General features: G+C 42.7%; 3 protein-coding genes across 4 annotated transcripts; 2 read left to right on the forward strand and 1 right to left on the reverse strand.

Moving 5' to 3' along the window:
* The first annotated feature begins 38,096 nt into the window (after nt 1-38,096).
* On the forward strand, nt 38,097-57,404 carry DEPDC1 (DEP domain containing 1). Of its 2 annotated transcripts, XM_056844280.1 has the most exons (12): nt 38,097-38,148; nt 39,906-40,171; nt 40,702-40,852; nt 43,170-43,288; nt 44,303-44,433; nt 45,565-45,612; nt 47,226-47,366; nt 47,779-48,636; nt 49,221-49,393; nt 49,720-49,896; nt 52,087-52,272; nt 57,264-57,404. In XM_056844280.1, exons 1-12 carry the CDS (start codon nt 38,101-38,103, stop codon nt 57,402-57,404), a joined length of 2,439 nt encoding a protein of 812 aa, XP_056700258.1. In that variant the 5' UTR covers nt 38,097-38,100. The 2 variants fall into 2 exon arrangements, with proteins under 2 accessions (XP_056700258.1, XP_056700259.1); XM_056844281.1 differs by lacking the exon at nt 47,779-48,636.
* A 7,044-nt stretch (nt 57,405-64,448) lies between these two features.
* Nucleotides 64,449-80,527, forward strand: RPE65 (retinoid isomerohydrolase RPE65). The gene is made up of 14 exons (XM_056844226.1): nt 64,449-64,528; nt 65,588-65,670; nt 66,901-67,051; nt 67,427-67,534; nt 67,626-67,767; nt 71,159-71,306; nt 71,606-71,687; nt 73,727-73,859; nt 76,973-77,112; nt 77,941-78,070; nt 78,770-78,884; nt 78,975-79,069; nt 79,901-80,012; nt 80,236-80,527. The coding sequence occupies exons 1-14, from the start codon at nt 64,518-64,520 to the stop codon at nt 80,385-80,387; spliced, it is 1,602 nt and encodes a 533-aa protein (XP_056700204.1). The 5' UTR covers nt 64,449-64,517; the 3' UTR covers nt 80,388-80,527.
* A 488-nt stretch (nt 80,528-81,015) lies between these two features.
* On the reverse strand, nt 81,016-98,369 carry LOC130473560 (methylcrotonoyl-CoA carboxylase beta chain, mitochondrial-like). Its single transcript, XM_056845111.1, has 12 exons — nt 98,183-98,369; nt 96,340-96,536; nt 95,492-95,670; nt 94,132-94,212; nt 92,906-93,084; nt 91,462-91,654; nt 89,700-89,791; nt 84,256-84,412; nt 83,140-83,262; nt 82,091-82,227; nt 81,296-81,377; nt 81,016-81,105 (listed from the first exon to the last, which is right to left on the reverse strand). The coding sequence occupies exons 1-12, from the start codon at nt 98,341-98,343 to the stop codon at nt 81,016-81,018; spliced, it is 1,671 nt and encodes a 556-aa protein (XP_056701089.1). The 5' UTR covers nt 98,344-98,369.
* Nucleotides 98,370-137,141: the final 38,772 nt, after the last annotated feature.

Raw genomic sequence — 137,141 nt, forward strand, 5'->3', positions numbered from 1 at the left:
CGTATGTCTGGTACATACACAGAGTTACAAACCAGAAGGAAAATATACAGATATAATTTAATGAAGAAAAATAGAAAAACAGATAAAACTAGCAAGCCGATCTTAAGGAAAAATCTAGAAGAAGAGGAGAAGGAGGAAGAAACAGACAGCGAGGAAGAGACTACAAGCTACCATTTACAACAAAAGAGATCTAGTAAGGCACAAGTTAATATGGAGAAAGCAATGGAAAAACTGGCTAACCAACTGACGGCGTTAGCAACCCAACTAACGGGAATGGAACAAAGACTACAGGCAAAAGTGGATCAAATAAACAACAAGATGGACAAGGTAAATAAAGAACTAGAAAGGCTGACTAAAAAATGCAACTCGGTCAGAACAGATGTGCTTACGGTACAGATGGAAATGAAGACAGTTAAACAAGAACTGGTCACAGGATTTCAAGATATCAAACAAAAAATAGAGGAGAACACTAAGTAAATACTGGACAACAGAGAATTAAAGAAAGACAAACAAAGACAGAAAGAATACAACTAGAGCACAATACTTGGAAAGATGAAATGGAAAACAGATTAGCCACAATGGAAATGCAAGTAAGAGAGAACAGCCTCTGCTTTCAAAAAATCCCAGAAGACATGCCCCAAGAAAGCCTGGAAGAAGATATGACTCAGCTGCTTGCTACGTATCTTGAGACTGAAGAAGAAGCCATAGACATTAGAGAAATCTACCGGGTCAACTCGAAATATGCAACTTTAAAAAAATTACCAAGAGAAATACTGGTAAAATTCGCGGACAAATGAATAAAAGAGGACATATTGAATAAGCAAAGGGAAGAACCATTAAGGTACAAAGGAAAAGAAATACAGATCTTCCCGGATTTGCCTTTCTCAGTCAGGAAAAAAAGACGTGAGTTTGACTCTTTAGGCAGGCTATTGCGTGAACGGGATATCAGGTATAGATGGGTTGGACCGTACTTTCTAAGTGTCCAATTCCTTTCTGGTCGAATACTGATACAAACTATAGAAGAAGCTTATGACCTAGAAGAAGAACTTAAAATGAGGAATAAGGGAAAAGGTGATAGAGCTGGTAGATCTAGCTCACCACGGAACACGAATAAGAACTCTGCAGTAGACCAAGAAGGCCTGATGGGTGAGCCAGCAGCATATAAATAAAAAACAATATGATGGAAGGCCTAGAAATAATATCCATAAATATAAATGGCTTGAACACGGCACAAAAAAGAAAGAAGACCTTTCATATGCTTTCCAAACATAAAGCAAATATAATATGTCTTCAAGAAACCCATATAAAAAGAAAATACAATTATCTGCTAAATAATAAACGACTTGGAACAGTGTATACATCTGCAGCATCTGAAAAAAAAGGGGGCATAGCAATATATATCAGGAATTCTACCATTAAAGTCTTGGAAGTCATGAAAGATACAAAAGGTAGACAGCTAACACTCAAACTACAACCAACAGGAGAGATAAAAATACTAACCTCCATATACGCTCCATTGACATCTAAATTCTATACAGAGCTGTTTACAACATTAGAAGAACAACTGGAGTATGAGATCATCATTATCGGGGACATGAATGGAGTTTTAGACATTAAACTGGACAGATCCAAAAACCAAAAAAGTGGCAAATTACCAAAAAGTGTAAAACGGGATATGCTACGTCTTAACTTGCAGGATATATGGAGAACTAAAAATCCAACTGGCAAAGAGTACACATTCTATTCAGATAGGCATAGGACCTTCTCAAGAATTGATATGTGTTGGATCTCGACCACCTTGGTGAAAAATTTAGAATATGTTAAAATATTACCTCGGATCCTCTCAGACCATAATCTGATAGCAATAAAATGGCAAAGACAGAAAAAGACAACATTCAGGTGGAGATTAAATGATACTCTCCTTAATAAGAAGATAGATCTTGATATGGGCTGCGAAGAACTTAAGGAATTTCTGCTGAGAAATGAAACACCAGGAATGAGCCAAGCAACGATCTGGGATTGCTCGAAGGCCTACATGAGAGGTATCTTTATTTCAATCAACTCAAAAAATAAAAAAGAAAGGGAAAAACGTCTGACAGATCTCCAAATAAACCTTGTGCAGCTAGAAAAAAAACATCAACAAACAAATAGCAAAAAAGTTTTAAAGGAACTAAAAAAGATAGGACATGAAATTGATATGCTTTTTACGGACGAGATGGCAAAAATTTTTTTATAAAACAGAGGCACTTCGCTCATGCAAATAAGCCAGGCAAATACCTGGCAGCCATGATTAAAACAGAAAAATAGAGAAGGACAATAACTGCAGCGAAATTAAAAGGACAGATAACACATAAAGAAGAGGAAATAGCTCAGTGTTTCTTAGAATATTTTAAAGATCTTTATAAAACGAAAACACAAAATGAACAAACGGAGGAGATAAAAAGTTACATTCAACAGAATCATCTAAATTATCTCTCTAAGGAAGATATAGCCTTCTTAAATCAAGAAATTACAATAGAAGTAAAGCAGGCAATTAAAAAACTAAAGAGCGGAAAGACTCCTGGGCCGGACGGTCTTACAGCTATGTATTATAAACTGTTTACAGAAGAAGTGGCCCCAACGTTAGTGAAAGTGATGAATGAAATATACAAGAATAAGAAGGTGCCAGATACTTGGAAAGAAGCATATATAACACTTATTCCTAAAGAAGGGACAGATCCAACATTACCTTCCTCATATAGACCAATCTCTCTACTCAACACGGATTATAAAATATTTACAACAATAATCGCACAGAGATTACTAGCTGAAGCAGACACGCTGATTAATCCGGATCAAACAGGCTTCATACCCAAACGACACATGGCAGACAATATCAGATTTTTGATCAACGCAAGAGTGCTAGTAAAACACAGAAAAGAAAAAACGGCGTTTATTTTTGTTGACGCAGAGAAAGCCTTCGATAACATCTCATGGAAATTTATGAAACAGGTAATTTATAGCATCAGCAAAGAAGGCAATTTATCACAGTGGATATCTAGTATATATACAGAACAACAGGCGAAGCTTATAATAAATGGCAATTTGACAAAATATATACAAATAGAAAAAGGAACTAGGCAAGGATGCCCACTGTCCCCATTGTTATTTAATCTAACACTAGAAGTATTAGCAGACAAGATCAGAACGAATCAGAAAATAACAGGGCTACGTGTACAAGGAGAAGAATTTAAAATAAGGGCTTATGCAGATGATGTATTGTTAACAATTACGCAACCAGAATCAAGTGTCAAAGAACTTATGAATGACATTCAAATATATGGAGGACTGGCAGGTTATAAACTCAACAAAACCAAAACAAAATTTTTTTTAGAACATCTACCCAGAAAAGGAATCAGAAATAGCGAATATCTCAGGTTGTACAATATCAACAAAACCAATAAAATACCTGGGAATAACTTTTCCAAAAAAAAATCAAGATTTATTTATATACAACTATCAAACGGTCTGGAGCAAAATTGAACGTGACCTTCAAATTTGGACCAAGCTGAAGGTTTCTTGGTTGGGCAGAATAGCCATAGTTAAAATGAATATACTTCCAAGATTCAACTTCTTATTTCAAACAATCCCCATTAAAATCCCAGATAAGATTCTAAAATCTTGGCAACAAAATCAACAGATTTGTATGGGACAAAAAACGTCCCCGTATAAAATTTAAAATTATGACTGATGAAAAAAAAGGAGGGGGATTGTCACTTCCAAATTTAATCATATATCACCAAGCGGCAACCTTGGTATGGGTCAAAGATTGGATTATGCAGACGAACGACAGGATCATTAAACTACAGCTGGCAAGTCTACAAGGTGGAGCGCACTACCTACTGTGGGGGGAAAGTTTAGAAGAAAAGTTTAGAAGAAATGGAAGGACATCCAACGGTAGAAAATATGGTGGCAGTTTGGCGGGAAACAAAACTAAGACTAAGCTTTGAAGGGTCACTACTGATGGCACCTCTTAATGTCTACGGCTCTATAACAGACAGAAAGAAATACGGGATAATACAATACAATATCAGGACCTGGTACAAACAGATGGAACTCTCAAAACTTTATTAGAATTACAAGCCGACTACCCGCAGATGCCCTGGCTAACATACCATCAATTAATTTCAAGATGTAAACAGGACTGTTGGACACGTGGAGTAATAAAAGGAAAAACAGAATTCGAACAGATGAGAAGTAAGCCAACAGAACATTTATTAGGTAAAATATATAAGTTATTGCTGAAATACGATACAGAAGAGGAACAAATTAAGCCTTGTCAAATCAAATGGATGGAAATTTTTAATGAGATTATAACAACTGACGACTGGGAACAGCTATTTCGTCGAAATCTTAAATTCACCCTTTGCCAAGGGATCCAGGAAAACTGGCCGAAAATGTTACACAGATGGTACATTACACTGAGCGATATGAATAGTTCGACATCTGGTCTGTGTTGGAAATGTGGCAAAGCTAGAGGCACCTTTTTTCACTGTTGGTGGACATGTACTCTAGTCCAAAAATTTTGGAAGAAAATACATAAGAACTTAGAAGCTATCATCAGTCAATCTATAACATATGATCCTAAACTATTCCTCTTGAGTAAAATACCAGATAAATACAGCAACGATCAACAGGTCATACTAAAATACCTAATCACAGCAGCGAGAACAGTTCTAGCGTCGTTGTGGAAAACAGATAAAACACCAAAAATCGAAACTTGGATAGATAAAGCATACGAATATGTAACAATGGCACATTTAACAGAAACACTACAAAAAGATATTTAAAGACCAAACAAAGATAAATGGAACGACTTCTATGAATATATTAAAATTAAAAAATAACAAAAATATTTTTTAGGAGATAGGTGTAAGTTAAGTTGATGATTAAATGTATTATGTTTTTGTTTTTTGTTTTTGAGTGTAATATTGAGCTTTACAAGGGGGGAGGACTATGCTTTTTTTTACTAATACTTTTTTTTTAATTCTGTTAATGTAAAATATTGTTTAATCGAAAGTGGTTTTTTTCCCCTTTTCTTTTTTCCTGTATCCCCACTTAATACTGAAAACCAATAAAAACATTTATAAAAAAAAAGTCTCTGACTCAAGTTCTAAGCAATCTCACCCTTTGATTGGAATGGACTTTGTGCCTGAGACTGTAAGAAGCTTCCTAACTGGCTAATAACTTCTAGCTATATGCCAGCTGAGCGGGAGTGGGAAGAGTTCTGGAAAAATGCTTAGAGCTGCTCATAGAAACAGAAATAGACCAATGTTGCACAAAACCTGTATCTCCAGTATTCAACCTAAACTGCCATTCGCTATTAGATGTCGACAGTCCTTGCATGCCAGAGTGATAAAAAAAACCAGAACAACTTTGGTTCCCTTGTCAGAGGACCTAATTTATCAGGGATTTAGAAAGGCATCTCTCTATTTCTATAGTGAAATAATTTGCACTGGAAAATTAAATGAAAACCAGTTCAATTGTACACTAGAAGTAACTATAATGAGTGCATTATTCCATTGGTGCCACTCAGCCAATTAAGAGTCCCTAGGGCTGATCTAACATGGTGCAGTGGTTAAGAACTGTAGACTCTAATCTGGAGAACTGGGTTTGATTCCCCACTCTTCTACATGATCAGGGGACTGTAATCTGGCGAATCTGGTTGGTTTCCCCACTCCTACACATGAAACCTGCTGGGTGATCTTGGGCTAGTCACAGTTCTCTCTGAACTCTCTCAGCCCCACCTACCTCACAAGATGTCTATTGTGGGGAGAGGAAGGGAAGGCAATTGTAAGCCAGTTTTAGACTCAAGGTAGAGAAAATCGGGGTATAAAAACCAACTCTTCTTCTATTGGTTCCCAGCAACCAATCAATACATTTTGTGGCTACTGCTCTGGGGTGATCTGGAAGCTAGGCACTTGCACATGACAGCAACTGTATGAACTCCTGCCCTTCAAAAGATGGTGAACTCAATTTTGTCCCTTTTGCCTGATATGGAGAGTCCCTGCCACCATTCCTTAAAAACTGAGAGAAGTGCATTTTCATGCTAGTTGGACAGATGTTAGAAAGGTTTGCCTTCTGTCCTTACAAAAGACCTGCAGACCGCTGGGGTCCCTGAAGCCTAGCTTGAAAGCATCAGACTAGCAATTAAATACTGTTTATTGCAAGTGGGACTAGAAGATTCATACCAAAGAAGGATAAGAATGTCATTTGGTCACTAAGGCTGCAATCCTAAAAACACTTTTCTGAGAGTAAGCACTATTGAATAAGATTTACTTCTGAGTAGACCTGTTAAGGATTACCACCTAAGTGCTCTAGTGCTGCACAGAAACTGTGCAACCTAATTCTTTACAAGTTTACTTAAAAGAAAGTCCAATGGACCTAACTTTCAAAGACGTATAGACAGGACTGCAGCCTTGGTTATTTAAATAAGAGCAGTTCTGTCGACAATTGCAGCTATAAATAGATCCTGAACAGCACCTAGAAGAATGAACTTTATATGCCATCAGTATTCATTCTGTCCCTTGACTGCTTAGTTATTGTCAATCTGAAAAGTACCAGAAAAAAAGAACAAGAGCTTGAGAAAGCAAGTTACTATTAAACCTTTATTATTGGTATCAGCTATAATATATTTATTGGCAACGAGATTACTCTTGAGAATGTTTTTGAAAACTTTATTACACTTGCAGGAATCTTGCACACGGAGAGCTGAAGAAGCCGCCCCTGGTGGAGGCGAAAACGCACTGCATCCGGACGGCGTTCCGACTTCCATCTCCCTTTTTGCCTCCTGTTTTGAAATAAGAGACTTTGATAAAGAGTCATTGACTCTGAGTTTTAATATACATGAATTGTTTTCTATCACAGTTGGCATATGAAAAATTGTACATAATATCCTTGTTGCTATAATATCCTTGTTGTTGAAGTAGCCTTGCTACTTTTGTGTATTGTATCCGTTTTTAGAGTTATAAGTTTCCTTTGTCACAATTAGCACTTGCACTTCTGTACTTGTCAATACATGTGTTTGCTTTTACTTGAGAGCCTGACTATATTTACCTTAGCCAGACTATCTTTAGTACTTGTGTATAGTTTTCTCAGCATTCCCTGTTTTACACTATGGCTCAGAAGATGTCTATGTTTTCATTTTCGAATTCTGAAAGAGATAGGATTCTCAGAACTATGACTTCCCTACAAGATATGGATACTACCAAATTACCTGACTTTGACAAATTGTACAATTTGAGTAAAAAGAAAATACGATATGAGCTTCATGGCTCTTCCCTAAGTGATTATGCTAAAGCCATGATCATCCCCAGAGGACTTCGCATCCAAAAAGCCCCTGCTCTTTTTTCAGATAATGTCCCTTTTAAAGAGAGATTGGGCAGCTATTTTGAACAAATGTTCTATGGATTTGATGCTTTTGATCATTGATCAAGCTTCTAATGAAATAGCTGAAGTATCACAATTAATTGGAGAAACTACTAATGAACTCAAGAAAGATTTTACAGATCAGGAATTTAAAAACCATTTAGACAAATTAGAAGCAGATTTGAAAACCTATTCTTCTAATATTAAATCTTACAAGGTAAAGAAATTCAACAGGGACAAGGACGACTACAATAGGAAAAGAGTATACCATTGGGAGTATGCTGATCCCAATACCAATTACAGACGTACGTGGAGAACCACCCAACACGAAGATTCTAGGTCTGAGCAGGACAGCTTTAGCTCCTTTGACTCCAACAAGTCAAATTTCTCAGATAGGGGTTACCAACTACGTTCAAAAGGTCAAGCAAAAAACTTTCCCAATGCAGGACATTCCCGAGGATTTCAGCGGAACAAACGATAGTCGTCAATTGGTTCTTGTAGGTTATCCGGGCTGTGTAACCGTGGTCTTGGAATTTTCTTTCCTGACGTTTCGCCAGCAACTGTGGCAGGCATCTTCAGAGTAGTAACACTGAAGGACAGTGTTGAGAAAGGATAATTCTATAGTTATCCGACAAGCAGATAAAGGGGGCGCCATTGCCGTCATGGATTTTACATCCTATAATGCTGAGAACCTGAGACAACTTTCAGATACTCGTTTTTATAAGAGACTACCTGGCAATCCAACCCAACGAATCTCAAAAATTATTAGAACAGTCGTGAGAGAAGGTCTCGCATTAGGCTTTATAGATGACAGAACAGCTGACTTTCTTATTGTTTCCTATCCCCGTACACCATTGTTTTATACTTTATCCAAACTTCACAAAAATGCTAGCAACCCGCCTGGATGTCCCATCATATCATCAAGAGGGAGTCTGACTGAACCCCTGTCTCAAATGATTGATTTTTTTCTGCAACCTTTCGTTAAAGACATTCCTTCCTTTCTTTTTGACTCCAGAGATCTTATCACACAATTGGAAGGCGTTTATATCCCCGCAGAAGCTGTCTTAGCCACTCTCGACGTGACAGCCTTATATACCAACGTCCCTTTGGACATAGCTCGCAACATCATTTCTGACCAATCAGACAGGGGTCCAGATCCAAGTCCCCCCACACATTTTCTGTTAGACATTGCTGATATTGTTTTGGAAAATAACATTTTTCGTTACGGCTCTGAATTCTTTTTGCAGATCAAAGGAGTAGCAATGGGTGCCTCATGCGCCCCTTCTATCGCAAACCTCTATATGATAGCCTTTGAAAAGTGCTTCATTTTAGACAATAATCCTTATAAAAATGACATGTTGCTATTTTATGAATCAACAAGATCAACATCTTCAATTCACAGGATCCTGTAGTCAAACTAATCTTAATTTTTTGGATCTAGAATTATTCGTGACAACTGATAGAACTCTAGCATTCAAACCCTTCAAAAAACCAATGGCCAGGAATTCTGGATTAAGGTATAATTCTTATCATCCTGCACATCTCAGAAATAACCTTCCTTTTAGCCAATTCATTTATCTCAAAAGGAATTCCACATTACCACGTGATTATGAAGCAGCAGCCAGAAACCTCCATACAGATCTCAGCATGAGGGGCTATCCTGATCAAGTCTTACGAGACGCTAAACAAAAAGCCGACCTCAGAACACGGGATTCCATGCTTGCTACTTCCCATTCCCGCACCAGAGAGGGTATTTTCTGTTCCCTAACCTACAGCTGCCATTCAAGTTCTATTCAACGCATCATTCATAATCATTGGCACATTCTATCCAGCATCCCAGGATGTGCCTCTCCCCCCACCTTTGGACTCAGAAGGAACACTTCCCTCAGAGATAGGTTGATCTATTCTGATATTTCACCACGACATTCTTCCCCGGCTGTCACAGGTCATTTTCCTTGCGGGTCTTGCTCTTTTTGCCCATTGAGCTTACCACTCAAAGAATTCAGCTCAACCAGTTCAGATTTTAGGTTCAGACTCAATCACTTCTCCAACTGCTCTACAAGCAGATGTGTATACGGGATCACGTGCAAGTGCCAAAAATTGTACGTGGGCAGCACCTGCCGCCCACTCAAATTAAGGATAGGCGAGCATAAATCCAGAATTAGATCATTGAATTTTGATGCTCCATTGACTTCCCATTTTGTAGAACAAAAACATAATGAAAATGATATCAGATTTTTTGCTATCTGGGTTTACAAGGGGAACTCCTTTGACACTGATAATGTCCAAAAGATCTTGCTAAGGCAAGAGTTACGTTTTATTTATTTGTTTAAATCTTATTTTCCTTTTGGGCTTAATAGTGAATTAGATTTTTCTTGCTTCTTGTAAACATTAGTAGATCTTACCTGTTCTCTGATTAGCTGCACCTGTCTCATAGAGAAACCTTACCTGCTAAGCTTCATAATCAGCAACACCTGCAGTTGTGCCACCAAAGACAGAGCACTGAGCAACCCTTTGGGAGCAAGTAGTGACAAGCTGAGAATCGCTTCTATTGTCTAGACTTTAAGTATTTGTTTCAACTGTTCAAGGTATGCATAAGTATCTATTGTCTTTTAGGAACCTTTATTATTGGTATCAGCTATAATATATTTATTGGCAACGAGATTACTCTTGAGGATGTTTTTGAAAACTTTATTACACTTGCAGGAATCTTGCACACAGAGAGCTGAAGAAGCCGCCCCTGGTGGCGGCGAAAACGCACTGCATCCGGACAGCGTTCTGACTTCAATCTCCCTTTTTGCCTCCTGTTTTGAAATAAGAGACTTTGATAAAGAGTCATTGACTCTGAGTTTTAATATACATGAATTGTTTTCTATCACAGTTGGCATATGAAAAATTGTACATAATATCCTTGTTGCTATAATATCCTTGTTGTTGAAGTAGCCTTGCTACTTTTGTGTATTGTATCCGTTTTTAGAGTTATAAGTTTCCTTTGTCACAATTAGCACTTGCACTTCTGTACTTGTCAATACATGTGTTTGCATTTACTTGAGAGCCTGTACTATATTTACCTTAACCTCCAGGTGACGGCTGGAGATCTTCCGCTATTACAACTGATCTCCAGCTGATAAAGATCAGTTCCCCTGGAGAAAATGGCCACTTTGGCCATTGGACTATATGGCATTGAAGTCCCTCCCTTCCCCAAACCCCATCCTCCTTAGGCTCCGCCCCAAAAATATCCCACCGGTGGTGAAGAGGGACCTGGCAACCCTATCTACAAACCCTGCCCTCCTAAAGCTCCACCCCCCAAATCTTCAGGTATTTCCCAACACAGAGCTGGAAACCCTATTCATATCAAAGGAAAACCTAAAAACCCAAAATTGGTGATTCTGTTCTGAGCCCTTTCCAGTTCACTTAGGTTATTGGGGATTGTAAGATTGTGCATACAGTACTGTATTACGTAAAGTACAGAATTACAATTTATTTTTGCTTCCAGTTGATTGCTGAAGACTAATCAATTAGCAGTGCAAAGTGACTCTTGTCATGAAACTAATACAAGACTGCTTACTCTGGACAAAATGGCACAGGTAGAAAGTTGCAGCCTCCCTAAAGACTGTTTTCAAGATCAAGGACTATTGCATAAAGCAAACACAAAGCAACGTGCATGTGACCAATCCCTCCTCTTACTGATAAAAGATTTAAACTCTAAGATTAGATTTATGTAAGTATGATTTCCCTTAGCTTCTCTGAATGTTTTATTTCAACAAACACTCTGCATTCAGATCCTAGGACAACTACAGTTCATTTCAAAGGGCCTTTGTGTACAATGTCTCTCTTTTTTAAAAAAAGTCAGCAATAAGCAAACAAAATCTCTGGCATAGTAAATATTAAATCCTCTCATTTAGCACTTTCATATCAAAGAAGTTTTATTCTGTAAAATACCAGAACCTCTGGCAAGAGAACGGTGTGTGTGTGTGTGTGTGTGGGTGGGTGTGGGTGTGTGTGTGCAGTGCCATCTAGTTGCCCCTTCTTATGGCGACTCTACCCAAGGGTCTTTCAAGGCAAGTGAGAAGCAGAGGTGGTTTGCCATTGCCTTCCTCTGCAGTCTTCCTAAGCAAGCTCTCTTCAGGCCCCAACCTGCTTAGCTTGTGAAATCTGATGAGATCGGACTATACCGTGCCACCTTCCTGATCAAGACAGACATACAGGACTCTAAACAGCCTTACTGACTAGATGGGCCTTAAACATTTCCTGGTGGGGTTTCAATGAAGGAAATGAAAAAATCAGCAGTTCCCGCCTGGCAGACTTCTATAACTCTGTAACTAAGCTCAAGTGTGTTTGTGTAATTCAGGGGTTTATGATTCATTGACATCAAATATAAATGAATGAAGAATAGTCATTTTCATAAGTGGTTGCCACCTTTTACAAAACATTTTCCTTTAATAAACTGGAATTATAAATAAATAAATAACCAGTTTTGTCAAATACATGAGGTGGAACCAAATACCGTAGCAGTAATTAGAGATAACCTGGTCTCCTTAGTTTTGCTAAGCTGATAAACACCTGTAATGGCTGAATAACTTGAGGTGCTTGTACAGACCTCAGGAGAGGCTTTCAGATTTCATAATTATTTCTAATTCAACAGTTTCATCCTCCCTTTGAAGTCTATTTGTTGGACAATGGTGACTTTTAAATCAACAACAGAGCAGCATTCTGGGAGATTTCCTTCAAGCACAATTTCCTTTAAGATGTCCTGCCAAGACCTCTATCACAGTAAATGAGAAGGTGGTTTTCTGTGTCTTTGTTTAGGACCAAGCACAGTTAAGAATAATAACAACCAGTCCTAAGCACCAAAAAGAAGACTGCAACCAGAAGAGTATATAGTAAATCAGAATCAGAAGAGTAGTATAGTATAGGGTAGCTCTCATCAAACTCATGTGTCAAAAATTGCAGAACCCTTCCCCCTAGAGCCCCTCCCCCCTCCCCCCCTCGAGTGTGTGTGTGTGTGTGTGTGTGTGTGTGTGTGTGTGTGTGTGTGTGTGTGTGTGTGTGAGAAGCACTTATCTTTATGAACCAGAGGACGAGTTCATTCTAGGGTTTTTGTCTGAGGGCGCATTACCGAGTCTGGCCAGCGAGGTCAGCGGGGTAGAGAAGGCGACAGCCTTATAGTGTGTGTGGAGGCTTTAAAAGAGCCCTTTTTTCAAAGCATGCCACCTCCAGCCAGGAGACTCTCAAACAAGTGGTTTTTTGGGACAAGGAGTGAGCCACAGTGCTTTTTAAGCAATTCTCTTTTCTCTAGTTATAGACCCTTTTTAGAATACACTGCTAAACGGCGTTTATTTTTCCTTCTTTCCAGAGCATATGGTTAGGTAAGCAGCCCTTGCAGCATGCCAAAAACCCCGCCCTGCCAGGCAGACCCATGCAAAACGATAAGCAGAGCGTGTTTACAGACTGCATGACTGATAGTGTGTGTGAGAGAGAGACAAAGCCTGTGCGGCTGTCTTTGGATGCCCTTTCTCCCCCCTCCCTTTTTTATAGCAAAGCCACCCCACCCAAGCCAGGCCTAGGCTTTAAAAGCCACGGTTGGCCCCCGTTTCTCCCTGCAGCAGGACTTTTCTGATTTGACACAGAGAGAGACTCCAGAAAGCCAGGCTTTGACTGCCACACAGCATGGCTGCCACACCTACGGGTTCTGGTTCTGGACATTCTTCTGGAGCTCCCCCACGGGTTCCTATGAAAGAATGGAAAGCTTCTCTGAAAAGAATACTACCCGCAGAAGGTGCTACACCTGTGGCCAAGCAGCTGTTTTGGTCACCAGGTGAAACAACAGATGGTGGGCATGAAACACCAACCGCGCCCTAAGGAGAATCATCTAGAGCCTTTAAAAGAAGAATGGATGCCAATTACAAGGAAACCTGAAACCTTCCCTGTAAGTAAGGTTTGCCTATTGAAATCAAGGGTTTTTGGGGGTTATGTATGTAAAATAAAATAAAAGCTGTTTAAGAACATTATTGTTTATTCTGGAGGGTGAAAACTGTACAGCAGTCATTCTTGCAACTGCCCACCTTTAAGTTAGACATCAGAAAACCTTTTTTAAATGCATAGTGCTGATTTTCCTGTGTTTTGTTCTTTTCTTTACAGAAATTCAAGATGGTGCAGCTGGCAGGCTGTCTGGGGTCTGTCCACCAACCCTGCTTGCAATATCTGGGAATTGATGAAGGAGTCATCATCCCGGTGGAGAAATCAAAGCAGCAGACAGCTATTTACCAGCTAGCTGTAGCACTGACATGTACCGTGGTTAAAAGATGTCACACTGACCTGTATTTTAATAAATGTAAAGCGTGTGTCCTAGATCTAGGCAATCAGGAAGGACACCCCTGTGTGACATGGGCTGATGAAGTCACAGATGGCTATCTGAGTTATGTGTGTGCTAATTTAAATATGGACGCTGTATGGTATTTGTACACTTTGTTAGCCGGAGGGCTCCAAACACTGGTCCTGAATCCTGCCCATATGATCACCATCGCCAACATGTTGAAGGGAATCATTAATGCACAACAAGCTGAAAATCATTTTATCATGTTATATAAAAAAGCAGACAAAACTTATATGAATTTAATCGATTCTTATCTAAAAAGAACATTCCCTGAACAAGACATCCTAGCCACATTCCTGTAAGCCTGTGAAACAGGCTTTAGCTTTGTAAAACACAGGATTTTCCTCTTCAAAACTAACCATGTCTTAAAAATAAAAAAACTGTCATTAAATAAAAAGTTGTTCTGATCAAAAGCCTGGACTGTCTGATTCAACGTGCTGGGTAGTGGGAAGGGTGGGGGTGGGAACGGTCAACAAAGATTAGTAGAAGGTCAGCTCTAACCACAAACCGTCACAGGCCAGTTACCAGGGTCCAGCAGAATGTAACAGATGTATGTAAAAAACAGATAACGTTCTAAACCACAACGATGGTTAGGGGGAGAGGGGGTGGGGGTTGATTTAAATGGCTAGGAATAGTGCGAGGAATGTATAGAAAAGTAAGCCCTCTGATACATTAAAAAACAAGGGAAGATGTTTCAAAAAGCCTGTTCTGCAATAAAAATATTCTAAGGTAAGGTTTATTTATAAAAATATCAAAAACTAGGATAATGCACCAAGTTTCAGAGACCCTCATGTATTTTATGGCCATTGTAAAGGCCTGCTGCTGATAAATGGAAGAGGTGGGTCTCTCTGTGCAGAGAGATAAGGTGGCCAAGGTTTTTAAAAGACAGGGGCAGCAAGCAGGATCACGCTGGTTTTCCCCTCTGACCCTCTGGCAATGGATCAAGAGAAGCTGCCTTCTTCACTTCTTGCTGAATTAGAAAGCATGATAGATGGTAAGTGATGAGCTGTTGGGGTGGCGTGTTTTAAATAAAATAGAGCTGTTAAAGAAAAGGGGGGTCAGCCACAGCTTATGATTTTTAAAAAATAGTGTACTATTATACATCTTTTCAGTGTCATGGGATATCGATATGTCTGAAATAGCAGTGGTCCCTGGAGCTGAAACAGGCATGTTTCAAACTTCTGAAAACCTACCAAATATACAAAACGTGGTGCACACTTACAACCCCGATGGAATAGGTAATTCGTTAGTCTTTTTATATTAAAAAAGGGTTGTGATCTTAAAAACTACCTAGAATATGCCGCTTATTTGTCTTTTTGTTTCTGTTTTTGAAAGTGGTGATTTCTGACAATGAGCCAACAACCACTAATGGTGCATCCAACTCTCACGTGCCAACTGCTCAGCCATGTGAGTTCAAAAATATTTTACTGTCCACCTGTCTTGAAACAAGGGAATAGTCAGATAGGGGGGGTTTTTTACATAAAAAATTAGGGGAGTTGGGATCTTAAAAAACTACATAGAGAATCTGTAACATGTTTTATAGGCCTTTATATGTAAAAAGAAAAATTTCAAAAAATACATAGAAAATTTAAGTTGTTTTTAATTTTGTTTTTTTGTAAGTGGTCATTACTGCTAATGAACTACAAGCAAATTCTTACACTGGCTTACCCCAGGCAACTGTCCAGCCATGTGAGTTCAAAAATGCTTTGTTTCTATACTAATATACAGAATCTTCTAGTGCCTGTTTTTTAAAAAATGTGTGGGGGGGTGGGGGTGGGGGTAGACAAATGCCTTTTCTATTTTCTATTTGTTAGGGAAGGGGTTAGAGGTGTTTCTGTTTTTTTTTAAAAGAGGTTCAGTAATATCTGGATAAAGTACCCTGTGTAGCTATGTATTGCCTTCATGTAGTAGACCTATAATAAGGGGGAGTTATATTTTTATGTCGTGTGCAAGGGTGTTTGTAAGAAACTCTACTGTTTTATAAACTAACAGCTGCCTATATAACCAGTTGCAGATATACAATTATAGACCAGACAACATGTAAATAAAAGCATGTCCAAAAAGCTCTGTTTTCTGTTATGTTTACACATGCAGAAGGGGAAAAGCAGATTTATTGACTGCTCAGAGGCTGCTCTAATAAAATGAAGGGGACCCCTGCACTACAGGTCTTTATCAGGGGTTTATAAACTGGTTCTGTATACATAAACAGATCCAGGTATTCTCCTTATAAACCTAGCACTCTTGTAGGTAAGAGAGTGCTTCAAATCTTCTGCCTCCTGTCACAGGTATGCATAAGCACCACCTATTCTTCTAAACTGTAAAACTCTACTGTTTTCTTGTCCTGTTTTTTAAAATGTGTGGGTGGGGGGACAAACTTGCTAGAATAAGAATGTTTTAAAAAATAAAGTCATGCTGTATCTTTTTGGTACATAGAACCGTATCAGCTTTTTAAAAAGGAGGTTCAGGTCTTTGCTAATGATATCTAGATAAAACACACAAGGTTGCTATGTTCTAAAGAGGTGTATTAAATTGGAGAGTTTTTTATGCAGTATGGAAGGCTGCTTGTAAGAATCTGTACTGTGCTTAATAGGTATTGTTTGTGCCACAGTTAAAGATAGGGGTTTTTTCCTTTTTTTCTTTCTTTCTTATATGTACAGCCCCTGTGAAAAATGCTGCAGTTTGTTCTTTGCAACCAAAGGATGGCAAGAAAACTCAGCCAGTAACTAAGGGTAAAAAACGCTCTGATAAAAACAACAACACTGAACCCCCTAGTAAAGTGCATAAAACTCTCGATGAAAATCGTTATAATCAAGTTGTGTCAGAACTTGAGAAAATTTATGCGATGATGGCATACGTTCATAAAAATCAAGCAGAGGTTCGGGAGGGTGAAAAAACCATTGAAAAACGTGAAATAGAGTTAAATCGGTTGAAAAAGTGGATTGCTGAAAAGAAGGAAGTTATAAAAAACGAACAAATTGTTATTTGCAAACTGTATGAAAACCCCCAGTGTGTCAATAAACCACATCCCTGTTATACAGTTTTTCCTGCTCAGTCTGGGGGGGTTCTGGTTTTTAACACTGAGCACAGGGCTGACCACTCATCTACCCCCCCCCCAGGACTCTGAGAATAACGAAGGGGGCAGAAATGATGTTGGTGAAACAGGCATCTTGTCTATGGAGCTCTCTAGTGTTCCTCCTCCTTCTCCACCTGCCTCACCTCCCCCCCACTCCAGCCCTCCCCCTTCACCTCTTCCTCAGCAGCCTCTAGATCAGCCCCCGGTCTATATTAAATATGTAAGGTCATGGGAGAGACCGTATGAGCTTTTTAGATCGCAAGCGATCAGCGAAGAATTCTGCTTTGATAATTTAGAGACAATGGGGTCTTTTGCAGAAGCTGTGACCGCAGTGACTGAGGGGATACAGCAGGTTCTAAGTCAGATTAATGAACGCCTCAGTCCTGGTGATTTTGTGCAATATCGCCTGGAGGGAGACGGCTTTGATAACCTGTTGTTCTCTTTTAAAAACAAGAAAAATCAGGTTGATGCTTCTGAATTTCTAAACCAGTTTACAGACTTAGTTCAAAGCAATAAGGAAATTTTAGCCAGCGATAGCCTAAGATTAATCGTAACGATCACTTCTCTCCCCCCCCCCCGAGGGGTGGGGAGACATAGGAGAATTAAAAGCATCCCTTACAGCCTGATAAGAAGAGGAGGTTTTTGGTGGATTTTACACACTACCATGAGACATTATGCTTTGCGGCCGGTCTCCTGGGGGTGGTAAACAGGGGGTACACCGATGCTGTGATTCTAGAAGAAGCCAAAAAGCTACATACTGAATTGGGTTGGTCTCTAGAGAAGGATGTGTCTTTGGCTGACATAGGGGAAGTTGAAGACCATCTAGGTCTTAATGTACAGGTGGTTTTATGCTCTGAGAAAGGTTGGACTCTGATTAAACCGGGTCCCAGAAAACACAGAGATACCTACAATCTTCTCTTCCATGAAAACCACTACCTAGGAATTATAAACCTCCCCGCATTTTTCGAGGCTGATAACAACTGCTCCCTGTGCCACACTTTGCACCATCACAGACACAAACACAACTGCACAGAAATTTGCAGGTTGTGCAGGACCGCTGAATGCCTGACAACAGCAGGCACACCTCAGAAATGCCCCGTGTTGTTTTTATACTCACAGCAAATTCTGTTTTAAAAAACACTCTGAAAGAGCTATCGCTGATTCTAGACATTGTATTCCCAGGGTTTGGTGCAAGACTTGTCGGTCTTTTAAAGATCTGAAGCATAGGTTTAAAAAATGCAAAGGCCGGGTTTGCAATACGTGTGGAGGGGCCCTGGAGGAGGATGAAAAAGCCCACGACCTCTGCTTTTTGCAGCCTCTCAAGCCCCTTGAGATTTCAGACAGGTACTTTTTTTTTTACTTTGAATGTACTCAGGAAACAGGTGTGCACATCCCTAATTATATTTACGCCAAGGCTTTAGGGGGCGATTCCAGATGGAAACAGGCAGGGAAGAGCTGGGAATTCAAGTCCCCCTCCTGTGTGGCTGATTTTGTCAGATTTTTTCTCAGATCGCCTAAATTCAAACATGTGTGTTTTATAGCACATAATTTGAAAAGTTGACTCGTATTTCATTTTAAAACAGCTCTTGGTGGAAAGAATGCAGCCGGAGCTCATCACTGTGGGGGGCAAAATCATTAGCATCGTCCTGAAAACCCATAACATAAGATTTATCGATTCCCTGAATCATCTCCCCATGAGCCTAGCTAAACTTACGAAGGCCCTGGGTTTTGAGGAGTCAAAGGGATACTTTCCTCATTATTTTAATACAGAGGCCAACCAGGATTACGTGGGCCCTCTGCCTGACTGTGCTCATTATGGTGTGCAGACCATGCTGCCTCAGGAAAGAGAGATCTTTATGGCCTGGTATGAGGAAAATAAGCACTCCACTTTTGATTTACAAAAGGCGCTAGCCTATTATTGCCAAAAAGACGTAGACATTCTTGAAAAAGCCTGCAGTTTGTACAGGACAGAAATCACGAAAATGACAGAGAGGGATGGCTCTTGCCTAGACCCTCTCCAGTTTCTGACTCTCCCCTCTGTCTGGCGATCTATAAGTACATGTTCCTGAAACCTCAGACTGTGGCCATCCCTCCTGCCTATCATTATCACAGGCAGACAAAAAGATTTTCCTCCGCTTCTATTCAATAGCTATCTTATATCGAGCATTCTGAAAAAATCAGCATCTGTCATGCTTTAAAAGGAGGGGGAAAAGGGTAGGTAGATTTTTTTTTGGATGGTTATTCCCTCATAGACGGCCAGAAGACAGCGTACGAATTTCTGGGGAGCTTTTGGCATGGATGCCCCACGTGCTACAAACCTGAAGGATTCCACAAATCTTAGGGGAAAACCTTCAAGGAGGTCTATATCGAGACACGTAAGTGCCTAGAGCATTTGAAAAGCTACAGTTTTAATGTGCGAATTATTTGGGAGCACGTTTGGAATAATCTGAAAACCAGTGATGCTGACGTGGCTGCCTTTCTTAAAGAAGCCGATTTCCCCCAGCCTCTGGTACCTCGTGAAGCCCTTTTTGGCGGTGGAACCAACATTGTCACTCTTTACCATAAAACAGAACAGGAAGAAAAGATCCACGATATGGGTTTTACCAGTCTTTACCCATTTGTGAACGGTAGGGAAATGTACCCTCTAGGACACCCCGAAATCATTCATGACAATTTTAGAGACCTTTCTGAATATTTTGGACTGACTAAGGTGAAAGTCATTCCCCCCAGAGGTCTCTTTTACCCTGTTCTACCTACAAGGGTGGGCGGTAAGCTGTGTTTCACGCTCTGTAGGAGTTGTGCTGAAACCCACCAGCAGGAAACATGCAGCCATACTGATGAAGACAGGGTTCTCACAGGGACTTGGTGTACACCTGAATTGCAGGCTAACTTAAAAAGGGGATATAAAGTGGAGAAAATCTACGAGGTGTGGCATTTTGAGAACAAGTCTACAGAGTTGTTTGCTGACTACATCAGACAGCATCTTAAAACAAAAACAAGAAGCCAGTGGGTACCCAGGTTGGGTTCAGACTACTGAGGATCAGCAGAGATATACTGAGGATTTTTACAAGAAGGAGGGTGTGCTTCTGGACCCCCCTCCATAAAACACAATCCTGCCAAACGGCAAATAGCCAAGTTGTTTTTAAATTCGCTGTGGGGGATTGGTGGACCATATCGTTTTCAGGGATTTGGGGATTTAAGTCATACCGGAAGACATAACTGACAATATTTGAAAACAGACAGAATTTCCTACAGATTCTGTGAATCTGTTGGCTGGTTTTCGGGAGGTACAGAGATGGGCCACTATTGAATAAGATAACCCTCACACTTGTGGTCGAACCTTTTGGGTATAAGTGAGAGTTTTATTACGCTGGGCCAAGGACTTTGGGGTGGTCTTCAACCACATTTAAAGGATTATCAGGAAGGGAGGTAGCAGACTTTTTAAGGCATTTAAAACTTTCATAATGAGGGCTAGAACCTTTAGGACATGAATCAATAATAGAACGGACATCACACAGGCGCTGTTTTTGAAAACAACAGAAAATAAAAACAAAGCAACGTTTAATTAAAAATTTTACTAGTTCATAAAACCAGTTGATTTGAAAAAGTCCTGAAATTTCCAGTCGATCCTCAGTCTTCCGGCGTGCATAAACTAGCCAGCTTCCGGGGGTGACTAGAGCAGACCTGTAGTTCCGTTGCCCGTTTTCCGGGAATTATTACAGTCCAGTAAATTAGTTTATCAAGTTTCAGCAAGTTTGGTAACCTTAAGAGAAACAAGCTTTATACGAGAATGGTGGATCCAAAGCTTTAGCTTGGCAACCCGGAATGCACAGGGAGTCATAGGGAGCCACACCCAATCGCTTGGTTTCACAGTATATAAGTCAGTGTTCAGCACTTCCGGGAGCCCCCCTTTGGGTTCACCTGTAGTAAAGAGATAAGACAATTCTCTAGAGCCATTAGTTGTTTTTATAAAACAAGGTTTTCTTTCACTTAATATAAGTTTTCCATTTTGGCACTGAGTAAATAAGAGTGATCAATTACATACAAGTTTACCTGTAGTAAAGAGATAAGACAATTCTCCAGAGCCATTAGTTGTTTTTATAAAACAAGATTTTCTTTCACTTAATATAAGTTTTCCATTTTGGCACTGAGTAAATAAGAGTGATCAATTACATACAAGTTTACAAGGAAAATATTTTACTGACCAAGCAGACAAAAAGCTGCTAAAACAGATATGAGTTCCAGAAACATACATGAGTTTGGGACTACTGAGTGTAAAGCCACTGTGGACCCGTTTAACTTTAAGGTCCTGGACCGGGAGGTGTTTTTCAGGCACCATTTTTAGAATTCTGGGAACAGCACCCTTTAGCCTGGAATAATAGTGCAGCTGGCACAGGCCCTTAGGAACATTTGAACTTTCTGCAATAAAGAAGCACAGTCAGAACAGACATTGTTTACAACAGTGAAAGATAATACAACTGATTAGGTACTGAAAACCACATTTTCCAGGACAAACATTTCTGCAAAGAGATCATTGTCTTTGGTAGAGACCCCACGATTAACTGCTATATTTACAGTAACTGAACTGTATATTTCTGGTATTGGAAATTGAATGAAATTTTAATCTTGTATTGTCCTTGCACCAAACATATGATGGCTTTTTTGATGTTGTTTTTTGTTCAAGATCCAGTTTTTCCCTAAAAAAAGAATTCTAAAACAATTCAGTTAAAATTTATAAATTAACAAACATTTTTAGATTCAGAGTTCATATATTAGGTAGACCCAGAATATATATATATGTGAGGTAGACTTAGCGTTTACATATGAGGTAGATAGATTTTGCCTTTTTTTATGCAGTACTTTATATAACAACAGACATATTATATTTTTAACTGTAAACATATTTTGCATACTGTGGGTACCTGTTTAAGAAATAAAAGACACCATGTATATTAACATTTTTATATTAGGACCAATATAAGCATTAAAACAAGACAAATGTTTATTACACTGTGGGCATAGGATTAGGAAAACATATTTGAATTCAGTATTATTGTGAGATTTGCAACCAGCCACAGGGCCCTGGCAAAAATTATCTGAGCTTGCATCATTATTGCATATTTTGACTTATAAAGGCTTTTAGACTAGACTACTTTGGGCTTCCTTTGCCTTTCATTTTTAAGAGGCCAAGGGCTGGGGCTTTCATGAGGGCTTTTTTGATTTATTTAAAACCGTTTTTCTGTTCCTGAGTCCAGTTAACGGCCCCTTTTTCTTTTTTTCCCAGGTGGCCTCATGCAGAAGTTTGGCTATGAAAGCATAGTTGGGGATTTTAGATACAACAGAAGCTTGCTGTTTCCAGGGATTGTTGGACTTTACGGTGACTGGAAAGCCGGGGGATGGCACACACGGCTTTCTTCCGTCCCACCCCAGAGAGCACTGATACTGACTGACCTGAAAACTTAGATACTTGACTTATTTTGGGCTATCTAAGCCTTTTGCTTAGAAGCCCGATAGCCAGCCCTATATAAAAACCAATGAGTTTTACTGGGACAGTGTTCTCTGGTGGCCGCTGTGGGGTGGTCATAGAAAGGGTTAAGATTTGATATCAGGGATAGCTCTGAGATCTTAAACCTCAGTTCCTGACTTTTGGACAGGTAAGCGAGGGGCACTCCAGGCAGATTGGCAAGGTTGGAGGATGCCATGTTGCAAAAGGCAGCCAAGGTGCTTTTAAATCCCTTTGCGAGCCTTAAAGGGCAAGAGGTACTGGCGGAGGTGAATGGGTCTAGCCCCTAGCTTCGGCTCAATAAGCTGTTACTAGGGGATGCTTCCTCTGAGAGGAGAGCAAATAGGCACCACTTTTCAGTAAGTGAGCAAGTTGCAGGCTTCCAGGACAGAGTCAGGGATGCCGTTTTATGGTAGTCTGCAACTTACTCAGGACATCTAGGCCCAAAAGAGGGCTATTAATATAACTTTGATATATACAGGACAAAAGAGGGGGCAGCTAGAGTTTTAACCCAAAAGAGCTTTGTACTCAGAGGTTATTCATCAGATCTTCGAACAGAATCTTTATTTCCCGAAATTATTAGAATCATGGAATTGAGTTTATACCAGGAAGGAGGGAAGGCACAATTAATAGCAGATTCTTTTGCAAACAGGTAAGCTGTAACCAAAATGGGAAACCTGCCTTTAAATACTGGGTGACTGCAATGTTTGGAAAGCTTTGTGCATTTGGAAACAGCTTAACTAGAGGAGGGGCTATTTCCCCCCTTTTTAAATAATTCTTATAAATAGAGTGCAATTTAAACATTTTTGAAATGTAAAATTGCATTTTATCTTGCTTTGTAACATCTTGACTATAAAAACTGCATTACAGGCTTCCAACATAACTCAAAAGAAATACAGGGTAGCGCCAAAATGGTTAAAATTTTCTTTTAAAAACTTCCATAAAAGTCTGAATAAGCTTTTCAGAAATAACTAAATATCAATTTCACAAAATACTGAACTTCCAATATTATTTAAAATATTTTTAAGCACCTTCATAAACACTTGAGGTTTGTTGTTTTTTTAAACACCACACAATTTGCTTTTAGCTTTACCATAAAAGATGCTGAAAACACAAGTTTTACAATACATTTTTAACAATCCTATAGGACTGAGCCTGTCTCAGCCAAAGCCAGTTTATATATTTTAACCAGAATACAGGGAACAACGTACAGTCCTTGTAGTTTTATTATTATTATTATTTCCTAAAGCAAAACATTAAACCCCAACTTCAGATATATATTTTTTTTCTTCAGTACAACCTCCTTTATTTCTACCACACGTTTCTTTATTTTTCTGTGCACAGAACATCCCCCTTTTTATTCATCAACCAACTCCTTCTTATTTTACCTGTTTCCCCACTCTTTCAGTTTCTTACTTTCTAAAATCCCTTTTTCACACGTTTATCACAACCAGAATCTAACAAGCAACTCTTCCCCTTTTATCATATGCAACATCCCTCTCAGACCAAATCTATACACCTTGAGAGTCTATCTGCACATGAACACACGAAGCTGCCCCACACTGAATCAGCTGCACCATTCACTCAAACCGGCAGCAGCCCCTCAGAATTTCAGGCAAAGGTGTTTCACGTCAGCCAGTTTAACTATGCGCAATACAGACCTTTATTATGTCTTTCCTCAGCCGCCTTCCTTTCAAGCCAAACAACCGCCCCTCTATGTGACTCACTCATGTTTCTTTAAAATTCACTTGCTTTTCACTTTTTCCATAAAACCATAATACACACATTTCCTTTTCACCTTATAAGCATTCCCAGTCTGTCATATTTTTTTATATTTTTTTTACTTTTTAAACTTCAGAGAAAGAAAAGATCTTTTGTTTCTGGCTGGCAACATCAGTTTACACACAGCTAAGAGATAGCAATTGTTTTACAGGCAATGCAAACAGGCAAGATTATTAGGAAGTTTATGAACCTTCCCTCTTAACAGAACAGTTTTGCTGGCTTGATTTACGACCAACCTGATAAAAAACAGAACTTTGAAAGAAAAAGGAAAATGGCAGGAAGGTTTAATTTTTCCTTTAAAATACTTTAAAATAATTGCTTTCAGGCAGTTAAAATGACCCCTGTTTTCTCAAAAATAAAACTGGGAAGAAAAACCCACTAGATTATTTAAAGAGACGCTTTAAGAAGGAGGGGTGTGGAGCACCTTTTCTTCTAGCCGAGAATGTCCAGTCTTTTCCTCAGAAAGACAAAATTGGAAAGAGAAAAGACAGCCAGATTACTTTCTTCCCAGCAAGGAGCAGATTTATTACAGTAAGGAGACGATGAAACCAGACTACTTAAGAACAGGTACTTTCTGGCAGCACAAATGCTTATTTCCAGGGCTGGAAACGGCCTTGATGGAGAGAAAGGACGGCCAGAAAATAGTTGCTTGTCCTTTTCCCCCTGCATCTGCCAGCCTGTGTCTCCCTCCCGCCCAGGAGATAGCATCCCAGCAGGGCACAAATCCAGCCTGGCAGCTGTAGCAGTCCCTTTTCACACCTCAACCCTCAAAAGAGAAAGAAAAGGGAGTGAGGGGGGAACTCTTTTTAGCCAATACTGCCCGTTGTTTCAGGCCGGCTTTACAGAATACAAACACTTCAGTACTTGCCAAGCAACCACGTAACCTTTTATAAAGTACTTTACAGAAAGAGGGGACATAAAACAAATCACGCTGGACAAGACAAAACAAACACAAAACCGTTTTCCCTTTTCCCTCCGCGAGAAGCAAACAATCCTCTAGCCCTCAAAGAGGGTGGAGGGAAAGAAAGACCTTGAGTTTTTTTCACTCAGAGATTTTAAGAAACAGGCAGCATTTTTATACATGACCTTATTAGAGAAACAATTTTAAACCCAGCAGCCTTTAAAGCATTTCAGTCCTCCTGGCCAGGAGCTGGCAACAGAGGGAGGAGTGAAGGGAATTTTTTCTGATTAACGGTGCCTGCTATTTAATTACCCTGACACTGTAAGCAAACACAAATTGGCAGTTTCTCTTACAGACAGCGTAATGACCAGCCACTTATAAAGCAATCAATCTTTTTGAAATCTCACATACACACAGTCATGCGACCAGCTGGCTTTTAAGATTCATTCAATGACAGTTTCTCCACAGCCATACACACACATTTTACCCTCTTTCCTCACCAGACTGACCAGATTCAGACACCAGACAACCAGAAATTCTGCCGCTTCAAGCACCCCACTTGTGCTTCTACTGAGGCTAGAATTGGGTGATGATCAGTCAAACCCCATCCCTTGCTTTGGCAAGAGGTACTGTCTGGGGAGGCCCCCGCTTCCTTATACTTCACCTGACTTTTCGGGTTCCTGCCAGAAAAGGTAAAGCTGATTCCTCTGGTTGATAGGGTTTGAGAACTGCTCCAGCCAGGGCAAAAGGCAGGAGGTCGCATATGACTCTCATTTGACTAATCAGTCAATCGGCGCCGTTGAGAGAGATTTACAGCCGCCCGACCCTCGGCCCGATCTGTGCAGCTTCGAAAACCTCAAGACTTTGTTCTTCATTCCAACCTAGGTTTGAAAACTCCTGGCTGGCTCGCCAAAATGTTACGGCAGAATTATGGGCCAAGGATTAGAATAAAGAAGACCCAAACCAGATTTCTGTTGAATCAGCTTTTACTGAAAGCAGCTGCTGTCTCAGCTTGGGTTTTAAAATCATCCAAAAAGCTGAGCACTTATTACAATGGTGCAAACAGTTTTATAGGTTCATTATATTGTTATAGCAAACATTAGGAGTTAGATTTTCAAACACAAAGACTCAAAGCCAGCTTTGGAAGAATCAGATTTATTATTTCAAATAGCTATTTGAGTCTCCAGACTCTGCCCTTCAAAGGGTTTTCAAGATGGAGATGGAGCCCTAGATACAACTGTGTTCAGACTTATATAACCTCTTAATTAGCTCATTACAATATTTTAACTACACATATTACATCATAGCTTTTCATTGGGCTCAGAGGTTTAGGGGATGATCCATACAATTTAGAATAACTTTCATTGGTTTTAATTATACAGACATCTTATTGGTGAATTATAAGACAGAAATTACCTGATTGGTCAAACAAACTTGTGCAAAGAGTCCATTGTTAATGCACCTGTTACTTTATCTGGTAACAATTAATCTTTTCCTCCCTAATAGTTCCCAGACATCTTGTCTGCTTTACTCTGTTTGTCGACCTTGGAAGAACAAGTAGTATTGTATAGTTATCTAATTCTTGTCTGTTTCTAACTTCTAAACATATTTCTCCAGAGGCCCTCTGAGTTTGGAGTTTAGTAATGCTTTCTTATTTATTTATTTCTATTGTTAGAGGCCTGTTGGTTTTCTAAAAGCCTGCTGCTTCAATATATTCAAAAATACATCACACATACATTATACTGTTGATTGGTTATGCAAATCTTTTACAGTTAATTGGTGGATTAATTTGTTTATTGGCTTGCTTACACAGACATTTTATTGGTAAGTCATAAAGCAGCAATAACGTGATTGGTTAAATAAACTTGTGTAAAGAGTCCGTTGTTAAAACACCTGGTATTCTATCTAATCTTCCTCCCTACTAATTCCCTGACGCCTTTTCTGTTTTTCAACCTTGGGCTCGGCTGAATAGTTTTTTGGTTATGTTATTGTCTCCTTCTTGCCTCTCCCTATTTCTGAACTAAATATATCTTCTTGGCCCCCTCCTTTGGAACCCAGTGATTTTCCAAAAGGCCTACTGATTTTCCAGAGACCTGCTGTCTCAGTGCCAGTGATAAAGGATTCAAGGGACGACTGCTCAGGGAGCCTGATCTAAACCTGCAAAAGGCAATAGACATCTGCAGAGCCTCACAAGCTGCCAAAATGCAAATAGAAACAATGTCCATACCAGGCACTGAGAAAACTGTTCAAGCTGTGCTAAAGGAAGGAGCTCAAAGAAACTCAGAGGAGTGCCAGCCACCTCAGCCACAAGAAATCAATGGAGCCTCTCTAGAATGGAGAGGCTCAGGTCTTGTGACTATAACTGGAGGAGGCGTTTAGAGTTACTGAGGCCTAGTTGTGGCCTGTTTAGTTAGTTGGCTGTTGAGATACATTAAACACAGTTCTAATAACCACTACTGCCTCCAACACTGATCCTTTCTCTCCCTAAAGATAGAACACCGACAAGTGTCTGGCTGTCCTCAACTTGGGACTGGGCCTTTTCAACTCTGGGCCTGGCCTGGTGGAATGCCATGCCTAGTGAGATCAGGGCCCTGCAAGACCTTAAACAGTTCAGCAGGGCGTGTAAGACCAAACTGTTCCACCAGGCATATGGCTGAGGGCAGCAACGGTTAGCTTTCTGCTGGCCTCCTTCTCCCTTCTCTTTCTTTTTGATTAAGGGTTGCTTGTTTGTTTGTTTGAGATCCCCCCTGGATTGTTCTTTACTGCTGACAGTCTGGTGGCACCTGCTTTAATTGATGTTTTAACTGCTGTAAATTGTATTTAATTATGTTATTTTATTGTCTCATTTTGTTGTGAGCCACTCAGAACCTGATCTAGTCATGAATGGGCAGCATACAAATTTATCAAATAAAGAAACAAATGGGCAATCAGAAGACCTGCTGAAGTACAATAGTACTAGGCTAAACTCCCCCCTCCTGGGCTGAACCAATTAGGAAAACAAACTTTGAGAAACAGAAACTGAAACTAAACTGATACAAAGCTCCCTCTGAGGTCTGGCTGGAATTTCTTTGGTGATATATTTAATAGTGTTTCACGATAAAGATTGGTGCTCTGAGGTTGCTCTACTTCTGTCCTACTAAAATGGCAACTCAGACACACATGGATGTGTGTTTAGAATGCAAGCCATACATTACTGATCAAAGGACTGAGCTTACTATGGATGAAGTGCTTCTGATTCTGAGAAAAGATCTTGATTAAAGTAGGATAATCACATTTCCTCCTGTGCTGCCAAAGGATGTGAGGTATATGTATATTCTCCCTGCTCCGCTAAACCCCAACATCAGCTTGATTGCCCCTTTGATCAGTACAGGTGGATATCAAAAGGGTCAAACTTCCATAGTGGACGTAAACACCCACCATGTGTACTTAAAAGGTATTATTATCTGAAAGACCCAAATGGGTTTAGGAAAAACTCATTGCCTAGTTTTAAGAAGCATGTGTATTGCTTAAGGGAGCTGAGAGATTTTGGGCCACAGTTTGTCATCCATTACCTAGGTGATGAAAGCTTGTACCAGCCTTCATGTCATGGAAATCGGAAATCTTCCAACAAGCCTTTTGTGGGTACCATGAAACAGATGTTTGAGGAAGTGGAAAGTGGGCTTGAGTTACATAAAGAGCCAATGAAAGTGTATAAACATTTGCAAAGGATGAAATCTCAGGATGCTTCCATCAAGTATATGCCTGTTGATCGTCCAGCAAATCTCAAAACAGGTACAAAATGTGTCGTACAGGCATAAACAGAGAAAACACAGCAGCAATGATGAAGTGTTTAGCACTGTAGAACTCTGTCCATCTTGATTCATTTATAACCAAGTTTATGACGCTGCCTGTTCTCACTCTCTCATTTGGACATCCGGGGCTCATAAAAGAAGTGTGTGCTCTTCTTTCTTTATCAAGTGAGGATGATAGCTTGCCCCAGCTTGTCTCATATGACACTACCTTTAAACTTGGGGATTTTTTCTTTATGAGTTCAAACGGGCATATTGCAGTCTTGGAAATTATTCACTCAAGGAACAGTTTTCCCACTTGCAAAAAATAACATGAGAGGCACAGTTTCCACCTTTCTATGCTCTGGAGGCAATTGTTGACAATATAAAATCAAGTAAGCCCCCTCCAAAGAAAGCTGTGGAAAAAGCTGATGGTTACAGAAAAAGTCCAACTTCTCTGGCCCGACTCTGTCTAGACTCTGGAGGAATTGTCCTCTGCTCGCAGAGTGCCACCTTTACTTTAAGAGATGTTAGCAGCTGCAAAGTGCAGGCTGTGAAACCTGCTGTCTGTTCCTGTGCCAGTACTGGTCCCTGTTACTATATTATTGCAGCTCAAATGTCAATAGGGCATGTGGAGAAAGCTGACAGAAAAACTTATTCTCTATCCATACTTCTGAAAAAAGGAAAGGCAGATCTCAAAAACCAGGAAGAAAAAAGGCAAGAGTGGGGAACTATGATTATAGCATTATACCAGCAGCTGATTCAGTTCTGGGTTCATCACGACATAAATAGGCTGAGTTTGGCACGGCTGAGAATAACGAAAATATACTGGATATTTCAGAAATCGACAGAACACAGACTCCAGGTCCTCCATTACAAGATGCATTGTCAATACATTCCACTCCAAAAGCAAAAGGGATTATAAAACAAGGTGAGAAACAGGATGATCCTTGGAATAAAGCAGCCACAGAAATGGACAGAAAATTGTTTAACAGCATACCTTCTAATATCAGAGAATCACTGAAGCCTAGAGCACTGAGCCTCACAGCCCACAAGAATCCATTAGGCAATGTGCCAGCCACATGCCCATTTTACAAGGAACTACACCGCATCCTGAGAGGTAAAGCCAGTGTTAGGCTGAAATTAGTTGCCTGAAGTTTGAACCTCCAGTGAGTCGTTGAGGATACAACACCAAACCAGGAGTGCATTGGTGGTTCAGAGGAACTTTTTTCCTATGATCTCATCACCATCAACCAAGAGGACATTAGATCTTCCACACCCATAGAAGCAGGTAAGGGACAATGGTTTTTCCCCAATTGCCAATCAAATTAGCAACAAATCGATTCTACATTCCCTGACCACATACTAACTCTGTTCCCCCTAATAGGTAACAGGAACACTGTCAAGTTGCAGCAAGGTTCGTTAGGGGGAGGTGGGGGATTGGCATCTTTATTTGTTGCTCCTCATCGGTGCACAGGCAGACCTGGAAGCAAGCTTGGGATGTGGGTGTCTGGGTTTCTTTGGGGGGGGGGGTGTTACCGTGGAATTTTGCTCCTTGGAAGCATGCCCGGGATGGGGATGTTTGGGTTTCTTAAGGGGGGATGGCATGACACCCCTTACCTTTTTCAGACCATGTGGGTTTTTTTAATCTCAAAAAACACAGCATGTGTTTCCACAGCTGGTTCCTTTGGGAAGCTTTCTGTTTAAAAGCATTAGATTATTTGTTCAAGGGAATATGAGAAACATGACCCATGATGCACATTTACTCTCAATTTCAGTGTTTGGGGAAAGCATACTCACTGTCACCGTCTCACTGCCTCTCACATGATGACTTATGTTTGTTCTCCATGACAGGAGGTGGTCCATCTTCTGGAGAGCAAGATTACTGTCATGGCCCCCCTGTGATGGACTCGGACCACGCCTCCAGGAAACGTGGCAGAGAAGCTGTCGGCTGATTAACAAGGGCTAGTAGAGGCTTCAACAGCTAAACAGCGTGGTGGATTCCAGCCTTCCTCGGAAGCCAGAGGGAGGGAGACAGCTGATGAGTTACAGCAAGAAACTGGCCCCACAGAGCTCTGAAGAAGAAAGCAGCGACAGCTGCTTAGTGAAAGATGGCACTCGACGAGATTACTCAGACATAAAGAAATTAAGATGGCTGAAGATGACAGTGAGTAATGGCAGGATCAAGCTCACTCCGATAACCGGCCAGATTTAAGGTGTGGCAAAACCCAGCTGAAATGTGGATGCAACGTGCTGAACTCTGGCATCAGCCACATGCCACTCTAGCTTGTGACTGACTTTATACACCGACCTGCTGACTTACTAGTGACCCTGACCTTGGACTGCCTATTTGACGCCTCTGCTGTTTAGCCTTTGATAAGTACCAGCCCCGGCCTGACTTTTGGATTGTTTATCGGACTTTGCTTTCCCCACTGTCTCCACTATTTAGTGCAGCCATCCAGCTGTAGAAGTTTTGGCTTCTGTGCTTCCCTCGCATCCTGCCACTCCCTCCCTCAGCTCCCTCTGCACCGTGCTGCAGTAGCAGCCTGGCCCGCCTGCCTGGCCAGTACAGATTGCATCCACCATCACGGTGCTACTCTAGAGGGAGGGGCTTGTGGAAACTGCCAGCATGGAACAGGCTCTGGCAGACCTGGCTGAGCAGAACCGGACCCTGCAGAACCAACTCCTCCAACTGACAGGAGTGGTCTCACAACTACAGGTGCAGGTGGCAGCAGGAGCTGCTCCACCTCCACCCGCTAGCAAGTGCCCACTCCGTGTCCCAGAAAAATTCAATGGGAAACGGGAAGATTTCTCTACTTTCCTGGCCCAATGCCGCTTGTACATGAGCACCCAGGCCCAGGATTTCACAACAGATCAGCTCAAAGTGAGTTTCGTTATCAGCCTGCTGAAAGATCGAGCTGCCCGGTGGGCCACGCCCCTCCTGTTGCAGGATTCTCGGCTACTTCAGAATTACTCTCAATTTGAGCAGCATCTGAAGACTGCTTTCACCCAAGCACATAAGGAGGCACATGCCAACCGCCTGATTCGGAAGCTACGGCAGGGGCCCCGCTCCATGGCTGACCATACAGCGGACTTCCGGCTTCTGGCTCAGGACCTGCAATGGAATGACGCTGCCCTCTGTGATCAGTACCTGGAGGGGCTTAATGATGAGATCTTGGACAAAGTGGCCCGAATAGACCGTCCTACCACCTTGGCCACCCTGATTGGCCTGTGTCTTCGCATCGACGGCCGCCTGGAGGACCGCAGGCAGACCCACAGGGGTACCAAGGTCAACTATAGAGGGGATGGAAGGACCCCGGCACAAGCACCAGTTCTTCCTGCAACAAGGCCAGTCCCAGACTTGGGAGAACCCATGCAACTTGGGGCGGTGTGGCCTCACCTGACTCAGGAAGAAAAGGCACGTCGCTGGGCAGCCAACCTATGCTTATACTGTGGCGGAACGGGTCACTACGCACGCACCTGCCCAGAGAAATGACAGGGACCGTTAAACTCCCGGCCCCAGGTGAACGTGAGCCTCTTAGCCTGGGGAGACTCTGCCACCGAGGCTCCAACCCACCCGGAATCCAGCACCTGTTAATTTCTGTCCGGCTTCTGCTACCCGGTAACTGGTGGCTCCTGGCCCATGCCCTGATTGACTCAGGGGCCTCCCGGTCCTACATGGACATCACCTTCGCCCAGCAACATCAGGTGCCTCTAAGGTCCAAGAAACAGCCCATGAAGGTTGAAGCGATCGATGGTCTATTGCTTCAGTCGGGCCCAGTGAGTCAGGAAACAGTCCCTCTCCTGATTTACATCCAGCAACATTTGGAGAAGATGTATTTAGACATCACCCAGATGCTCCGCTTTCCCCTCGTCTTGGGCATGGATTGGCTCCTTCGAAACAACCCAGCCATAAACTGGTGCACCCAACAGATCACCTTTTCGGCTTCTGCAACAACAGGGGCGCAACCAACCATCCTGGGTTGTGCGTCGCTACAGAGGGGAGCCAACTGCCTCCAGAATACCGGGCCTTCAAAGACATCTTTGATTAGAAAGGGGCAGATCAGTTACCACCCCATCGTTCCTACGACTTGGAATTAATCTCAAGCCAGATGCCCCTCTACCGGTGGGGCGGTTGTATTCCCTGTCGGAACCTGAACGCGTTGCTCTACAGGAGTTCTTAACCAAGAACCTGCAACGTGGGTTCATCCGGCCTCCCTCTTCTCCCACCTCAGCACCGGTTGTTCGTGAGCAAGAAATGTGGGGAGCTCCGGCTCTGCAATGACTACCGAGCCTTGAACAGCATCACCATCCGGGACCGGTACCCTCTCCCACTCATCTCAGATCTGCTGGAATGAGTCAAAGGAGCTACCATCTTTTCGAAACGCGACCTTAGAGGGCCCTACAACCTGGTCCGCATTCGACAGGGGGACGAGTGGAAGACTGCATTTGGGACACGGTATGGCCAGTATGAGTACTTAGTCATGCCCTTCAGCCTTTGTAAAGCCCCAGCTGTCTTCCAACGGTTCATGAACGTCATCTTCCAGGATCTACTGGACCAGTTCCTGATCATCTATCTAGATGACATTCTGATCTACTCCCAGGACCCCCAGAAACACTGGCAACATGTTCACTAAGTGCTGTGACGGCTGCGGCAGCACCGCTTGTATGCCAACCTGGAGAAATGCGTCTTTCATACCTCCACCATCGACTTCCTGGGGCACCGGATCTCTCCAGCAGGCATTCAAATAGACCCCGATAAGGTCCAGGCTATCCTACAGTGGCAAGCACCTAGAAACCGAAAGGGATTACAGCAGTTCCTCCGGTTCCTGAATTATTATCGGACTTTCATCCACCGCTTTGCTGAACGAGCTCAACCGCTGACCTCGCCCAGGACTCCCTACCGGTGGACTCCTGCTGCAGAAGAGGTGTTCCAGTCCCTGAAAGAAGCTTTTGCAGGAGACTCTGTTTTGGCCCATCCAGACCCAGCTCTCCCGTTTACCGTAGAGACAGATGCCTCCAACCGGGCGCTGGGGGCGATCCTATCCCAGCCCATGCTGGGGACCACGGCCTTGAGACCATGTGCGTTCTACTCCCGCCAGCTCTCCCCTGCAGAGCAGAACTATACAATCTGGGAGAAGGAGCTGTTGGCCATCAAGGTGGCATTCGAGGTCTGGCGCCACCACCTGGAGGGGGCCAGGCACCCGGTAATTGTGCTGACCGACCATAAGAATCTGGAACACCTACAGACCGCCCATCGCCTGAACCAGAGACTGATTTGCTGGTCCCTGTTCTTCATCAGGTTCGATTTCAAAATCAAATATATCCCGAAATCCCAGAACAGGCGGGTGGATGCGCTCTCACGGCTTCCAGATCCCAGTCACCAAAACCCCCAGGACTCCCAGATGGGGTCCATCCGTGGAAGCCCACACACTGGCTGACTGGATCCGAGGACAGCAGCTGAAGGACTAGGAAACCCGAGCCAAGATACAGGAACACCAGGAGGATGGGGGTCGAGGACTATAAGACTATATGCTGCAGGGAGAAAAGCTGTGGTTCCGTGGCCAGCTGTATGTTTTCCCCAGCCCGTTGCGAATTGAGATCATTCAACTCCATCACGACACACACACACCCGGCAGGGCACTTTGGTCGCTCCAAGACCACCTATCTGATCACTCGGGCATTCAATTGGCCGCGACTGAGGGACGAGGTTTTCCGATACCTCCAGCAATGCTCCACCTGTCGCTGTGCCAAGTACCTGCCAGCAAAACCAACAAGACTATTGCAACCACTTCCCACTCCACCTCGGCCATGGCACACTGTCTCTCTGGATTTTGTGACAGACCTCCCAGAATCTCAGCACTTCACCACCATCCTGGTGGTGGTGAACTCATTCACTAAGATGGGGCACTTCATCCCATGCACTGGCCTCCCAACTGCTCAGGAGACTATACCTGCAGCATGTGTTTCGGCTGCACGGAATCCCTGAGCACCTGGTCTCAGACAGGGGAGTGCAGTAAACTTCCCATTTTTGGAAGGCAGTACATCAACACCTGGGCACCCAACTGCACTTCTCATCCGCACATCATCCCCAAACCGATGGGCAGACTGAACGTGTGAATGCCATCCTAGAGCAATACCTCCGGTGCTTCACCAGCTATCATCAGGACAACTGGGTGCAGTTCCTTCCCCTCGCGGAGTTCGCATATAACAACGCGGACCATGCCTCCACAGGGCAATCCCCATTTTTTGCCAACTATGGATATCATCCCCGCTTCTGGCAGGCGGCCCCCATGGCCTCCACTGTACCCGCCACTGATGACTTTGTCAAGGAGCTCCAGGCTCAACACACTTTGCTGCGGGAGAATCTTGACCATGCCAAAGCCACCTATAAGTGCCAGGCTGATCGTCACCGGCGACCGGGTGAACCTCTGTCCCCCAGGGATCAAATGTGGATGTCAACTCGACACATTCCCAACCTCCGACCGTCCCGCAGACTTGACGATAGATACACAGGGCCCTATCGTATCATTCGCCAGATCAACCCCGTGGCGTATCAACTAGAGCTGCCTCGATCGCTGAAGGTACACCCCGTGTTCCACCGGTCGCTCCTGGTACCCCCTCATGACTCCCAACGGGCACCACCACCGCCGGTACTGGTAGACAAGCAAGAGGAGTTCGAGGTGGAGCACATCCTGGACTCACGTCACCGGCAAGGCACCCTGCAAGACTGGAAGGGGTATGGACCAAAAGAACGATCCTGGGAATCGGCCGACCAAGTCCACGCCCCTGAACTTGTGCAACAATTCCACCACCGATACCCCTGGAAGCCAGGTCTGTCCATCCCGATGGGGGAGGAGGCCATTGAGGGGGGGGGATAGTGTCATGCCCCCCCCTGTGACGGACTCGGAGGAATCAGCAGAAGAACTGGAACAGCCGACCACGCCTCCAGGAAACGTGGCAGAGAAGCTGTCGGCTGATTTACAAGGGCCAGTAGAGGCTTCAACAGCTAAACAGCGTGATGGATTCCAGTCTTCCTCGGAAGCCAGAGGGAGGGAGACAGCTGATGAGTTACAGCAAGAAACTGGCCCCATAGAGCTCCGAAGAAGAAAGCAGCGACAGCTGCTTAGTGAAAGACGGCACTCGGCGAGATTACTCAGACGTAAAGAAATTACAATGGCTGAAGATGACAGTGAGTAATGGCAGGATCAAGCTCACTCCGATAACCGGCCAGATTTAAGGTGTGGCAAAACCCAGCTGAAACGTGGATGCAACGTGCTGAACTCTGGCATCAGCCACATGCCACTCTAGCTTGTGACCTTGGACTGGCTTTATACACCGACCTGCTGGCTTACTAGTGACCCTGACCTTGGACTGCCTATTTGACGCCTCTGCTGTTTAGCCTTTGATAAGTACCAGCCCCGGCCTGACTTTTGGATTGTTTATCGGACTTTGCTTTCCCCACTATCTCCACTGTTTAGTGCAGCCGTCCGGCTGTAGAGGTTTTGGCTTCTGTGCTTCCCTTGCATCCTGCCATTCCCTCCCTCAGCTTCCTCTGCACCTTGCTGCAGTAGCAGCCTGGCCCGCCTGCTCGGCCAGTACAATTACATTGGAGATTCAGATGGAGGCCACAAATCATCAGAAAATGAGGATCAGGGTGGTAAGTACTTTTTCCATGGTAGCATCTTCTTTGTGACAACCAATGTACAGCCAGTAATAAGCATCTTCAACAATATGTGCTGGGGCGTGCTGCTTGTGACATTTCGGCTTGATCTACCTATTGTTTCCCAGGTACATGGTTCTCTGTGGATACCTCAGAAAACTCCATAGGGCGCCACCATCAATTTTGTGCATGTATTAGCACTCTCCTATGTACACTAAGTTTGGGAGGTGGGCGGAGTGCTTTCCAGCTGCTCAGCGGGTATCTGTGGGTGGGTGTTCAGGACAATCATCTCAGTCTTTCACTGAGTATTTGGTTCCAGGGATGTGTCTTACTCTCCTTTCCCATACATGTATTGTGTTATGGCTAAAATGTTCTCAGTTTGTGAAAGATGTCACCAAAAAATACAGCAATACTCTTTCCTTTCTTGTTCGCACAGAGCAAGAGGACAAACATGAGGTTGCTGAGTTGTCTCCAGCACGATGTCTGGACAGTGCCAGAAAAGGCGACTTTCAGTGCTAACCGATGTGGCACAGCAGATGATATGCCAGTGTGCCAGCAATGCAGTCAGTGTAAACCAATGACATCACGAGATACTCGATGGCGTCAAGATGAAAAGGGCAGGTATGAGATCATGTTGGAGAAAAACAAACTGAAAAGGAAGACCTTTCAGGATGCCTAGGGACCATCATTCCTCTCTGGGGGCTGTCATTCCAGTTCCAGAACCCTTCTGCTAGTCCAAGGGTCTGTCATTCTACCCCTGTGTTCCAGTCCCAGAACACTTCTGCTAGTCCCAGAGGCCATCTTTCCTCTCTGGGGGCTGTCATTCCAGTCCCAGAACGCTTTTGCTAGTCTCAGTAGCTGTCATTCCTCTCTGGGGGCTGTCATTCCAGTCCCAAAACACTTCTGCAAGTCCCAGGGGCCATCACTCCACTCTGGGGGCTGTCATTCCAGTCCCAGAATAACTATCTGGGCCTAGAGACCATTCCACATTTCCTTTGCAACTCCTTTTGTGCTGTAATGCATTTCAATGGAGCCCACGCAAGTCAATTGGCAATCCTGGCTCCCATTATTTCTAATAGGCAATCCTGTCATTCGTTTTAGTACACCCGTTTACAAGACCTGACGGAGCAAGGCTGTTAACAATGGGAAGTTTTGGAGGACTTTGCTTCATAGGGTCGCCATTAGCCGGAAGCGACTTGACGGCACTTAACACACACACACAAAAGCACCGACGTCCAACCATTGCATTTAAACGCATATTCCCGGAAAAAATAGCAGGCGTGTTAGTTTCAATGGAACGAAGTGGGCATTCCTAAACTCCCCTCCCTTGCGGCTACGCAGTCATTCCAACGCAGCCGCTCCTGCCACGCTCCTTTAGGAGCGGAAACCGCGCAAGCGTACACAACCGCCGCTCTCCGTCACGAACCCTGCCTCCAATTCCCCCCGTCTTATAAAGCACCGCGAGGCGGTCCCTTGGGTGCGTGACGTGTCTCGCTCCCCTCCAATCAGAGGCCGCGCGGCGCAGTTCAAACCGTCAGACAGACAACCGTTGGCGGAAGCGTACGTCGCTGCTGGGTGAGGGAGGTCGGCCCGGCCTCTCTCCGTCCGCCCGCCCCCTGGGCCCTGCCATGGAGAGTCGGCTGGTGCCCCCCGGCCCCTTTCGTGCCACCAAGCTGGTAAGGGCGGTCAGCTAGGCAGGGCGCTCGGCCTAGGCGCTGGAGCGGTCTCGCGTGGGTGAAGCCGCTCCCCACGTAGAAGAGGGGGATCGGGGCGTGGCCGCCGTGCTGTGTGTTGGTGGGTGTCTGCGGCTGCGTGGTCGGAGATGAGAGGAGGACTGATGTTTCCGTAGCAAGAGCATGATTTATGCGGGGGACATTCTTACGGTGATAAATCCAACGAAGTTGTTTTCGTAGCTTCGCCTATGACATATTTTCGGGAAAGACTGCGTAACCAAACAGGTTCCTTGTTTGCCCCATGTGTATGACCTGGAAAACTGCGATTGTCTGCAGCTTCTCAGTTTGCATGTGCATTTAGCGAAAACTTAGGGGAGGGGCCGTGGCTCAGTGGCAGAGCGTCTGCTTGGCACGCAGAAGGTCCCAGTTCAATCCCCAGCATCTCCAGTTAAAGGGACTAGGCAGGTAGGTGATGTGAAAGACCTCTGCCTGAGACCCTGGGGAGCCGCTGCCAGTCTGAGTAGACAGTACTGATTTTGATGGACCAAGGGTCTGATTCAGTATAAGGCAGCTTCATGTGTTCAACTTTGCAAGTGTGATTGTCAAACAGCAGTCACGAGTCCTGTACACAGTTTACAGCAAACACGTGTTTAATCTTGGTACACATTTTTCTTTTGCACGCGTGTTGAGTAATTCTGAAATTACGCTTAACTCATGTAACACCTTTGCCCAGGGGCTGGCAGCTGGTTTTACTTTGAAAGTGAATGTGTCTTATCTCTTTCTTACAAATTGGCTGACATTTTCAGGACTAAGGTGTTGTTTCCTATGCGGAACTGCTCAGCTGCTCTGTGAGTTTTTTTTAAATTCCTGAGTCCATTCTTGGTGAATATGGAGGGGTTTGTTTTAGTTGCTGCTGTTTTACAATGGGGTGTACTGAAGGAGAAAAAAAGACAGTAATGCTCATTGAAAACAGTGGGAGCTTCATGAAATTGTGCATGAAGGTGACTGTTGTTTCACATCACCAGGTTGTGTAAGGGTGTTAAAGACTGATGGTTGTGGGGTCTTGACTATCCAAGTGTTGGATAGTAGTGTAATACTAAAATACTAGTTTGTATGGAAGCCTTGGGAGTTGAAAGACTAGTGATATGATCACATAGCCACTTCTTTACAGAATATAATATTTTTGTAGTGCTGTGAACTGGTGCTCAGTTACCCCTTAGCACTGCTTTAAGTGAACTGTGGTATTTACACATTTCAGTTATCTTTGTTGTTGAAGCAGATATTCTAATCTAGAAGACAGGAGAAGTTCATGTTTATGTGGGAATTTGCACATATGTAGTGCAGAATTTATAGTCTTGTAACACCAATTTTAGGAGCCCCGTGGCGCAGAGTGGTAAAGCTGCAGTACTGCGGTCGAAGCTCTGCTCACGACCTGAGTTCGATCCCAACAGAAGTTGGTTTCAGGTAGCCGGCTCAAGGTTGACTCAGCCTTCCATCCTTCCGAGGTCGGTAAAATGAGTACCCAGCTCGCTGGGGGTAAAGGGAAGATGACTGGGGAAGGCACTGGCAAACCACCCCGCAAACAAAGTCTGCCTAGAAAACGTCGGGACGTGACGTCGCCCCATAGGTCAGGAATGACCCGGAGCTTGCACAGGGGACCTTTACCTTTAACACCAATTTTAAGCTATAAATTCTACCTTAATTTCATGTTGCTGTATTTATGACTTTTTTAAAATTAAATTTCACCTTTTGTTTTGTAGTGGAATGAAGTTACTAAATATTTTCGGGCAGGAATGCCACGAAGAAAACATAGACAACACTTTAAAAAATATGGGAATTGTTTTACCGCATCTGAAGCAACTGACTGGCTTCATGAATTACTCAAAAGTAATAATAATTTTGGTCTAGAAGTCACTAGGCAGCAAACTGTTCAGCTATTAAGGAAGTTTCTGAAAAATCATGTGATTGAGGATATAAAAGGAAGATGGGGCTCCGAAAACTTTGATGACAACAATAATTTGTACAGGTAGTATACATTCATATGGCAGAATGTTAAAAATAAAATGAACAAGACATCAATTTCTTTCTTTCTTACCAAGATAACTCTCTGCCTCCTTTGTTCATAATTTCCACTCTTCAATAGCATGTGGTTTTGAACATTTCGCTGCAGTGCAAGACCCGAATTCAGTGACATGATGTAGTAAGTCTTCTGTTATGCTTGTGCTGAGTGCGATGTATTTTATACTATCCTGTCAATGCACCTTGCAGTATCTACTTGTAGCAGATTAATATAGCTTCTTTGTACAAATTGTCAACTTTGGGTCATATCTTCTTACTGCATTGTCATCCCATTTTATTCTCTTTTTTAATTGTCTGTTGCTAACCGTTACACCACCCTGCTCTCAGTATGCAGGAGTGGCAAAAAAGGTTCCAAACACTTGAAAACCCTGATAAATCTACTTACAAACCCTTGCTCTTGATCAGGGTAATTTGAGATGCTCATGATAACTGGATTAAATTGTAATTTTCTAATTTATTACATGCACTAAATTACAGATTTCCTTCAACTTCTCCAGTCAGAAGTCTACCAAGTCGGTGTCCATTGCGTGAGAACAAAAATATTATTCCTAAGGAGCCAGGCAGTGTACTTAAGTTGCCACATTTCTCCAAGATCACTCCTAAAAAACATGAAGGACTGATATGTCAGGTAATAGTTTATATTTTATTCCAGATTTTGAAAGGGGGGGCTCTTATGATGTGATGCATCTCCAGTAGACAGCTTAGTGCTTTAATGTCTTTTGAGTTCTTTGGTGAAGCATGTCATCATGAACCAAAGATTCAAGATTGTTCCCATGCTGTCCCATGTTGGCAACTTGTGGCCTCCTAATTAAATCTAGCCCACTGAAGGACATAATCTAGCCTGCTAGTTACCAAGCCAAGTCTACCATTCTCCTTTTTGCCCATTCTTGTCAGAAATGTATTTAAGGCAGCAGGGAGAGGGAAAGGTAGCTTGTGATCAAGAGAGAAGTTGGTGAGAGAGAAGTTTTAGACCAGAAGGAAGAAGGGATGGGGTTGATAGCAAAGTGGAAATTTCCTTCCTAACTGTGAACCATGATTTAGTCAGAAATAATAAAGGTTAGAACTACTAATAGGAAACTACTGAAAGAAAACACAAGAGCTACTGGTACAGAATTTTTCATGTATTTATTGTCATCTCCCTAAACCAAACATCTTAGTCTTTCCTAGACGTAAAATCTTTTTTGAAAGATATCAGTTCATGAATAAGTCTAGTTAATTTGTACATTAAATATTTATATTAAAATATACATTTATTATTCACGGTTAGAAATTGAAACACGGAATTATTAGATTTCCTATATATAAGGTTAGGATTGAAATTAATTTTGTGAATATTTCTGTTCACACATGAACACATATGAAGCAGCCTTATACTGAATCAGACCCTCGGCCCATCAAAGTCAGTATTGTCTACTCAGACTGGCAGTGGCTCTCCAGGGTCTCAGACCAAGGAGACAAAGTGTTGGGGTTTTTTTTACTAATGATTTTTAGAATGTGGAGTTTTAGATAATTGGTTTAGATTATGTACCTATGGAAGAATGTATTCTGTTTAAGAAGATGAGAATAAATATGTGTTTTTAAAAACCTGCAGCAACAGCTTTTGTGTCTGGCAAACATGAATTTGCTCCAGATACAAAAATGTTGACCTTTTAAAAAATAGGATCCAGCAATGATGTAATGCAGTTCAATCTGTAGCTAAATTTTGTTACATATCTGCTAATTAAAGTTACACTCCAAGGCCATGCATTGCTGAGTGATCAGCACACTTCTGTTCAATCTCTTGGAACTGAGTGGTATTACTCATATTCAGAGGTGCTGGGAGTCCCAAGTAAACCCCAAAGGCCTACTATGTCTCATACCTGCCCTATCAGACTGCAATATAAGAGAAAACAAGTCATGGCCTACGTTAAATAAAAGGTTAACCAAGAATCCACAGGGGTTGGAATACAGCATGTACAATCTATTCCAGGGCCCCTAACCTTTTTAGCTTGTGGGCACATTTGGAATTCTGCCATGATATGGTGGGTGCATAGGGTTGCCAGGTCCCTCTTTGCCACTGGCGGGAGGTTTTTGGGGTGGAGCCTGAGGAGGGCAGGGATTGAGAAGGGGAGGGACTTCAATGCCATAGTCCAATTGCCAAAGCGGCCATTTTCTCCAGGTGAACTGATCTCTGTTGGCTGGAGATCAGTTGTAATGGCAGGAGATCTCCAGCTAGTACCTGGAGGTTGGCAACCCTGTGGGTGCAACCACAAAATGATTGCTTCAACTTAACTTCAGTAACACAGAGTAGATCCTTGTGCTGTGATGGCAACTGCTGCCAAAGCAACAGTTTAAAAAAATCTGCACACTCCAATAGTCAATCAGAAGCCTTGATCGGCAAAAGCCCTACCTGGCCCCACCCACTTCCTAAAAACACTTGGCAGGCACCAGAAAGGGTGTCAACAGGCACCATGGGCACTATGTTGGTGACCCCTGATCTATTCCCTGTTCAATATTGTGGGAAAGGCATACACCTGAAATCCCAAAGGAATAGTCTACGTGTTCCACTGTAATTTCACTGAGGCGCTTCAGACTGAAAGTGAACGTGTGACTACAATGTGTGTACCCTATCTGGCTTGTCAAAGAGTCTTCAGCTCTGAACGCTTAATATCATTCCAGTGTGACTGATACAGCAGAGTTGCTTTCTGATTACAAACAGTTTCTTGGCCCTTTACAGATAGAACAGAGTCATGCAGGATTAGGTTGCCCTGGGCTAACTATCCTACTAAAAGGGAATGTGAGATCCAGTACTTTCAATAGACGTCTTACTACTCTGTGGGGAGAATGTGGAAATAGCCAGCAGTGCTTCCCATTGGCTTCCAAAACCTCAGGTGTAGTCACAAACGGCCCTGATTTTCCGTCTCCCAACTATTATGTATTTATCAGTTATTATTGCTGCTTTGTAGGAAAATGTAGAAAATTTAAATAGTGACACTGTGCAAGAGGATACAGACAAAATGGCACACAGCAGGAGAATAAGCCAAGCAGACATAGAAGAAGTTTGGAGAAGCATCATTTTGATACAGTGAGTGATATATGATTTTCCTTTTTCCTATCATTTTCAAACATAATTAGGAGTACTATTAACGTTTGAGGTTCAGATAGTTGTAGCATCCCAGTGTTTGGCCTGGGGTCTTCAAAGTATTCTGGTAGCACAACCCTAAGTTATACCATAGGTGACTGCACTGTACTTTTGAGGACTGGAACTTCTGTATTTAGCAAGCAATATTTGTATTTCTAAAGTTGAGTACTCCTACTAATAACAGAGTAGTTTGAAATGAGTAGTACTTTATTAAAACAAGAAGCTTTGTTGTCTTTAATACTTTACAGAATTGCTGCTATACTTTTCAAATGCTAGACCACTGGCTTCCTTGATAATATTCCTGTTTTCTCTAACACTTCTTGTTGATGTCTTTAATAAGTGTGCTGCAGTTATTAAGCCTGGAAAGTGTGCTGGAAATTTAGGTGGAGTCACTTGGCCACTCTTCTATGGTGCGGTGGTGATTTTGGATGGTGAACAGGGTTGCCAGGTCACCCTCTGTGGCAAGAGACTTCCCACTGGCAACCTGTTTTTCCAACCGCCTTTCCTTCGGGTGGCACCATGGGAGATTTTTTTTTTAATTGCCAGAACCATGTGATGTCACTTCTGAGGAAAATCCTGAAATGATGTCATGTTGTAGAAATCTCCAGAAACCATAATTTCCAGCAATTCCTACAGTGATGTGCTGGCGCTTCTGGTTTTCCCCAGAATTGTTGTTGCAGACTGTGCCAGCATGCCCAACCCTCATCTACAGTCAGGTGGCAACTATCCACTGGCAACTTTACTGGTGAAGTACAGTATGGGGGGGAGTTTCTGAGAGAGTGGAAAGTGTGTTTGACTCAAAGGCCGCTACACAAATACACTGAGAAAACATAATGCTTACCACTTCATGATTTTCTCAAATATAAAGATAGACGGATTATTTCGCAGCACTGTTAGGTTGTTCTCCAAGCAGTCTGCTCAGTTTTGAAACTGTCTCCTCCTCCTTTCCTCCAATAGTTTGCAAACTATTTTAGGTGTACCATCTTTGGAAGAAGTCTTGGACCCAACACAAATATTCCCTCAGCATGTCATATATAACATGACAAATACAAGTAAACGTGGTGTTGTTGTTCTACAAGACAAATCAGGTAAGACCTCTGAAGTTGTTCTTTAAAAATCTTTTTATTCTACGCTGTAAACAAAATGCAATATAAAACTTTACTATTTGAGCAGATAGTATCTGTAATAAATCTGATGAATACTGTCTAGGAACCAAGTGCCAGTGATCTTGATGGAACTTGTAGGTAAATACACTTGAACATTGCACTCTAATGATGGAGAAACAGAAATAAAGTTGAAATCTAGTACCTGTAGCCCTTCTTTCATTTTAAAGTAAGCCACTGTGGTACAGTGACAGGTTCAAATTTTCACTCAGGTGTGGAACTCATTGAGTTTTCACTTGGATGTACCCCAGTGTGGGGGATGAGAGGGGCCTGCTCCATTTACCTGGAAACAGTTGCCCTTAGACCCTCAGGTGGGGTTTGGAATTGGCTGGGATCAGACCTTGGCCTGCTTCCTTGGGCCTCAGGAGAGGAGGGGAGGCAGGTTCATAACACCCCGGTCTTCCCTAATCCGTCTGGGACCTGCTCTGGAGCTACCCTCCTCTCTGGGCGGCTGTGCACTCCAGCAGCAATCTCCAGCTGATCCTGGCCCAGGACTAGTTTGGCTTAAATAGCCCAGCTACTCCCCTCCAACCCTCTCATTCCCTTATGTGATCGGGTCCTCGCCTTGCAAAATTATCTTCTGTAGTTTGGGCTGGGATTGAGAGCTCTCTGGTGCCACCTGCAGGCCCAAAGCTGAATTGTTCCCCATTGGCCCTCCTGAGCCACTGTTCAGCCGCTGGAGTTGGGCCTCAGTGGCCTATTCGGCGCTCTCTCTGCTGGTGCCATCACTAGTCATGATGCATACCTGTTCTCTCCAGGATCAGATGAGCATACCTATTATATTAGGTGCTTTGGAACATAGGCAGGACAATGCTGCTGCAATTGTCTTGTTTGTAGGCTTCCTAGAGGCACCTGGTTGGCCACTGTGAGAACAGACTGCTGGACTTGATGGACCTTGGTCTGTTCCAGCATGGCCTTTCTTATGTTCTTAGGACAGGAGCCAGGCATGCTCCAGTCACTGGGTGAGTGCCAGCCTCTAGCCAACCAGTACATCTATGAACGCTTCCTTGCAAAAGGGAATATATAGGTCAATATCTTTTTTTACCTTTCCTGCAGAAGACCTTCCGCATTGGGTACTGTCCGCTATGAAGTGTTTAGCAAACTGTAAGTTAGACAAAGAAGAACTGTTTGAAATGCCAGAAAATGATATTTTTGTTCTGCAGAGCAGAAATTATGTACTGTAGTGGTGACTTTGGGGTTGTCTATTCTGGGGCTCAGATTTCAGGCTTGAGAGTAAACAATAAAAACGGAAAGATCAATACATAGGAATGAAATCATGGTCCTGCAGTTATTACATAGAATACAGTACAATGCCAGGGTGCATCATATACTGGTGATGTACCTGAAATTAAGCACTTACATACAAGAATTGACCCACCAGATCATTCAAATATGTATCTACCTGTATTTTTAAAGGGTCCAGCCAGATTTCCCAAGATTATCTTATAAAATAAGGCACGGCAGACATCTGTTGTTTGTCTCCAACACCTGAGAAGCTGAGGTGCACTGCTCTGAACTTGAATGTTACCTTGTTAGCCATTACTCCTGTCTAATGCTTTATAAAACAATCAGTACTGCATTATGTAGTGATGAATTCCGTAGGCTCACTATGCATCATAATCTGCATCGGGCAGTTTCCCTGGAGAGCAGTACAAATATTTGCTAAATAATTTTTACTAACCAACTTAAAAAAATACATGTAACTATAGGGACTTATTAGCTGTCATCGCTTTTAATGAAATATCCAATAACTTCCATCTTTCGACTTAATATGTATCAAACAATGATAACTGCACATTTAGAACTTTTCTTTGTAATACATTTCTCAAAGAAATGTCAGTCCTTGTGGTTGACACTCATGTGCTCATCTTTCACAGCTAACCCAATTATGTTGCCATGCCTTAGTTTAAAAACCATTTGCTTCTGTTTGACATGCATTATCACTTGCTGTCTCGTTATCTTCCACACCAGCTGTCACAAGATATCTTGTGGAAGATCCCATTCCTTATCAATCCTTCCATCTCTGTAAAGAGAGTCCATATTGTAAAGTGTTATAGGATTTTGTAGTGAAACAGTGGTGAAGACTTTGACTTGAGTTGCTGTGATACAGTGGAATTTCACAAACATTTTGCTGAGGCAGTGAGAAAAAAGAAAGGTGACCTCTGGGGACTCCCTGAAGCAGGTGGGAGGCCCAGCAGTCCAGAAACAGTCTGGGGAAATATGGGATAGGCCCTAGCCCTGAGGAGGAGGGGCTGGTATAGTCTTTTAAAGACTTGGAGGGGGAATGGCAGGCTGGAGAGGGAGAGGGACAACAGCCAATTGATCAGGAGGCTAGTCACTAAAGAGGCTTGGGATGCATTGGTGGGAGCCTGGGTAAGTCCCTCCCCTGGTACTCCTTTATAAGGCCTGTTAGGTCTTGTTCTCAGAGCCAGAGGCCAGGCAGAGAGGAAAGAAGGGTGCAGGAATATCTCCCTTCTCCCCATTGCTCATAGGCACTCTGGAAAAGGAGAAGCCGGAAGGCGAGTACTCTGGCCCCCAACTGTAGCTAAATCTTGTTTTTGATTGGTCAAATATTGTCATTGGTGCATGTGTTAGATGACATAAGACTTTTACTGCAGCAACGCTAGGTCATTCCTATGCTGTTTACTTTTCATGCTGTAATTCTTTAAGTAACATCAAAATCCATTTTTCTGAGTCTTTCTTTTTTCTGCATTTAGGGCCTAGAAGTAATGACATGAGCCAGCCAACTTACGTGGGCTTTGAACGAGATGTATTTAAAACAGTTGCTGACTATTTTCTTAGCCTCCCTGAACCTTTGCTTACTTTTGAGTACTATGAACTGTTTGTGAACATTTTAGGTAAGTATTTGTGTATCTGTGGCATTCAAAACATATGTTCAGTTGAGAAGATGGATTAAAATTCTGTGAATCTGAGGTCAATCTGCAAGCTGATTTTCAGGATAAACTGTAACTGTATTTTAGGATAAGTAATCCATATAATCTATTACAAATCCCAGTGACTTCTGGTTTGGGGACATCCTAGCCAAGGTTCTGATTGTTGAACACAGAATGATTTGTTTATCCTTAGCCCTGCACATTTGGGGTAATGGTTGCATGTTTGTTTTTGAATGACCTCTGATAGAGCAAGTGTTTTTTTAGCATTACTAACACTGAACTTTAACCTCTGCCTTGTTAACTTTTCTGATTAGGTTGCTTGTTTGTTGTCCTGTCACACCACTTGCATCTTAATTTGTATTTCATTTTCTGATAGTCTTGTGTGGCTACATCACAATCCCAAATAGATCCTGTGGAAACCCTAGTATCCAGAATGAGTTGGAGCTTCCAAAAACTCCACGTTTAAACTCTTTCAAATCGACTGAATGTCTCCTGCTAAGTTTGCTTCATTGTGATACTGACAAAAGAGATGAATCTGAGACTTCTGGAACTGTTTCTAAAAAGACATATACTGTTAAAAGAGATTCTGGTGCAAAGTTGCAACAATATAATATGGCTGGTAAACGTGGCAGTGTTCATGAACTAATGGGTGGCAGTTACCAGAATCTTTCAAGACTGAAAAATGAACAAGCTATGCCTCTCAAACGTAATGCAAGGTGTTGCTCTTTGGAGGGAATTGCAGATACCACATCAACTATGCATAATAAAGATGGATTTAAAATGTTTTCTCAAGCTGGAGTTCACATCACACCAGTCACAAAAAATGAAGATCAGCTGCTTCGTTCACAGTATAAAACAGACTCTTTGATGGATCTCTGTTCTCATAACACTAATCGAAAACAATCAGGTGGTATCAAGAGAGTTTTTGCATCAGCTGTTACTGACCAAGAACTACCCAGTGGCAACTACAAGCCAAAACAACTTTGCAGGTCTCAGAGTTTACGTGAAAGAAACAAATCCAGCCGGTGTGGCATCAATGCTCCAATTGCAGAGATTACAATAAAACCACATCCAGTAAACCACAAAAACCAAAGTATTGCTAAACGGGCTGCTAAAATAGGAAGTGAGCTTGAATGTTCTGATACTGTCATCAGTCAGAGACTCTGCAAAAGTTCCACAGAACTTTCAGAAAACATACTTTCTCCTGCCGCCTTTATGTTGACTGGCACATCAAGTAAGATTGCTTTCCAGAGCATGATTTTTTTAATTAACCTTTTTCTGCTTTCTGTTGCCACTGCTAGGGCTTTGAATTGCTAGGTTTGTCAAAGCCTCCAGCCTGTGAGGTTAAGGAAGGCATTAACCTAATACTTTGCAAGGCAAGCATTGGTATCTTCTGTTTTGCATGTTAATACCAAGTATTTCGTCTCCTGTCCCAACCTGTCATGTTTATCTGGTTTATCATATTTGTACTTCGTAAGGAAAGGCTTTTTACTATCTAAACATTTGTGGGGGGGGAAGAGGACCCTGATTTTAAATCGCTTTTCTAGTCTCCCAGCATCTATACACACAATTAGATGATGTGTATAACTAGAATGTGCAGAATACTTCAGTGTAAGAAATAACTTGTTGGTGTTCACCTTCATTGTTGAAGCAAAATGTGGTAAATTCACATCTAGAGGTCTAGGAAAGATGTCTATAGACAAGAGCAAAAAGTTAACTCACTGCAAGAAAGATAATTTTATTATCAAAATGCAAAAGAAAATAGAATTGTCCTCACCTTTGATAGTCTATTGCATCTCCCCAATTCTTAATCCCTAGGTCTGCTGCAACCTCATTTAGAAAGAGTAGCCATTGAAGCCCTGCAGATATGCTGTTTGCTGCTTCCGCCACCCAGTCGCAGAAAACTTCAACTATTAATGCGCATGATCTCCCGAATGAGCGAAAATGTTGATATGCCACGCCTTCATGATACGGTGGGCACAAGGTCTTTGGTAAGATTCCTTTATTTCCACAAGTAATTTTTAATTTCTTCAGCTGTATGTAGCTTTGTTAAAACAGGACACATTGTCCTTTATAAATAATACAGATACAGTTGTTGATCTTTCCTTATGCTCTTTCCATATTACTTTAGGGGGGGCGGGTCAACATGGTGAGGAAAGCAGTTTTTAGATGCCATCAGATTGCTATTAGGTGTCTTATGCTATTGGATTGCCATGTTTTACAATCTGAGTCTCAAGTGGGCTTTAAATAAATAAGAGTGTCACTGCAATACTTAATAGAAATCTCCTTGTTACATGGTTTGTTTAAATGTTTTCAGATGATACAGACATTTTCTCGATGTGTGTTGTGTTGTGAAGAAGAAGTAGACCTTGATGAGCTGCTTGCCACTAGATTAGTTTCTTTTCTAATGGATCATCATCAACATATTTTTGAAGTCCCAACTTATTTACAAGTTACAGTGCAAGACCATATAGAGTCTTTAAAAACTACTCAGGTGAGATAATGCAGGAAAAGAATTAAATCTTCTCTGTTTAAATAGAAGCTCCTGTGACCCAGACACTTATTTATTTAGTCATTGGTTCTCTAGGCTGTTGACAACTTTTCTTCCTCTCTCTCCTAAGATAATATCTACTCATGGCTCGTATTTAAAATGTTGGGTTTAGCAGTCTTTATTGCTTGATTGAGTTGTACAAGATGCTTCCATTGATGTACTAACTCCTTGGCAGTTGTACCATGTATTTCTTGAATAAATGTCCATGTAATGCTTGGGTTTTGACCAGCTGAATTTACACCTTGCCAGAGTCATATACTTATCACAGAAGCAACACAATTCCGCTTGAAAGCAAATAGGATGTACTGGCACAATCCAGACCCTTTCCCTCATGTCTGTACATACCTTTATGTCAAAAAAATTTAGCGACGCACTCTTCCACAGAGGAAGCATTTGGGTGTGACAGCAGTAGAGCAGAATCTGTTATGCTGTAGGTATGAGGTTCCTATCTCAGTGGCAGTATAAGTCATGTTTAAAGCAGCCTTAGTCTAATAATGGATCTCCCTTGTTTTCAGACCACGCATTCTGAACAGTAACTGCCTTAAAAGCATTCTGTTCCAGAGATAATTATAAGTTCTTAGTGAAAGCATCAATCAGTGTCAGAATATGTTCCAGATCATTCTTGTCTATTTAAAGTATATTAATAGAAGACAGAATTTTATAGCCCATATTTTTTCCTCCCCTGCATAGATACAGTGGCCATGTACCTGATATGATCACAGTGACTTGAATATAGATCTTCTAGCTTTAAATTCATTGTATCGCACTAGTTGTGTCTCTGATGAATGTAATAACACCTCTGGAGTCCTTTCTTGTTCTGGGAAGGGTGACCACAGGTGCTGAAAACTCACCGTTCTCCAGGGCATGGGAATTTCCTGAATGCAAGACTAGATTTTGTCTTGCAGGGTGGCCTTGCTTTTAATGGCAGAGTATCAGAAGCAAAATTAAAACAAAGTCCAGTGGCACCTTAAAGATGAACACAATCTATTCCAGCATGACTTTTCATGAGTCGGAGCTCAGTTCTTCAGATGCTAACAGGAATGAAATAATTTTGGAGATTATAACAAATAACAGAAGGGGTGGGAAGAAAGAGGAGGAGTTCGAACAGAGGCCTGATATGAATCCTGTCATAAATCTTTCAGGTGTGAATCCTTGTGTAAGGGACTAGAACAGATTTGGTTGTTATGCATGATGGATTATGAGAGAGATCAGAAATTCCAGCCTCCCATAGGGTACAGTTAAGCAAAGTGTAGTGAAGTAGGAAAAAAAACAACTAATCAAAGAAGCAATCAGAAGATGAGAAAATTAACTAACATCAGTAATGGGTTATAGTGAAATACAACATGTTAAGAACAGTAGAGTTTCTAAGAAGTTTATATTGTTTAGTTGCTAGAAATTTTAACAAGTGGGGAAATTCAGGTCTTTGTTTAGGCCAGGATGAGTGTTCAATTTCTTGATGAGTTCTAATTCAGTACATCTGTGTAGTGTTCTGCCTTTGACTTTTTTTGTAGAATAGTGACTCTCTGATCTGCAATAGTATGTCCAGGAAGATTCAAATGTTCCCCCACAAGAGGCTGGAATTTCTGACCTCTCATTGTGTATAACAACTAAATTCATTTAAGACCCTTTGTCTTGAAGGTGCTGCTGGACCTCTGTTTTATTTTGCTATAATAGACTACCATAATAAATAGCTACAATAGGCTACCATTCTGGAATTATTATCTGAAGCTGAAACAACTTATTTTTTCTTCATTCTGCCCAGATTTTTGTATGAAGTCATAGTTACGTTATTAATCCTAAGAAAACTATTCAGTTGCTTTTACTTGTCAAGCCATGCTACAAACTTTTTCCTGTAGTGATAGTATTTTATAGTGCTCTCTTGCAACTGTTCCAAGTGTGTTACATAAGTTCTGTCGATTCTTACAGTCCCCTGTAAAGTAGGCCAGTATTATGCCCTTATTGGAAAAGGAAGACCAAGGCTCTGAGAGTAATGGCTTTTCTAAGGTCACAGAGTTCCTGGCTGTGCTTACATTTGAACTGGAGTCTTCACACTGACTTCTTGCTGTTAAATTTTACTGGTTCTCTTTTTGTGGTCAGAATACTAAGTTTCTCTGCTGCCTTGTTGGTTTACAGAAGGCTTGTCTTGGGGAAGATCTGATTGCTGTATTTCCTACTTACTCCTACTGCAAAAGGATAACTACCCGGGAGTTTGATGAACAAAAAGTTTATACCTCTCAGGCTGCAGTTGCAGAGCTCTTGGAAAGCATCATTAAGGACAGAAATTTATCTCTTAAAGATAAGAAGAAAAAGCTCAAACAGGTAACAGAAGAGTATTCTACTAAAATCTTCGTAGACATAACCATGAAGCAGGAAATTTGTAAACATTTGAAGGGTTACTAATGAGACACTGCAACCAATTAGTTTCATCTGCCATATGATGTAGGAAATATGTCTCAGTGGATGCTTTAGATGTGGGAAACACAAAGGTTCTTTAAATACCCCCTGAGGTGCTGCTTCTGGGAGATGGGAGAACCCCAGGATTAGTTGAGGAGAATCGCCTACCTCACACACACCCCTTGTGTCTGCAGAAATTCCAAGCCAAATCCAGGCTCAGGTGTTGTTCCTTTGATCAAATCTGTTTTTGAAGACACTCTAAACTCCTCTCCAAATTGTTGCATACCCTTAAATGTATCACTGCAGTTAAAGCAACAGCTGAAGAGGCATCCTGGAAGACAACAGGGAAGCTGCTCATTAACTGATATGGTCAAACTGATTATGAATATACTAGTCCCTGTTCTGAAACAAATACAGGACTGCTAGTTAACTTCTGAATTCAGTTCAGGATGCCAGGTTTGACCTGTTCAAAGCCCTAGAGTGCATGTACATGAAGGAGTGCCTCTCCTGTGCCTCCTCTCAGCTCAGCTGTAGCTGACATTCCCTCATGACACTATGCCTTCCCTTCAGCTCATGCTATCCTTTGTTAGGAATTGGGCTTTTTCCAGCATTGTTCCACAGCTGTGGAACAGGTTGACAGAGGTTGTGTGCCAGGACATCTCTCTCATGTCCTTTAGGAGGGCACACAAGACTGTTCTCTTTCAGAGGGACTTCTGTTGACTGGAATCTTTTGTTATTTAATGGGGCAAACCTTTGAGCAAGCTTTTAATAATCCATAAACAATACTTTTTCACTCTTGTAATTCTAAGCCACCTTGCACTACTGGAAAGTCATGTCATACACTTCGAAAACCAATTCTGCACCACTTGATGGGCATGCAGCAAGTGGGGGCACTGCCATTTTAAACTCCTAGTCACCTTTTTGCTACAGCATTATTCTTGCACTAAGACTTATAAGAACATAGCAAAAGCCATGCTGGATCAGACAAATGCCCATCAAGTCCAGCAGTCTGTTCATACAGTGGCCAACCAGGTGCCTCCAGGAAGCCCACAAACAAGACAACTGCAGCAGCATTATCCTGCCTGTGTTCCACAGCACCTAATATAATAGGCATGCTTCTCTGATCCTGGAGAGAATAGGTATGCATCATGAGTAGTATCCATTTTTACTAGCATCCCTATCCTCTATGAACATGTCCACTCACCTCTTAAAGCCTTCCAAGTTGGCAGCCATCACCATTATCTACATTAGGGAGGTAGTTGCAGGTGTCATTGGTCTCTGTCCCCACAAGCCCCTTGTGCAGCATAGCTGGAATATGCAGGGACATCCCCAGTGTGACACTGCCATGACCAATGCAGGTGGCACTGCATTGCAACCCTAAAACAGGATGGCATGGGGTGGTCTTGTTGCAGAACTGGATCCTTTGAAAGTGGAGTGCAGAATTTAACCATTAGCCTGACAACTTGGTGCAATGTGACACATTTTATGCAGCACGTGTTCTGGGTTCTGTGTTAGGTGGTACTATTAATCAAGAGTTTTAAAATCTCATTTCTTTGGGCTCAGCTGAAGTCCTGTGCTTGTTTCCTTGGACATAAATCCCACCAGGTTCAGTGGAATTTATACAGAAGTATATGTATATAGCCTTTTTTTGCGGTTGGAATTATGAGTAATGTTAAAATATACTTATTGTAGAGTATTATCAGGAAAAATTAAAATGTATCATTTTAAACTGTTTATTCAAAGTCATCTGACACAATTTATTATAATCTGCTTTGTGATAAACTGAAACAACTTTGGCAGAGCTTAGTACAGAGGATTCTGGTTCTTTTTGCAGAAAACCTTGTTCAGAGAAACTTGCCAAAATCTGCTGTACACAATTGCACTTGTCCCAGAATTTCCTAAGCAAGTCTTATGACTGGAGCCTGGCTGTAAACAAGCAGCTCTTAAATCACTAAATTGTTGTTGCTCTCACTCCCTGTACTCTCTTGCAGAAAGACACTGTGGTGCTTTGAAATGTTTCTGAAATGTTGTCAAACATTTAAGTAGACTGATATACCAATTTGTTAGCTGGCTGGCTGCCTCTTCCAGAATTACAGTTTTCCATTCTAGATTATCAAAATTTAGGCTAAAATATTGAGTAGATTAACAGCCTAATCCCAACAGGGGTGGTGGTTAAGGAATGCCCAAGGACAGTGCAACCGCACCGCCTCCATAGCAGCTTGCTGCCAAGAGCAACAAGCCAAAAAAGCAATTTTAAAGAAAACCTCATGGAACTCTCCATTGAGTTCCACGGGGCTACGCCTGCCTTTTTGCAGGCGTTACTCAGCTCCTGTAAAAGGGAGTGTTCCTGGGCTGAAGGGACTTAGGGAGCCGACTAAAGTCAGCTCCGCCCTTGGGAATGCCCCCATTGATGCCGACATGAGCCTCTGCGCCGGAAAAATGCTGCTGCATGGGGCCCCCCAAAGCATAAGTGCCCCTGCACCAGCATTAGTACCACTTTAGCTGGCACAAGTGACACTAATGCCAGCGCAGAGGTCCTGCTGGCTCCGATCTCCTTTCGCCCACTGACTCCCAATGTTAGGATTGGGCTGTGAAACTTCAAAAGTTTGATGGTTATGTGTTGGCTGTGATTGCCCTAGCCCTTGCCCCATAATGCCAGGATCCCCTATTGTAACGAGGGCTGCACAGCAGTGTTTGCTGTTTCCCTTTCACTTCCCCATGCGACAGAATCATGAGGGACATCGTAGTGATTGGATTAGGAGTGGGGAAACTGAGGTTCGTATCTGTTCTTGCTGTTAACTTTAGGGGCTGATCTTGGACATTCACTTCCTCAGTTTAATCTACCGCACATGGTTTTTTGTGAGTGAGAAATGGAAGGGGGGGAGAATGTGTATACCACCCTGAGCTCCTTGAAGGAAAGGTGGGCCAAAAATGCACTAAATAAGTATAACTAAATACATCTAAGTCACATTAGGGGAGGAATTCTGGAGCAGGATTTCGACGAGACATTAATAATTTTGCAATAAAGTAGGCAGTAGCCTTGTGGGTTGGAGACCATGTTGATAATTCGCCATCTAGAAGAACACCTGTCTCTACACATACACACAGTTGTATTAACTTGTACTTATATATACTCTACAATACACAGTGATTTGTGCTTTTAAAAATCCAAATAGAGATGGGTATAAAGTCCCACCTCACCCAGTAGTCATGAACTACAGCAAAGGACCAGTTTCTGTTTCTTTCACCAGTGTTGGCAAAACAATTTTCTTAGCCTTTGGCTGCTCTGAGTTTGGAGGTGCTTGGAAAAGCATTCACCAGCTGCTGACAAAAAGATCTAAGACAATACAATGCCTTTTACCCATCTTCAGTAGCTTCGTCTCCGTCATTGCTAGGAAATCGCTAAAAGCTGAGTTTTGCCCATGTCTCTTGGAAACCCTACTCCTATTCTACATTGTCAGTGGAAATGAAGCTTGGAAGCCAAACCACCTTGAAATGGTACAGCCAAATTAATAGGGAGCTTGGGAAAGTTGAAAAGGAATCCAATGAAAAGGAGTAAGGAGCCTAATTTTCTTTGTAGGTCTGAAAGTGTCAGAGCCCTGTAGGCTAAGAAAAGTAACCTTTTTCCATTTGACTTTTCTGGTGTGCTTATGGGCATGCTCAGAAGCTGGAATCAGGTTTTTAAATGTGTAAGATTGATTGGAAGTCCTGAGGCTTGTTTACTATGTGGACATTAAGGTGTTTCACTTCACTATGGCTTTACTGAAAAGAATCTGAAAGATTCCCCGTCAAAGCTGCACACAAAATGCATAAGGGTTGCAATAATGATTAAAGAATTCTTTTCCCTCTGTACCATCTGTTACCTTGCCTTCATTTGCCTTGGTGCGGCCCCCTTCTTCACTTCATTTATACCCTGCCTTTCTCCCCAGTGAGGACCCAAAGCAGTTTACATCATTCTCCTCTCTTCCATTTTATCCTCACAACAGCCCTGGAAGGTGGGTTGGGCTGAGAGTGTGTGATTGGCCCAAGGGCACCCAGCAAGCTTCTGTGTTTGGTTGGGCATCTGTTCTTGTCAGTAGAATATGGTTGAGGAAGAGCTATGAGAAAACCCTCACTTTAGCCCTTTGTGAGCCATTTGCATGACTAGAATGCAATATGCTATATTGTCAGTCAGTGGCTAAAGGAGGTAAATTCTATAATCTCTTCATTACAGGCTACTTCTTAGCTATCCTGTAAGAATGTGTTTATTTTACCTCAATTGGATATCTAGTCTCTTTCCTTCGCACCCTTCCTCTTCTTTTTACAGATGCTGTTATATATGCCCTATGTGATCTTCAGAGCAAGAAACTGTACTTTTATGCAAAGGCTATCCTGAGGTTCTCAGGAATTTATAGGGCTACGCTTTCAAACAACATTTATTTCTTAAAAACAGTAATTTACTTTTAACAATGTAAAATTTCTATGAATGTGAACAATTCTATTCACTATTCACCAAACAATTGTGTGGGGAGTATCCTGGGACAGTGTGTCAGCCAATAGTTCCTAAACCATTTAAAAAATACAGGCAAAGTTAACAGCTGCCATTAACTGGAATGTTAGTCTTGTTATAGTAAGTAGGCATTTGGCCAATGTGTGGAGATGCCCGCAACCAGTAAGATAAGCTTTGCTGTGCTATTAGGCCTGCCACTGGCCACTGCAGGGATAGGGGGCAAGCGCCCCTCACTCTTGCGCTATACTGAAATTCAAAAGGAAAGCTACCATATATGATGGCTTCCTAGAATATTTCACTGTGGTCCAATAATAGGTAGCGAGTTGTCTGATCACATGACAACATTTCATTGTTAAATTGGCTGGTGTGCTAATCCTACTTTAGGAAATTCCAGTATAAATAATTGGTGTATCTTTTTTTCCCCCAGTTTCAGAAACAATACCCAGAGATCTATAAGAGGAGATTTCCAACCACAGAAAGTGAAGCCATGTTGTTTGAAGACAAGCCCACAATTAAGCAGCCAATGTTCGTTCTGCAAAAGCCAAAGTTCTGTAGTTTAAGACATTGATTTACATCTTTTGAAAACTCACTCGCCTGATGGCTGTAAGGCCATTTCTTTGGGAAACAAATATAACAGCATTTGTGAGCAAGTTTTCTGAAATATGCTAAAATAGACTAAAGTCAACACGATGACATCACTGTTTACAAATGAACTCAGTAGCTGTAAATAAATACAAAAAAGAAGTTTTAAGTGAAATACAAATAAAGGTGACATTATGTATGGCCACACCAGTAACCAAAAAGAAAGTGCTTTAGTATTGCTGGTGGTACTAAGAAAATGAAGCATACGTGTCATAACTTTTCAGTGTATTGTGTCTGGAAAGGGTGCATTTTTAAAAAAAGTTGTCCTTTGTCTTCAGTTTGGATATATATTGTATGGTTGAATCTTAAGTAAACAAATCTTGGATTTGGACCTTTTTAATCTGAGGCAATAGGTTTGAGTAACATGACTGTACATCTCTCCTATATTGCACTTATTGTAAATCAAATTATGTGTATGTCTCAGTGCCATGTGCCCAGTTTTCATGGAATTCAGTGTAACATGTTTTTGACAAAAAGCTGTGAAGACTAGGAAACATAGAGTTGTCCCAGAGATACTATATAGAAAGTGGGGAGCAAGATTCCGTTTATAGTGCTGGACCCTTTTTGTACAGGTCTAGCTTTTGAAAGAGGTGGCTTATCTTGCTTCAACAGCCATAAGGGACAGTTCATGCCTTCCTTACACTGGCATCATTATGGGGTAAATTACCTCCCTTATTACTGAATTGTATAGCGTATGAGCCCTAATTTCACTCTTTGTACTGTGCTATGACTTGCCCCTGAAGAGTCTGTTTTCTTGTATTTGTTGTTGAATTCATGTCTATATGTTCTGTTGTAAGAGTAGACTATCGGGATCTTTTTCCTTTTTTATCTTCATTGTATTTACAGTATTGGTATGTTATTTAAGCTCACGTTTATAATATCAAAATAAATTGTTTAAACCCTGATTTAATATGGGTAACTGAAGAGAGTACTTTGCTGTGAAATGTATTGCGAACAATGTGTGTTTAAGCTGTGTCAAAACTGAACTTTAGTAAAAGGATTTAATTCCTAAGCATAAAATTATGCATTTGGACTTGGGGGGTCTCAGTTTTTCCCTCCCACACTGTTCCCCTTCCATGAAAGCCACTATAGCCTCCTCTTTTTCTGCTTACTACTCTCCTTCCCACCTACCTTTATCTGCCTCTCTTTCCCCCGCCCCCCGAATCTTCAGCTTTCCTTCCTACCCTGGCAGCCTCTCCCCAGGAAAACTCTGACCATTTTTAAATTTCATTTAGTATCTTAAATAGTCCAATATAGAATTTTTGTACCCCTGGACATTGCCACCCCATATGTAAAACACTCCTGTGCTTTTATTGCAACACTAGCACTAGTTGGAAGCCCTAAGTGCCATTCTTTCTGGGATGAGGTATCACCTATTAATAATTTTAGTATATTCTCTGATCACCACATTTAGTAATACTTTTGAGATATTTTATGAAACAGACAGCCTATTCCTAAAGGTGGGTAGATTCACGGTGGCTGGGAGCAGCAGAGCCGCACCACCTTCTCAGAGGCTTCCTGGCTGCTGTGGAGGGAATTTAAAAAAAGGAAAAATGGGGGAAATTCTCCATTTGAGAAAAGCAAGGCTACGCCACCAAAAAGTAGTGCAGCCCTGCTACCACTCCAAGGGGGCATTCCTGGGCCGAAAGGGCTGTGGAAGTTGCCTAAAGGCAGCTCCACCCCCAGGAACACCTCTTCCATGTCGATGTGGCCTTTCTCTTCTGGGATTTAGATCCTGGACTGGCCACTCTGGCTGCAGGGGCCAACGGCGCTCCATTGCTGCCGGACACCAGCATGTTTGCCACTTTAACCCGTGATAAAGTAGCATCTACACCAGCATGGGGTCACACCGGCTCCTATGGGGATTCGCCCGCCCCAGGATTGCAGCTTTAGTCCACACTTCTGCTGAAATATTTATTGGTAAATCTTTTTCCCATCTATTTTTATAAGTTGTCTTTACAAATCTGCCAACAGCCTGTAAATTATAGCTACAAATCATTTCTGTTTTTTCTGTTTGAGAATACACGCAAACTTATTAAGGGGCTCAAATATCTGTGACTGTTCAGCTTGCAAGAAATGTCTGAAAATACTGAAAAAAATGGGAGAGAAGCCTCACCGCTCTCATGCTTAAGATCCAGAAAGGACTTAATTGTAGTCCTTAATGTCAATTATCCTTGTAGATCCAAATTCCATAATTACTAGATCTGTATGCTTCTATGAATGTGATATGATGTATAACCAGCGTGCAGGGGGGAAACTGCAGCCCCAACTTCTCTTTATACCAGCCCCATGGCATAGCTAGTGCAGTTTGAGTAGGATTCGTTCCAAGGTCAGCTTGATGTCTTTTCCTCCTTCCAAATTCAGCTAATTAAAGGTCAATTTATTCCATACTTTTGTGTTTGCCTAGCAGCAAGTACATATTCTGTTTTGCTTGTTTGGGGGCAGGGGGCTATCCTCATTTACACATACATGCATTTTTTTTTAAAGATCTCAGTTTTTTCTGCAAACTGGCTTTTCTCGAGTTTATAGAAAGATCTGTCCTGTTTAGCCGTGGCCCCAGTTTCCGGATTTAAGTATCCACAGATGGGGCAATGTTGAGAATTCGATCTATTGATTTCACATCCCCTACTTGGATGACTGGTTATTAGTGGTCCAATCGGAACAGGACCTTGCACACACCATAAATCTGGTCACACATACCCTGGAGGAGTTGGGCCTTGTGGTTAACTATGTAAAATCCAGGTTGTCTACAGCTAGATCTGTTGACTTCATTGGTGCAGTTGCTGGATGCTAACAGAGGTGCTGCTTTTTTGCCCATCACTAGGGTTAGAGCCATTCAAAAACTCACTAAGATGTTTACAGCTCAATGTTTTCAGAGAGCAGTCACTATACAGAAGCTGCTAGAGCTCATGTCTTCCACCACGGCTGTGGTCCCCTATGCTGGGGTTCGGATGAGGCCTTTACAAAACTGGTTCCTTAGATCTTTTCACATGAATGTAGATCCCCAATGGAAAAGACTTTCTATCCTGAGGACTGTTATTAGGTCTCTGGGATGGTGGGCTCAGGAACCCAATCTCCTGGCAGGGGTCCCCTTTGGGGTTCGCTCCCAAGATCTGCAAATCTATATTGATGCTTCGCTGGGGGGCACATTGTGGCCCTTTGGAATCTAAGGGCAGGTGGTCACAGTCTCAATCATCCCTCCATATCAATATCCTAGAGATGAAGGCAATTAGAAACGCACTTGTTTCCTTTGCAGATATCCTCGAGAACAAGTCAGTTCTGATTGCAACCGACAATATGACGGCGAAGTATTACATCAACAAGCAAGGGGGCACCAACTCCCTTGCTCTATGCGATGAGGCTGTTCACATCTGGAACTGGGCTGTCGAGCACCGAGTCTCCATTATGGCTATCCATGTGGCTGGCCTGTCAAATTGTGCAGCAGATGCCCTCAGCAGAGACACTTTGGCAGACCACAAATGGTCCCTCCACAACTCGTTTATCCACCCTATTTTCAATCTTTGGGGGTGGCCGAGCGTGGATCTATTCGCCTCGGCTCACAACACAAAGTGTGCCCAATTCTGTTCCTGGGCGGGGGTCGATGCAAAATCTCTAGGAGACGCCTTCCTACTGACATGGTCAGGTCCACTGCCGTACGCCTTTCCTCCCATCCTTCTCAACACCAGAGTGTTGGGAAAGGTGTTATTAGAGCAAACATAATAATAGTATCACCTTTTTGGCCGAAGAGACCGTGGTTCCCGGTTCTTTGGAAGATGTCTCTGGGGCATTACATCAGCCTCCCAGAGTCACAATCCCTTCTCCACAGGGGACCTGTCCTCCATCACAACCCTCAAGCGCTCCATCTAGCGGCTTGGAGGGTCACATGGTGACTAAGTGGCCTGATAGAGTAGTGCAGGTCTTGTTGGAGTCACGAAAACCATCTACCAGATGGTCATACAGTCTCAAATGGGATAGGTTCGTTAAGTGGGCATTACCCAAGGGAGTGGTACCTCAGCAATGTCCCTTACCTATGATTGTTGAATATTTGCTATCCCTAAAGGATGGCAATCTTTCCAATTCTGTCAAAGTACGCCTGGCAGCAATATCAGCATTCCATGACGGAATAAATTCTTCTTCCCTTTTTTCAAATAAACTTTGTAAGAAATTCTTGAAGGGCCTAGCCAATATGTATCCACCTGTACGAGCCCCTTTACATCAATGGAGCCTTTCACTAGTACTGGCTCATTTAATGTCTAAGCCTTTTGAGCCAATGACTTCATGTGATCTGGCTTTCTTGTCTTATAAGAAGGCGTTCCTAGTTGCCATAACATCGGCAAGGAGGGTGAGTGACCTCAGGGCCCTACGGTGTGATCCTCCTTTCACCAGATTTTTCCCGAACAGGGTGGTGATAAGACCCAGTTTGTCCTATTTACCTTAAGTTGTCTCTAAGTTTCATTTATCTCAGGATATACTGTTAGCAATATTTTTCCCTAACCCGGAGTCACCTGCTGATAGACAGCTACACACTCTGGATGTCCGCAGAGCTCTATTGTTTTATTTGGGAAGAACGAAATAGTTTAGAACTGATAATAACCTCTTTATTTGTTTCAAAGGTCCCAACAAGGGGAAAGTGGTCTCCACGCAGTCACTGTCCCCTTGTGTGGTCTCAGCGATCAGACTGGCTTATGCCTCTGCTAGAGTAGAGTGTCTGCTTCATGTCCATGCTCACTCCACTAGAGCAATAGCTGCTTCGGCGGCGTTCTCCTCTATCCTCAGTATTCAGGAGATCTGCAGAGTGGCGACATAGTCTACACCGGTCACCTTCATCCGGCACTACGCTGTCGATGTCAATTCCAGATCCGAGGGGGGCTGTGGGAAGAGCAGTATTAAACAAGTTATTTCTTTGAACAGCTCACTCCCGCCTCCTTTACTGGTAAGCTTGCTATTCTCCCATGTGGGACTGCACAGAAGCCATGAAAACGAAAAACAGTGTTGCTCTTACCTGTAACTTGTTCGTTGAATGGTCTTTTGTGCAGGCACACATCCCTCCTTCCCCGCTGTGGGCTGTCACCGTAAAAAAGTGTTCACTCCCCATGGCAGCGAACGGAGAACTGAGGGAAGAGTGCTCCCCACCCCCCGTCACGTGACCGCTGGGCGGGAAAAGCCGTTAAGGCTTGGTCGCGGACGGGGGGAGGGGAGTGCTCCTAGGGAGCTAACTCTTCTGGAAGCTTGGAAATCTTCTCCGTGGCTGGCCTGCGCAAGCACAGTCCAATGTGGGACTGCACAGAAGACCATTCAACGAACAACAGTTCCAGGTAAGAGCAACACTCTTTTTTTCTTCAGATCACCCCCTCAGGTAGCTCCTAACCCTCAATTCCCTGTAACTATTTCCCTTTCTGTCAAACTTCCCTTCCCATCTTGCCCAGGCCACTGCCTATTCTTTATGCTGTTTTGTAGGCTGCCATGTCCCTTAATGTGCCTGCTTTTGGGGATCCATCCTCTGCCATCTGCTGTGAGATTTCAATCCCAGCTAAAATGGCAACATTGCAGAACCTACACTAGCTTCTATGGGGGAAAGCAAATGGACATTGCTTTGTTTCATGGGTAACGTTCCATTATAAATTGGACTTTTCTATAAATGTCAACGAATGGAGATCACTTTGCCATTTTACTCAGAATCTGTGAAGGTGTGAGTCTACGTATCTCTATCCCTTGAAAGGCAACATTATCAGTTCCATAATTAATAAAAGAACTCATTTCTGTTCTCTGTAGTAGAGCTTGTGCCTTGGATGAAAGCAATGCACACAGCACTGGGTTATACAATGTAAATGGTCTGTTTTGCAAGAATTAATCTTAGGCAACACGTCCTGGAATGTTTTAGTCACAGCATCTTAGGTGGTTGTATACATGCCTAATCAGAGGTTTATCAGAAAGCCCTAAACACCTTTATTTCCTGTTTGTTTCACCTTCTCCCTACATTCCTGATGTGTATATAAACCAGATAGTAGCTTTACTTTGCCACTAACAAGTTAACTTACAATGAAAATTTATTTGACATATTCATTAAGCAGATAAGCTTAAAAGTACTGCTGCTGGCTAAGGTATTGAATATAACATCTGATAATATTTAGGGTTTAGTTGAATAAGGCTGTGAGGTTTAATTGCAAGCTGTTAATTCCAAAATTGTTGGTGGGGTTTAATTGCAAGTTGATACATTTAGAATGGGGAGCGGGAGTTAAGTATTTATATTTGGAGTAACCTGACTACTTGACTAAAGAGTTCTGTAGAACTCTGAAGACCGCATGCCCATTCCACTAATGTTTCAGTTAAATTATGCCATGTTCGTTTATTTTATTTATACCCCACACTCTCCCTCTCTGTATTGTGTACTCCCAAGTCACAACTCTATAAAAGCTGAGAAATAAAAATATTTGACATACCAAGACTTGTTCCAGTGGTCACAAAACAATCTGCTGTGAGCAGTAGTTATGCTTGTAAAGCACATCGCCTCAAATGAATAAGCAATTGCTATAGGTTCTTACTGAAGTCTTCTGCTTGTCATGTTCATTAGAGCCTCTCCAGAGAAGAGAAAGCAGTGCATAAGCCTTTATATATGATACATGGTGAAGCCTTATACAAATTTGGAACCAGCAGTGTGTCTGACTGGGGCCAGTTCCACTAAACTGGAAATTTGGACACTGGGGTAATGGTTAGTGCCAAGGAGCAAGCACGTTACAGGCTGTGTGACTATAGTCTGTTCTCCTTGTTTCTTTGTAATCCATTTCTGCTTGAGGATTTAGGTCTCTGGAAAACATTCAAAGACCTTTGAACAGCAGGACAAAATCTCATAAAGCTTCAGGAGGATTTGAGTGGTGAAAGATACTTCTGTTCACCGGCAGCAAGCTGATTGGCTTCTATGTTTTCTTAAAGCCATTGCTCCCTTCAGGGAGACCTAGCATTCATATAAATACCCACTCCCCATCTCTGAGTGCTGTAGTCTGCGTTTGGCTCCGGAAAGTTCCAATCTTTTATTGAGAACATGAACAGCCAGTGAGTATCCCCCAGGCTTTTCTCAACACAGAGATTAAATACCAACCAAAGAAAGGGGCTAATGGCCCTTACTTATTGCAGCTGGCTAATTTTTCAGAAGCAAAGAGGACTGCATCTTCACAGGCTGCTCAGTATGGGACTTGGACAAGATAGTGATGAGAAACTTCAGAATTTTACAGGGAGAACATAAAACCTGAAAAGGCAGTTGCTAATGGATACTCTTAGAACTGCAACTAGCTCTGTCTTCTTCTTAGATCTTAAATCCACTACCTAGAAGTAGGTCCCACTAAATTACCGCGTAATGGCCACAGAGCTCATTCAGGTGCTCTCAAACTGTGCGTATGCTCAGTGGGATGTTTTATTTTTTGAACAGCAGGACTCTGCCGTTTCACACAGCACTTTTGAAACCCTGACATTTGAAGTGGTTTGCTGTGTGGCATAGGGAGTTGTTATTCAAGAAGCCCGTATTCTAAGCCCCATTGGGCAAGCTTAGCTAGATACATAGGTCTTTGCTGTAACCAATTTGCTTGGGATCAGGGGAAGGAGAGCATTTTGTGTTTGAGCATTCAGACTGTGATTATTGCAGTCTTCCTGGAGGATGGTGATTGGCACGTATGAGGATGACTAATATGCATCTTTAGTTCTTATATAATGTGATTTGATCGTGGGTAAAGAGAGACTGTACTTGGTGGGAGGACTGAGTGTGGCTACTGGTTCTTCCTTTGGCTAATGTCTGTTCTGGTCAGTAAACATGCAGCACATCTCTGGAAACACAACTGATTGCATTGGGCTGAAAAGTATTACCTTATAAATGCTTCCAAGCAGGGGGAACAAGATGATACATTCTGGATGCAATCCTAAAAACATTTAATAGGGAGTAAGTCCCACTGAAATCAGTGGGATTTGCTTCTGAATGTACATGCTTAGGATTGTACTGTCGGTCTTCAGGTTTTGATTTTGTGTTGTTGATACAATTCCTGGCTAGCTTAAAGCCTGTTCTAGTCTTCTTTCCTCCCAATTATTCAAATGTGTGTCCCTGGTCATCTTGACACCTTTCAGAGTTGAGCACCCAGCTGGTGGATACAAGAAGCTTTTTGAGACTGTGGAGGAACTGTCCTCGCCAATTACAGCTCATGTCACAGGTGAGTGCATTTCTTTTTCACCCTGCTTCCTTACTTGCCTTCAAGAGTAGAATTCTGTTCACTGAGATAAGGAAAGTAGAGTTTGGCTCAGAGGTCTGGTGATATTTGAGGGAGGAAAGAGCAAGACCATAACCCAGACCATAAATGCAAAGGCTAATATAGAAGCTGGCTTAAAAAAAAAAAAAATTGGGATTTAGATACATCACCTCACTCACCTTCTTTTTTTTTTATTTTTTTATTGAGTTTTATAATATACAAAAAAAATATAACAAAAAAAGAAAGAAAAAAAAGCATAAAATAACACCTCACTCACCTTCTAATACAGAAGTAATTTCTGTGTTAACTCAAACTGGAATCCGGTGCTCAATTTGGCTGCTTAAAACCCCCCTAAAGTCAATTCTAAAGCTTGAACAAAGCAAATTACTAGGAATGCCATCTTTCAAATGTCACCCATAGAACCAGACCTTTAAGCCCCAGTGACATTTGGATAATATTCTGGTACTCAAATGTTTATCTGAGTAAAACACCCCCAGTATGTTAAACCAGCTACCAGATTTACTTTTCTTATGTCAGAGTCATCTTAGTAGTGAGTGAAGCAATTCCTAAGTATAATATAAACGTGCTTCGGTTTGAAAAACTGTCATTTGGACTGCTGTTTGGTGGACGTTCATTGTGTATGTGTGTAAAGTGCCGTCAAGTCGCAGCCGACTTATGGCAACCCCTTATGGGGTTTTCAAGGCAAGAGACTAACAGGTGGTTTACCAGTGCCTTCCTGTGTATAGCAACCCTGGACTTCCTTGGTGGTCATTACATTGTGAAAAAATCTCAAACTCAAATCCCCTCTGTAAATCCCTTATTATTTTCCAATGTGGAAATTCAGTTGTTATTTTTAAAGTGTCTCCCAGGTAGAAAATTGAATAAATAACCCCATTGTGTAATAACAATTACGGTGATTAAGTACAAGTCTTGTTATCATTTATTACAGTCTGTGGAGAAGCTCTTATCTCAACTTCCCTTCCTTCCCAGAGACAGCACAAGACATTTTGGTGCCTGTGGCAGAAAACTGGAAACCTCCCTTTGCCCCCCCCCACACACACACACACACTACCCCGCTGAATGTGTCTTCTAACCCTTAAAGAACATATTTATTTCACACAGCACAAATCCAATGACTGTTATTTCTGAAATGTTTTATTGGAGAAACTTTTCTTTTTGCTCTTGTTGCAATAGGCAGGATTCCCGTCTGGCTCAAAGGCAGTCTCCTCAGATGTGGACCTGGATTATTCGAAGTCGGCTCAGAACCATATTATCATTTGTTTGATGGGCAAGCGCTCCTTCACAAGTTTGACTTTAAGGAAGGCCATGTCACTTATTACAGGAGGTCAGTGGTGTACTTCATAATCTCCAGTGTTGCCAATGAATGACAAGATGGTGCCCTTCAGCTACTCAGGCACCCTTAGCTCTTTGTTATATCAAACTTTCCTTTACAATAATTCAGTATAACCCCAAGGCTGCAGTAGATCCAGTATAACCCCAAGGCTGCAGTGGCTCCTAGACCACTGAGGTAATGTTGGAAGTATGTTACCAGCTCAGCACAAAATTATCACATGATCTACCCTAGCCATATGGGCAGAAGTTGCCTACATAAGCCAATGTGAGCAGCCTTGAGGAAGTAGCCACCCTATTGCAACTGGTAATGTTTGATCAGGACCTACGGCATGTATTTATAGCTCTTACAATCTTGCTTTCTTCATAGGTTTGTCCGGACTGATGCCTATGTAAGAGCAATGACAGAGAAAAGAATCGTAATAACAGAATTTGGCACATATGCTTACCCAGATCCATGCAAGAATATATTTTCCAGGTAACAAAAAGTATATTATTGAATTCTTTTCCACTATGTGGTTCAGGGGAAGGGGGAAAAATCTTATTTTCTTGTTGAATGTCTTCGCCAGGTTTTTTTCATACTTCAAAGGTGTAGAGATCACTGACAATGCCCTGGTAAATGTGTACCCCGTGGGTGAAGATTTTTATGCTTGTACTGAGACCAACTTCATAACAAGAATTAACCCGGAGAATTTGGAAACAATTAAAAAGGTAATAGATAAAGGCCAGAGGTGAATGAGAAACAGAAATGAACAACATTCACTATGGATATATAACAAAATATCTAGGAAGGGCATAATGATGTGAAACGCTTTGCCTAAAGTATGGTTTACTTAAATATGAGGATTATTGCAGAAGCCAGGCCCCATCTTCTGATAAGAGTTTAGTTCAAATGTTGGGCTATTACAACAAATATTCTACCAAAAACATTTCCTCAGAATGCACTGGCCAATGCCATTCTGCCAGCTACTAAAACTTATGGGATGCTTGTAACTACATTTATTGTGACAAAATATTACTATTTAGATGCAGTGCTTCAGCATTGGCAGCAAAGAGACTGGTAATTCTACAGAATTTGCTAAGAGATGGTAGTAGAGGCAAGGACAATTAAGAGACTAGTTAGTAATGACAATGTAGTCATTAAGAGAAGCAGGGCTGGTTCCAGATTTTGGGGGTCCTGGTCAGAGATTTCCAAGGGCCCCCTCCCCTCCTCTACCCACCCACGGGCCCCTGCTTATACTCTCCTTTTTCACCCACACACCCTCGTGCTTCCCACATGCCTGGGTGTCCTTCCCCTGCCCATTTGCAAGAACTTCCACTGTCCATGCTCACAAATGCCTGCACTTCCCACAATGATTTCCCTGGTGGCACTGTGCAGTGTTTGCAGTTGGGGACCACAGATGGTGAAGCATTAGTAAGTGAGCAGGTGGGGGAGGGGTCAGCAGCAGTGGGCCCTTATAAGAGCCTTTGGCTCTGGCAGTTGCCTCACCTCCAGGCATACAGATGCTAACCCTGAAGAGACCCAGAGGTCTTCAGAGATCTTCTTCCATGCCATTTTTCATACAAGGAGATAAATGTTATTTATGAAAAAGTATAAACATACCCTTATTTTGAGTACATCCTAGCTATTTTACCAAGAGTACATTTTGGGAAGCCAATATATAACATATATTTGTGGCAAAGTAAACACACCGCAGTTTCTCTACATTTTTTAAAAAACAGAGACAAAAATCTATGTAATATGTCCCTGTATTGAAATACAGCTATATATCATCAAAGGTTGAAAACAAAGCGACGCTTATGTGTTTTTGCTTCTATACAAAGCACACATTTAAAAAGAGGATAGTTGGGGTGAGGTGAAAAAGAGACTTCAAGAAAGACACATACAGAACTGGAGAGAGTGCACAGAACGTGAGTCTAAATCAAATTGGTATCATCAAGACCTTCTCTATAAAGGAGAGCAAATGACCTCTTGTCAGCTAGAAGTCATATACTGGCAATTAACAAGGCCGCTGCATAGTGCTTTGAAGACTCTCTGCTGCGGCCTTCATCCCTCCTAAAGAGATCTGTAATCTGTGCATGCTCTCATGCCAGCTCAGTCCCAAATAAAGCAATCTAAGGTCATTAACGCATGTCCGATTTGGTCTGCTTCACACACCCCTAATGTAGCGGTTTTCTCATGGTCACACGCACGCTGGCCCCGTTCTGTGGATCAAATCCACTTCCAGCGCAGTTTGCTTGCGTGTTTTCCAAGACCCGTCTTATCGCGAAATAGAGATCACAATCGAGATAAATCCGGTTGTTTCGTCATGTGTGAGCTTCTGGGTCGATATTCCATCAGTCCTTGTCGCCCAAAACTCATAGCCACTCCCACCGCCCCCCCCCCATCAACATTCGCGGCTTAACATGAGTAGCCGCCATTTTCTATATATATCGTTATACCAGTAAATCAGTTAATGACTGGACTAGATGGCCCCTTGGCGGATGTTTAGTTTTTCTTGGAGCCCTGTTCTCCACACCATTAATACTCAAGTAAAAGTTGTGTTTTATTTATTTATAATTTTGTTTAAAAAATTGCACACCAAAGTGTCACGGGGGAGTAAAGGGGCGGAGACAGGCGCTGGCGTGGTAGAGTCAGTCCTCCACACACTTGCTTCATGCCATTTCCCGCTCTCTGATCTCTTTCCGCTCTGTCCTGCATGAAACTCTTCCTCAGTGCCTGACTGACCGATGGCAGTTTTCCTTACTGCGTTTACATTTCTTCCATTTGTGGCACAAGCCTTCCTCAATCTTAGGCATGTCGTCTAGGGCCCATGCTCAGGGGGCTCTTGGGGTCTCCTGGCGTGAGAGGGAGACTCTAGACCTAATCGGAATTTGGGGGGAAGCCAAGGTACAGGAGGCCCTTGGAGCATCCCGTAGAAATATCGATGTCTTTGAGAAGGTCTCAGGGGAGATGAAGCGGCGAGGGCACAACAGATCCGGTTGAATGCCGAACCAAATCTAAGCTTCTCTGGAAGGAGTACAAGAAAGCTGTTGGGCACAACAGCATATCTGGTAACTCCCCACGATTCTGTACTTATTACAAGCAGCTGGACAGAATATTTTGTGGTAGCTACTCGCCACACATGGCCACAAAAAAGGAGAAAAAAACAATGTCAGGAAGTGAGGTATGCTGGTATACCGGCATATCATTCTAGGCAACAAAAAAAAAAGGAAGACGCCAAGAACGCACAGTCGCATGACTGTGATGTAATGACGTCGGTAGCAACGAACACTCCCCAAATATCCCACGTTATCTCATGCCCCACACGCATGGGAGCATCGGGTGGTGCACATAGTGTGGGATGGGAAATGGACATGCGTTTACTTTGATTAAAATAGTGTGAGTTGAGAGAGAGATTAACCAGTGACATTTTGCCCATGCGTTAATGACCTATATTTCCAGGTTAGGAGAATTGAACTAGCTTTAAAAACTTGTCCTTATTTCATAGTCTTTGTGGATTACTTTGAATCTTCACTACCTAATTCCAAAGACTAACATTTTTCTTGGACATTGGTTTCTTTCTGTAGATTGTGTGAAAAACAGAATATTCATGCATAATGTCATCCCCCCACCCCCAATATTTTCAACTGGGCAAAAACAGCTTTAAATAAACCGGATTTTCATACTATTCCTCTAAAGAAGACATTGTTAACCATATGTATTTTCCCATATGTATTGACTATCTTTCTACCAGCTATTTCAAACCATACAGTACTGTATGAATGAAGTAATTTCTGATGAATTGCTGGATAGTGATCAGTTATCCAAGAAGTTAATCAGGCTTATCATAGTGAATCCTGCTCACCTTAATGTCTGAGAAAAGACTGCTCCATTTAACTTGGATTATTTCCTCTATAAATCTAGGAAAGTGTGCCTGCAGTGGTTCAGAACAGAACTCCAGAGGTTAATTGCTCAATTTAAGCATTATGACTTATGGAAGGAATTACATAAGAATGCACAGCGTATCACAAAATGAACCAAACATAGTACAATATGCAGTTTTCCCCGACAGAGTATGGATTTCCCCCAACCAAGTCAGCTCTTTGTTTCAATCCTTAGGTGGATGTCAGCAAATACATTTCAGTCAATGGAGTAACAGCACATCCTCACATTGAAAATGATGGGACAGTTTACAATATTGGCAACTGTTTTGGAAAGAATTTTTCACTTGCCTACAATATTGTGCGGATTCCTCCCCTGAAAGCAGGTCTGTTTATTTCCAAAGAGCATCAACATGTTTCAGAACATAAAGGCATATTTATTTTTCTATTTACCAATTAAATCTGCTAACCTTGTTTTACTTTTGACTCTTTAGGTGATAGTATTGCCATATCTTACATATTGGCTGAAGTTTTTTAGAAACAATGAAAGGAATTTTCTTAATGACAAGAATGCATGCTTGGGTTGAAGGCAGAATAGGAGTTCTTGTAAACAGTTATCATTGACTAGCCTGTGCAAGATAAATTCCTTGGATGTGTTTTGCCCTTACATTCAGTCTCCTTTCAGACAAAAAAGACCCAATTACCAAATGTGAAGTGGTCGTTCAATTTCCTTGCAGTGACAGATTCAAACCATCTTATGTTCACAGGTAAATTCTAATTCTTTATATAAATAAGTCTTATTAACAGATGGCTAGCCAGATCTACACAAAACTATGGTAAAAATAAACCATAACAAGAGTCCAGTGGCACTTTAGAGGCTGAGGTCCAAAATAGGGCTGTCAATTCGGTTCAGTCCGAACTGAAAATCAACCGAATTTCCCCTGATTCGGTGATTTTCAGTTCGGACGGATCCGAACTCAAATCTGGCGGGCAACCGGGGGGGGGCCGAATTCAGCGAGTTCGGGAGTTCGCGAATAAATTCGGCCAATTCGGCCCCCCCTTCAGGGGAGCCCGCTGAAAGGCGCGGGCTGCCCTTTAAACTGATCTGTGCCTCCCAGCTGGGAGGCTCAGATCAGTTTAAAGGGCAGCCCGCCTCCCTTCAGCGGGCTCCCCTGAAGGGAGGCGGGCTGTCATTCAAACTCATCTGAGTTTAAATGACAGCCCCCCCCTTCACGGGAGCCCGCTGAAGGGAGGCGGGCTGTCATTCAAACTCATCTGTGCCTCCCGGCCGGGAGGCACAGATGAGTTTAAATGACAGCCCCCCCCCTTCACGGGAGCCCGCTGAAGGGAGGCGGGCTGTCATTTAAACTCATCTGTGCCTCCCTGCCGGAAGGCGCAGATGGGTTTAAAGGGCAGCCCGCCCCCCTTCACGGGAGCCCGCTGGAGAGGCATGGCTGCCCTTTAAACTCATCTGCGCCTCCCAGCTGGGAGGCTCAGATCAGTTTAAAGGGCCCCCGCGCGCCTTCAGGGAATCCCTGAAGGCGCGCTTCGGCCGAATTTTCCCCCGAACTCCGGATCCCCCCGAATTACCGGGGATCCGAAGCGGGGGAGTTCGGACTTCGGCACGTACCGACCCCACAAGGGTCAAATTCGGCCGAATCCGAACTGTACCGATTTTTTTTTTTTGACAGCCCTAGTCCAAAAAGAGGCTAGTTTAACACAAGATCCAATCAATATACTCGGAGTGGGTAAGGACCACTCCCAACTGCAGATAAAAAGGCAAAAGTAGGATTAATCTAGGGATGTTGGTATACAATGCAACTTTGTCTTCATATACACTTAAGCAATACAATCACAGGACCTAATAACATCAGCTTTACCATCTAGGTCTCCAATGTAGTATCTGCCATTGCGTATCAACAATGCCCTTCTGTTCTCTACATTGGGGGGTGCAGTAAATCTATACTCAAAAGAACAAATGGTTTAAAATCTGATATGAAAAACTGCAGCATTCAAAACCAGTGGGTGAACATTTTAATCTTCAAGAGCATTTTGGTGCTGATCTGAAAGGCACAATTCACCTATAAACAAACTTCAAAGTAAGAATCCAGTGCAAAATTGCTGAGATACTGTAAAACTTATTGATGAATCATATCTCCCCTCCCCCAGTATTCACAAAAAACTGATTCCTCGCTCACTATAGGTGCTAGTATCTTGCATAACCCCTTACATATATTATCTAGTTATAACTTGCACATTGGTTCTACTTTTTATGTTTCATCCTGCCCTTCCCTAGATTATATTCTATATTAGGCATATTAGGATTATCTATCCACAGTTGGATCTTGTCTTAAACTGGCCTCTCTTTGTAATATCTATTTTTCTGTTGTTTGCAGCCTTTAATATAAATTCATCATTCTTATGGATGTATACTTCATGCATCTGATGAACTGAGCATTACCTCATGAAAGTTTATGTTGGAATAAAGTTTGTTAGCCTCTAAAGTACTCATAGACTCCTGTTTTATTTTGCTGCTGCAGACACATGACTACCCATCTAGAATAAGACAGTGCTATTTGGCCTTCATGTCATCAATCTATTTTTAATTGGCATTTTTAGAAAAATATTTGTCCCAAATGCAAAAGAATGGACATGTTGAGGAGAAAACATGAAACCAACAACTAGAATTGAACATCAAAAGAAATGAGCAATGATCCAAAAACCTACAGCTGAATTTTGTATACTGCCACTTTCGTATATGTTGTGTTATCTGATATGTCCCATCCTCAATTATATTTCTGAACAGTTTTGGGCTGACTCCTAATTACATCGTGTTTGTTGAAACACCTGTGAAAATCAACCTGCTGAAGTTTCTTTCTTCCTGGAGCCTTTGGGGAGCCAACTACATGGACTGCTTTGAGTCTAATGAAAGCATGGGTGTAAGTGAAGTTATTCATATTTATTTTCATAATTTTACACTGCTTTTTAACCAAGATCTCAAGCAATTTCCAGTTATTATAAGAACATTAAAATAAAGCTCTACAACTACTTCAGTATCCTCTAAAACACCGTAAAGCAGCTCACAAATCTCAAGCAACAGCAATATAAAAAGTCAGGTTTTACACTTCCAGTATTAAAGCTCAGCAAATTAAAAAACACCTTGCTCCAGAAGTCTTATGGCTATGAAGTGATCAATAAATACCTGTAGAAGGGAAAGTGAGGTCCACTGTGCAGAAGTTACATAGTTACATAGTTACATAGAAGTTACACCATCTTTCTGGTGGATACCAGTCAGGCATCTACCAGCAGGGTCTCATGGGTAAATAATGGAATTATTATTGTTGTTTACTGCATATATGCCCTGCCTTTGTCCCCAATGGGGACATAATTCTCCTGTCCTCCATTTTTAGCCTCACAATAACCCCACAAGCTAAGTTAGGCTGACAGTGTTTGAGTGGCCACTGTCACCCAGCAAGCAGGGATAAGGAAGGGTTAGAGCAAGCATTCCCCTCTCGCTTGAGCACATAGGATTGATCAGACTCAGGACTCTGCTTTTCATAGTCGTTCTTCTCTTTTCTTCCCTTTTTATCTTTCCGTCTCTCTCTTTTCTGGGGGGGGGCAAGATGCCCTTCAAACCTCAGAACAGAAGGAACCCTCATGGTGAGTATCCAAGGTTCCGTTCTCGCTCTGAGGAGAAGGGCATCTTGATATGGGGCTTCTAATAGCAATGTTCCAAGAGACAGGTGGGAATTAACTATCAGCACCTGCTGCAGCACTCTGAGTCCAAAGGCAGCATTGGCTGAGGAGAAGGAGTTAAGTTTGTAGTGTCTAACAAATGTCGAAATTGAAGACCATGTGGCCTCCTTGCATATTTCCTCCACTGAAGCTTGATGATAGAAGGGTGCAGTCGCGGCTGCACTTCTCACAGAGTGTGTCGTGATCCCTGCTGGAGCCAGAATGTTGCCTGCCTTGTAGGCATGGGAGATGCACTGTCGAATGGCATAACTGATGGCTGATCTGGACATCATCTTCCCCTTATTTAATGAAATAAAAAGAGAGTCCATCTTTCAGGTGGACTCTCTACGTCAGAGGTAGATTCTGAGGGCCCTCTAGAGGTCTGCCACTCTCTCTCTTTGGGGTGGCTAGGATACAGGCAGAAGGATGAGAAATTAATAACTTGACTCCTGTGAATGGTTGCATTTGTGGCGAGAATTCTTTTATATTAAACATTAAGTTTGGCTTAAGAAGAACCAATTTTATTAATCTGTAGTTTATTAATCTGTAGTTTAGAAGCCATATGAAGACCTGACTTTTAGCTGACCTCAGCTCCAATTAGGATTCTGAACTTAAAGGGCATAGGAGATTACATTACTTTGAGTTAATCACCCAAAACACATCGGATGATCTAAACTATGTTTGTGATAACAAGGTCATTTGAACAGGCAACAAATTGCCTGCTTACGTAGGGGCGGGGATTGTTTTCCATACACTGGTTGACGGACGGAACAAGATTTATCAGAGACCTGGACATGGGAAACTTATTATGGAACAGGATATTTCCAAACAACTTATAGCCATGATTTGTGAAAACTCATCTCCTGGAGAATTTGGAAGGAGGGGGCCGTTTGAGACCCTCGTTCTCACGATTAAACCTATAAAAGGCTAGTCCAGTGGTCCAGTCGTCGTCCTTCCCAGGGAGAGACCATTCTGTCTTTTCTTGGGAACGACCTCAGAGCGCTCTGATAAATTGTTGGTGTGTCAATTGTGTGTGGGTTTGTTAAGTTCTGTCTTATATATTTTCCTAAACAGTGTTGTTTTCTCCTTTGCTTTATATTCTCTTGTAAGTATAATAAACTGCATGTTTTACTGGTACATGTTTAATGTGATGTTTGAGAAAAGTGTGTGTGAAAAGTCTGTCTTTCCTATCACATTCTTGGGCCTCCGCTTTTGGTGAGTAAAGCAGGCAGAGAAATTCCAATTATAAAAAGAACCGAGAAAAGGGAGAAGCAGGAAAATTCTCCCATCAGCGTTCACCTTGGTGATAAAGGTGGGTCTGGCCAAAGCACCACCTTGTCCTTGTGGAAGACACATAGACCTTTTCTGGCTGACAAGGCTCCCAGTTCCGACACTCTCCTAACTGCTGCTGTAAGGAAGTGGGTCTTCATGTGGAACTATTTAAGAGGAACTTCTTTTAAGGGTTCAAAGGGAAGTTTTGTGAGAGCCAAAAAAATTATGTACAGCCTCCATGAGGGGAATCATTGGATCAAGGAAGGTTGACCTATGTGACCCCTTTGAGGAAGAGTATGATATGAGGCTATCTGGGTAAGGGGGTCCAGCTATCTGTGAGGATTGTGGCTATAGCTGCTACCTGGCAATGAAGGGTGGATGCTTTTAGTTTCTGACAGGTGCTCTTCTGTAAGAAAGCCAATAGGTGGCCCTGGCCAGGGTTGAGGGGCACTACCTTGCAAAGGCTTTCCAGGTAGTATTGTAGATATGCCTTGTGGAGGCCTTCCTAGAAACCATGATGATATCTGCGACCTCTGAGGAGTAGCCTAGGTTCAGGAGAACCATTCCTTTCAAGATCCACATGGTCAAATGGACCCACTCTGTATCTGGGTGCCAAACGGGGCCCTTCTGCAACATGTCCAGGCTCACTGGAATCTTCCAAGGTACCATTACTGAGAGCTCCACTATGGATGGAAACCATGACCTGCGGGGCCAATCTGGAGATATGAAGATCACCTTCACTTCCTCCTGGTATATCTTTTGTAAAGCTTTCTGGATCTCCGAGAGGGGTGGGAAAGCATACAGAAGGCCCTTGGACCACAGAGAGATTAGAGCATCTTATCATTCTGACTGAGGGTGATGGTATCTGGAGAAGAATCTCAGTACTTGATGACTAGATGCCGAGGCAAACAGATTGCTTTTCTGATGGCTCTGAATTCCAGTGCATGGACATCTTTTGCTATCTTTAAAAGAATATGGAAGGGTATATAGCAGTAGTTGCCACTTTGTTTCACAAGAGTGAACAGTGTGACTATTATATTTTTAGGTGTGGATGCATGTAGCTGACAAGAAAAAAGGGAAATACCTCAACATCAAATACAGGACATCACCATTTAACGTCTTTCATCATATTAATACCTATGAAGATAATGGATTTCTGGTTGTAGACCTATGCACGTGGAAGGGGTAAGATATTGTCACTGAGAATGCTGTATTCAAAGCTCTGAAGGACTCCAAACAGAACCTAAATAAAACAGGACTCAAGTGGCAATTTATTTGTTTACTTTAGAGACCAAAACATTTTATTCCAGCATAAGCATTTATAAATCAGAGCTCACTTCATCAGATGCATGAAGGATATGTCCATAAGCCTGTTGAAATATACACTGAAGGCAATAGAAGAGGGGGACAGTACAAAGAGAGGCCAATTTAAAGGAAGATCCAATCACAAGAGTAATCAATCCACTCAGTGCATGAGGATCACTCCTAAGGGCAGCTTTCTTTTATAATACTGAGAAATAATCTCGCTTTGTCAAAGGGGATGGCTGAATGGACACTTTGTGTTTAGGATTAAAAATCACAATGATTTCCCTGTAGGGAAAATATATAGGCAAATAGCAGCAAGGAAATGGCATAGAAGGGTTAGACCCCCTCCCCCAGGTACCACTTAAAAAAACCATTAGAGAGCCATCCATTGGTCTGCAAAAAAGCTGGCTAGTTGAGCCCTCATTTCCAGACCATTGTGTTTAGGAGTGCAACCTACGGGATCTTAATCTAATTCTGCTATGCATTTAAGCCTAACCTCATGCTACCAAATTTAGAAGACTGTCAGAGAACTGGATATTTGACTATTCTACTGTGGACATTTGCTTATTTGTCATAGGATAACCCGGATTCTCAAGAAAATTGATCTACCCTTACTTGGTTCTGGGATGCTGTATTGATCAATAACAGATCCAACCAGCTTTATTTTTAAATAAAGCTGATCTTAATGTCAATTATGTCTTTGTACAGGTATGAGTTTATTTACAATTACTTATATTTAGCCAATTTACGGGAGAACTGGGATGAAGTGAAGAAAAATGCACTAAAAGCTCCTCAACCTGAAGTTCGGCGTTATGTTCTTCCTCTAAATATTGAGAAGGTAGCTGTCAGTTTTAGGTTCATTTCTCTAAGAATATGAAGGCCTGACTAAATTTTGAAAACTCCATATGAGTGGTCTGAATTTTGAGTTCTAATTTTCTATTATCTTTGATGGGAAACAATTGAGAACTAGTGTAGCATATTGGCTGAGCCATGAATCAGGAAGTCCCCCACTTAAATCACACCTCTGCAAGGCACTCCCTAGGTGGCTTCTAGCAAGCCCTTTTCCCTTCTTTCTTGAGCATTTGAGAAGCCGCTCCTGGAGTTTGGGAGACTTTAGCTCGGGACGTGGCATAGGGCCTGTGGTGGGAAGCAGGAATCAATGTTGTATGAGCTCCTGTCAATTTGTACGAGGCTGGGGAGAGAGAGGGAGGTCCTAGTTTGTGGGCAAGAAAGCTCCACATGCTCACACTCAGAGCAAAAAAGTAGTTTGGCTGAAGACCATGAAGGTTTCAGTTGCACTGTAGAGGGTGGGGTAGAGGAGGGAGCACAGCAACAAGCCAGATTCATATCCATTTACAAAAAAGCCTCCACTTTGTTCATGTAGCCACAGTGTACTCATGGGTTCTGGTTTTCTGGCTGGTTATGCTACAGCAATGACAGAATAATGGGAGAACGGTGCAATGTGGCGAAATGGTATAAAATACTGGAAGGAAGTATAACATTGGAAGTTTTAGTATTTCCTGTTTCATTGTCCTAGGCTGACACAGGCAAAAATTTAATCACACTGACTAACACAACCGCTACTGCCATACTACACAGTGATGAAACAGTCTGGCTGGAACCAGAAGTCATTTTTTCAGGACCTCGTCAAGGTAAGATCAACCTCAGCCAGAGGCAACAAAAATAGCTTAGTAAATGCAAACAATTCATGAATCTCAGTAAATGTGTCTCTTGTTTTATAGCTTTTGAGTTTCCACAAATAAACTACACAAAGTATTCAGGGAAACCCTACACATACGCATACGGACTTGGACTGAATCATTTTGTTCCAGACAGGGTAAGCATTATGTGCTAATGACTGCACTGCACAAACTCTTGTTCCAGTGCAAAGGCAAAAGGATGAATGCAAATCAAAATCCTTTGCATGGTCAGGACTAGCACAATATAAGTGTGCAAAGGAGTAGCTTTTCATACCTGATTTCTTTTCCCCAGTGCCCAGCAGCAATTCGAATAATCAGGTTGGGTCCAATTCAAGACTAATCAAAAAGCAATCTGGTTTAACTCAAACTTGAAATATATTTTGATATTAACTCCAATCCTAGCCTATCTAAGTATATGTGTATATAAAGGTCCAAATCAGCAGATACTTTTTTTACTGTTTATAAAAATAAAGACAATCAATAACATTTCAAAGTAGCATAGATATCAATTTACGAGCATGCAGTATAATGCAGGTTACATATGTAGCACAATGCATATACATCCAGATCCAAAGCACACAGTACAGAGAATATATATCCAGATCTGTCTGCTGCTATATATTTTCTCAATTCTAGCCAACAAAAAAATTTATCATTTCTTTGCAGAATAAGGCTATCAATTATCCCAACAAGAAAGGATAATGCTACCTAAGGCTCAGTTCTCATAAATGCTTTTAATATGGTAAAGCACAAAGTGACTTTTAACCATTACTTTATCATTGAAAGGTATTCGAGATAACATTTCATACCACATTCTGATAATGAGCACATAATGTAAAAATTATGGATAAGTTATTTGAGGTGACTTTGCAATATCAGTAGAGGTAGTAGTGCAGGTTTCTGTCTGATTATCGTTTGTTAACTTCTAATTAACATTCAGTAATAATTTCCTTTAATTTTTTTTCCAGCTTTGTAAGATGAATATTAAAACTAAAGAGTCATGGGTGTGGCAAGAAACAGATGCATACCCTTCTGAACCAATCTTTGTTCCTCAACCAGATGCCCTGGAAGAAGATGATGGTAATGTCTTTATCCAAGTCCATTACACTCTCCTATCCCAGGGGTCAGGTAGGATCTCTGAATGTCGGGCATATTCCAAAGAGAAATGTGGTTTTTACCCACCAAATCTTCACTGATGGACCTGTCATGGTTTTGATCAATTAACTGTACCTGCAACTGTTTTAATATGGAGATTGTCCTAGTGCTTCTTCACCTGGGTAACTGATATTTGTTTTTGATTCAGGTATTGTCTTGAGCATTGTCATTAGCCCTGGCAGTGGACCAAAGCCAGCTTACCTTTTGATCTTGAGCGCAAAGGACATGAGTGAAGTTGCCAGGGCCGAAGTGGACATAAACATTCCAGTTACTTTTCATGGGATGTTCAAAACAGCATGACAGCAGCCTTAAGTACACCATCACTAACACCTGCCTTTTAGAATAATGGATGCAACTCTAAACTGAATTCAAAAATAGCAGTCTTCCCACTACTGGGCAATGACTTGTAAAATTAGTTTGATAAGACTAAGAATGTGCCCTTTTTTCAAAGTGTTGGAATTCGGAATGCAGTTAACGCTTCAAAAAGGGCAAATCCACAGAATTTAAACATGCTTTTGTGAACTTTGTATACTATAAAGTAAATGTTTTTGAAAACTGTCAGTATTGTGTCTCATTAACAGTTTTAAGAATACCAGTCCTTCACAGTGCCAAGTACACTTTTAAGTCATCATTCTAACACAGAAACCAGGACAATGACTAATGATAAGGATGTGACTATTTTTAAAATCTGTTTATTTGTTGTCCACCTCGTTGAGACTCAAAGTGGATTACAGAGTGATAAAGACTGCACTCTTCCTACTATTTTGCAGTTATGAAGTATAGTGTATACCGCAAATAATGCAATAAAACTGGATTACGCAAATTAAAGAACATTGAAATAGAATCAGTATAATACATCACATAAACTGGATTTCAAAGCACATGGTAACAATATCATATTAAATTATTTACAAACATTTGTTCTTATTTACATCCTTATGACAGGTAGAGGATTTTGCTGTGGAGACAGGATCTGGTATTTCTGCTGTTTCATAATTCTTAAACACTGTGCAATAATCTGCCAAAAGAAAAAGCAGAACACATAACACCACATAGCAGTTGAATAGGACTTCAATCCCAGCATTTGGTTCTTTGAACTGTTTTCTGCAATATTTTGGATTGCAGAGCATGGGACGCCATGGGGCCAGAATACATTTTGCATAGAGTAGGCTCCTAAAGCTTAGGCATGCTCTTACACAGGAACCTACCTTCCTAGAATCCTGGGGTAGAATCACACCATCATCCCACACCCTGGCAGAAGAGTAAAATGCACTGCTTTCTTCTTCTAGTCTGAAAATGCAAAATTGTGTAGAGGTAAAGCGTTTTTTTAAAGCACAAATGCTATCTTCAGATACATTCACAGAGAATCCGTACAGTAATCCTGTGGGCCCCTCGAAGTGTAACACAAATTACCTCCAGAGAAAAAAAACCCCAAAGGTAACCCAAATCTGTGCTTATTCAATTAGATACATAACAAAGACAAGGTAAGAAGAAAGGTAAGTGCTCTATCTAAGTTTCCTAAATCTGAAGCAGCAGAGAGCTGCAAAAAATCCTGCTCTTCCTATCAAAGGCAGGAAACAGAATGGAGCCAAATGAGGAGGGGTCATTTCCCCCAGGGGAAAGGAAGGATTAAAAGTTTTTGTGTTTCCTGCCTTCCTGATTACGAGAACAGAAATAACCCGTCCTGAAGATGCCCTCCTATCCAGAGCGAGAATCTGTACAGTGATCCTGTGGGCCCCTCGAAGTGTAACACAAATTACCTCCAGGGAAAAAAACCCCAAAGGTAATCCAAATCTGTGCTTATTCAGTTAGATACATTCCGTTTTCAAGTGCTGGAGATAATCACCAGCAGAGTAATTTTAGAGATTCGGAATTATTTTAGCGGTTTAGGAAATTCAGACGTATCCTGAAATCCAAACAAATGTCACTTACATTATTTCAGTCACTTACATGTCACTTAAATGTCACTTACATTTATAGGCTGTTGTTCACAATACACTTACTTTTCCTTTAGTTGTTTTAACTCCGTTCCTGTGTCATCCCAAATCTGCGAGTAGGTGGGAAAATGTCTTGAATCCACAAGAGCAATTCTTGCATTAGGCCAAAGGAACAGGAAGTTTGGATCAAATGATCTCCCACACTAAAAAATAAAAATAAAGAAGAAGCCAACTTCCCGGTATTCAAAAGCTTTTAGAATACAACAGAATTATTTACATTACAGCGCTGATCTCAGGTTTTCTATACAGCAATGGTAGCTACGTTTAAAGAGCACAAGCAACCATTTGAGTCTTAGCACTGTCATGGTGCCATACCCTGACAAGTATGGCAGAACCAACTAGCTCTGTCTTACTTCCCAAGCAAAGGTCACACTGGGAACCTACTGTTAGCTGACTCTGTGCAGAGTTAGGAGGGCCTTCCTATTAAGATCCTTAGCATTGTGGTCCTCTCTTCCATCTCTACCAATACCATAGGGAACAGGTGGTCTCTCTGATATAATAGCAATATAAATAGCTGCTCTTGTTGGTCTACTTTTTCAAGACTGAGCCCAGACAGAGCAATGATTTTAAAGGTCAGTTCATTCGTAATCTATACAAGTGTTTACATATATAAACAAGAATCACATTTAAATGAGGAATTAAACACATTAGAGGAGCAAATGTTCTAAGGCTATTTGCCAAATGCACCATTTCACATATTGCTATATTTTAACAGCTATTTAATGATTTTCTTAAGATATTATTTAGACTTAAGTTTAATGACAGAAATCTAACAGAAACTGTAATTCAGTTTTCTATCACCCACCGAACAAAATGAATAGAATAGGTACAAAGTCTGGTGAAAATGCAACCATTATATCCCCATTAAAGCCAGGATCCCTTGCAAATACAACTTAAAATAAGACCAGCGACTCTCTCTTTGCCAGGCCATTCCAAAGACTGTTAATTAACCAGGTAACTAATACAATTAGAGCTGCAAAGTGGGTGAGAACAGACAAGTTTGTTTCTAGCATCTAACCCACTGATATATTAGCCATCATGCTCAAAAATCTTACCATAGCATAACTTTCATTTCCATAGCAGCCTCCAATCACAAGGGTTATTTTGGGGACAGTGGCACAAGCAACCGTAGCCATCATGGAGGCCTGAGCCTTTAACTTATTTGTATGATCCTTGGCCTACATCAGAATGAAAAAATTACTGACTTGTTTTCTTCACACAGAGATCCCTTCTAGCCCTCCCAATAGACAGGCTCTGATGATCTGACCTATGTAAGCATTTTAAACCATTGGTCTATTTTCCTGCCAACTAAAAAAGGAAGGGGAGAGGTGGATGCTATCAATTAGTGTTAGACTCAGTGCCATTGCTAGACTCCATCCTTCTATATAACTACTAACTGAAAGAACAAAGCTGCATGTGTAGAGAAAAGAAAGCTACACAAACAAGTTTCCAAAATCTGCAAGCTCATTCTTTCCATGAACAAAAACAAGTCACACTACAGATACTTCATTGTTTATTATGAGTGCATTCAATATTTATAGCCATGAGTGCTACTAATATTCTTTCCTAACAGAAAACAAGATTACATTTATCAAGAAACTACAACTAATAATTATTTTGCATTTTTAAAAACACTAAATAAATAACCCAGTTATTTCACAAGCCTACGACTATACTTCTTACAGCGTGCCCATATGGTAGCTTAATGAAGTCCCGGTTTGGAATTCTAGCTTACACCTAGAAACCTGAAACTATCTGGTGCTCCCCACTCCCAAGATCAGTGTGATGTTTAAAAACTAAGGGCACTCTTTCCCTATTGAATTTTATGCAGAAGTAGCTCTGATTGCAGTGAAAATACTGACCTCGTCATTGTTTCCTGTGAACTGAGGGTACTCTAGAACACAACCCAATCTCCCTTGCAAGCTGTGCATTAGAGCGAGGATCAGTAGTGCTGGGTAAGCTGTCTTTCAAGGATGTCTGTGCCCTGTTATCTATCTTCTTTCTAGAGGACTTCTTGACTGTCTTCTGATGAATCACTCGAATATCTTCTGACCCTGGCAGAGGACCAGAACAGGCTAAGGGGCTCACACACAGTGCAGAGATCATGCTCGCTGAAAAAGCACACTTGCCCCTTCAGTTAGAGCACTTCCACTATGTTCAGTCTACTTTACCTGTGCAAAACTGACTGGCTCTGCTGTCTGCGGAGCTGTATTCAGGATGAACAGGATGGGAACGTTCCGTTGATTACAAAGTTGTATGAAGTGACAGCCCTTTAGAGAAGCATCATGAGTCAGCTCACCATTGTTAGCCACTACTCCAACCAGCTGTCTAACAACAAGAACATGTTATGTAGTTTAAAAGTGATGGAAACTTTGCATACAACTAAACTAAATGAAAATCTTACATGCTTTATCTTACTGGGGGTTAATCATACCATCTTGAAAAGACATTCCAATGCCTTGCACTTCTCTAATTTTAAAGCTCCCTATGGCTGAGGACAGCCGCAAATATCATCTGCTGGCCTCCCTATTACCCCTCCTTCCTGTTATACTATCAAAGTCAATGGAGGGGTAACCTGCTGCAAATATCCAGCAATATGAGTGTGGTTAGGTGCCATTTGAAATTTTGTAATTTTGTGTTTTAAGTTTTAATTGGGATTTTATTATTTTAAATTTAGATTTTTATATTGATGTAGTAATGTTTTTATATGATGTTACCCGTTCTGAGCCAGCTTCGGCCGGGGAGGGCGGGTTATAAATCACAAAATAAATAAATAAATAAATATTTATAAATATTTATATTAAGAACATAAGAAAGGCCATGCTGGATCAGACCGAGGTCCATCAAGTCCAGCAGTCTGCTCACATAGTGGCCAACCAGGTGCCTCTAGGAAGCCCACCAACAAGAGAACTGCAGCAGCATTGTCCTGCCTGTGTTCCAAAGAACCTAATATAATAGGCATGCACCTGTGATCCTGGAGAGAATAGGTATACATCATGACTAGTATCCATTTTGACTAGAAGCCATGAATAGCCCTCTCCTCCATGAACAAATTTAAAAGAAAATTAATGAAAAATTTAAAAAAACAGCAAGGCATAGGCAATTTCTTGTCGAAATCCTTACAGCAAGTCAATGGCAAACCTGGGTGATGTATTTTACGTATAACATATTGCAAAATAATGTGTCCTAATCATAGTTTTTAAAAGGTTTTTCATTTCTTTATCAAATTAAGCAAATTTGCTGCCATCAGGGATGCTTTAGGTCATCCTGCATGGAGCAGGGGGTTGGACTGGATTGTCTTTGGGCCCCTTCCAGCTTTTTAATTCTATGAGTCTAACAAGATAAAACCTCATAGGGAAAGAAAGCAAAACCAATCCATCGTTGCAAACAACTAAAATCCAGCTGCAAACAGTACATATCAATATTTGCTTCAAGAGCTCAGAGCTCCTACTGTGTTTTGAGGCAAGTTTCAGTGGCAACTCTATGACACATATGATCAGTCACTGTCTTTAACTTAGTTTGTCTCAATTGCTTCAAGTGCTAGTTCAAAGTATTGGTTAATGTACCGTATATACTCGCGTATAAGCCGAGTTTTTCAGCCCAAAAAAAGGGCTGAAAAAGCCCAACTCGGCTTATACGCGGGTCAATACGGTGGGAGGGGAGAGGGGGAAAACTTACCGCTGCCAGCCTGCCCACGCGCTTCTCTGCGGGCCAGGAGCGGCCCGCGCGGCCTCCTGAGCGCAGGGAGGGGGCCGCCGCCAGCCTGCCTGCCCACGCGCCTTAAGCCTGCGGGGGGGGAGGGGCTGCATTTCCCCCTCGGCCTATACGCGGGTGCCTAATTTTTCCCCATTTTGGGGGTGAAATTAGGCACCTCGGCTTATACTCGGGTCAGCTTATACCCGAGTATATACGGTATTTAAGGTCAGTAGAATATAAAAAGGCTGAATTCAGACATGTTTACCACACATTTGCTATTAGTTTTCCCCACAGTAATTCTAACCATGTGAACAGATGATAGAACTACAGATAAAGGGTAAAACATGCCTGTGTGGGGAGATATCCTGGATTTACTGATTGATAATGGCTGCAGGCTGCAGCTGTGTCCCTCCTTTCTTTGAGTGATCAGTTGACTGCTTGTCTCCACACAGTTTGAGGTGAAAAGTAGTCATCTGATCACCCAAAGAAAGAAGGCACACAGCTAGAGACACTTAAGTGTCTACATTTCAAACAACTATTGCAAGTTTATAAGGTCAAGAAATTGGGGCTCTCTCTCCCATTTGGTCCTCTACCAAACAGAAGTTTGTCTATACTTGAGAATAAACTCAGTTTAGATGTAGACATCAGCAATAATAATTCAGTGAGTTATCTTTGTACGAGTAATATTGCACGATTGTATCCCTTTAAAGCCACTAGATGAAGCTCATAGTAGCTATGCATATTTATCCTGTGAGTATCAAAAGCATACATTTTTATAAACCAAGGCTCACAAATAAGGAATGAATATGTAGCTTCTAATCATTGCCCAAACTGCTCCAGCTGCTTGCTGCTGCAAGCAAAATACATTCATCCATATTCTCAGTGGCACGATTTGCCTTTCCATCATAATGGACGAAAAGCATCTCCGCTATCACATTTTCATCTCAGAGGAAATCAATTAGTCCAAGTTAGAAGCATGCTTTATTAAACGTAGCAAAATCATTCACTTTGTTAGCACTGTTTAGAGAGAAGTTTAATGTTAAGGGAAAAGGTTAGGTCCCCTGGAGGCTTCTTTTTCATATACAAAATTAACTTTAAATATTCATTCTCGTTTTAAAATTTTAAAGTGATTTTATAGCTAGTGCAAGCAGTCTGCCCTGGAGCATCAAGTCTGCTGCTTGTTCACTCAGCTGAGCCCAAGAGGTGGCAGCTCAGGTTCTTTCATCATACATCATGAGAACTGGGCTATCTGGAGAAACTGCTTGCCACACAACAAAACCACATCAAAATACAACAGCGCCAAAAGGAATGACTGAAGCAGCATCCATTTAATGAAAACTAAAAAGGAAGTACTAGGTTTTCACTGGACAAACGTCAGGGAAAGGCAGGGAGCAGATGGCCAGCTGCTGGGAGAGCTTGTGTCGTGTGAGTGGGACTGGGGAGACCTGGCCTCATATCCCTGATCGGTCATGAGTCCCACTGGGTAACCTTGGAGCAGTCACTATCTCTTAGCTGAACCTATCTCACAGGATGCTTCTGAGGAGAAAACCATGCACACCACTCTGAGTTCCCTGGAGAAGGGCAGAACAAAAAAGAGAAGACAAACAGGCAGGAATATGTGTTTTATAAGGGGATGACTGAGCCAAGTGTTTTTAGAAAGTGGGCAGGGCCAAGTGAGACTTCTGTCCAGCAAAGCTTCTGATCGGCCACTGGTGATTTGATCAGCTGTGAAGATTTTTTAAAACACTGCTTGGACAGCAGCTGCCACCACAGCACAAGGGCAGTCGCTGTGTGAGTGAAGGTAAGCTGTAGCTATCATTTTGTGGCTAGCTCCCCCTCATGAGGCAGCCATTTTGTGGCTGCACCCACCACACTATGTCAGAATTCCAAAGGTATCTGCAGGCTCAACAAGGTTGGGGACACCTGTACTAAATACATTAAAATACAAAATTACACTAAATCCAAATACAACTAAAATCCCAGTCAGTATTTTGGATTCTGAAATAGAACAGCTAGGGCAGATTTACATAAGCATTCCAAACAGCCAAGAGCCACAAAAGGTATAGTTGGCTACATCTCTAGCATGGCAGTGTGACAAATCCTAAAACTTGCTAGGGTTCAAGAGTGCCACCTAGAGCATCTGGTACCCTAGATTACATTACAGTGAGGTATTCCATTCCACACTGGACCATCCTGGCAGACTTAATCCCTTTTGGACAAAGGACAATCTGGTTTAGACCAAGAGTCCAGAAGCACCTTAAAGACTAACAAAAATATTTTCTGGTAGGGTATGAGCTTTCGTGAGCCACAGCTCACTTCTTCAGATACTGAAGAATACTGAAGAAGAGAGCTGTGGCTCGCGAGAGCTCATACCCTACCAGAAAATATTTTTGTTAGTCTTTAAGGTGCTCCTGGACTCTTGCCCTTTTCTACTACTGCAGACAGACTAACACGGCTACCCACTGTGGTTTAGACCAGACCATCTATTTGTCATGGAAGTTTAGAGTCATTACCATGTGCTTGATGGAGGTGAGACTATATGCTATATGGCTCTAATTGGTAAAAGAAGCCTCTGACATCAGATATGGAGATTTGGGTAGCATTGGAGAAATCAGCTTGTCATTCTTAGAAAGCCAGCTGGCTTAGGTCCAACTCCATTTAGCATAAATATCTGGACCTTTGGGATTTCCCCTTGTCCTCAGTTTTCAGAGGAAACTGGGTCCACAGGAAGTTGGGTAGGGGTTAAGGACTCATTTGACTTCTTGTTACAACAAGAACTCTGCACAGGCTCTGAGGAACCTACTACAGCATAGCTAACATGTTTAGCTTAGTGCAACTATATTGCTTTTCATTTGAATATCTCTCTGTGTTGTTGCTGTGTGCTTTTCCCTGTATTTTGTTTTGCCTTTTTCCACCTTTTCTGAAACCAGCCATCCTTTCCTTTTTTCCCTTCTCTTTTACAATAAATATTTTTATAATAATTTTTTTTAGCTTCACTTGGTAAAATGCATTTCTTTGGGATATTTCTCCTAATCTCTTCCCCATGTGTTAGACTGCATGGGTGCCATCAGGTTGGTTATACATTATTTTGTCAATGCTCTAGTACTGCACTGGAAGACTACTGTATATACTCGCGTATAAGCCGAGTTTTTCAGCCCAAAAAAAGGACTGAAAAAAGCCAACTCGGCTTATACGCGGGTCAATACGGTAGGGTAGGGGAGGGGGAGGAGGGAGGAGGGAAGAGGGAAACTTACCACTGCAGCCGTCCTTCGCTGCCGGCCCGCTCGCCTTCCCGCGGCCTGGGAGCGGCCAGCGGGGCCTGCCTAGGAGCAGGCAGGCCTCGCCGCCGCCCCCGCCGCCGCCGGCCCGCTCGCCTGGGAGCGGCCTGGGAGCGGCCTCCAGCGGCTGCAGGAAAGCCGCCCCCACCGGGCCAGCGCCGCTTTTCGCCGCCAGGAGCCGGTCAGGTAAGCCTGCGGGGGGGGGGGGAGGAGTTATAAGCCGACCCTCGGCTTATACGCGGGTGCCTAATTTTTCCCCATTTTTGGGGAGAAATTAGGCACCTCGGCTTATACGCGGGTCGGCTTATACACGGGTATATACGGTACCTTCAGCGGGTCAGTCTACAGGTTCTCAGGAGGTCCTGAGTGGTGGTGGCGGATTACCAGGGTACTTTCCGGGGAACCCTTGGCTAAGGGAGTTTTCCAGCAAGGAAAGGCACCATTTGTCCCTTCCAACTGTACCAATTGGTGGCACCTAATGTAACAGGCAGCAAATCTAAATACTCCATGACTACATTGAGAAATTGATCTAGATCACAGAAATCCATAACTATTTGCTTGATCAAGTAGACTTAAGAACATTTATTACAAATAATTATAAAAAATAATCTGTTCTGGTTGTTTTAAAACTTTACTCTTACCCTTCAATGTAAGCAAATCCAGTAACTAAGGTTGTTCCATAATTAGCTTTGAATTCCTGGAACCTGCTGCCATCTATCATGCGACTCAGAATCTATAAAAACATTTTCAAGAGAAATGAAAATCAATATTAAGAGGCTTTCTAAAAGAAAAAAGACATCATGCTTTTCTTCAGTCAGAAATTGTGGCTTGTTTTTGAAGATCATATTAGATCACAACTTGTACACTATGAAACCTAATGTGTTATATAGAAAAATAAAGATTAAAACAACCTTAACGGTTTACATAGCAACCATACACCCCGTTCCAAGCTTTAAAGTCAGCCTGTTAAGTACACAAAAGAAAAAATATATATTCTCTTAGGTATGAAACACTTTGACTGATTAAAGATTTATAGCCTACATTTCAATTAAATGCTCCTCAAGACAGCTTACAATCAACCGATTAAATGCAATATAAATAGCAGCTCTCCAGGGCCATTTTAAAGTTGCAAAAATAGCACTGGGGGACAGGGCAGAGAGAGAGGGGCTTAAAACCCTCTCCCTGGATCTTGCAGTCTTGATCAGAAACAAGTCTCACACATCTGAAAATTAAATGTTAATAATTGCTTGGATTTCCAAAACATGGAACTTCCTGCACTTTCCTGGTTTGGCCCTCTAATAATCTGGTTTCTCGAGAAGTGGCATGACTGAGAATGCGTTCATAAATACACTGAGGTCCCTATACATATTTACTTGACTGATGCATGGCCAATGTGAATAGGATTTTATGTTTAAGAATGCTAATGTAATTTGTAATCGTAAGCAAGTCACAAGTTAAAAAAACTTCTGCAATGGGTCTAAGCTAACCATGCCAATCACTTACCTCTAAGCCCCTGTTCCTCACTTGTATAATAGGAGTAATTAATTGGTTGTCTTTGCATAGTTTTGCTCACCCTTTGGGAGGTTGTATTAAAATCCTTTATTTGTAATTATACAGATGTACATTTACTTATTAGGGTACTTTTAATCTACTTTTCTCCACTTAATGTGGACTCATAGCAGCTTTCAGTATCATCCCCCCACACACAGAAAACCAAAAGTACTTAAACCCAAGTTAACAACACATTCACCTTCTGCTAAAGGGGGGGCAGAATATGTAGTAGCAGATCTGCCCTCAGTGGCAACAATCTCTCCCCAAGCAGGCACTCTCTCCCTTCCTCTCATTTCTGCTTGCATACACAAGTTATCACAGTATGTGGTTCAACTGGTACTGTAAGTTACTGGCTCTACCCTCTATACCCATTATTTTGTGTCCAGTGGTAGACTCCAGTTTTCCAGCACAAGACAAAGTAGATCCTGCAAACCTAAAGTTTGCCCACCTCTTTTCAAAACTCATGTAGTTTAGAATTCCAATGTGTGGGCAAGAAACAAATACCACTTTGTTGAGGCACCTGAATTCATATGTCACAACAATCTGTGATTAGACGGAAGCTTTCTAAACCAGGATATCTTCAATCAAGGGAAAGAGAAAAAATGGAAGGAATATACAAGCCCAAGGATGTCAGCTGATTTGTACATGAAGAAATTGTGCTTTGTGTGTGACATGCAAATACAGCCATAGTTTAAGCTACTGTTTTATTGTGATTATAAACTAGAGCAAATCTAAGCTCATAAACTCAAGGAAAGCAATAATCTTGCACACAGGTTGCTTAAATTCCATTAATCTAAATGGGATTTTACATAGCAGCCTCACTGTGGGCAATGATGCAGTGAAAGTTCTTACCAATTTTATATGCAGAGTGTATCGATAATCTTTTGGTGCAAGTCCCAGCAGCTCATCAGCACTGTACAAAGGGCTGTCATAGTCTACAGTATCTTCTGCGGGAATTTCATAATTCAGTGTTGCAAAGATATTTTGAACACATTCATATGCTTCTTTTTCTGAAGATGCAAAGTGGTCAACACAGCCACTGACTCTGAGCAAGATATTTCACACACAAGACAACAAGTAAGGTTCAGGGCAATAATCACAGTAAGTAAAATATTAGCGTGAATGATACAATTAATTTAAACCTGTTGTTTTTATATTGCAACCCTGACCTGGATGGCCTAGGCTAGCCCGATCTCATCAGATCTCAGAAGCTAAGCAGGGTTGGCCCCTGGTAAGTATGTGGATGGGAGACCACCAAGGAATTCCAGGATTGCTATGCCGAGGCAGGCAATGACAAACCACCTCTGTGAGTCTCTTGCCTTGAAAACCCTACGGGATCGCCGTAAGTCAGCTGTGACTTGACGGCACTTCACACTCACACATATTTATATTGCAACCATCTCATAGCGAGAAAGAGACTTTTACTCTTGCTTCAGGCACAGTACAAATTTGTTCCAGAAAACACATTAGGGAAACGCTAATGTATGAAGAGCTTGCTCTTCCATTTGTACTTCAGAGAAGAAATAGAAGCAGCACTTATTAGCCTTCAACAGTATTAGTTTTCTTCATAAAAGTTACTTCAAACGATACATGGTTCAATAAAAATAAAGCTCTTCCATCATATTAACAACACTTCTGCTAGTGGAGATAACAGGGTGATTTTTACTGACCCACACTAAATTTGTTGTCTCCTTCCTTCCGCTGAAGCCCACTGAGCCCTCACCCTAAATTTAGTGTGGGTCAGTAAATGGCCGAGGAGGGAAAGCAGGAGCCCCTTCCCACTCCACCACAGTCCTGAGCAGGATCAGGCCCCTGTGGCTCTTTAAAAGGCATTTCCTCACAGCTCCGGTGTGACAGCAGAGAACCTGAGTCAGGTCTGGGGAACATTGTCCTGAGTCATTAAAGCTATAAAATCCAGTTCAAGCCTTAGTAAACAGAACTGCTGTAGCTAGTCAATAATGGGTGCTACTTGTTAAAAGTCATAATATCTAGTTTGGCCCTCAGCAGTGTCCTTTTGAATTCGCTGGAACTTACTTTAGTATACTTCGAATTGCAGCCTTAGTGTGTAAAGAAGAGTGAGTGCCAACTTTTGACCTTTTGACCTTCCTTTTTAGCCAGCCATAAATACAGAGAAACACTGCAAATTAATCAGGGCTTCTCCATTTTTAGATAGATATTTTTATGAGCCATTAAAATTCTCTTTACAAAAACTACCTGAAAACTGTTGTACTATGACTGAAGGTACTATGACTGTTATATTATGACATTCAGTACTAAGATTTTAAAATGTACCTACTTGGAGTGCAGGCTAGCTCCTCCCAGTTCTTCAGGAAGAATGTCTTCTCCTGTGGCGGCCTTAACTAATGGGGGCCCAGCAAGGAACATTGTACCAATTTTATCTACAATGGCTGTTTCCTGTGCCATGGTAGGGACATAAGCGCCTCCTGCTGTACAAGACCCACACACAACTGCCACCTAAAGGACACATTAACATCATTAATTAAAAGGGATGTACAGATGGAAAAAGCTTAGGATATTAGCAGTATGTGGAAAATTTACGCTGTGATTGCAGCAGAGGCAAGAAACACTGCTGACAAACCATATTTATAGTGCAATCCTGAGCAGAGCTACCCCTTTTTAAGTTGACTTCATTCAATGGGCTTAGAAGAGTGTAAACTGCACTGTGAGTTACTCAGGAAAACTCCAAAGAACCAGAGATGTCAGAATTAGCTTTTCATTGCACAGCAAGTCTAGATAACTTGTATCCAAGCAAAGATAGCACCATGCTCTTTTCTTTGCACTCCTTACCTCTGGGACAAAAGTTATATCATGGTTTATGTCAACTTGTCCATGTTTTGCTGCAAGCTTAATCTACTCACACCATTTTGTGAGGCGGACCAATGCTGTTCCAATGACATTACCCGCTATGAAGGAGTGGTAGAACAGTGCCAACATGCTGATGGGGATTGCATTTAGAACTAAAGGGTTCATATAAATGCTGAAAAAAGCAGTGATCTGCAGATGAGGGAACTGGAAGATTGCAATTTACTAGTCCTACTGCAGATGAGAAGATCTTAAGACAAAGATTTAATTGCTAATTTTGATTTACATACAACACTGTTCTGGAGCACAGCAGACAGCACACACAACCCATGCAAAATGTGACACTTCTAAAGCATTAAGTGCTCTATTCAGCAGCTATCCACTTTTTTTGTTATTAACTGAAATTAGGTGCAAGAAGCTATTTTAGGAAAATATATTTTATATAGTGGTCTCTAGAAGAAGAAGAGTTGGCTTTTATACCTCGCTTTTCTCTACCGAAAGGGGTCTCAAAGCAGCTTACAATCACCTTCCCTTCCTTTCCCCACAATAGGCACCTTGTGAGGTAGGTGTGGCTGAAAGAGTTCAGCGAGAATTGTGACTAGTTGAAGGTCACACAGCAGGCTGCATGTTCACCAGATTAGAGTCCACCGCTCTTAACCACTACACCAAGCTGGCTCTACTGTACTGGGTAGAGTATACCTGAGATAGTCTCATTGCAGACATGACAGCTTCATTGTAGAAAATTCTACCACCGTGGAACTGGTCAGGGAACAGCTCTGCCTAATAATGAAGGAAAAGGAAAGAAACAGGGAGTTTCAGCACTACATTAAATTCAAAACTCAATTTTTTAATCTTTACCTTGTCACTCAAAAATTACACCCATCTCTGATTCACAATGTCTGCCCTTTCCTGGCCTATTTCTAAATTAAGATTTAAAGTTAGTTTCTCTTTCATATAATAGAGGTTCTTGCCTGGCTGTGTAATTAGAACAATTATCATTTTAAGTATTTGGGGGGGGGGTGTAAAAAAAGTTGAATGCTAGTATGGCAGGATCTTCAGCTTGCAACTCTTACTTTTATTCCCCTGAACTAAAGGAATCACAGATGTGGGAGAGGGCGCATCAGGAATGAGTTGAAGCATCACATTTCTATCCAACCCGATAGCAACTGTTAAACAGCTGACCACTACAAAAAAAAGTAATGCCTCCTTCTGTATCTTCATTCTTTCAAGCAACAGTCCTATCAACTCTATGGTTTTGTGCATTGACAATGTTAACACCTGAGGAGTCGACTTGTTCAACAGCACCACATCATACCTCAAGTCAGTGACTAACTGCAACCCTAAGCAGAGTTGCACCCATGTAAATCAATTAATTCAATGAATTTAAAAGGCTTTCACTCTGATGAGGACGGCACTGTAAGGAACTTCATTTCAATAAAGAGAAGCCAGAGCTCTTATATTCAAGACAGCTGCCTGCATTTCTCAGGTTCTCCCCACCCCACCACGCACCAGTTATATGGTGGAATCATGTTTTTGCTGTAAATAGCTGTATCCTTTTTTTTGGCTGTTTATTTAGATATTTCACAAAACACACCTATGTCTTCTGTGCTTTAGTTTGATACTTCATCCAGCTCTCCAACTATTATATCTTAGCAGTTCATCTGAAGTCTGACTAGCTTTGCTATTGAGATTAGGGTTGCCAGGTTCCTCTTCACCACCAGTGGAGGTTTTTGGGGCGGAGCCTGAGGAGGGCAGGATTTGGGGAGGGGAGGGACTTAAATGCCATAGAGTCCAATTGCCAAAGCGGCCATTTTCTCCAGGTGAACTGATCTCTATCGGCTGGAGATCAGTTGTAATAGCAGGAAATCTCCAGCTAGTACCTGGAGGTTGGCAACCCTAATTGAGATGAAGATTATTTACTCAAGTAATATTTTCCTAGGATACAGCAAGTTTAAGAAGGGAAAGCCAAACAAAAGAGAAAAGAGTAAATTTACTCACAAGTCAGTGAGTAAATTTATGTGGAAACAGAGAGCCAAATTCCATGCTACCTATATTTTACCTGAAGTGGTAAGAATGCACCTCCACTATCTACTAGATAAAGAAATGGAAGTCTACTTTGTATTGCTATTTCTTGAGCTCTTAGCTGTTTCTTCACAGCTACAGGATAAATGGTTCCACCTTTCACAGTTGCATCATTTGCTATGAAGACACACCAAATTCCACAGATTTTTCCAAGTCCTGCAATGCAGATCAAAGAAACTATTGCAAAAATGGCTTTACAAAGATAAACAAGGATGTTTGACAACAACCTAAGTTATCCACATGCAAAGAGTTAAAGGCAATCAGAAAATAACCCAAACACTGACATATGCTAGTGTTTTTACGAATAGTCTGTGGCTGGGTCCTTATCTCCATCTCTTTTCCACAGCACATCAGTCAATCCTTTTAATTAAGGGACAGAACATGTCCCTCAGAAATTGTTATTAAGATGTAAAATAAAATATTACAAGGATATATGTTTTAAACCTGAAAAAATACTATAAATTATCACCCTTGCTTTGGAAGACTGCATATAAAGTTTTATAAGCCCTCCTAGGACTTTTTTTTTTTAAATGTTCTAAACTAAATATGGTTTTGAGCACTTTTGCGTTTGCATATCAAGATGGCAGGTAATACAAACTCTCAACTCTCTCCTCATTCCACTTCTAACAGTACGGAACTGAATGTTATCTGATATCAAATAGGTATCAGTAACATACCAAGCACTTAACTGAAAGGTGGGTTTATAGATAAAGTAAATAAAATGAATAAATTGATTGGTCTTAATCGATGAACAGCTAGGCATGAAGACTTTGCATCATAAAGCAATTTATCTCGAATAGTAATTTTCCTTTGCACACAACCTACCAGTGAGACATCCTGCACCAGGAACATCACCATAAGGCATATCAAGGCCTGCAAGTGGGGACAACTCAAGGAAAAATTCATCATCAAGAAGCATCCTTAGGCGTTCACGAACAAGCAGCTTCTTGTTCCTCTGAGTGTGACGAAATATTGCATTTTCTCCTCCTCCTTTATTGATCTTTGCAAGCAACTCCAAGTATCTGACATCAAAACCAAAAGCTCAAAGGAAAACACCTAAGCACCTTAAAAGCAAGTTAATGTTCTACATATTATTACCTTTCTGTTTGACTGGTCATGATATAATGAGGTTTGCTGTAATTTAGCATATTTCCATATGCAAATGACTGCCAACTGTATTATTCCATTAATTTAAGCTGGATCTATGTGACTGTGTGCATTAGGTTAATCATGGTGAATCTGAGGAAAATAACAGCTTCTAGCCTACAAAGCTGCTGAGCTAATGGCAGCCCCTGCCAGTTTAATGCAAGAGGATCTTCCATCAGCAGAAAAACCTTTTACATCAGAGGAAAGCTCCTCTGGACAACTCCTCCTTGCACTGGACAGCTGTCGGGCAGAGTAGCAGGATACAACCGATTATATTACAAGACCAAGACATGACCTTCATACTTCAAAATGCTTTATTTTCATACAGATCTTAGTTTCAGTTGGGTCCATGACTAGATTTTTTAAAAAAGATTTATAATTAAGCCCATTTATTTCTAAACAAATAAAACAATTAGCAACCAACAGAATTTTGCTTTCCTGTAAAACTAATTGTGGGAAGTGCCTTCAAGTCACAGCCAACTTATGGTGACCCTGTAGGGTTTTCAAACAAAGAGACAAACAGAGGTGGTTTGCCATTTCCTGCCTCTGCGTCATGCCCCTGATATTCCTTGGAGGTCTCCCATCCAAATACTAACTAGGCCAAACCCGCTTAGCTTCTGAGATCAGGCCAGCCTGGGCCACCCAAATCAGGGCAAGAACTAATATCTGACCCCAAAAGGAAACTGCTTGGTTTGCTTTACTGTAAATTCCCTAACATTTTGAAATTACTGTATTTAATATTTAGAAGTTGCCTTCTTCAAAATATACTGTGGAAATAATTTAACAGAAAGACTTCATGAAAGGGCAGGGGGGAAGGCACACTGCCTTCATGAGCCTTTTAGTCCACGTTTATAGCTCTGATTAAAGTCCTTTGGGCTGTTACTCTCTGGGGTCCTTAAGCCCATAGCGATAAAAGTAGTGACTCACTTTCCTGCCTTTGTCAGTGAATCATGATTAATTAAAACCACTCAGGCTCTAGAAAGATATGACTCACCATATCTGTCTGAATTTGCAATCAAGTGTGGGGCAAATTTAATGAAGTTTGCAAAAATATGCAGAGCAGACAGTACAGATAAAATTTAAAGGGAAAAAATAAAATTATCCAACAAGTCTGTGTAAGTTGTCCCTTATCTATCCATCCCACAAAAGATAAAAATCCATGTCCATATAAACTGAGAAATAATCCCAAACCCATTAAAATGTAGGAGAAGCAACCTGTCATACAATTTTCAAGTTTATATATTCCAAACACCTAGAATGTTTAAACAGTACCATGTTGTCTATAGGATGTATGGAAGCAAGAACTCTAAACTGTTTTTGAAGCCAAAGTTGCTTTGGCAAACTTTCAAATTAGCAAACTGATTAAGGCTGCCTTGAAGCCAAACAGAATTACTTTGGATTCTGGCCTTAAAAATGTCGTGCTAGTTCATACTTCAGAAAAATCTAGAATTCCCTACAATTCCTCAACTGTTCAGTATATACATACAGAACTATCTTATAAGGGTACTAACAAAAGAGTTACCTCTGAATGCAGATCTCACTGTTGCTTGAATTTCCATCCAACACATGCTTATACAGAGAAGGGATGTTTCCATCTAATACTGGGAAGGATTTTGTATACTGATGTTTGTTTTTTATGTTGAAACTCATGGAAGAAGTGTGCATCATGTCACGTGAAACCATGCTGACAGTTTTTCCTGCATCCTGGTAGCTCAACAGACACGATGCTTCATGTCTACCTGGAACACTTTGTTGACAGTTGCTCTTGGAAGTTTGAAATAATGGGGAGCAGGATGTTGATAAAAGACATGGTAGATTTCTGGAGAGTGCAGTGAATCTGGAAAGGAACAACATGTGTGTTACTTTAACAAATGTATAGCCATTTCCTAATAGACTCAAGAGTTAACAAAATTAAACCAACAAATGTCCCAAGGCCAAGCAATCTAATACATATCTAGAAAACTTAATATTTCAAAGAACAGAGGGAAGTACCCCAGTTTTTAAAGTTTTAGCCAATGTCATTACATTTTGAATCAATATTCTGAATATAAGCAAAGAGCAGAACAATTCTACAGTCTGGCTAAATGCCTATCATATTGGTGTGCCTAGCTAGAATTCTTTGCTCTCTCACGAGCAGAGGCAAATGCACAATAATATCTGTAGGAGAAAAGTATATCACCACCATTCTCTAGCAACTCCACTGCTATTTATCCATCACAACCTGTGATAATGACACTAACTCCCTGATGTAATTTAACCAATTTCACATACCCTCCCACATATAATGTACAAGCCTGCTGCCAAGAAAAGCCCACAGTACTGTTTCCAGTACTATTTCCAGAACATCTAATGTCACAGCTCAGAGGTTAGGAGAAGCTATAAGCTCCAGATAAGTGACCAAACACAGGCAGAAGCAAAAAAAAAAAAAAAATTGCCAGGGGAACAACCAGAACCTCACATAGAAGGAAAGACTGCCTTTCAATCACAAAAATCCACCAGCTACATAGTCCAGTGGCTGAGAGTAAGCCTGCATATAGAACCAACAGGCGGCATACCTTCCAGAAGAGGGTCTGAGTCCAGCTGTGGGGACAAGAGTTTTACACAGCCAGCACTAATTTGCATCATATGTCTATACTGGTGCCTGTTAGTAGAGCAAATTTCTTTTTTAGCATGGAAGCCAGTTGGATAAGGACAAATAGAATACAGAAGCGTTCTCAGAGATGGGAACAACACTGCAACAAGAGAAGTTCAAACTCTTCCCCTGGGAGAGGAAAGGGTAGGAGCTGGCGGCAGTAATTTTAGATGAATTAATAAAAGGCCAGTAGGTATAGAATTCATACCTCATACCTGTATGCCTGAGAAAGACTATGGGCTGCCTTTTTTTCTCCTCATCCTATCCAACCATAGGTAGTTTGTGTTTATTTACCAAATTGTCAGTTATCTACTGTTATTTTCCCTCCAGATCTTGTAATCTATGCTCTCCTTTTCCTCTTTTTGAAGCCCAAAGCAGTAACCAGGGTGGGGGTGGAGAGAGAAGAGTCAGATGGAGTCAATGCAGACTCTTAACAGTAGTAGGGTGAAGAACTGCTTTGGATTCCCCTCCCTCTGTGTACTGAAGAAAGTCATGGTGGGAGGGAACCCCTATCTGCTAACTTTCATTAGAACACAGACACAACTGAAACAATATCACAGCTTTTATTCAACAGCATCAGTGGGGCAATCATTCTTTTTGCTGATGTATGACCCTGTGCCCCAGAAACTACAGAACAGAGAAATAACAAAGGCAGCTGATCACATCACTGCTTAAACACATTACATTTCAATTTTACATGCTAGAAGGCAAAGACCTGCTAGAACAAAAAATGTAGCAACCTTGCAGGACCACTGACTTTGTACTGGTCACTTCTGCTAAGCTGGGCCTTGCCTGTGATCTGCACATTAGATGAAGCGAGGAACTTTCATGTCTCTCTCTGCATATTGATGGCTGTGAGAAGACAACAGAAATGTAGGGGTGGTAACAAATCAAGGGTAGTTGTTGCAACTGATAGTTTCTGTGGCTGAAGGCTTATTGACTGGTGAATTACTAGGGAAAGGATGTTATCTTCAGGTGCTCTTCCATTTGAGACAGCAAGGTAGACTTCCTCTGAATGTGGAGGATCCACTTAAGTATTTTGATTTAATAGTTCTTGATAGCCTTTTCTCCTTCTCTGTGAATGTATTAAGACAGCAAGGGAAGAAGTCTGCTGCAGTACAAGACAGCTCTGTGTGTTGAGTCAGTGGGGGGAAAGTTATGGTAAATGATAACGGGGACTGGACAGAACCACTGTGCTCTTGTGCTCCCGACTATGTGAAGCTACCAGATAAGCACCAAATGGTGACGTGTTATGTCTTAGCCTGGAATTAGGATAAAAGTTCATTCCCCAGTACAATCGGGGCTCAGTCTTTCTGCTTGTCAACTGCAGGTTGGGCCACAGCTGTAATAAAACTGTTTTCTCGACTAACGGTCTCGGGTCTCTCTCCTCCACAAACCTCCGTTTTTCCGCAACATTCCTTGGTGCCGTGACTCGGATTCGAGGAGGGGAGACGGGGTCTTGCGCCCCTCTGGCCCACCCAGCTCGGGGGCTGGGGTTTGGGTGCCTTTGAGTCCTTTCTGGCGCCGCGACCCTTTTTGGTCAAGAAAGTTACGCACAGACACCCTGACCTCGGTCTCGGGTGGGGTGCCGTCTGAACCCAACAGGATCGCGAGAACCAGTCCTGCATCACCGGGGAGAATCACAGAAGTTAGGTGAGAGTCAGAAGGGGCTCTAGTTCAGTTCTGGTACCCTCTGCTAACAGAGGAAGGGGAGCCTGATCAACTCCCAGGTCATCTGCCCGAGTAGGTCATCAGGTTTGACCGAAACCGCAGGGATTGCAGGTCTGTCAGGAAAAAGGGGGGAGGGGTGTGTGTGTGATTGAATTGTGTGATTTTGTGTAATTCTGCGGTTGAGTGACTCAGCTGTGCTTGTGTGTGAGACTGTTGGAACACTTTTGCACACATCTGTATACATTTGGGAGGCTCATGGGTGGAAAGGTTTCCCGTAGTGACACCCCACTCCAGTGGGTTATTTCAACTGATTGTTCACAGTCACAAACTACTGGGGGAGGGGCATAACAATAACTGTTTTGTGTGTCTTGACTGTGCAATAGTGGTGTAAATCAATTGGTAAATGTCAGAATCGTTAAGCTTGTTATTTACTGGGGAAGGGTTTCTCCATCCCGTATATGGATGGGTGGAGCGGCTCTGTTACAAAAAGTTGCCAAAGTCTGCTCTCTGGGCTCACCAGAATCAATACAGCATCATGGTTTTGTTGTACTGAATTAATGACATTCAGATATAACAAGTAAGCTACAGGTAAAAGCCCTCTCCTAGCAGCCCTTTGCATACCGGAGAGAAAAAGGGAAGAAGAGAGAGTAAAAGAAAATTACATTTCACATTAAGGGCTCCCCGAGGCAGAAAGGGAGGGGTGAAGTATTCTCTGCAATCAACACCTTCCCACCCCACAACGCAGGCAACTAACCTCGCACGCAAACATCTCAAATAGGAAAAAGTGCATCCCGAGAACAGCAAATCTCCACTTTCCCAAAGCAGCCTCTGCTCAGAGCTGTAAAAATGGATGGCTTTCTTAAAAAGGAAATGCTTTGCAGATGTACAAGAAGAATTTTTCTGCCCCGCTACCCAGGCTGCTAGTTTGTACAGAGAAGCCTCTCATAAATGAAGCTATAGTACATTGTCCTAGGTACCAGTCAGACAGCTCAGAAGTCTCCACATGGGGACAATGGATTATTGGGCTCAAAAGACAGCTTTCAGCCCCTGTGCAGCAGCCAAAATGAAAGAGAAAAAAGAAAGTGACTGTAATCAGCAAAGTGACATACTCAGCACACGTTCACAGGCATCTGGGAAAGTGAAACACATTGAAACTCCCCTGCCCCTGCCTGGGAGACACTACTCCCCTGGCTCTCACAAGTACCGGAGCAGCCCAGCCGAGTAAGCGACCAAGTAAGCGGGCCTGCCTGAGTAAGCCAACTCTCGACTATGTGAAGCTACCAGATAAGCACCAAATGGTGACCTGTTCTGTCTTAGCCTGGAATTAGGATAAAAGTTCATTCCCCAGTACAATTGGGGCTCAGTCTTTCTGCTTGTCAACTGCAGGCTGGGCCACAGCTGTAATAAAACTGTTTTCTCGACTAACAGTCTCGGGTCTCTCTCCTCCACGAACCTCCATTTTTCCGCAACACATTCCATACAGCTTAGCTCCCCAATCTTCCCCTCCTGTTTACATCTTATCTGCTTATTTGCTGGAGGACACAAGAGAGACCATACTTATCCATCCAATGTATCATTGGGACTCTCTGTAGTTACAGTTTGTTCAGAATAATGAATATCTCATCACTTGCAAAAATAAATTCTATTTGCTGAAGGTTAAACCAATTAAAATAAAGAGAGAGCTGATCAATTGTTTCCTCATCTTATCTCCTTTTCAACCGGACCCTATAATTGGGGAAGGGGTGTCTTCAACAACTTACTTTGGTCATATGGAATATTACTGCAGCCTCTACCCAGAATAGCAGAAGGTATTTTCTAGAACCTTAAATACATTCCACATTAGGAATATGTTTGAATCAGACAGGTCTCATGCATAATTACAACCAGATCTTATCATGCTATTTTAAAATTTGCTAATAAAGGCAAGTCCATTTAATGTTTCATCCATAACAGGAAAAGGAAAAAAAATAAAACCAAAAATGGTAGTACTAAAATTGGTACTAAAAACCATTTCACAATTGCAACTTCAGGCACAACTTTGACAGTCTCCTGTCCCCAGCCTTTAAGACAGGGGTGGGGAACGTCAGGCCCGGGGGCCATTTAAGGCCCACGAAATCATTTGGTCTGGCCTTTCATGGGTCCTGGCAGATCTCTAGCTCAGAAGGATCTAAGACTGGCGATCCGCCCCCTCCTGCAAACAGGAATAGCCTCTATTCAAGGCGGATGTGAGTTTGTTTTGCTGAGAAAAGTAACCTTTCCCCCCCCCCTTGCAGAAAAGTCATTAGCTATGGAGCTGCTAGGACCGCCCAAGAAATTGTGTTAGCCCTTTCCCACCTGGGTCATGGAGGCTGGGGGCGGAAATGGCGACAATGGAGGGGTTAAAGGGGGCAGGGCCAGAATGCGTGGGAGGGGGGAGTTCTTAGCCAGTGTGTCCTCATTTCACCCCTGCAGGCGGAGGTAGCAGGAGCCAGCTGTAGAATCCGGCCCCGACCATGCAGAGCAGGAGCAACTCCGGCGTGTGGCTGTACAGCTACGCCTGGCTGGTGCAACAGACCATCCTGTGCCACCAGGTGGGCGAGTGTGCTACCGGTTGGATGCCTGCCTGCTTGCCCGCATGGGGGTTATCTGGGGCAGCTGCCTGCTTGGGGCTTGGTCAGCTAATTTTTAAGTTGATAATTTTGTATGGCCCGCAAATGATGTTATAAATATCCAAATGGCCCTTGGCGGAAAAAAGGTTCGCCACCCCTGCTTTAAGACATGCCTATTTCATCTTGGAGAACAGAACCCAAAATAGTTCTCAACACTTTCAAACAGATTCCAGAAGCAACTTTACACCTCCAAATTTTTGCCCCATGTATTCCATGTAATCTTTCCCATCTTTATACCCCCAAGTTCTTAGAGCATTTGGGGCAAATTGCTTAGCTTTTAAACTAATAATTACAATATGATCTTTCTGGCTGCTCTGAACTGCAAACTGTAAATGCCAATAAAGGTTCTGTTTTCTGGTTCTTGTAGGTTATCCGGGTTGTGTAACCGTGGTCTTGGAATTTTCTTTCCTGACGTTTTGCCAGCAGCTGTGGCCGGCATCTTCAGGGTAGTAACACTGAAGGACAGTGTCTCTCAGTGTCAAGTGTGTAGGAAGAGTCAGAGAGGGGTTGAAGAATATCATTAGTATAATTAATTATCCTTAATGTATACTGTATTTAGTTCTGTGCACATTATGTATCAATTTGACCTCTGTCAACCAAACACAGTGGCTTGGAGCCTATGGGGCAGTTCTATCAATGCTGCTGCTGCAGCTCCTCCACTTGGCTTTTCCATTTGGAGGGGAAGGTAATATTTTCCGATTCTCCCAAGTGGGGCAGAATCCCACTTTGCCCTTCCCATTGTTCCTGGGGAGCAGGATTTTGGTGGGCACCAAAAGCTGCAATGAGAGCAGGGATGTACAAAAGGTGCCTCCCTCTAGTGCAACTCCACTCATGCTGCTTAAGATCCAAGCTAATGGACATTTACATTTCAGGTCAAGTAAAAATACTGTTCTGTCCAGTAACTGGCAGCTCTTTTCCTGAAAGTTCTGGGCATTTGGTCCTCAAAGAAGAGATGTATAGTATCCTTTTAAGCATATGCACAATGAAACAGAAATATTTACTGTCACGAATTCTTCTCTAAACATATATCAGTTCTGTAGTGCAAAAGGTATGTGGGTTACATGAATACAAACTTTGGAGCCCAAGCACAATGTTACATTTAGTTGCAAACAAATGCATTATAACAACCAATTAATATGAACACCTGTTCAGGAAATGTAAGAATTAAGTAATTTGATTTAAACTAATGCTTTAATTGGTCCTTTTAAATAATTTAAAAATAATGTTCTCCATGCTACTGTTGTCTTCCGCCTTGTACACTGCATTCAGAAACAATCCAGTGAAGGTGAGCACAGCTGAGCATAGTGAAGATGATGCAAGGAAGAACTCAAGAGCTTGTTGCTGCACGCAGAATTTGTTTCCAAGGCAAGTGTCCTAGATGTACTATGGGTGGGCATAAAATGTGAGTAAAGTGTGGAGGCAAAATGCCTTGAAATACACCGGGCAGCAATGTCTGTTACATTTCCACTCCAAGCTCACATGTATACATGACATGTACGGTATATATTTGGACTGTGCACATGTACACAAAAAAAACCTATGCCTGCCCCTTGCATTTCCTGCCTTTTAGTCCCACTGTTTACCTTTTCTTTCCTCCTCTGCCCATATGTAGATATATTTACCTGCCAACTAAAATGACACTTACTGTATCTAATGAAGTGGGCTCTAGTCCAGTTTATGCCACAACAAGCAGTCTTTAAAGTACCTCAAGAAGACCCCTCCTTGTTTTTGCTAATAACTGGTGATATGAAAATCAAGCATTAAGAAGGCTGGGAAACCTATAACTACAAAGGTTAATTAGATCAGAATTAGATCAGAGCCTAGTGAGGACCCACGACATGGGGTTGCCAAGTCCATCTTGGGAAATTTCTGGAGATTTGGAGCCAGTGCCTGGGAACAGTGAAGTAAGTCTGGACAGGGCAGAATGGCAACAGTGATCCCACAGAGTCTGCCCTTTAAAGCTGCCACATTTTCCAGGAATCCACTCTCCTCTACTTAAAGACAGATGGATTCACATTCTAGCTGTATCTGAAGAAGTGAGCTGTGGCTCACGAAAGCTCCTACCCTACCAGAAAATATTTTTGTTAGTCTTTAAGGTGCTCCTGGACTCTGGCCCTTTTCTACATTTTCCAGGAGTTCTACTGATTTCTGTAGCCTGGAGATCAGCTATAATTCCAGGAGAAACCCAGGCCTCACCTTTAGGTTGGTAACCCTAGCTGAAGTGAGGTCTAATGAACAGAAACGAACACTAGAGTAAAAACAGGTTAGTCTTTAAACTGCCACCAGATGAGAGAGTCCAACAGGGCTCCTAGCCCACGTGAAATCATCTTGCGCGTACAGTTTTAAAACTAGTAGAAAAGAGCAAGAGTCCAGGAGCACCTTAAAGACTAACAAAAATATTTTCTGGCAGGGTAGGAGCTTTCGTGAGCTGTGGCTCACGAAAGCTCCTACCCTGCCAGAAAATATTTTTGTTAGTCTTTAAGGTGCTACTGGACTCTTGCTCTTTTCTACTACTGCACACAGACTAACACGGCTACCCACTGAGTTTTAAAACTGGTGGCCATGGCTTGCAAATGAAGAACTCAAAAGGCCTCGGGATGGAAGAACTCTTGCAAGGAGGCTCCCGAAGGGGGCGCAAGAAAACACCGCAAATCACGAAAGGGCCGCGCTAGGGCGCCCAGGGAAACGAGTGTCGAACGGCACCAAGTACGGATGTGGCCGACCTTCCTCCCTCCCTCCCAACGGTGGCCCAAGCAACGGCTCCTAGCCGCCCAGAGTCTATTTCCCACGGCAATCGCTTCAGCTTCTTGCGCGCGCGCACACACACAGCATTTGCCCTAGCACTGCAGTCTTTTTCTGCCTCCGCCTTCCCGACCCACCTCATCCCTCGAGACGCGCCGAAACAAAAAAAAAAGTCCGAAAGTCCGGCTCTTTCCCGTTCAAGCCCTGCCCCGCTTCTTAGGCGTAACGAGCCTCCTCGCGACACGCGCTCTCCTCAACGGCCTCTCCCCGGTGTATGGTGCGCATGTGCGAGATCCCCCCCTCTCCCGCCCCCTGGTGTCTGCCTCAGTCTAATAGCCTGGGCGCGTGAAGTTTGCCCGAAGACCAAAGGTCAGCTCTTGTTACGCCTGTTGAAAATGGGAATGAAGCACGAACTGTTTCTTTCCATTCGCTGACTTTCAAGGACGCCTCCCTTGGTTGCCTCCAGTGGTTCTGTGGCCATCGTTTGATCCGGTTCGATCACCTCTCCCCGCCAGCTAGTTATCCGTCTTTCGATTCAAACGGGATTATTTTTAATTCGCTTTGCACGGAACGTAATGGGGTTGATTAAACGGGTCGACTATACCCTCTCACCGTAGAGCATTTTGGTTGGCCAGATTTAACACATTCCCTTCCGCTGTTGTTAGTGGTAGATACAAGGGAATACCACGCGAAGCAAGATGTTGTAGGTGTCAGTGCAAAGAACCTGGCACGATGCAACATATTCTCTTGTACTGTCCACTTTTCACACAGCTTCGATGCAGCTTAATGAGGTCCCGTCCTCAAATTACTGCTGCAATGACTACTGGAAACATGGGCCATTTATTGGATGACAAAAGCTTCGAAGTTACCACTCAAGTAGCCGAGTTCCTGGCCAAGGTCCTAAAGGAGGGAGAAAGAAGGAGGGGAACCCTCATGCAATTGTTTATTATAAAATTTACTGATGAACTGTGTATTCATTCTTTTTTTAGATCCATATCTAGCTGCTTTACCTGTTTGTTCTGTTACTGTAAATGCCAATAAAGGTTCTGTTTTCTGGTTCTTGTAGGTTATCTGGGCTGTGTGACCGTGGTCTTGGAATTTTCTTTCCTGACGTTTCGCCAGCAGCTGTGGCCGGCATCTTCAGAGGAGTAACACTGAAGGACAGTGTCTCTCAGTGTCAAGTGTGTAGGAAGAGTCAGAGAGGGGTTCACACATTACCAGATCATTTCAGGATACAATGCTTCCATATTAACATACCACACTCTCGTTAGTACATTATCTTGATACTTACAGGACAATGATTAGCACATTACGTCTGCAGGACAGTACTCAGCTCAAACCCAACCCCTCTCTGACTCTTCCTACACACTTGACACTGAGAGACACTGTCCTTCAGTGTTACTACCCTGAAGATGCCTGCCACAGCTGCTGGCGAAACGTCAGGAAAGAAAATTCCAAGACCACGGTTACACAGCCCGGATAACCTACAAGAACCAATGAACTCTGACCGTGAAAGCCTTCGACAATATGTTCGGTTTTCTGTTCTGATTAAAGGGGTCTTGTTCCCTAGATTGCCAGGTTTGTTTCCTCTTCCCTGACGGCGGCCCGGTTCTTTCCGGCAGAGTTCTTCTGTCTTTATTGTATTGGCTTGAAATATAGCCCGCCTCTCAATTACGGGAGGTTCTCGAGGAGGCTTGCAACTTAATTATTTATTGGACAACTTTTACCTCAGCCTAGCTATAAAGGCAGTAACTCGGAGTTTAATTTTGCCCCTGCCGTCTTCATATCTGTTGTAATTTCCCTGTACTGCCTTACTGGCCTGTTTTACCATTGCTTTCGGATTCCTGAGATAATACGTATACAGAGTGTTTGAATGTCTGAGCTAAATATACTGGTATTAAAATACAGTATAGTCGTTAGAATAGTAAATAACTTTAGGAGCCAGAGGTTAGATTTCGTGAAAGGCGCTAATCCTCTTCAAACCAATAAAAAGGGACCGTTTGGCAAGCCATCTTGTATTTCCTTAACTGACCTGCAGAGGTCTCCAAATGAACTGTTAATTCAAGTGACTTTCCTTTCAGTTTTTCTTATTTTCCCTTTTGAGGCTTCGGGTTGATGGCCTGAATTATTGTTTGGCTTTCTTGGGATAGGACCAGGTTCCAGGATGGTATTTTTCATACCATGCCTGTGCTTTTTAGTCAATATAAATTACTTCCTTTGTTCAGTATAGCCTTGAAAGTATAGCCTGTATTGATAGACCATTTATACAAACTAATATAATTCAGAAGCAGGATAATTATGTAGAAAACTTACGATGCATAATTCTAGTTTTGTTGTGATTTTTAAACCTGATTGTAAACATTGCTATGTAGACTTATTTCTATTGAAATTTCTGTTGCAATATAGCTGACTTGCAAGTGTATGTGCTGAGGATGGCAACCTTTGTCTTCCCATCCCCTTTTAAGTGCATCTTGAACATGATGCCATGATACCTTCCTGTATCTATACAGATACAGATTCACAAATAGATTCATTTCTAAGAGCCAGCAAAGATAAGTGTGTATTCATTCTACTTTAAAAATAGCTGCCTGCCCGATGTATTTCACTTTAAAGTGGATATGATGCCTGTGGAGGGGGAAGAGTCAGCAAGATTGCTGCACCTCCTCCACCAACAGAAGTGTCTTTGTGCTAGCGGAAAACACCTGTTGGATCCAACCCTATGCTCTTACTTGCTGAAACTGTTATACTATGTACCTTCTAGCCTTCCCTAGTTTGCTTTTCAAAGTAATTATTGGTTTAATGTATGCTTCTATTTCACAGAGTTCAGTGTGGAAGTCAGCATTTAATTAGTGATATATAATCAGTGAGTTCATTACACAACAGTATTGAAGTGAGAGGCTATACAACAACTTTCAATTTTATTCACTTTAAAAAGGATTTCTGTAAGCTGAGAGTTTTGTTTTTAAATTTATTGCTATGCAAAGAATAGTTATGATGGTTAGTGAAACTGTTGTTCTTCTTTATGAATCAACTGATACATATGTGCAAGCTGCTAGGGGGGAACCAGAACTTCCTTTCAGAATTCCCGACCAAAGTTCAACGGATTCCTGCGGAGGAATTGTATGTTGTGCACTAATTTCACTTTTGTAGTCTTTTGAATACCCAGAGGGCCTTCACCCTGCAACAATAGTTGTTTGGAAAGCATATATTGAAATTAGAGAAGAGTATTGTTTGTTTAGAAAAACCCAAAGCCACAACAATTTTTGTCCCCTGTAATCTAAAGCAGGTGACTCAACTGATTATACATAAATGTAATCATTAAAATGTTTTCTTAGGGCCACTTCAGTGCTGGAAGAACAGAAAGATAAGAAAATGAGCTGAAGATCAGAAAACTGACAATTTAGGGAGATCACTGCAGGAAGTGGAATTTTAAGACTACATGCAAATATGGGGTGAGGGACTGAAAGGGTGTAGTGTCTTCTTTGTTATTTTATAAATTAAAAGTAATTGATTTCATTGCAGATAAGCAAAAGAGTCTTTGCAAAAAAAAAAAAAACCATCATGCATCACCCAGCATGGAAGGAAGGCTGCATGGTATAGCCTGATCTCATCAGTCTTGGAAGCTAAGCAGAGTCCGTCCTTGGAAGGGAGACCACCAAGGAAGACTCTGTAGAAGAAGCAATGGCAAACCACCTCTGCTTCTCACTTGTCTTGAAAGCCCTTTGCTGGGGTCGCCATAAGTTGGCTGCAACTTGACAGCACTTTACATGCATTCATCACCCACCACATGGAATGTTGTGTCTTGATGGATGTTTGAGCAGGCTAAAGATGCTTTATTTATTCATTCTTATTTGTTCACCTCACCACTCCTATGCTCTAAGCACACTGCAACATTTATATGCAACAATTTCAATAAAATATTAACTAAGAATACTCAGCCACGTCCATAAATCATAAAAGAAGCAAAACATTCTTACAATAGCTTTCTGATCTCAAGAGACTTCTCTCGGTCTATGTTTCTTACTCCCTCTATTAATCTGCAAATTGTCCCATCCTTCTCTAAGAAGAACACAAGATAAATGTAGAAAAAATGTTTCATGAAAGGAGAAAATGAATTTATGGCAGAAATCCGCATTGCCTAAATAACAAATTGAATTCAGATTAAGGCAGAGGTTCTCTTCATAGTGGCTCCAGATGTGGCATTCAGCCTACCTAAATAAAGTTTCATACCAACAACAACTAGGTTTGTAGCTTGGGGGGTTCTGTTAAATCAGCCCTTTTCTCTCAGTTCATTCTGTAGCACAAGGCTCTTTTAACCAATGACTGATTTATCATGTACAGCCTCTCCAAGAAAGAGAGGGCAATTATTTTCTTCATTTATTTCTCCCCACAGCAGTTTCTATTCTCACCTCGATTTAAATTAGTTTCTTTCTTCCCATTGTACTTGAAGAAGTGAACTCTGTCTCATGAAAGCTCATACTAAAATAAATGTTAGTCTTTATAGTGTCAATTTGACTTCTGTCTTGTTTTGTTTCAATCTGTGTACAGTTGTAAGAGAGGGGGCCGAAGTTCCTTAGGAGCCAGCATGACCCAGCGCATGCATAAGTGCCCGTTAACCCGGGATAAGGGGAATTTATGCTGCCCCGGGGGCAAACATGGTGGTGTCAGAGAGCCACAGTGCTGTGCCAGTGCAGCCATGTCAACTGAATTCCTGGAAGGGAAAGCCCGCACCCGCATGGGGGGGCATTCCTGGGGTTGGAGCTACCTTTAGGCAGCTTCCTGATCCCTTTCGCCCCTCCTGTAATCATTTCCCACCAAAACCTTCTTGATAGTTATTGATCTAATTTATGCAATTGGGAATTGCCCAATAAAGCTAGAGGAGCAGTGTGGTGTTAGAGAGTTGGATTAGGATCTGGGACTCTTATGTTTGAACTAGTTAAATGTTTATCAGGACTGTCTGGTAAATTATGCAATGTGTTAATGAAATATTCTGTAATATTTAGAATCTGACCCTTCCTTCCTTCTCCTGGCTAAATATTTAAATCAATTGTGCTATTTCCTGAAGGACACACACACCCGCATGAGGGTCATTAACTAGATCTGGACAAGTTGTCTCTACCTATCTAATTTTTACCCTGCCCTTCCACCAATTTCTAGACATTTTGAAGCCATAGAAAAATGGGGAGGCCTAAAATGGGGAGCAATGTTCTAACAACATTAAATGCCTCTTATACAACTTTCCATATAAAATTATACTATTGTCATATTTATGGAATTTTCAATGTAAATGCTTTTGTTTTCTACAACCAAAATTGCAAATATACACAATATTTGAGAGAAATAGAAAGCAGAAAACTGCTGCACTCTCTGGCATGCATATCTTAATTTGTTCTATCCAGGAGGTCGGAAAAATTAAACGTTGAAATTAGAAAACATTGAAAATCTGAATCCTGAGAGGCATAATCTAAACTCTAATCACTACACCACAACTGTTCTACTAAGGTCTTGCAACACTGTGTGTTTGCCATGTGATTAATCTCATTCAGATTCCTTTGATCATTACTTTTTACTAAATTGCCAAACTCTAGCTCATTATAAACAGTTATTGAATCTCTAGTAGACCTTGAGGCAATGCTTGTATTTTCCATAAGGACGCAAATATCTGCTGGTAAGTCTTTAAATTAATCTCTCTGCCTCTTCCGTTTAACTAGTGAAGTGCACCATGACTGATCTCAGGACAAGAAGTGATCGGCCTGTGATTCCCACAGCTATAACTTTACTTAAGATGTGAAGAAATAAAGACATGACACTAATGGACTTTTCTTGTTCTCATTTCTTGGCATCTGTGGTTTAGAGGCATCTAATTTTAGTTTCATTAGCTCTGGTCAGAGAGTTATTTGGTTTCTCTCTTTCCTTTAAAACGGGTGGGCAACCTTTTCCTGCCAAGGGTCATTTGCACATTTATGACATCATTCAGGGGCCATACCAGGTGTAGATCTCCAGGTGTGGGGGGGAGAAGCTAGGGTTGCCAGGTCTCCAGCCACCACCTGGAGGTTGGCAACCCCAGGGGAGGCCACACAGAAGGCCTGCAGGGCGCCCCCGCTCCCCCCTCCCAGGCGGGAGGGCAGCCAGTGGTGGGCCCCGAGCAAACAAGGCCCCAGGGGGGCGCAGCCCACAGTCGATTGGCAAGGGAGGAAGGAAAACAGAGAAAGAGGAAAAGGGAGGGAGGGAGAAAGAAAGGGAGAAAGAAATGGAGAGAGGGGGAGAAAGAAAGAAAATGATGGAGGGAAAGAAAGAAAAGGACGGAGGGAGACAAAGAAAGAGACAGAAAAAGAGGGAAAGGAGAAAGAGTGACAGAAAAAGAGGAAGAAAAGAGAGAAAAGCCTTCCCCCCCACACACACACACCCGCACATGCCGGCCCACACAACCAGGCCCCAGCCTCCCCGCCCCCACACACACACGGCGGCACACGGAGCCCCACACGACTGGGCCCCAGTCTCCATACCCTCTCCCCCCAGAGTCCACAAAAGCCCCCCCCCCGAAGCCCGATCGGCTGCCGCATGCATGCTCTGCTGCCGGGACCCGCCGGCCTCTTTCCCCCTCCTCTCACTGCTCAATAGCCGACAGGCAGCGAGAGGGGCTTACAGTGTGCCGCGGCGTTCCTGCACGCCACGGTTGTAGGGGGCAGCCTTGGGGGAAGCATCCCTCCCCCTCCCCTCTCCTCTCCTCTCGCCGACCAACAGCCGACAGTCAACGAGAGGAGGTCCAAAGGGCGCTGCAGCGCCCCTGTAAGCCGCGGCCCCAGGAACACCCTCAGGGCGGGCTGCCCTGTACCCCGCCTCCGCAGCAGGGCCCCAGAGCTCCCAAGGGCCACAAAAATGTCCTCGGGGGACGCATACGGACCCTGGGCCTGAGGTTCCCCATCCCTGCTTTAAAATAATATGCTTCACCTAGTGTGTGTGTGTGTATGTGTATTAAGTGCTGTGGACTGCCAAAATGACAAATAAGTGGGTTCTAGATCACATCAAGCCTGAACTGTCCCTAGAAGCTAAAATGACTAAATTGAGGCTGTCATACTTTGTTCACATGAGAAGACAAGGAAGTCACTGGAAAAGACAATAATTCTAGGAAAAGTTGAAGGCAGCAGGAAAAGAGGAAGACCAAACATGAGATGGATTGACTCTATAAAGGAAGCCCCAGCCCTCAGTTTGCAAGACCTGAGCTTCATCAGGCAGACAAACTAAAGGGTTGATGGTGCATACCTGTAGCATGTATACCTTGCTAACTCTCCATGGAATTTTTTCCCCTGCTGCAACCTCCTTGACCTCTTTAAATGTACCTTTTGAGGATCAACGAAGTGGTTTGGGAGGCTGCAGCTTGAGGGGAAATGTGCAGAACTCATTTGTGTGAACACACACCTTGTGCTAGGGAACTTTGTGCATCTTCGAGGGCTGATGTGGGTGAGGGGATGATTACTTCCAAGGAACAGCTGTATTACGCTACATTGCAGAGCATGGGATCCAGTCAAAAGACTACATATTCCAATCAAAAAAATTGGTATCCGCCAAAGGATCAGTATCTGATAAAGGGAGCTTTGACTCTCAAAAGCTTATACCCTAAAGATCTTGTCTGTCTCTAAGGTGCTACTGGACTCAAATATACCATTCCAATCAAAGTGAGTGTGATCCATCCTATCTGGTGTAAGTTAAAGAAGAACAGTGAGCTTGTCAGTCTCAGCCACTACTGAGCCCAAGGCTAACAGTGTCAAATCCACATATGAATTCCAACATCAGCTTCACAGTGTAGTCTCCCTTGGAAACCTTTTGCTAAAATGTGGTAACTTTCCAGTCTTACAGATTCAAATGTTCTCCACTGGTTTTGGAATGTTTCCATTTTTTACATCTGCTCTTTGTCCATATATTCTCTTTGCAGAAAACTGTCTGTTTTGACCAGTGTAGATTGCGGAATATGTAGAATAAAAAGGCAAATTATAAGCAATGGCAAGACCTGGGGAGAACTTCCACAATAGGAATGTGTTAGAGAAGCTTTAACTGGGAGCAATAAATAATGACCAGTACTGATTTGTTATTGCCTATGCTCAGCCTGCTCTATTATACATGAGTCCTAAATTCTCAGGTGGCCTGTTAATCTGATTCTTACAGGTATTTGGCCCTATTCAAAGGATGAGAGCAGATGCTGTAGACAATGGATTATGTGGCATATTCTGTATGGTAAGAGAAGCATGTGGATAAATGGAGCGTTTGGTTTCTAGTGTAGGAGTGGTGCATATATGTCCATCAAATAGTTGCACTGTAGTAGTATGCCCGCTGCATGCACTGTTCTAGACTCCACTTGATGTGAGGTGGAAGATGTTGAAGTCTTGATGCAATACGTCAAGGGCCTTCTTCCCATGGGCCAAATGATGATGATGATGTCATCGGTGTATCTCAAGAGGAGGAGAGGGTAAACTTCTGACCCTGGAGTGCACAGTTACCAGCTACAATCTAGATCTGTTGCCCTTTAAATTTTGCCACTTTTCATCTATGAGATCAGCTGGACATTCAGAAGACCTGCTTTAGATATGCAGCTGAGCTCAGACCACTGTGGCAGCAATGTTGTCTTGGCTGGGAACTATTCTACATTCTCCGCTACTTGGCTTGTACCTGCTGTCTGAATCTGCTTCTTGCGACAGTTGCCTAAAATCAGCTTACCAGTGCCAGCCTAGCTGTCAGTCCAGATAGTATACGACACTTGCTACTAGTTTGTCTATTTCCGGGAAATCCTTATGCTAATTTGCACTAAGGCTGTTCACATGTCTGTGACTGTCCTAGTCTTTCCTAGGATCATGTGCAGTGGGACCATCCCAAAACCACAACTTTGCACACCACGTTGAAGGGGATAAGCACCAGTTCTATTAACTACTGCTATGTACCAGAGCTGAGATTGGGCCCCTTAAGTTTCCACCATCTTCTAAGAATGGAGAAATGTGCTTATCCGGTCTTCTTCCTTAGCTACATGTGATAACAAACTTGTGCATTACTTGGATCATCTTTCCTCTGTAAAGCTTGACACAATGGAAGTGTAGTGAGAGAAGCATTCGTTAATCAGCAGTTGCCTGAGGTAACTCTGCAGGGATCTTGCAGGTTGAAGTGGGATGTAATGGAACAAGAGAATTGCAAGAGCTACACAAGATGACTTTTAAACCACAGCTATTGCTTGTGTGCTCTACATAAGATCCATTATACCAAAATGTGCATTTGAAATATTTTTTAACAAAGATCACCTGCAGTTTCCTTTGTCTGTGCTTAGAAATCTTTGTTCAGTAAAGGAGGTCACAAGGTTTCTACCGGTTTAGCATTGAAGTTTCTTCCTTTTCTGTCTATCTTGGTGTACAGAGCATCTCCAATTCAGTACAAGAATATTCTGGACCTGTGAACAGACACTGTAATGAGACTGAATTAAATCATTGGTACAATTTTAACCTTTGCTCTTGGCATTTGTGATACTGAATCCAGCAGTTTTAGAAACGCTGTCTAGTCTTGTTGAGCCATACCCAAATCCTTGGAGGACAAAGATGGCAACCATTCAGAGGCACATCTAAGTTCCTACTGGTCGCTGCTGCTGGAGTAGCCTTTGCCTGTAACATCCTAAGCACTGGGGCTAGGGAACTGTGCATGTTGGATGAGTTGGATGAGCCTGGTTCCTTTTATCCTGCTTTTCTCCACTCCGTGTGGATTCAAAGCAGCTTACAAAATGAGAAAAAGAACAAGAAGTCATCAAATCTACCTATCAAGTCTACCTATCATCCGCAGGAGAGAGGAGGAGCAGAATAGATGGTAAAAGCTCAGCCCTCATAGAGACGGTGTCTCCCCAAGCCAGGTTGCATAGGAGGAGATGAGAGACTTGGGGATAATGATGACTATTCACTCCTATGACTAGTTGCTTATGAGGGTTTGAAAAATATGAAGTTGCCACCATCTTTTTGGGCTGTGCCAGTACAGAAGGGAGGGACGTGATCCTATCTCTGTCTACCTCAGGTAAAATTATTGCTGTACTACAGTTTTTGATTAAGGCCAGAATTTGCTGATTTGTAACCTTTCACTGTGTTACAACCAAGGATTATATACATTTCAGATGCTCAAATCCTGGGCTTTTTTGTGATTGTACTCACCAGTATTGAGTACCAGCTTTTTTCCCCCAGGGCCCTCCCAAGTCCTGATCCTCATGTGCCAGCCTGCTCCAGACAGCCAATGAAAAATAGGGGCCTCTCAGGAACAGTCTAGTGGGGATCTGCAGAGAGAGCGAGGAATTGGTGCAGCCCGATATATGTGGACGGGCACCTTTGAAATAAAACAGCACTGCTTAAATCCTTTTGGCTGAAGGTCTTGCAGCCCAAAATTGCCATGGGATCACTCTAATGTTTGGTCAGCATAAGGCAAGATATGGGCTGTGCTGAATTAACCGAATGAGTAAAATGGCAATTTGGTTGATGAGTTTCATTCCCCAGAAACTTGGATCACAGCCATCTCCTTGCTTTATATTTACTGAGTATGCAGGACATGAAATTACCCTGAAGGCAGCAGCTTCTTCTTTTTAATTTAAAACATGTGTATCCTGCCTTTCAGCATTAGCATTCAAGACAAAGGCCAAGAATTCATCAGACTTTTGTGAAAGTGCAGTAAGAATTCCAAGGAAAAAGTAGGGTGAGTCTGTAGAGGACAATCTTTTGAACTTTCATCACTTTAGAGTTCAAGTTTATTTACAGGTGTGTGTAGGAGAGGCCAGGTGAATGGTTTTGGATGCATTTTATGCTGCAGTCGCATTGCTGAAACTGAGCTAATGTGGGCTATGTCTGTCCCGTGGACGGGAGATCTCTGGAAGTTCCAAGTGTAAACTCAGCCTCCAATAGCCAAGGCTGGCCCCAATGCAAAGAGGATTATCTACAGTTATGATATGCAGCTCTGCAAACCTGGTGAAGAGGTGGGCAGGCAGGAAAGGTGGGGAGAAGCAACATGTGGGAGAAAGGCCTGAGCAAGCAGGTGGGGAATAGCAAGCCAGAATTGGCATGGCATAGTGATGGATGGAGGGCAGCAAGCCAAGAATGGCAATGGGCAGTGGCCAAGTCAGTGGTGACCACAAGGAGGGGTGGGCTTTTTTCCCTCCTGAAATTCCTTGTGGTTCTCCACTTGTTTAATATTGTAACTATGCCAGTAAAGAATAGATTCCTACTCTGGGGAAAAAACCATAAAAGCAAAAATTAATTGAGAAGGGGAGAAAAGGAAGGGACAAGGGATTGCAAGAGCAAATAAATTAGTATGTGATGGGCTAGAGCTGGTTTGTTGTTATGTCTAATGCCTATGAAATGGGATCCTGTCATAAAATAGCCTCACTAAGTGGCATTTGCATAGAGAAAAGGGTGCCTTAAATTGTGCACAGAATAGGTAGGTGAGTCTTTGCTTCCACGTTCAAATTTGGGAGTAATCCAGGTTCTGACACCAAGATCCATTACACCATTTTAACACTGCTGTCTGTGTCACTTCCTTCCAGGAGGCTCAAAGAAATCCGAAAATCTGCTCTACCAGTTCCACCAACACTTAGTGCTATTCATTCACACACAGCAGGAAAGCTATGTCGTGAATTCTCAAGAGTTCTTTCTTTCTGCCGCACAGCTGGTGTCAGGGATGTTGCTACAGGAAAGCAGCTCTGTCAGTATCAATTCTCATTACTTGTGCTGTTACATTCCAGAGAGTAAATTGGCCTGCCTCATCTGGCAGTTCCACCCATTGCACTCTCCTGGGTTACGCTTGGGCAGAATTCAAAACAGTCAATTCACAGGTTATCAAGGAAGCTCTGGGAGGTATCAGATATGTAAGCTAGCTATGGGAGATGTCCATTTGCTCATAAATACCTAGAGAGGATAGAGTGATTTAAATCAAGGCAATTAAAATCCTCAAGAAAAAATCAATTTAAATCTCTGAGTTATATACAGTTTCCCATTTTAAAACATCTGTTTCTGAACTGCCCTGATATGGATAGCCCAGGCTAGCCTGATCTCGTCAGATCTCAAAGCCAAACATGGATGGGAGACTACCTAGGAACACCAGGGCCGCTATGCATAAGAAGGCAATGGCAAACCACCTCTGAATGTCTCTTGCCTTGAAAACCCTACGGGGTCGCCATAAGTCATGTTTTCTGACATGATGCCTCCCAAAAATCCTAACTAAGAATAGATATGATCTGTGTGTGTGTTAAGTGCCGTCAAGTTGTTTCCGATATGATCTAGTTATTCCTTAAAAAAAAAAAATCTTTGCAACTAAGTACAAACTTCACACAGATTATTAGCATAATCCAAAATCTACATCATTTTAATACTACATTCATCCTCTTTATATCCCAGCTCCCAGGAGGCTAAAAGAAATTGGTAAATTTGCTGCACTATAGCCACCAACTTGCAGTTCATGTGGGTTGCACGGCTAGCATGATGGTCTGTCTGCTTGAGGCAAGGGACAGATTTCTTGTTGGCTCTCACAGTATACCTACATGGATACCAGGCAAGATCATGAACAGCTACCCATTTTTTTCTCTCCGTATCTTCTCTAGTTATAAATTTAAAAATTCGGTTGATTTCCACAGAAGGGAAAGTAAGGAAACCTTCTCATAACCAACGTTATGACCTAGTTAGCATTAAATATAGTGCAATGCTGCATTTGCACCAGTACTTGACCATAATTAGCTGTAACCAAGGTTTGTAAACCAGCCATTGTTATTCTGAATTCAAAGTTAGTCATGGACAGTGACTATGCAGATGTAATGCTGCACCATATTTTACAATGACTATGGAGGAGAGGGTGAGATAAGGAGGGAGGAAAATGTGAGCTAAGGAGGGAGGGGAAAGGAATGCATAAAACGGCAGTGCATTTCCAACCTTCTAACAATGGTTACGAGATAGCTAGTGTTCCGTGTATATCAGACCATAATCATTATCTCACTCCAATTTAGGTAGAGGATTAATTTCATTACCACAAACCAAATCCCAGCCTTAGGGATGTGCTTGAGTCACTGCTCAGAAATTGCACAAAGCAGTCCCTGATCGAAGGGACAGTGAGCAATGTGTGAGAGATCCCCCTCTCTGAGTTTGCTTCTCCAAATCAGTTGCTCAGACGTTGATACAGAAACAATAGATTTATTGAAGCCTTCAGGAGATGAGACATGCACAGGTAGAAAGTTGCAAGTGAGGGGCTATACGGGTTTACAGAATATATTGACTCCAGGGCACTGGGGCACTGGGGTTCACACTTATTGTTATGGGAAGTTACAAGCTTGGCATAATACAAAACATCAGACGGATCCCAGGAAGTCTGGTGCGGCTATCACACTTCCAAGGCCGCACCGGCCTGAGGGAGTACTGGCAGGAAGAACAGCGGGGGGGAAGATACATGGGCCATCAGGCCTGGCGCCTGAGACCAGAAGGTGTGAACTGCTTTTACGAGTTCACTGATAACACCGCAGGTGATGGAAAGCAGAGACACAAAGACAGAGACCCTCACATTCTGCCCCCCTTAAGGCCCCCCTCCGAGAGGACGAGGCTTATCGGGATAAGCGAGGTGGAATTCTCGGACCAAGCGAGGAGCTGCCATGTGGGGTGCGGCCACCCATTCGTCATGAGCGGAGCCAAGGTTTTTCCAGCGAACAAAGTAAAACAGTTTCCCTTTCTTCCATTTGGAATCTAAAACCTTGGATATTTCCAAATGGGTATCCCCTCCTACTACGGTAGGAATCTCATGAGCGGGAGGGGGGTGGAACTGGGGAGCTGCTACATAAGGTTTGAGGAGGCTTATATGGAAGACTGGATGAACTCCCTTGAGAGTCTTAGGGAGACTCAGTTCCACGGTAACCTCGTTGATTACTCTGGTAATGGGGAAAGGTCCTACATAACGGTCGCTCAGTTTTTTGCAGGGGCGAAGAGAGCGGAGGTTTTTGGTGGACAGATAGACTTGCTCCCCCACCTTGAGTTCCCATCCCGGAGACCGGTGTTTGTCTGCTTGTTCCTTGTACTTGCTTTTTGCCCTTTCCAGATTTTTGAGCAACCATGGCCAGGTGGATTTAACCACCTGAATCCACTCCTGAAGATCAGGGGTAGACTGGAGCTCTGGCGAGACGGGGGCAGAACCGAAAGGGCCAAAATCCGTCCCGTATATAACTTGGAAGGGACTAAAGCCGGTAGAGGAATGAGGCGCATTGTTGTACGCATATTCGGCAAATGGCAGCAGGTCGACCCAGTCGTCCTGGTGGAAATTTACATAGCAACGCAAATAACATTCTACTACCGCATTTACTCGTTCCGTTTGACCATCCGTTTGGGGGTGATAGGCGGAAGAAAGGCCCTGTTCCTCCACTCCCATTAACTTTAGGAAAGCCCGCCAGAATTTGGCAACAAACTGGACCCCCCGGTCGGAGAGGACCTTCCTCGGGATCGAGTGTAGCCTGAGGACGTGCGTGATGAACAGTTTAGCTAAGCCCTGGGCTGAAGGAAGACCTGCACATGGAACGAAATGAACCTGTTTGGAAAAGAGGTCTGTGATAACCCAGAGAACCGTTTTCCCCCGACTTGGAGGTAGGTCGGTGATAAAATCCATGGCGATGACTTCCCAGGGACGGGAGGGGTTCTCAAGCGGTTTGAGAAGCCCCGGGGGTTTTCCCATCCGTTTCTTGGCTGTGGCGCAGGTGGGGCAGCTGCGCACATACAACTCTACATCAGATCTCATACCGGGCCACCAGAATTGCCTTCGAACCAGGTGAAGCGTTTTTATGAAACCAAAATGACCCGCTAGCCTGGCCCCATGTACAAGTCCCAATACTTCTTTGCGAAGGGAAGATGGGACATATAGTTTCCCCCCTTGCACCCACCAAGTGTTGGTTCGTTCCAAGCCAGTGGGGAGGAGATGGTGCTCCTCCTCCTGTAAGGAGGCGTCCCGGAGTCGCTGTTGGAATGCTTCCGGGATACCTTTGAGCGTAGGGGGGGTCTCCGGTTGGCGGGCTTGGGATCGGGTGGTGACGGCCAAGCCAGGGACTTCCCCTCGCTGTTCGGGAGTGAACAGGGAGTCGACGGGGCGATCGAAATCGTTGCGATACTGGGGAAGTCGTGACAAAGCATCAGCTAGGGCATTTTCTTTGCCAGGGACATGTTTGAGGGTGAACCGGAATTTTGCAAAAAATTGGGCCCACCGAATTTGCTTGGCATTGAGTTTTCTAGCTCCCTTGAGAGCCTCAAGATTCTTGTGATCTGTGCACACTTCGAACGGCAGCTCGGCCCCCTCTAAGAAGTGTCTCCATATGGTAAGGGCATGTTTGACCGCTGCTGCCTCCTTCTCCCAAATGGCCCAGTTGATTTCGGACTGGGAAAACTTCTTGGAGAAGTAGGCGCATGGCCTCAACCGTCCCCCCTCATCCCTCTGCAATAGGGCCCCGCCCATGGCTACATCCGAGGCATCCACCTGCACCACGAAGGGCTTGGTGCAATCCGGGTGAGCCAAAACGGGTTCGGATGAAAAAAGTAGCTTTAAACGTTCAAAAGCTTGCTGGCACTGGGGAGACCATTGCAGACGGGCTGAGGGGAGTGCGGCGCTAGCCCCCCTGTCCTTGGTACGCAACAGGGCAGTGAGGGGAAGCGCAACTTGGGCAAAGTTGGGAATGAAATTCCGGTAAAAGTTGGCAAACCCCAAAAACTGTTGAAGTTGGCGGCGGGTAGTGGGGGTTTCCCAGTCCCGCACCGCCTGGACCTTGGCGGGGTCCATTTCCAACCCTTGGTGGGAAATCACATACCCCAGAAATGTAATAGAAGGTTGGTGGAATTCACACTTGGACACCTTAGCATACAGTTTGTGCTCCCGCAGCCGCTGGAGCACTTCTCGCACTAGGCGCACATGTTCTTCCATGGTCTCAGAGTAAATAAGAATGTCATCGAGAAATACCACCACCCCCCGAAACAGTAAATCATGCAAAACTTCATTAATTAATTGCATAAAGACACTCGGAGCCCCCGAAAGTCCGAACGGCATGACCAGGTACTCAAACATCCCAAAACAACTGGAAAAGGCCGTTTTGGGTTCGTCTCCTTCTTTGATGCGAATGCGGTGGTAGGCTTCTACCAAGTCCAGTTTGGTGAAGATTCGGCCCTCCTTTAATTGTGCTAGAAGGTCAGGAATAAGAGGGAGGGGGTAAGCATTAGACTGGGTGACTGCGTTCAGTCTGCGAAAGTCAATACACAGTCTTAAATCTCCCGTCTTTTTCTTTACAAAGAAAGCTGGGGCTGAATAAGGAGCCTTGGAGGGTTGAGACCCTCCCTGAAACATTGTACCAAGGTAGCTTCACTCCAGTCCAGAATTCGGCTAGCCAGTGACTGGAACTCACTTGCATACTGCGCCACCGACTTAGTCCCTTGGCGCAGTTGCATCAGGGAGGCTTTAGCCCGCTCACCCAGAGTCGGGTCCTCAAAACGGTTTCGGAGTGCTACCATGAACTCGTCCAGGGTTCGCAGCACCGGCGAGCGGAGTTCATACTGCAACACCATCCAGGCAGCCGCCTCCCCTTGCAGTAAGGAAGCCACGTACTGCACCCGGGACTCCTCAGAAACGAAGGTTCGGCCTTGTTCCCGCATAAAAATGTCTACTTGGACCATAAAAAAGGTCAACTGGTCTCCCGACCCGTCATACGTGACTTTCAGGTCCCGACGGGCCGGGGGGTCAGGGGTTGCGGGCGGAACTACCGGCGCCCCGTCTGGGGGAGCACCGGCTGGAGGTTGCAACTTCAGCGCATCTAGGGTCGTGGCCATCTCACCCATTACGCGTTGCATGATCTCCATCTGCTCCTGCATAGCCCGGCGGTCTTCCTGCCACTGCTTTCGTTCTTCCTCCATGAGGGCCTCTTTGCGGGCCGGGTCCCCTTCGAGTCCCGTGCTGGGGAAGGCCAACCGGCGATCCTTCGCCGCAGTCCGCGAGAGCGACCAGCCCTTGGGAGAGTCCAGCCAATAAGTAAGCCCCCGGGGACGTCCGTCCCGATCTTGGTCGGGGGCGCGACCCTTCGGTTTCTTTGGCTTGGCTCCCTCCTCCTTCGGGTCCGGCTTCTCCGGCTCGTCCGGTTCCTTGGGGGCATCGGGGTTAGGGGTGGTGTCCTCGTCGGCTGACATTCTGTCCAAAGCGGTACAGCTGCAGTCCGAGAGGCAAAGACTTGCAACTTAATGTGAGAGATCCCCCTCTCTGAGTTTGCTTCTCCAAATCAGTTGCTCAGACGTTGATACAGAAACAATAGATTTATTGAAGCCTTCAGGAGATGAGACATGCACAGGTAGAAAGTTGCAAGTGAGGGGCTATACGGGTTTACAGAATATATTGACTCCAGGGCACTGGGGCACTGGGGTTCACACTTATTGTTATGGGAAGTTACAAGCTTGGCATAATACAAAACATCAGACGGATCCCAGGAAGTCTGGTGCGGCTATCACACTTCCAAGGCCGCACCGGCCTGAGGGAGTACTGGCAGGAAGAACAGCGGGGGGGAAGATACATGGGCCATCAGGCCTGGCGCCTGAGACCAGAAGGTGTGAACTGCTTTTACGAGTTCACTGATAACACCGCAGGTGATGGAAAGCAGAGACACAAAGACAGAGACCCTCACACAATGCTCACATTAAGCCTGGGGTGGCGGGGGAGAGACCTCAACTTTTGTTCTGTGGCTACCTCATAGTTAGCAAAAAATGGCCACAATCCTGAATGAGAGCTTTCAGAACTATCCAAAGACTTAACACAACTTATTATAATATACAAAACTGCTATCTCCTACATGAGCAAGTGTTCTGTAGATTTATAATTGCCTTCAAATATTTGCATCAGTGATTCTTATATTCTCATGGCTGCATTCCCTCTTTTTTAAAGAAAATGTTTGCATTCTTTATAGGGACAATGAAAAAACCTTTGTTAAGGTCTGACTAGTGTACTATATTTCCCACCTCTTATTTCCAGAGTGCCTCAGGTCTATAAAATGTATTTTCATCGCTGCACTGTGAATCAGTCCAGAGGAATCTTCCCTTTTATGTAAACCAGTGATTTTTCTGTACCCCAGAGTTCAGTTACACAATGCCTAGGAATTCTGGTCATGTTACTTCTCCAAAGCGAGACTCAATAAACCGACATTTTGCTGCGTCATTTAACTGAGTGCTGTATCTTTTAAATTTTATTTTAAGGAATAGCTTATTTTCTGGGAAAATATATTCTTTATGACCTGGAAGAGAATATTGTGATTAAATTGATAATTAATGTGGGGAAATAACAACGGTGTTCTTTAAACTTTTTAGAAGTCTATTGTGTTTATTGAAAAAACTGTGGTTTTACTTTATAGTTCAGTACTTTTGTTACTTGCACATTTTAATAGTCCATCAGATATTTATGTCACACTTTCTCCAAGAACATCAGAGCTGTATACTTCAATTTTATTCTGACAACAACCCTGTGAGGTAAGTTAGGCTGAGAGTGTGACTGGCCCAAAGTTACCCAGGGAGTGTCATGGCACAGTGGACCCAGGTCTGAACTCAGTTCTTCCCAGTCCTAGGCTGACAAGTTCTCACATTGGCTCAAAACATTTGATTTGTTGTAATGATGCTCCCATGCAAAAGAGTGTTTTAGAAAGTGTCTTGTTCTTGAAATGAAGATTAAAAACCCTATTTCTCATGTTGCATTTCAGCCCTGGACAACCATTGCCATAGGTAAAATGCTGACTTTGCTCCTAGATAGTTCGAGAACTTGATCTGTAGGACAGAAGCACCATTCTTGGTCACTGCCAGGAAAAGGCTCTAGACCTTTTTATTTGGAGAAATATGACTTGACACCCCAGAGCAAATGCATGACAAGATGTACACAGACCATGTTGCTAAATACTGTGCATCTTTACTCAGAATTAAGTCTTGCTGTGTTTTATACACACACTCCTGAGTCAGCATACGTTGGATTGTAGCCTTATAGCACAAATCCTGTTTGTTCAGCATTATATCCCACTATGTTCAGAATGGCTTACTCTCAGGTAAGTGTGTATAGGACTGTAGTCTTAATCTCATAAGCAGATCCTGTGTACATTCTTGGTGCACATAAGTCAACTGCTTTCTGATTTACAATACAACTTTCCACTGATTGCTGTAGAAGTAATTTATTTTAGGGTCTCACTGAGGCTTGTGAATTCATCTGGGGTGAGCAAAAATGACCACCAGCCAAGAAGGCAGAGAAACTTTTGAAAAGTGGCCGAAAATTTGTTTCCCCCCCCCCCATTTCAGTTACCAGTGTACGTACTTACTTCATTTATATCCAGAATTTCTCTCCAGTGGGGACACAAAGTGGCTTACACTGTTCTCATCACCTCCATTTTATCCTCACAACCCCCGTGGAGTAGGTTAAGCTGAGAGTATGTGACTGGCTGAAAGTCACTCCAGCAAGCTTCAATGCATAAGTATGCATGGGCAAGAGGACTAGTAACCTTGCAGACTAGTGTCTAAATCTTCCCTGGCCTGTAGGTTTTATTGTTTTTACTCACTCCTACTCTCCCTCTCTCCTTCTCCCTCCAGATCCCACATACAGGGATTCAGCATCATTGCCCCTTATTCCTAGTAATGCAGAAAGTATGTTATCCTTGCTAAAAAGGAAGAAACAGGGAGGGAAATATGTCTCCAGGCCAATAATGAGTCACAAAGCTTCGTGGAATTTGTCCCAAAGTGGTGTAGTTGTTTTCTTCCCTTATTGCTTCAGGCTGTGCTTAAACTTATTTCATCTTTTACAAGTTCAATGGTGAATAACTAATCTTGGCTCCCTGCTATAGCAACTTGGCTATCATCTGCAGTACTCATCCCAGCCTGGTCAAACTCCTTGGCATAGAACAAATTGTATGAAACTTATCCATGTCAGCAGCCTTTGCTTGGATGCTTTTGATAGAAGGAAGAACAGAAAATGCTTGTGAGAGAATTGCCGTGGGACTAATATTTTCTTAGGCTTGACTACCAATTCTTTGGTTATATTCTATGGCACTAAGACTTCTGTTTCATTTTACTACAATAGACTACCTCCACTACCCCTCTGGAGTTATTGGCTGTGTTCTGTAAAGCATTTTGGATAAAGACAATCTCTGCAATTATTTTTAAAAACCTCTTTCAGTGTATGCATAATCAAGACCTAACAATCAAACCAATACTTCTGGCTTCAGCTACAATTCTTGTGCTATTTACACAGCCCAAATAATGCACTTTCAATCCACTTTCAATGCACTTTGAAGGTGGATTTTACTGTGTGAACTGGCAAAATCCACTTGCAAACGATCGTTAAAGTGCAGTGAAAGCAGATTGAAAGTGCATTATTTGGGCTGTGTAAATAGCACCTAAATGTCTTATGTTTTCCCTTTGCTAGTGATATTAAATGTCTTATGATTTCCCTTTGCTAGTTACAGACTCAGGTGAGTTTTAAGATGACAACTTCCAGCACTTTATAGGGAGCCTAATTCAACAGAGTCAAGGGCTGTGAAAGAAATGGGTTTCAAATCTTACTTTCAGATATTTTTAAAAAATCCTTTGCATCCATAGTCTAGGATCCAGTGCTAGTCTAGGATCCAGAGTCCACTGATGGAGAACCCTAAGCAGGTCTGTTCAGAAGAAAGTCCCAAGTTCTTTAATGGGGCTGACTCCAAGGAAAGGATCCTTAGTGACTTTAAAATGTTTGTATACTACTGATTGCAAAAATTCTTTGTGTTATGTAGGAGCACAGTTGACTAGCTGCTTTGGAAATCTCCTATTTGGGGCTAGTTAACTGGTAGACAAATGCTCCTCAGGCATGATTTTTGTGATTGGGTGATTTGGTCACAAAGTTAGTGATAGTGATAAATAGCCCCGAGTGTTCCCCAAAATACATTAAAACCTGTGACACTATAGGATCTGGTACATATTTTAATGAACGTTAATATTTATGATATTTTGCAATTTATCACCAAAACTGGTTGCACACTATGTGTTACTTGCAGGCCTAAGAAGAATTGTTGAAATATACCTGATTCTTATAGGAGACTGGTATTTTATTTATTTATCAAAGGTGTTATTTATGTAGTTATTATAAATAAATATTTGTTTTGGATGGGAGACAACCAAAGAAGTCCAGGGTCACAGAGGAAGGCAATAGCAAACCACTTCTGAATGACTGTTGCCTTGAATATCCTACAGCAGTGATGGCGAACCTTTTAGAGACCGAGTGCCCAAACTGCAACCAAAAACCCACTTATTTATCGCCGAGTGCCAATGCGGCAATTTAACCTGAATACCACCCCCAGAGGGGGCCCAGAGGGAAAGGCTAGGGTTGCCAAGTTCCTCTTCGCCATGAGTGGGAGGTTTTTGGGGTGGCGCCTGAGGAGGGTGGGGTTTGGGGAAGGACTTCAGTGCCATAGAGTCCAATTGCCAAAGTGGCAATTTTTTCCAGGGGAACTGATCTCTATTGGTTGGAGATCACCTGTAATAGCAGATCTCCAGCTAGTACCTGGAGATTGGCAACTAGTTCCTTAGTGTTTTCTCTCTACATATCAAGACAAATGGAAAGGTGTTTGGAGGATAGCTTGTGGGCACTTCAAAGGTGGAATAGGACTGCACGCCCCTCCGCCCGCACAGACCCAGAGGGTGCTGGAGAAGCCGCTGGAGGGAAAGAAGGAAGGAAGGAAAGAAGGGAAGGGAGGGGGAAAGGGAAGGAAGGGAGGGAGAGAAAGAAAGAAAAAGAGAGAGAAAGGGAGAAAGAAATGGAGCAAGGGAGAGAAAGAAAAGGACAGAGGGAGACAGAAAAAGAAAGAGGCCATTTATGCATGGGAGGTTTTACCTTGGATTTGCCACTCGGTGGGGCGCGGCGGCAGGCTTGTGAGAGGCGAGCAGGGTGGGGCAGAGGGCGCCTCCTTCGCACCCACCGACCAGCCATGCCCCTCCGCCCGCACAGGCCCAGAGGGCGCCGGAGAAGCCGCCAGCCATGCCGAGTGTGGGCGCTCGGCTTCTGTTCCCCGCTCTCCCACCCGCCTGGCTGGCCGCGCACGCTCCAGCGGCAGCAATGGCGGCAGCTTCTGTGGGAGAGTCCGGGGGCCACCGCCAATGATGTCGGAGGTTCCCCACCCCTGGGCTACAGCCTCCCCCATCCGGGGTGGGGCAGAGCCGGAAAGGCCAGCGGATTGGAGGAACCGTGAGTGCCGGCAGAAAGGGCTACGCGTGCCGGAAGTGGCACCCGTGCCATAGGTTCGCCAACACGGTCCTACAGGGTCACCATAAGTCTACAACAACAGCACTTTCCACCACCACCAGGGGTTAAAAAAACTACATCAGCAGTGGTTATCATGTAGCCATTCGCCTGCAAGGTAACAATAGTTTTCATTGAGAGATACTCCATCTTTTCTGGATTTGCTGGGGGTGGCTTCACAGACGAAGGAGCTGTTATTCCTACCAGACTGTGTCTTGAGGACCAACCGTATAATGGCTGGTCTCCCTACCACCCACAGATCTTGATTTGCAAATCCAAATTCTAGTTTCTGCCTGTGTCTTCAATATACACCTGCAAAACTATATAAAATGGTTATTTGAAGACTCATGATCCAGGAATTGTCTGGTTGTTACCTTCCCACTGGCTTTTAAAAAGATGGATATGGAAATAGCGATTGAATAGCCAGCTGAGATGTCTCATGCTTCTCTTATCACTCTCTGATAGTGATAGATTTATTGTTGGAAAAGTGAGAGAAGGAACACAGTATCTTTTATCTTTTGGGTAACAGTGCTCCCTCCCCTATTTCACAGATCTGCAAGTGCTGTTCCCAGTGGAGGTTGCAAAATCATTAGCCTCTTGATAACAGAATGGAAAAATCAATAAATGCATCTAACCTGAAACTATCTGGGGAAAAACTAGAGAGAAATCAACTCCAGATGTGGCTCACCATTGCTAATACTAAATGTGATGGCTGACCTTTCTGTTCATATGTTCATATAAGATAACTCTTTAATAAAAAAAAGACATCAGGCAGTCCATATCTGCTGACTATCCAGCCCTGATCTACAGGTAATCTAGTCTCTCCGCCAATCTCCTTTGTGGTCTGTTTATTTCAAGTATCTATATGCCACTTTCCCATATTTCAGTGTCTACAAAGCACCTTATAAACACAACATCCAGTACAACATCCTATTCTCATTAACATAATAAAAATAAGCTAGCAAATAAATCACAAAACTGAAGCGGCAGCAACTGAATTTAAAAAAAAATTGTACATGCAGCATCAGCCAAACAAACAGACCAAAGGCAGAATACAAAGGAAAGTCTTTTATTCAGAATAATAATAGGATATGTTCTCTTGCTGGCAAACTTAATTAGCATAGGTTTTTTTACAGCAAATTATTATGCATTTTCAGCAAGACAAATCTCAGGTTAAAATTAGCCCAAAGATAGTTGGAATTCAGTATTAGCATTTCCAGTAATTGTACAAATCTTTTTAAAAGGAGGTATATCTTTTTATTGTGTATTGTATCATCTATTTTTTCAAATACAAAAAAGTTTGAAAAGCTTTTGTCTAGTGTGCTGTGCTGTCTGAAACAGCCTGTGAAGGTCACAACTTTGGGAAAATGCAGAGACATTACAAAGACTGTGTGTCTTCTGTTGTGTTTTTTTAAATGTAAATTGCCACACAAAATTGGCTCAGACTGTATTCCAAGAAAACATGCATTGAAGACAATATCTGTACACATTATTCAAATTTAAGCATATTAGCATATTTCGCATAATTTGCTCAGCTTCAGCTAGTTTATAAGGGGTTTTTGTAGGCACTGTATCGATTGTATCTTTTGTTGAGCCCTTCTCTGGCTTCAGATGTTTCACTACACATGTTGTGCCCACAAAGTTTACCTTTCCAGCCACAGACACTGTAACCTTTAAAAGAATAGGCTAAAACTATAAGGATGTTGAATTCTGCACCTCATGCCAAATTCCGTATTTTTTTCTGCGCTTGAGTATAATTGCAGGATATGACTCTGCCCTGAGAATCGTTCCACCAGGAGACTGAGTACCAAACACATTATACTGCACATTGTCTGTATGAAGAAAAGGGTAATGTATAGCTAGTATTATTTTAGTTCTACCGCTGATAGCCTGAGCATGCATAACTGAAGAAGTTCCAGTTAGAAAATGCTGATTTCATTAGAACAATCCAACTTAACTAACAACAGTTGACAAACATTCCCACTGTCCCTATTTTGGGGTATTTGTCTCTTGTAAAACCATGCCCCTGTTCTTTTTTGGGGAAAGCAAGCACATTGAGTCCAGTGGGCCTTATTCCAAAATAAGAGTGTATAACATTGAAGGCACGATCATTTATCCTGAGAAAACATTTGCTGTTTTACCAAGGATGCAATTCTACATGTGTTTCTGAGTATACATACAAAGGGTGAAGTTCTTGCATTCATTCAATTAAAGTTCCTAACGTTTTGGGGAGTTTTAATTGCTGTTATTTGTTTATTTCCATCCATAGGTTCGGAAGCCATTGCAGGACAACCTGTTGCAGGAAATGTAAACAGTTTGCAACAAGCTTCACCAATATACATAAACAGCTTCACCAAATTCACCAAATACATAAACAGTTTGCAACAAGCTTCACCAACATGTTATGAAAAGACTGTTCAGGCATTGGTCCTTGTTTTGAAGTTGCTTATGTGATGTATCCCCCCACCATTTCCCTCCCACTCAGGCCTTCACATCTCTAGTGGGAAGCAATTGAAGTAAGGAAGGAAAGGGTGTTTTGTGTAACAATGAGGGTTGCCAGGTCCTTCTTTGCTACCGGCGGGAGGTTTTTGGGGCAGAGCCTGAGGAGGACAGGGTTTGAGGAGGGGAAGGATTTCAATGCCATAGAGTCCAGTTGCCAAAGTGGACATTTTCTCCAGGTGAACTGATCAGTTGTAATAGCAGGAGATCTCTACCTAGTACCTGGAGGTTGGCAACCCTAGTAACAATCCCCAGTAAGACTGTCATCTGTCCTGAGCCTACTAATCCTGAGGCATCACTGTGTCATTTAGACTGACAAGGATCGATGTTACTGATAACTGGGAAGTTGCCTGTCTGTAGCACCCTAAGGTTGTACCCACCAAATCCAGCCACATGGAAGACATACAATTGCCAAGGACTTTGCAGAGACAACGCTTGAAGATGTGGACCTGGGTCTGAGGGAACAGATTATGAGCTGGATGCAGGGCCGCCATAAGAGAATGATTAAAGATACAAAATTCAGAGGCTCAGGGTGCCCTGGAGAGCAGCATGCCTGTTGTAAGCAACATGTTATGTGCTTCTGAATGTGAGAGGTCCCAGAGGGAATCTTTGGAGTCTCAGGCTTATGCTTGGCAGCCCTTTCTGAGAAGACAGACTAGGGAAGAAGAATCAGGTGACCATTGAACACAATCACATGTTGTCTCTGTCTGAGGAGTATTGGTCTACCAGTAAACTAAACAGGAGTCCAGTGGCACCTTAAAGACTCTCTGTGTGTAAAGTGCCATCAAGTCACAGCTAAATTATGGCAATCCCATAGGGCTTTCAAGGCAAGAGATGTTTGGAGGTGGTTTGCCATTGCCTGCCTCTGCCTGGGCTGAGAGTTCTGAGAGAACTGTGACTGGTTCAAGGTCACCCAGTACTAGGGTTGCCAGCTCCAGGTTGGGAAATACCTGAAGAATTTTGGGGGTTTGGGGAGGGATTTCAATGCCATAGAGTCCAATTGCCAGATGAACTGATCTCTGTTGGCTGGAGATCAATTGTAATAGCGGGAGATCTCAAGCTACTACCTGGAGGTTGGCAACCCTACCCATAGGCTTCATGCGGAGGAGTGGAGAATTGAACCCCGTTCTCCAGATTAGAGTCCACTGCTCTTAACCACAACACCACCTTAAAGACTAACACAATTAATTCCACCACAAGCTGTAGTGAGTCCACCACAAGCTGTAGTGAGTCAGGGCTGTAACTGGGGGGAGGGCGAGCTGGGCACCCCCCCCCCATGGCATGCAGAGAGGGTGGCAGAACTGCCTCTCCTACCCAGCCCACTCCTCCTGTAGGAGAGGCAGTTCTGCCACCCTCTCTGCATGCCACAGGGCAGTGGTTGCCCTCCCCCCCACAGCTATGGCCCTGTGCTCCTGATGAAATGAGATCTGACTCATGAATGTTTATGCTAAAATAAATGCTGTTGGTCCTTAAAATGCCACTGGACTCCTGCTTTGTTTTCCTGCAATGGATTTCACATGGATCTCCATCTGGAATTATCTAATAGTGAATGTATAATAACCTGATTTCCACTATGGTAAGAGCTCTTTCCATCATGGAAACTGAGCCTGGAAACATGGGAAGAGATAGTAAATACATAGAAGAATGCCGCTGGCCTTAGCACAGACTGCTGTTAGTTAGGTCTGCAATTGCATTTCCATTTGGTCAGGCTCAGTTGAAGCAGTGACACACATAATCCAGCATGCCTCTGTATTTGGTGCATGGGTGAGAGATAACTATTTGCAGTTTAATTAAGGTGTGAGAGAGATAAACGTTAGAGGAATCTGCTAGAAGAGGCAGAGAGCAAAATTCCTATTGGTAGCAGGGATGGAATGAAATACACAAAGCAGTGGCATGGATTGTTCATATTCTTAGCAGCAGGGGGTGTTCACATCATTATCCTTTTAGACCACTTCTTTCTTCTCAGGGCATTTATTTCTGTCAGCAGAGAAAGGCATTTCAGTTGGCTGCGCCTTCCCCAGCAACTCTCTCCCCGCACTGTGAAATCCTATAACACTTGCTGATCTGCATTCTCGGAGGTGATGTTTTTATGAAAGGTATCTATCAATCCTGAAAAGGTGGAGGAGTCTGAAAGCTAATTTCCATCTGTTTTACTGTACCAGGGAATTGAAAGGAAGGAAATTGCAAGATTAAATTGTAATTAATTTTTGCATGGTGTTTCATGGAAGGATTTTAAGAAGTGACGTTTATTTCAGCTTCATCATCAAATTCAATAAGATACAAATCTTCTGTAAAATTAAAGAATAGTCCTTTAATCCTTTCAAATATGCCCAGAATGCTTCTCATATGTTGTACTGTAAGCCTTACAGTGATTTTTAAGGGAGGTGAATATCGCTATCCCCATTTTGCAGAGGGAGGCTGAGAGAGGGGCATGTCTGCAGCTACCTGGTGAGCTTGATGCAGAGGTGAAATTTGAACTGGGCATGACCTGACAAATACCTCAGTCTCACCGGCTGCAATCCTGACACTTTCCTGGGAGTAAGACCCACGATAAAATGGGACTTATCTCTGAGTAGACCTGCTGAGGCTTGCTCCTGTAGGCCCTACACCATACTAGTTCTCAAATGTATAAGCCTTAATGAAGTCGAGCACCTGGCCTTATGGGGAAACCTGTGAAGCTAGTTTCAGGCTGCAGTGTGAATTTCTCTATTTGCCTCAGTATTTCCAGGTCATGCTGCTTAGTTTTTGTTTGTTTTTTAAGTGATAAAGCAATTGGTTTTGAAATAAGGGCCTTGGATTATATTTTAAGTGTATTCTTTTAATTTCAGCATGGGTTGGGTAGTGAGGCCAGGAGGTGGAGGACTTCAAGAGCAGATGTGCAGCTTGTATCATCTTCACTTATGAAGTTGTGCTTTTCTAAGAAGTTGTGCTTGTCTAAGAAAGGCACCTGCCCCTTTAAAAGATGCAGGGCGTTGCAGAGGGCGTTGTGCCCATTGGTCCCTTTGTCCTCCTCTAATAAAGCAAAGCACTGATGTTTCACATCCACACAGCAGGGCGGCAAAGAGACAGGTGGCACAACAACTGCATCCTTTCTTGGTGCCTCTTTGAAGGTGAAGATCTGGAAACCTTTGAGATTTTTGAAATTTGGCACATCAGTGAGACAAGATTTAATACCAGCAGCCAACTGCCTGTTTGGATCTTTATCTTTGGGAAAGTTCAATTACTTTATGTCGACATGTAGAAATTCATTGTAGCTCCTGTTATAGGAAACCTTATAGCTGGGAATATATTCTTAAACTGCTCTGAAAACTATTTGCTTAGGGAAATACTAATAGCATCAAGCATTGCAAGGACCCACCCATTTCATGACTTTTGATATACATTCCATTGTTTCCAACAGCAAATGAGAAATTAATCATCAAGAAGCCAAGCATAATTCATGTAACAAGAGTTGGTTTGCTGGATCAGACTAAAGGTCCATGTAGTACAATCTCCAACAGTAACCAGTCTGACCGGGATTCTTGCACACTGGACATAATAGGCGGGGGAGCTTTAAGAACATAAGAACGGCCATGCTGGATCAGACCTAGGTTCATCAAGTCCGGCAGTCTGTTCACACAGTGGCCAACGAGGTGCCTCTAGGAAGCCCACCAACAAGACGACTACAGCAGCATTGTCCTGTGTTCCAAAGCACCTAATATAATAGGCATGCTCATCTGATCCTGGAGAGAACAGGTATGCATCATGACTAGTATCCATTTTGACTACTAGCCATATATACCCCTCTCCTTCATGAACATGTCCACTCCCCTCTTAAAGCCTTCCAAGTTGGCAGCCATCACCACATCCTGGGGCAGGGAGTTCCACAATTTAACTATGCATTGTGTGAAGAAGTGAGCATTCCTGTATGGTGACATCCAGATTTCTACCCCCACCCCAAGGTTCTGTTTTCATTTCCTCATCTCTCTCTCTTTCCCCCCCCTATGACTCCCCTGTTTTCAACATTTTTGTCTTCTGGAACATGCTTAGTCCTGATTTAGTCATTTTGCAATGTGTACATCTTTTTCTTTTGGATAATTTACAAAGTAAGTTTTGGGTACTTAGGAAATTCCCCTAAGTATACAGAAAACCCCTCCTCTTCTGTCAATAGCCTGTTTTTTCCTCTTTCGTAAATGCTGATAGAGACAGTAATAATGTATTCGCCATTCCCTCCTGTTTGCCTCCAACATCTGACCATCACACCTTGATGTTACCCTTTAAGCTTGGAGATGCAACATCTGATACACTGGACAAGAGATGTATCCTCCATGAATGTGACTAATTTTGAGTTGACGTTGTACTTGATGTTGACAAAAACTTTTCAGATCTTTATGGGGTGCAAGATTCTTCTTTCATTTCCCTTATCATCAGATTTCAAACACCATTGCTGAAAGTAAACAGTCATAGGATTTCTGACCTAAACATCTGTGGATGTAATTCTAATATTTCTACGTAGCCTGATTCATGACTTATAAAATACTGGGAGGCAAATGTGGGACTCCCATCTAGTTCTATAGCTGAGCATGTTCCCTGGAATCCACTTTCTAAATTGGGAAGTCCCTTTTTAACCCCTTCTTGTACATACAACAGATGTCAGCCTTGGTTCAAAGAGGTTATCCCTGTTTTGCTCAGAATATAGTGCAGATGATACTCCTGAACAGCTCCTACGATGCAAAGAACAGGCCGGTTATTTGAATAACCAGGAGATAGTACATCGTAAATGGAGAAAGGCATTTACAAATGTTTATCAGTATGATAGAATTGGCACCTTTTTTTTTTTAACTAGCCCCACCCTCATGTGCCTTTAACAGCAATTTGATCTGCAAGCAGTACAAGGATCTACAACCTTGTTGAGCCTATGGAAACTACTGGAATTTTTATAAGGTAGTGGGTGCCACCACAATATGGCTGTCATAGGGGCAGGAGCCAATCAAGAATGCCAGAAGGTTCCAGGTCAAGCAGCCTCCTACAAAGGAGGTAGCTGTTTCTGAATGGATGCTTTTTGCAGTCACAAGTAATGTCTCCTGGTACAAGGAGGTGAAGAAAGCTTTGGGAAAGAAGGATGTGGTCATCAGGAAACACATTGGCAGGGATAACTGCATTAGCAAGTGATAATGGTTATCTCTCTGCTGCAGAGAGTTTCACCTGCTAATTTCTTTGGCTTCAAGCAGGAGGAGGGTGGGCTTCTCTTTTTGAGTCAGTTGACAACTTCATTATGAAAATGTGCATGTGTTTTTGTAGCAAACTAGAACTGTGAATTCTTTGAGTTGGCATTACTGACCCCTCTTTTTACATGATGGCATTCAGGCAGACAGAGACTTTCCAAACAAGCCAAAAGGAGTAAATAGAAATGTTACATTTGCAGCCAAGTTTTCAAACTAAGTGCTAGGCTAACACAAGTCAACATAAAAAACAGCTCTCTGAATTTTTTTTTAACTGTAATCAGGAAGTTCAATATTATCACAGAATTTACAGAATATGTGTGGTGGTAGAAAGTGCCGTCAAGTCACAGCTGACTTACGGCGACCCTGTAGGGTTTTCACGGCAAGAAACGTTTGGAGGTGGTTTGCCATTGCCTGCCTCCGTGTGGGCTGAGAGTTCTGAGAGAACTGTGACTGGCCCAGGACCACCCAGCAGGCTTCCTATGGAGGAGTGGAGAATCAAACCCGGTTCTCCAGATTAGAGTCCGCCATTCTTAACTGCTACAACACACCAACTCTCTTTCAAGACACAGATTCAGTAATGCAACTATGCTGGACAACTGAAAATTGTATTAATTGTTTTGTACTGTCTGGGTAAAAGAGCCCAGTGGCACGGAGTGGTAAGTCACAGCACTGCAGTCAAAAGCTCTGCTCACGGCCTGAGTTCTATCCCAACGGCTCAAGGTCGACTCAGCCTTCCATCCTTCCGAGGTCGGTAAAATGAGTACCCAGCTTGCTTGGGGGTAAAGGGAAGATGACTGG

The sequence above is a fragment of the Euleptes europaea genome, chromosome 2 (assembly GCF_029931775.1).
Source record: "Euleptes europaea isolate rEulEur1 chromosome 2, rEulEur1.hap1, whole genome shotgun sequence".
Lineage (NCBI taxonomy): Eukaryota > Metazoa > Chordata > Lepidosauria > Squamata > Sphaerodactylidae > Euleptes > Euleptes europaea.

Bases quoted from the DNA above. Each gene is read 5' to 3' on its own strand.
- RPE65 (XM_056844226.1), top strand. The intron at 65,671-66,900 runs GTGAGTGCATTT...TTGTTGCAATAG, and splicing joins AATTACAGCTCATGTCACAG to GCAGGATTCCCGTCTGGCTC. The intron at 73,860-76,972 runs GTAAGTGAAGTT...TTATATTTTTAG, and splicing joins AGTCTAATGAAAGCATGGGT to GTGTGGATGCATGTAGCTGA.
- DEPDC1 (XM_056844280.1), top strand. From the start codon at position 38,101: ATGGAGAGTCGGCTGGTGCCCCCCGGCCCCTTTCGTGCCACCAAGCTG. The intron at 45,613-47,225 runs GTAAGTTAGACA...TTCTGCATTTAG, and splicing joins TATGAAGTGTTTAGCAAACT to GGCCTAGAAGTAATGACATG. The intron at 52,273-57,263 runs GTAACAGAAGAG...TTTTTCCCCCAG, and splicing joins AGAAGAAAAAGCTCAAACAG to TTTCAGAAACAATACCCAGA.
- LOC130473560 (XM_056845111.1), bottom strand. From the start codon at position 98,343: ATGGTTTCACGTGACATGATGCACACTTCTTCCATGAGTTTCAACATA. The intron at 96,537-98,182 runs GTAACTCTTTTG...TTTTGATGTCAG, and splicing joins AGTGAGATCTGCATTCAGAG to ATACTTGGAGTTGCTTGCAA. The intron at 94,213-95,491 runs GTAAAATATAGG...CTTCATTATTAG, and splicing joins GTGCATTCTTACCACTTCAG to GCAGAGCTGTTCCCTGACCA.